This window comes from Marmota flaviventris, chromosome 15 (assembly GCF_047511675.1).
Source record: "Marmota flaviventris isolate mMarFla1 chromosome 15, mMarFla1.hap1, whole genome shotgun sequence".
NCBI classification, from domain to species: domain Eukaryota; kingdom Metazoa; phylum Chordata; class Mammalia; order Rodentia; family Sciuridae; genus Marmota; species Marmota flaviventris.
The window spans coordinates 22,560,159-22,704,337 of NC_092512.1; the positions used below are offsets into that span (position 1 = coordinate 22,560,159).

The 144,179-nt window shown below is 36.1% G+C and overlaps 2 protein-coding genes across 2 annotated transcripts; one reads left to right on the forward strand and one right to left on the reverse strand.

The window, feature by feature from the left end:
• Positions 1–7,406: 7,406 nt before the first annotated feature.
• Utp23 (UTP23 small subunit processome component) lies at positions 7,407–12,918 on the reverse strand. The gene is made up of 3 exons (XM_027948814.2): positions 12,650–12,918; positions 8,513–8,687; positions 7,407–7,894 (listed from the first exon to the last, which is right to left on the reverse strand). The coding sequence occupies exons 1-3, from the start codon at positions 12,835–12,837 to the stop codon at positions 7,511–7,513; spliced, it is 747 nt and encodes a 248-aa protein (XP_027804615.1). The 5' UTR covers positions 12,838–12,918; the 3' UTR covers positions 7,407–7,510.
• A 13,723-nt stretch (positions 12,919–26,641) lies between these two features.
• Positions 26,642–118,178, forward strand: Eif3h (eukaryotic translation initiation factor 3 subunit H). The gene is made up of 8 exons (XM_027949761.2): positions 26,642–26,807; positions 46,597–46,753; positions 102,785–102,952; positions 104,467–104,566; positions 105,803–105,952; positions 113,616–113,736; positions 116,240–116,372; positions 117,940–118,178. Exons 1-8 carry the CDS (start codon positions 26,676–26,678, stop codon positions 118,035–118,037), a joined length of 1,059 nt encoding a protein of 352 aa, XP_027805562.1. The 5' UTR covers positions 26,642–26,675; the 3' UTR covers positions 118,038–118,178.
• Positions 118,179–144,179: the final 26,001 nt, after the last annotated feature.

Below are 144,179 nucleotides of genomic sequence, written 5' to 3' on the forward strand. Positions count from 1 at the left end.
AGCGTTATTTTAAGTTTATCTTTGGGGGATATATACCCCCTTCCAATTCCCTCTTTTTGCTTTAATAAGTATATGTCTGTATCTAATAGTTGTCTTAGCTTTTTGCATTTTCTATCTGAAATACCTTACTTGACATTTTCAACCATTTTTTATCTTATTTCTATCTTCTAGTTTTTTTCTAAGGTTTGTATATTTACCCTTAGTTGCTTATTTTCCTCCTAGTTTTTTTTTGTTGTTGTTGTTTTCTATTTTGTGGGTTTAAAATTATTGTCTCCCTACATCTTTTTTATCTTTCTACATCTTCTTTATCTTTTCTCTTTTTAACTTTCTATACTTCAGTCTTTAAAGTTTTTCACTTTAAATTTTTAATCTTCTTTATCTAAATATCTTTTATCCTATTATCTTCCCATTTTTTTTAAGTAATGCCTTTAAGATTAACTAGGCTTCGAATGATGCAATAAAGCAATCTTTTTTCCGCCATGAAGGTATCTCGACCACCTTCAATTTAACCTTTTAAAGCCTTTTAATTATCATCTATACTGTACTTTTAAATGTACTTTTTCACCACCTACAGCTTCACTCTTTTAAACGAGGCTTAGATTTTTTTTAAATCGCTTTAATGTTAGTTTACATGGCTGCCCTTCAACCAAAGGCTTTTTTTTTTTTTAACTCCATTGAGAAGCTTTGTCTCAATCTGCCATGTACAAATACCTTTTTCTTCTTTCTTCCTTTCTCAAGCTTTTAAAGTAAGTCTAGTTTCCTCAAAATCTTTTTAAACGGCATTTTACAACTTTTTACTTTACCACACAGATTATCTCATCTAGAAACATTTCTTTTTCCTTTAACCTTTTATATTAAAATATATTTCCACATCTTGAATCTTTTTCTCTCTTTTTTAACCGTTAACCCTTTTTATAAATTCACATTTTGAAACAACTCTTATAAAATTTCTGATTTAGACAAATTACTCCACTTTAATAAGATGAAAGACTTTCATGTTTTTTATGATACTATAATTGAAACCCAACTGAAAATTTTTCTACTCTTTGTATATAAATTACACATGATAGAATCTTAACACTTAGTAAACTTGTTTTAGCAAAGACACAGACACAAAGCAATATTAAACATTTTTCCATTTACCAATTTATGAAAACACACATAATGTTTAAATATACTACCTTATGGAACTTAATAAGTAAAGAGTACTTGATTTCATATTTAGTGGTTGATATTTTAACACTTTAGCTTTGTAAGTTAATCAGATATCTGTAAAAACCAAGATCTTAGATAAATGTAGTAAACAGAACTAGCCATCTTTTTCTTAAAGAAAAATCCTTCTACAGGATACCATGATGGTCCCATTGATATACTTAATAACTCTTCTTTAAAAAGCCATGGGCTACATTTTTGTATTGTATCAACATATGCCCTAATTGTTCTTGGTCTTACTGGGGTGCCTCCTTCTTCTAACAATTTCTCTTGCTCGGAGGCGAACAACTTCAAACCTTGAGTCAACCATTTTCCCCAGTTTGCCTGAGAAAGTTCTAGGAACAGGCAACTTGAAATAAAAACAAAATAAATCAAAACAATAACACATTGTTTTTTGAATTGGTCACCCATTCTTTCTCTCTTCCTCAAGGGTGAGAAATTTCACTTACCTCTAAGCTTCAGAAGTTCCCCGTACGGGCCACCAAATGCCACAGTCTGGCTGGGCACAAATGCCACAGTCTGGCTGGGCACACAATCACGAGCCACCACACAGCTTGTAGATTCAAACAGCAACTCTTTATTCCCGAACTCACACCAGCCGTCTACAATCACGTTCTCTGCCCAAATCCACGTTCTCTGCCCAACTCCACGTTCTCTGCCCAAATCCACGTTCTCTGCCCAAATTCACCTCCACTGGGCTTCTATCTCCCAAAATATACTGTCTGAATCCCGTGAGAACTCAAGGGGAACTCAGGCAGCAGGATACGCCCTATTCCCAGCAGGAATAATCTTAAACCTTAAACCTGGAACCTAAACTGGGAACGCCCTAAACACGATTATCTTAAAACCGGGAACACCCTAATCTGCCTTGGTCCTTGAGCAAGGTCACCTACATTCAATGTCGCTGCAACATGTCAGCAACATGGGGTACGCTGGCAAGGAAATTGTCATACCTACTTGGCTAATGGCTCCCAGCAGAGGCCTGTGGAGCTGAAACCTCTGAGAAAACAGGCTCTCATCCATGCTCATGTCCCCCGTCTCAGAGGAGGGTCCCACAGGCCAGATACCAGAGAAATCTCACAAGAATGGCTCCAACCAGCTGTGGTTGGTCTGGTTCTCTGATGGGGAGGTGGATTGAGACAATAAATCTAGTTCTTCAAGTGTTATGAACTGGATTGAGCTGGATTTGGGGGACAGTTTGGTAAGAAAGGGCTGCTGATCGAATGAAGAAGTGACACTCACTAGAGCCACAAGTAGCAGAATCAACAGGAAGGAGCAAGCCTTTCTTCCTCCACCCTCCTTCCAGGTCCTGACTCTAGAACCCCTTATTGACAGAAGCTCATGAGGAGTAGCTGCCACCAGAGATTTGTGATTTACAAAGCTGCAGCTCCAGCAGCACAAGGCAGAGTGTAGAAAGGTAAGTTTGTCATCGTGGAAAACAGTATGAAGCTTCCTCAAAAAACTAGAAATAGAACTACTATATGATGCAGCTGTCCCCACTAGTGAGTATGTAACCGAAGGAAATGAAATCAGTTTGTTGAAGAGACATCTGTACTCCCATGTTGACTATAGCAATATTTACAATACCTAAGAAATAGAAGCAACCTAAGAGTCCAATAACTGATGAATGGATAAAGAGTCCAATAACTGATGAATGGATAAAGAAAATGTGGTACACATGCACATGGAATATTCTTCTGTCATTAAAAAAGGTGTAATTATGCCATTTGCAGCAACATGGATGAATCTAAAGGAAATTGTGTTGGCTTCTACATATAAGTCAGACACAGAAAGACAAATACTGCATGTTCTCACTTATATGTAGAAGCCAAAAGGTTGATCTCAAAGAAGTAGATAATAGAACAGTGGTTACCAGAGTCTAGGAAGGGTGTGAGGAGAAAGGGACAGGGAAAGGATGGTCAATGGTACAAGGGTGCAGTTATATAGAAGGAATTATTTCTGATGTTTGTAGTTGGTTACAAAATGTAATAGTGAGAGGAGCTATTCCTACTTCTACCCCTTAATTCCTGAACCTATATATTTTATAGGAGAGATACACTATCTGTGTGTGTTGGTCAGCTTTCTGTTGTTGTGATAAAAACCTGAGAAAAACAACTGAATTGAGGAAAGGTTTATTTTGGCTCATAGTTTCAAAGGCTTCTGTCTTTGGTCATTTGACTCCACTGTTTCTGAACCTGTGGTGAGGGAGAAGAGCATGGTGAGTAGGGTGCAGCAGAGCAACATGGCAGCCAGGAGACAGAAGGGAGGGCAGGGAAATAAACCCCATAAAGGCGCATTCCCAGTGATCTATCTCTTCCAACTTGACTCCACCCCTTAAAGTTTCCACCTCTCCCACCACTGCCCCCACTAGAGGGGAACCAAGTCAGCAATACATGAAGCTTAAGGGGATGTTCCAAATCCAATCCATAACAATTGGTCTCTGATTCAAAGCTTATATTCATGTTGCAGAACAAACCTCCATACTTTCAGAGCACCATCTCCAAATTGGCACTGTAAATGACATATACATAGCAGAGGTGGGTGCCCTCTGACTTTTCATAGGGTTTATCTCCCATCTGCAGTTTGTTTATAAAGCTTGATTAAACATTTCTCATTTGCTACTTCCAGTGCAACTACTTGCTCATCCAATTCAATTTGTGCAGTGTCATCAATGTAGTGGGCCAGTGTGATATTCTGCAAAATGTCAAGATGTTCAAAATTTCTGAAGACTGTATTATGGCTGAGCTAGTAAGCTGCCGTACACATAGAGCAAGACCAAAGGCATACTATTGATCCTGTCAAGGAAAAGGAAAGTTCTTTTGGTGGTCCTTGCAAATTGGTAGAGGGAGAGGTAGCATTTTCCATACCAGGTTGATTTGTTCTAGCAAAGGTATTACACTTGGAAAAACTACCAATAAACCACCTCTAATTAATGTTAAAATAATCCAGTCCTATTTTAAAGTCCATCTGCTTTCTGCCCAGGCCCAAAAGGTGAAGACATAATAGGAATCAACACTTCCGCCTCATTCAAGTATGTGATAACCATAGTAATCCTGGCAATTACTCCATTATGTCTATCTTTTGTCACTATCTGGCAGGAAGGAGAAATCAACAGTTCCCACTTAACTTTCTCTACCCTAATGACCCTTGGTCCATAAATGAGAGAGAGCCAATATGGGAACACAACCAGCTGTTAACTAGTATATACTCTGGAACTGGGGGAAAACACGGGATGAGCTCACAAAACTACTGAGCCTATTAGATTGAAACTTGACCTATAATGCAGTTGATTTGTCACTTGATCATCACAACTCCCCCCCCCCCCACACACACACACTTGAATAGACTAGTTAATTGAGTCAAAGTAACAAACTTAAATGTGGACTAGTGGTATTTTGGGAATCTAGTTAGCAATGGCAGGGGTAGGGGGATAGTAAGTAAGCATTATTTAAATTTTGGGAGGTGGGTAATCATTTCATGACGTTCTAAGGGAAAACTTCCATGATCCTCTAATTAGGGAATATTTGGATGGAAATGTTTAAGAAATAAAGATCTAAGTAACATCACATACTAAGAACTTGGGAACGAATTGAGATGCATTGTGGTTGGTCAGGACTTTCATAGTATTTAATTGGTGTAAGCAATCCTTTTTTTTTTTTTCATTTACATCTAAACTAAGAATTCTTAATGGAAATTATACTACAATAAAATGTTTCAAACTATTCTTTCTACTTGCACATGAAAAACTATTAAGCTTGTCAAATCACAACCACCTTGCTTTACCTAGATGCAAACATAAAACACAAGCTCCTAACTCTGCACAAATAAAGAGAAAGAGGAGGGGCTGGGGATGTGGCTCAAGCGGTAGCGTGCTCGCCTGGCATGCGTGCCGCCCGGGTTTGATCCTCAGCACCACATACAAAACGGAGATGTTGTGTCCGCCGATAACTAAAAAATAAGTATTAAAAAAAAAAAATTCTCTTTCTCTCTCTCTCTCTTAAAAAAAAAGAGAAAGAGGAGAATAATTCTGCCTTCCAAACTTCAGTTTTTCTGTGGGAATGAAAAGAGGCCAAAAGGCTGTAAAAATGTTGGGAGTCTGACCAAATCCTGTTTAAACATAACTGCAAATTATTTTGGATTATTCATAAGAGATAATGGCCTTCAGAAACATTATTTATTAGGTTGGTAAAGTTTCAATGTTCCAAAGTGCTATGCCCAATAAAGTTAGTAACTACTCTTTAAAGCAAAGGTTCTCAACATTTTTACCCCAAACTACAAGATGGGTTATAATCTCATATGCATAGTACCAGGGCTCCCTTCACCAAATTTTAGAGAGAAAGTCGTGATTCAGATTTTAATGGAGGTAACAAAAGGGTAGCATTCACTAAAAAACTATAGTACAAGGACATGAGATACTTTAAAATATATCTTTAAAGGTAATTTTACCAGAAAAATATGTAATTAATCAGTTTCAAAATACTAATGATTTTAATATTTTAATAACTACTGCATAAACATGTTTTCCCAGCTCTTCAGTTCTAGTTCAGACTATTAATAGATGATCAATGCTGAATGAGTGTAGATAATTTTGTTAGAATGAATGTGTTTTAGCATATTTGAAATGGACACTTCCAAAGTGTCCTTGACCTCAACTGAAAATAACATTTCTGTAGGAATTACAATTCTCACATATAAGAAATGTCAGTTTAGCTATTAATAAGTTATTCATGATGTACTTTGTACCTCATCATGATGCTCTGAAGGTAGATTAAGAACCACTGCTCTAAGGTGACATCAAGGCCAAGTCAGGAGCTGTTGATCAGATTTCACTTTTCCAATAACTTTATACATTCAATCTTACAATGCAAAAACATTTGAATCTTTGTACACTTTGAACAATACAATCTTAGAATGCTATTTTGGGATTCTTGCTGTCGAAGTTAACATTCACATCTAAAAGAAAATTATCAACCCACAGGACAAATGGAACTCAAAGAAGGTAAAGGGGCTTTTTTTCCCCTAGCAACTTATAAATATTTATAATTGAGAGGTTCTTAAGGAAATGTGAATGAAATTATCTTCAACCAGGAATCCTATACTTTGCTAGATTATCAGTGCAACAAAGATGACAGAGACACACTGCCAATCAAACACTGGGCTGGGGATATAGCTCAGCAGGTAGAACACTCACCTAGTATGTGCACAGCTCTGGGTTCAATCCCCAACACCGCAAATTAAAAAAAAAAGTCAAAATATATATTTCCTACATACTCTGTGCTCCTTTAGGGTAAAAATATGGATGAATAAAACAAAGAATGTAGGCAAAGAATGTGACAAAATCCTCTGGATAAAGGCAAAGAATACTTAGGTGACAAGGAAATGCTCAAGAGAATACTTTGCACATTGGTACCTGAGTAATCCAGGGGAAAAGAATGACCTGGTAATAACCATATGGAAAACTATACTGTGAAGTCCTTTACGTTGTTAATGGCAAATACTGCAAAATTAAGTCAGATGCCAAAAAAAAAAATGAGGACATTAACGTCAGAAATAATGGTATAATAAACAAATGTAATCATAGCATACCACTTAGTTCAGAAGAGAACATTTTTGAAAAGTCTGATAACTCTAGTTGTTAATAATACAAACATGGAATTTGTGATGTACAAAAACTAAAATATATGTGGCAGAAAAATGGGAGAGGAGTCAAAGTAACACAATCTCCATTGACCTACTACTCCATTGTAGTAGTAGGTCAAATAACGAATGGATAGAAGGTAGCAATATCCATATAATTTGGTAATGTGAACTCTGAAGTTGAAAGAGGAAATTTCCTCTGTATATCTGAGGCACTGCCTCTTTTTTTGTCACAAGCCTTTTAGAACTGTTTGAATTTTTTTTAAACATTTATTTTTTAGAAGTAGTTGGACATAATAACTTTATTTTTATGTGGTGCTGAGGATCAAACCCAGGGCCTCAGACGTGCTAGACAAGCACTCTACCACTGAACCACAATCCCAGCCCCAAACTGTTTGATTTTAAAACCTATTTGCATACAACATTTGGGAGAGATGGGAAACAATAATTTTACAATGAAAAATCTCTATCAAAACCACTGAAAAAAGTGCACTCTATTACACCTAAACCTAACTACTCTATTTTATAAGTTATTTTAGGAAAAAGCATATGGGTCATTATTCATTTATAAAAATAAGTTTAATCTTTAATCATAAATATAGTCTTTAAAGTAAATTAATTTTTCACACGTGAATGTCTTTAGAAGTATCCAAAGAATTCATTATCCTTCTGCATTCTGCTTCTCAGAAAGTACTTTGGAGGTAGATCTGTTCCGGATTCTTATTCTTTTTCTTTTCTTTTTAGAAGCAGGTGATTTTGTGTCCTCTGTTTTTTTCTTTTTCTTCAAACAGCTAAGAGGATTGGGGCCACTTATTTTCTTGCGCTTTTTTCTTCTTCTCTGTTCAGGATTTTTCACTAACCCCTGTTCCTGTTTGAGTTGCTTGATACTTTCTTTCTCATGCACTGAGACAAGCTGACCTGACTCTACCGCTTTAACAAAGGCGATTGTTTTGGGAGAAGGTTTGTCCAAGACTATAGTGTTCTGAATGATAAACATCAGAGGAATCCCAGGCTTTTTCTTTACTTTCACAGATAAATTCTGATCCTATTAAAAAGAAAAATAGAATTATTTAGTTCAAATATGTCAATTAAGGTAACTTATATAGGCTCCTAAGAACTTAATGAGGGGTATACACAAATTATATTTTTTAAATCAGTGTGTCTCACTAAGGGTATATTTTATAATAAAGGAAGGAAAACACAAACTGAGATCAAGCAATGTAAGTAGCAGAAGTATGACCTGGATTTGTCAATAGTCAAGGGTGAAGGAAGGAAGGAAAAAAAGTGCTAAGAGAAACAGAAATTAAGACTTGGATTCTAGATTCAGCTTTGCCTCTATGTAAGTTTATAATTCTGGAAGAAAATATTTAAGCAAATCAGTGTGCATATGAACTTCTTGACCATCTTCTCTTGAAGAACCCTAAAACAAATCACACATTTCTATATCAATAATTCTTCATTCTCAAAAAAGAAACTTCAGTGACAAGAGCAAATTCAATACACTGCAGGTTCTCGCATAGTCTCAAATGACAATTCCTTTTATTGACTGAAAATGAAGATCTATATTTTTAAAATCACTTTCAGCAAATTTTTTCTGATTACAAAAAGCTCCATATACTTAAAATACAGAAATAGTTAAAATTGATTTGTGGTTCAAAATTACCTGTGTTGCCACAAAATAATGATGAGGATTTCCCTCTTCAACCATGGAAAGCAGACATTCTGATCCACTCACTGCATTCTTGAAATGGGGACAATTTCGAACTTGGCATTTCTGTGCAATCAGTTTTGCCCCATATAAATCCTTTCCCAATGTTTCTAATTCCTTTAACACACATCTGAAAAAAGACAAGAAAAAAATGCTATTAGTAGCCCACAATTATAACAAAGATATTTCTTTAAAAAAAAAAAAAAAGGAAGTATAAAACACAATACTGAAGTTTTTAAAATGTAAAACTATACCATTACAATTTGAAATTGTCATAAGGTAGCTATTTTAATCTTAAAAGACTTCGAAAATGCATGGACCAAGCAGAAAGAATATAATTGCTAAAATTTACTTAGTACTTATTATGTGCCTGACAGCATGCACATTGCTTTTTAAAATTTGTTTATTTTTTTCTATTTTGCAGTGCTGGAAATCAAACTTAGGGCCTTGTCCATGCTAGGCAAGCACTGTACCTCTGAACTATATCTTCAGCCCATTCAAATTGTTCTTCACATAAATTCTTCCTTTATCTCAAAATAACTTATGAAGTTACTTTAAAATTATTCTTATTTTAGAGCACCCCATTCTGAGAGATTTCAATTAACACATTCCAATTCAAGCAACTGTGGAAAAGCCAAGACATAAATCCAACAGTTTGACAACAGATCCCTTGCCCGCCGCCAATGGATAGGCTTTTACTTCAAGTGCAAATGTGTATACTCTCAAAATTTGTATATTTTCAACTCAGAAAAGTAAAAATTCTCAAGTCATGAGGATGTTTAAAATCATAACCTCTTTTCAATCTGCATTTTCATATTAATATAAGTCAATGTTTCTCAGTCTCATGTATAAACTACCAAAATTGGAATGACACAGTGATATTAATTTTTTAAAAATTTCTAGCTCCTCTCTCTTCCCCTAGTCTGCATCTCTTATAGAAGAACCAAGTACAGTCATCCTTCATATCTTTGTGGGATTGGTTCTAGGATCCCCACTGATACCAAAATCTGGGAATACTCATCTCTTCTATAAAACGGCACAGTCTTTGCATATAATCTAAACACATCTTCCTGTATACCTTAAACCATTTCTAGAGACTTCTAACACCTAACATAAGGTAAATGCTATATAGGGTTGTTATAGTACGTTGTTTAGGGAATAATATATATAAAAAAAAAAAGTCTCTACACATTTGTTACAGATGCATTTTTTTCCGTCAAAATGTTTTCTAAGGTTCCTTGAATCTACAAATGGCGTACTCATAGTTATGGAGACCCACTTGTATTAGCATTTTAATAAGAAAGGGTACTCAGGCACTTCTTCCCACTAACGAGAGAGAGAGAGAGAGAGAGAGAGAGAGAGAGAGAGAGAGAGAGAAAAAAAAACACCAATGAGCCAGAGATTTCATCAACCCTACCCAGTCCTTGCCAGACTTTTCCTTGCTTCATCTCCTCTATCATCTCATTAGTTTCATTTTGTTTTTTAAGAAAGATGATTTAATTTTTTTTCAGTAATCAGTTTTGACCTGTTTCAGGAATTGCAGACTTATTGAATACTTCCTGGTTGTCCTTCTATAAGTTCTTTAAATCCACCATGTCTAAAATCAAACTACTTTCCTAACTGCAAATTTCTCCTCTAAGATTTGGTATCCTTTTGGAATCATTATTTTTTCAGACATCTTAGGTAGAAATCTGAAATCATAACTGACCCTTCTTCCTCATTCCTACCCATATCCCATCAGTGGCTAGTTAGTCCTACCTATTTCAGCAGTCTCCTTACAAAAATTTTGGGTGAAGCCTTTCATCTCCCAGGTTTAAGCTTGCACTATTTCTTTTTTCCTTTTCCTACCCCCCCCCCTTTTTTTTTTGGAGACAGGGTGTTGCTAAGTTGCTGAGGCTGACCTCAAACTTGCTATCCTCCTTCCTCAGCCTCCAATGCTGCTGGGATTGCAGGTGTGCAGGTGGACTGCTTGTCTAACAAGTGCATGCCCCAGTATCTCAAAAACACGTCAAAAAAAAAAAAAAGTGGGAAGGATAAATTGTTATAATTTTGAAAATCTTAAAGAGTTGTAGAATGAAAGCAATTTATATATCTTGTTTGGATCCTGTGGGAGACCAACCTTACCCGTGACTGGGTCACACTCCCCGGCTGGGTGCTGAGGCACTCAGTCACAGAAAGAGGCAGAGCTTTCCCCAACCTTCTTTGGTTCGAGGGTCGGTGTATGGGTGTGTCTTGCTACAGCCCCATGGGTGAAGCTATGCTCACCTGTTCCTTTGTAATATAATTCCTTGCCCTGTTTAGGATAGAATCTTCCATGGAAGTAAGTGCCTTGTGTGTGTCCCCTTCTCTTACTGTGTCCTTGGGTGTGGCCTACCCAGGTGTCAGTCAACCTGCTCAGAGTGGACATCAAGAAGACAGACTCAGCCTCCTGAAACCTGACCCCTTGCCTCATCTGAATAGCTTCTCCTCAATAAAAGGTGTCAGTGTGTGCTCTCAGCTCTCTTTCTGTGGACCCTTAAGGTCAGAGGAGCTGTCACAGCGACCCCAAAGAAAAAGGTATTTGTGTCTCTTGTGTGGTTATTTTGTGCAGCCCAGTTAGCCCAGTTTTAACTGGAATGATCCCTGAGCCTTTTAGTTGGGAGAACAGAAACCCAGCAGGATCCTAGGTTTTTTGAAATGGGGATTGAACCCACAGGCATTTAACCAGTAAGTCACATCCCCAGCACCCCCGCCTTTTTAAAAATACTTTATTTATAGACAGAGTCTCCCTGAGTTACTTAAGGCCTTGCTAAATTGCCGAGGTTGGCTTTGAACTTGCAATCCTCCTGCCTCAGCCTCCTGAGCTGCTGGGATTTTTTTTTTTTCAGGCATGCACTACCATGCCCAGCTGGATCCTGATTTTAAAAAGACTTCTTTATCTCTTCATGATACAAGCCCAATAATAATAGTTAATAAATAAAATAACCCATCAATAAAGGGGGAGTGGAGAGTCAACAAGATTGGCCATGTTGATGACTGCAAAAGCTAGGTGATAGTTTCATTACATTATTCTACTTTTGTGTTGTTGAAAATCTCCAGAAGTTAAATTCTTGAAAGAAGAAATGCTGTAGACTACATATGTTCCTGCAGAACTTCTCAACCTTTTTAATTTCATGGTACTATGCTATTAAAATGGTAATATTTCTAGCTGGGCATGGTGGTGCATGTCTATAATGTAGCAACTCAGGAGGCTAAGGGAGAAGGCTCTCAAATCCAAAGCCAGGCTGAGCAACTCAGTGAGATACTGTCTCAAAATAAAAAAGGCTGAGGATATGGCTCAGTGGTTAAGTGCTTCTGGGTTCAATCCCCGGTACCCAAAACAATTTTTTAAATGGTAATATTTCTGTGGTACACAAGACTAACTGAACAAAATGCTCATAGCCTGAAACAATTAATTCAAAGGCCCAGGCTACTGAAGACATTGTCTGGCAGCACTGAAAACTAAGGGCGTGAAAAATTTGAGGGTATCTGCAACCCAGTTCTGGCGCTGCTTGAGAAATTCCACCTATGGAAACCTGTCCATCAAATAGTGTGATGTGAATAAAGAAGACAAAAAAAAAACACAGTGTACACAGTAAAAGCTGTGTTTGTGTGTGCACATGTGTAAAGAACTAGATGGACGATACACGTTAACCAGCTATGCAAATACCAGCAACCATTTAAAGGAGTTTTTTGTGTGTGTGTGCTGAAAAATGCTCTACATGACATTAAGACAATCTTATAAGTATTTATAATCTCTATTTTTGCATCTGAGCAATGTGAGATTGAGAGGTTAAGTAACGCTGCCGAAATCACAGAGCTGGTAAGAGTGGGACCAAGATTCGATGCCAGGTCTCCCTGACTGCCAAACACTAGTTCTTATTCACCAGGCTAGCTACACCTGATATTCGCAGTGTACTGCACAACTGCCTACTATGAAGATTTTAGACCAACTGCCAGGGGGGCCTCCACTTATCATCAACTCCTCGTGGGCAGGGCGTTTTACACCTCGAGGGTTCGCAACGCAGGCCTCTAGCACATTCCCCAACCCCTGCGCCTCCTCGCCGGGCCCACCTGGTGGTGCACAGCTGCGTCTCCCCCATAAGGTAGCGAGGCAGCTGCTCCCGCAGCTGGACGCGGCCCCGCAGCGCTGCCTGACAGAAGGTGCCGTCCAGCAGGATCTGGTACGGCTCGCGGACTCCGAAATTGTTGCGGAAGAAGCCAAGATGCTTCTTGGCGTGTTTCTGCCTGGTAATCTTCATGGCTGGCTTACTCCGACCGAGGCCACCAGGCCGAACACAGTAGCACAAACCTTACGCACGCCTGCGTCCCGCAGTGCCGGCTCCTCCCGGAAATAAAGCACCTATGGCCCCGGAAGCAATCGCCTGGGTTTTCCCCTACCGGCCTCCTGGCTTACGTCACTCACAGACTATCGGACGCTTGGAGCGTCGTGCCCGCGCTTTAAGGGGCAGGCTCTGGGGGCGGGGCCCGGGCCGGCGCGGGAAAACCGCTGAAGCGCGCGATTCCCGGCCTGGGCGCACCTTGACTTCGGCCTGATGGTGGTCTCGCTTGGTTTAATTCATTATTTTGCACGTAGCAAGCCTCCAAAGACTGGCAGTATAAAAATAGTAAGTGATAGTGTTGAGCCCAAATATGTTCCAGAAACTTGTGAACTACACCGGGCTAATAACGGGAACTGGTTGAAGGTTTAGAAATTATTTGGTCAATTTGATTAATAAAGAAAGTGAATCAGAGTTCCCCAGTGGATATCTGCTGAGTATCCGCTTCAAAGAAAAATAATCAAAGGAAAGGGAGTATGGAATGTGTCCTTATTACTGCCCTTCATGTTTATAATTCCCAAGTGAGAAAAGGAAAGAAGCCAATATTGGCAGGGCAGATGGGTGCACGCCTGTAATCCCAGTGACTTTGAAGGCTGGAGCAGGAGAATCACAAGCTCAAGGCCAGCCTCCGCCATTTAGCGAGGTCCTAAGCAACTTAGTGAGACTTTCCTTTCATGATTAAAAAAAAAAAAAAAAAGTCTGGGGATGTGGCTCAGTGGTAGAGTGCCCTGGGTTCCATCCCCAGTACCACAAGAACAACAAAAAAGTCAGTATTGGACAGCCATGGCTTGGGAGGTTTGTAGTGACTGCTTTCCTGTAAAAAAGTTAAGCACAATGCCAGAAGCCATGTTGTACACCTGTAATCCCAGTGGCTTGGGAGGCTGAGGCAGATGGATCACGAGTTCAAAGCTAGCTTCAGCAAAAGCGAGGCTCTAAGAACTCAGTGTGACCCTGGGATGTGGCTCAGTGTTGGAATGCCCCTGGGTTCAATCCTCAGTACAAAAAAAAAAGAGTTAAGCTCAGATACTAAGGGCATGTGGTTCCTGGGTGTGGGGAACGTAGGTCACCAGCTTGAAGTTCACACATTCTTACTATACCCTATAGAAGTTAATCCCACTCAGGAGCCATATGTTAGAGTAAAGGGTCCCACTGTTTTGCATCTCCTCCTCCCCTTAAGACCATTTTTAATCACTCATAGGAAGTGTCCTGGAAGAACTTTCTTTGTGGGGAGAGGGTTACAGGGGATTGAATCCAGTGTTGCTCTATCACTGAACTATATCCCATCCCTTTTGTACTTTATATTTTAAGACAGGTTCTTGCTAAGTTGCACAGGCTGGCTTTGAACCTAGAATCCTCCTGCTTCAGTCTCTGGGGTCACAAGGTGCAGTATTGCCAGGCCTTAGTTCCATTTTAAGGACAACTTTCATGTCCATAGTTTCTGACAGGGGAAATCTATACACTGGGCTAATAACAGGAAGGTACAGAACTGGTTGAAGGTTTAGAAATTATTTGGTCAATTTGATTAGTAAAAAAAAGTGAATCAGAAAACTTCGAGTTCCCCAGTGGATATCTGCTAATCAAAGGAAAGGGAATATGGAAATTTTCATTTTTGTCCTGGCCTGGAATTTGTCCCAGTTCCAGTTTTGGCTGAAGATTGAAAGAACTGTTACAGAAAAATGATTTACAATGTGATTGAAATGTATTGTTTGCATTTGGGTTTTTATTTCAATATATAGGTTTATGAAATTGGAACTAAGGTTTTCTATAAAGTTAGTCCTGACCTCAGTCCCAACCCATCACTTAGATGGCTGCTTTCATTGAACTGAAAATAAATTTAGGAACTGGAAGCCATGAAAAATCAGTGTAGGATTGGATTCGTGGTCCTTAAGTATAATTGCCCACTATGTTCTGATTTGAATCCTTTCTTTATCACTGTATGCCAACTCCCCCTCCAACTATCCTCCCCCTACAAAGAGAGAAATGATACCATTCCAGCCTGAAAAAAACAATTAAAACCTTTTTTAAAGTAGCCTCACAGATCTGTCTACCAGTTCCTTAGCTACTTTTCAGTATGAAGGAAAATGTGGTATAACACTAGGGATTTGAGCCACATTCTATTTTGTTGTTCTTGCTTAAATTTACTAAACTACAGCATAATTTTTTCAAGTTTTGCATTTATGACAGTGCCAATTTGCACAACTACCCTTCTGATGAAAATCTGAAGACAGCCTAGAGTGTTGATTATCAAATTGAAAATAAAGTTTTATATTACTGCAGTGTTTCTTAAAACATGATCCCAGGACTTGTAGGAAAAACTTTTATTGTGCATTTTTAAAATGCCCATTTCTGATTCAGAACAAGTGGTGAGGGAAAAGGGTACTACAATATTCTACCTTCGTCTGCAGGGGAAACATTGCAAGACCCACAGTGGAGGCCTAAAACTGTGGATAGACCTAAAAACTACATACACTATGTTTTTTTTCCCTATACCTGCATATCTATGATAAAGTTTAATTTATAAACTCATCATAAGACATTAACAATAACTAATAATAAAATAGGACAATTGTAACAATATGCTCATATATGTTATGTGAATGTGATCTTTCTTCCAATACATCTTATTGTACCATAGAGCTTAGCAACCTCAGCATTAATTTTTTTTTTTTGTATTAATGCCAGAGTTTTCTTCTACTAATGGGCAGGTGGTGCATACAGTATTGGAAAGGAAGTGACATTTATTAAAAATATCTTCCTAGGTCATTATTATGCTCATTAGTGTTCCTCATGACCTTTTGAAGTAAAATATCACTGTTTATCCAGTATGATATTTTTATTAAGTGATCCACTTAATACACTTTTGTCCAGATGCCAAATGTACTAGTAATGGAAAATCAATATTTGGCCACCACCAAGGCAGAAGTCAAATGTTGCCATTATTGAATAAACTATTTGGATATAAATTTAAATCAAAAATTTTGAAAATTATTATAATACCATTATTAGATTTTGTTTACGTTATTTGCATTTATTTTATACTGAATTTATTCCCATGCCATAAGTTTTTGTTTTAGTTTCTTTGGGGATATCTTTTTCTTGTGTGCAGCCTCCTCTGTGGGTTTAGTAACAATTTGTTCCTTTCAGTGAGGATCATCTCAGTGTGGCGGTGAGAACTCATGGATGGGTTAATGAGCTCTGTAAGTATGGCAGCACATCTTGGGTGCTTTGTTCACCTGGATATGTTCAATGACCAGAGAATCTACATCCAAACTCTGGGCACACCTCCCAACTCTACCACTGTAATGTCAGAATGGCACACATTGCTTCTTTAAATATATATATTTAAAGAAGACACAATATTTTATTTATTTTTATGTAGTGCTGAAAATTAAACCCAGGGCCCTGCATGCACTAGGCGAGTGCTCCACCACTGAGCCACAACCCCAGCTCACAAATTGCTTCTTTAAAGTGATATCTTTAACGTGCTTGGTGGCTTTTCAGATATGCATACCCTTGATGGCCTGTGCAGTTTCATGTGTGTTCTTAGAGTAAACACCAAGATTTGAACCTTTTGATTTGCATGATTTTTGTGGGGTTTTCCAGATCAAGAGAGTAGCATACCATTTTCACAGATCACCTCAGCCGCTTACAGGAAGAGCTATTAAAACCTTTAATGGTCATTATTTTGTTTAATCTTACAGTGCAGGAACAGTAATGTCTTAGTATTGCTAGCTGTTAGCTTTTTTCTCAGTGACCAGGTCACTATACTGGACATTTTCTATGCCAAATACACATTTACATTCAGCTGAGGTTGGTAGAGAATTCTTTTATTTATTTATTTATTTTCATAATTTTCATGTTCTTTATTCTGTGTGGATCAAATATAATTTATAATGAGATATTGTACATGATTTCAAGGATTTTTTTCTTCATGAAATTTTGATGAAGACAAACTGACATTGAGAATGATTTATTGTTGAAAGGTGTGACTAATTCCCACATAGGACTTTTTCATGAAAGATTTATAGCCTAAGTGGAATTAAATGGGTAAACATTAAATACAATTTATAATGGTTATTCTATTTCATTTCATAAATGTAAGTATGGTTTTGTTCAGTTCCATAAGCATTAGAAAATTCATCTAAAATATCTATTGTAATGTTATTCTGCCTTATACTCATATTTAAATATTTATAAATATTTGTTTACCTTCATCAGAAAGATTACTACACTTTTTCTAAATTATCTAATTAACATTCTCTCTAAATAAACAACTTAGCTAAATAAATATACATATTAAAACAAGTTAGGGAAACTGCTTTGTACTGAAGTATGAAGCTCTTCACTGAGATCTCCTAGGATAGACTCCGTTGTGGACTGCTTTACTGTGAAATTTCATATCTGTCAGAAAAGTCAGTAAAGTTAGATCTAAAGGCTATCACATTTTAATAATTTTAATTTTCTTAATTACAAAACAGGAAAAGTTCATCCTGTTATAAGTGGAAGAGTAAAAATGTGTTCATTCCCTCTCCTCTTACCTATATGATACAAGTTAACAAACTACTGTGCATCCTTCTGCAGTGTTTCCATGGTCACACACTTATATCACATGCATACACATGCATGTCCATACATGAAGATACTCTTATGCAAATATGGAATCATATTCCATCACTTCTATACATTTTGCTTTTCTCACTTCACAATCCTTGTAGAAATGCTCATACACACCTCCCCAAGGTCCATTGGCAGAGATCTCATTCTCTATTTTTAATGGTTACATGACAATATAATAAATATGATACAGAATGTGAATTTTTACTATCTCCTCTTATCTTTTCTTCCTCATCCTTTTTTTCCTTCTCTTCCTCTTCTGCTTTCTCTTTTCCTCTTACTCTTCCTTCTTCTCATTTTTTAAAAATTTAGTACTGGGAATTGAATCCATTATAACATCAGATTACCTCTGCAATCCTTTTTCTTTCATTTTGAGACAGAGCCTTACTCGGTTGCCTCACCTGAGGTGGAATTTGCAATCCTCCTGCCTCAGTCTCCTGAGTAACTGGAATAATAAGCATGCACTGCTTTGCCCAGCTCCTCTCTTCCTTGCAGCAATAGGATCCTGATTTTTATTTCGGACAGTGATGCCTAGATAAAAGGATTCATTCTCCACCTCTCTCTGCAGTTAAGTATGATAATGTGCTAGCCAAAGATATGTAAGCATTGCAAGGACTTTTAGGAAGGCTACTAAGGGAAGTTGACTTAGCTTGGCAATGGGCACTTTTGTTCTTTCCCCTTCTTCCCTCCTAATCCCTGGAATTGGGATGTGATGAATGAACTCCGGCAGCCTATGGGTCCATGAGCAAATACTGGCAAAGCAGTTAAGACAGGGAGGCTAGATGGCTGCAACATCTTTCCAAACCTAGACTTCCTTCCCTTGGATATGTTTTACATGAATAAATAAATAAACTTCTACTTTGGTTTTAAGTATGTTATTTCTTTTAGATGCAGCCAAATCCAATTCTAATGATACATTTCAAGTTTGCTCTATAAAGATGTAGAAGAGGAGAGTTATACTGACAGATGTGTTTGATGAAAACTCAATGTTAACTCGTATTCACCAATACAATTGCCCTTTCCTTTAAACAGGTTCAAAATTCTAGTTTCTAAGATGGCTCTAAAAGGTAGACCATTTTTCAAAGCAAAATAAACCAAATCCTTTACACATCCTATAGAAGCCATCTTGACATTAATTTCTTTCGAAAGTATAAGCAATTTGATTTGAATTAATGTCAGGAGGATACATCTCTAGTAGGGAAAATTTAGCTAAATAAGAACCCCAGATGTGTGGGCAAGGGACAACAAGGAAATATTAATGTTACCCTGTAATGGTTAATTTGAAATGTCAACTTGATTGGATTAAGAGACACCAATGATTAATAGGCTTCTGGGTGTGTCAATGAGGGTGTGTCTGGGAATGATTGGCATGTGGGATAGCAAACTGAAGTGGAGACCCTCCCTAAGCTTGGACAGCACCATCTATCAGGATGGTGGCTTGGATGGAATAAAAGTTGAAGAACAAGGAAGCAAGAGCAGATGCAAGCTTGATTCTTATTGGAAGGGTTCTTTTCTTAATTGCTACTGTGATCTCCTGAGGATATCAGACTCTTGCTTTTTGACTTTTTCAAAGCAGACTCTGCCAGTGATTCTCCAGGGAGTTTCCAGAAGCCTTTGGTCTATGACTAGGGTAGCACTGTTGATCCCTCTTGTTCTGGGACCTCAGCCTCTTGGACTGCAGGGCTACTGGTTCCTCCAGTTCTCCAGCCTGCAGACGGCCATTATGGACCATGCAGCTTCTGACTGTGTAAGCCAATCTAATAAATCTCCTTTCTATAATCATACTTCTTGTAGATTCTGTTCCTCTAGGAACTCTGACTAATAGACACCCTTTGTCAACTGAAGAAACCAAGCAGGATTTCTGTGTATCAGCCCTGCCACTAAGAGCCTTGCTCTTCCTTCAAGTCAAGTAACAAAGGGGAAAACATGACTCTTAGGAAGTTTTCAAGGAAATTTCTGTTTGTCAAGGCTCTCCCTATTCTCCCACCCCATAATGGGGATTGAATCCATGGGTGCTTTACCACTGAGTTACATCCCCAGTTTTTAAAAATTTATTTATTTATTTTTTATTTTGAGGAACTAAGTTGCTTAGGACCTCACTGAGCAACCTCTGAGGCTGGTCTCCAACTTGGGAGACATTGGGATTACAGGTGGGCACCACTGCACCTGGCTGTCAAGGACATTTCTAAACCAGACAGTAACCAGGAACTGCCCATCACTACATATCATCAAATAACTCTTGTCTGATGACAATATAAAATTAGACTAGCAAGTTTGCTATAATAGTTTATTTAGATGAAACCATACTTACATAGAATACTGCCAAGTTGGGTAAATCTAAAGGAATTCAGTGTTTCACTACAAGGGATTTGAATAGTTGGCATTTTACTATACAATGTTTTATAGTGTTCAAGTGGTGAAAACAAACATTAGCAGAGCAGATCAAAAAGTTAAGAAGTATTAGCAGTGAGAAAAATGTCTTTGATGCAACAAACATGGCCATTTGAAATTTATTTAAATTGTAACTGAAACTGGTAGAGAAGTTCAAGCTATAAGGGACCATTCATTTTAACCTATCAAAGAAGATTAATGAATACTTATAAAATTACTCTAGGTAAGCAAATATTATTACTGTTACTTAAAGGAGTTTAAATATTGAAAATTATGTCAGATTTTACCTTTAAAGAGATTTTCTGAAAACACCATTTGTTTATATTTAACAAAATGTTGAAGACGTCTCTTTCACTCATGGTTTCGTATATATTTTTAAGCAGCAGGAAGACTACAGGGCAGAAACTGAACTCCTGATGGCAAGAAATTAAACATGCTTTCAATAATCCAGTAGACTATTATTTCAAAGTCTAGTATTTGTAATTGAATTACACCGATACAAGGTATTAATTACATAATTATACAAAATAAAAGTCACTCAAAATCTTCTCAAACTTTTTCAATGCAAGATTACTTTGTTGTAATACAAGTTGGTAAGTCATAAATCAAAATACTGGCATAAAAGGTCAAATGTCTTTTTAAAAAATTATTATTGTAGCAAACATGTAGATAATGCCCACATGCTGAGTTTTATGTTTAAAGAACTTTTTTTTTTTATTGGCTCTGACTTTACCCTTTCTGTTTTTCCTTTCATCAAGCTGAACAAATTGCTTAGCTCCTTCAAGTATAACCTCCCACAGTCTCATTCCACATGTGGACACAAAAGGAGGCACAGGACCCAAACTGATCTCAGAGTAAAGATGAAGATTTTTCTATGATTGGGGGAGAGTTTTTATCTCAATAAACAAACAAAAAATGTATTGTGTCAACCGCTACTGGCAGCTATTTTGAGATTACAGTGGTAGCCAGTCTATGGACAGAACCAAGACATTGCAAAGGACAGAGTGGAGAGAATCATAAAGGTATGGAAATGGTGTCTTTGTGTTGCTTCATTTCCAGTCTGCCCTGTTCCCTAAGAGCCCTGATAGGCTATAAAGTACAGTGCCTTTTTGTTTAATTCAAAATGTTTTATTCTTTGGTTTTGGTTACTTAAGTCCAAAGCATTCTTGATGGAATCTTTGTCAAATCAAGGCAAAATCCTTCTAAGGCTTTGATGTTGATTATATAGTTATCTTCATGAACACCTTGATTTTAAGATATTTAACATATACATCATTTTTTTTTTTAATCGCTGACAACACAGTGAAGAGATTGAGATACCGAAGGAATGGTTGTTATTAGCTTTTTCAGTTATTTCCCAGAGGCATTTTTTCTTCTTTTTTTAGTTGTTGACAGACCTTTGTTTATTTATTTATTTGCATGTGGTGCTGAGAATCAAACCCCGCACCTCACACTGAGCCACAATTCCAGCCACAGAGGCATTTTTTCAACTTGACTAAAACATTGAGTGTTTAGGGTTTTAAGTCAAATGATTTTTTTTTTTTGCCAAAATGAAAAGTGTATTGATTTAATCTTGAACTTTAGGTTCACCCTATTTATATGTTTGCTATGGTTTCAATAAGTGTCTCCCAAAGACTCATATGTTAAAGAATTGGTCAGCAACCTGTGGCACTATTGGAAGGTGGTGGAACTTTGAGGTATTGGGTCCTAGTGAATGAAGTTAGGTCAGCAGGAGGGGTGCTCTTGAAGGGGTGACTGGGACCCCAGCCTTTCTTCCCCCTCCTCTCCTCTCCCTTCATTCTTTGTCATCATGAGTTGAGCAGGCTCCTGTGCCTCATGTTCCTATCATGGCTCAAAGCAACAGGGTGTAATAAGCATGGACTAAAACCTCTAACACTGTGGGCCAAAAAAGACCCTTTTGTGTGTGTGTGTGTGTGTGAGAGAGAGAGAGAGAGAGAGAGAGAGAGAGAGAGACAGAAAGAGAGAGGGATAGATAGATAGATATTGGGGATGGAACCAAGGGCCTCATGAGTGCTCTACCGAGACAGGATCTCATTGAGTTGTGCAGAATTTGTGATCCAACTGTGTCAGCCTCCTGAGTAGTTGGGATTATAGGTGTTGCCACCACACTTGGCCTAACCCTTCCTCTTTTTAAGTTTATTTTCTTAATTTATCTCAGGTTATTATGTAAGAGTGAATGAAAGCTACCATGTTTAATTTTCTTTCTTTTTTGCTCCTCCTTCTCTTTCTTCTTTTTGGCACTGGGATTGAACCCAGTGATGCTAACCTCTGAGCCACATCCCCAGTCCTTTTTATTTTTTATTTTGAGACAGGGTCTCGCTAAAGTTGCTTAGGGCCATGCTAAATTGCCTCAAACTTGCAATACTCCTGACTCAGTCTCCCGAGTTGCTGGGATTACAAGCATGTGCCACTGCACTCAGCTCATATGATTAATTTTCATATCTAGACTGAGTCCATCAATTATAATGGCAAAAGATGGGAAGTTATTTTTTTCACCCATTTTAATAGACTGAGAGTTTTTGATCCTTTCACATGAGTACTGTTGGAAGGTAGACTTCCTAATTCTTCCTATACCTGGTTACTCTTGATTCCCTAAAAAAGAAGTGGCTAATTTTATGTTTTGGGAGATGCCATAACAATCACATAAAATATATATCCTTTTAAAGAGAACAGATGAAGATAATAAACTGTTAGTCTGATTTTTTACTCAAAGAAACATAGAAGAATAAGGGGGAGGAGGAGAAGAGGGGAAGGCAGAGGAGGAAAAGGAAGAGGGGAAGGAGAAGAAGAAAAAGAATGAGAAGGAGAAAGAAGAAGGAAGAAAATATCTTTGTGCTTCTTTACCAGAAGATAATCTGCACAGAAGAGATTAAAATATAGAGCCATTATACAATCTCTCTCTCTGCCCATTATACAATGTTTTGTTACAATGTATTCATTTGATAACGGTGTTTTGTTGTGTAATGCCAGATTCCTGGGACCCCAATAGATCTCCAGGAGCTGAATCCAATGCAATCACACAAGTCTTTATTGCAAGCTTGAGCCTGGACTCATAACCGTTCCGATGCAGCGGTCCTTTGTCCAGTGAGATTTTATAGGTTTGGGGGGAATACTCTATGCATCACAACATCACACAGCAGATCATTCCATACCACGGGAAAATCAAACCACAACTCTTAACATTGATTAGCACATTCACTGGTGGGAACAAGTTGGGTAGGGGTGATTGGTTAATACAAGAGGGGGATTCCTTTTAACTGATTGGTTTAGGCCACGAGGGTGTACTTGCTAAACTACGTGGTTTCCCACCAGTTATCAACCACCATAAGCTAGTGGGGGGTCATCTGGCATCCCAGGTATTTTCTTTGTCTCAAGCTGACTGGTGGTTGCTAGGGAGTTGCTATAGGTCCTTACCTAGCCTGAGTCAGGGAAACCTGGCACTGCAGACCTCTCCTGTTATTTACAGACAAACAACTCAGCAGGGTGGGTATGTGCCTAGGAGTGCTCTGTGGGTTTTTCCAAGGACAAGGGTCACACCCCCTTCCTTGGACAGGCGTTGCTCTGAGGTAGAGGCTGGTTTCTCAAAAATGGAGTCACATCAGTTTCTCAGTTGCTTCCTTTTGTTTCTGATATGTACTGGAGAGTATCCTCCACCTCATTCTATGCCATGAATGCAATTTCCTCCAGGAAGTATAGAAAATAGACAGGTCATATTACTTTCTATCAAGTTCCTTCACACCAAGGCAGGAACAGATGCTAAGTTGGTCTAATGCTAGGTTGGCTGGGAGCCCTGAGCAGAAATGCTCCATGTCTTTTTGCTCCATTGCTGAACACATTGCTCAGTTCAGGCCCAAGACTGCCAGATGGTCAAAGAAACCACGCCTTCCACAGAGGTCTGAAAGCAGGTAACACCTGAGTAGAAGTGTATTGAAATAAAAACAAAAATCCTCTGACTCATCTGAATACTGAATAGGAATAAAGTGACATTTAAAAAATTGTTTGGCTTAAATTTGGTGTCTTGATTGATTTCATTTCATTGGCTTGAATGGGGTTTAAGACATTGCTTAATGAGGGCAGCAGCTGTAACATTGGCTGGTTCTAAGGAGGAGACAGGTCACAGCCTGGCATTCACTGGGCCATGTTTTCTTAGTGGGCAGAGTGATACCACAAAACAAAACTGGGTAGACAGTTTATTTGTTCACTTTTTTCCCACACAGGTATGGCAGGCCATCCTCTCCTTCCTTTTTCCATGTGGTGATCACATATGGGCAGGGTGTGTGGCTCTTTTTGGAAGGATCTCAGCATCTTTTCATTTTTTTGCTTTTAACTAAATTTGAAACATTTCCAACAATATAGAACGACACTAAAATCTTTAAATCCTGTGACATATTATGAAGAACATATTGTGAATTTATTTTATCCAGGAAATGAATATCCACAATGAAATTAATGCCTACAGTATTAAACTCTTTCTGAGGGAAGCAGAAATGTAATTTAATGGTTGTGAACAACCATGTTAGGTGATCAAATATATTCAGAATATTCAGTATCCTGATTTAATTTCTTATTTCCTTTCTTCTGCAAATCTTAGATTTATTCTGCTCTTTCTCCCCTTGGATTCTAAGGGAACTTAGATTATTGACTTGAAACATTTCTTGATTTTCTTTTGTCTTAATTTTGCTATATCTAATATGAATATGGCCACTTCTGTTTTCTTCTGATTAATGGTTGCTTGCTGCATACACATTTAGCTATTTGCCGCTCAATACTATTGTGATTATGTCCCACAAATTTTGATATTTTATATTTCCATATTCATCTAGTTTAGTGTGTGTGTGTGTGTGTGTGTGTGTGTGTGTGTGTGTGGCGGGGAGGGAGAGACGGAGAGAGGGAAAGAGATGTGTGTTTGTATTTTAATTTCCCTTGGGGCCTCCTCTTTGATCTGTGAATTATTGGTAATGTATTGTTTAGTTTTAAAGTATTTGGAAATTTTCCTGTTATCTTAATACTTTGATTTCTTGTTTGAATCTACTTGGTTGTGGCTAAAGAACATACTCTGAATGATTTCAATTCAGATATCACTTTATTGAGGTTTAAACTTGTTAAAGTTTGTTATAGTTCTGGATGTGATCTATATGTTCCATGGAAACTTGAAGAGAATGTACATTGTGTACTTTGAGTATTCTGCAACTAGATCTTGATAGATGGTATTGGTTGAGCTTCTAATAGTCTGATTTTCTCCCTAGTTGTTCTGTTAATTGTTGGGAGAAGAGAGTTAACATCTCTAACTGCTATTGCAGATTTGTCTATTTATCCTTTCAGTGCTGCTTTTTTTTTTTCCCCTTCACATAAATTCTCAGTTGTTGTTGGGGTGTACACATTCAGAACTGCTGTGTGTTCTTGGAGATTCACCATTTTATCACTATTGTCTCCTTCTGCCTCTGGTGATTTTCTTATGTTTGAATTTTGTTGTATCCACTTTCTTTTGGTTGCTTGCTATATTTTCTCATCATCTTATTTTCAATGTGCTTAAAGCATCAGATTTGAAGTGAGCTTCATGTAGACAGTTATGATTAAGTCATGTTCTACCAATTGTCTTTTAATTGGTACATTAGGAACATTTATATTAATGTAATTTGATATGTTTGGGCTTAGGTCTGCCATTTTATTCATTTTTCTATTCCTTTTGTTTTTGTATTTTTTTCTTGCATTCCTGGGAATTAAGATGTTTTAATAGTTTATATTAATCTATCCATGGTATTTTTAGTGTATCTCTTTGTAAAGCTTTTCAGTGACTTCTCTTGGTAGTATAACTGTTACAGTTTGGTGTCATGTCATTTTACTAGTTTGATTCAACTGTGAAAATTTTACTTACATATATGTTCCTTAGCTGTCCTTGTATGACTACCTTAAATATTTCTTTCATATGCACTTAAAACTATACTAGGCAGTTTTATATTTTTTTTGCTTTGACCTTCAAAAATAATTTAGAAAACTTAAAAAAGAGGAAAAAAGATTATTATAATTACCCAGAAAAAAAGACTATCATAATTTTCCCCCAGAAGGTCAAGAATGGGAATTTATTCTTATTTACATATTTTTCTGGGTTGAACCCAGGGCCTGGAGCATGCTAAGCAATTGCTTTACCACTGAGCCACATTCCCAGCATAAAGAACAGACTGTAATCATTTTTACATAAAAGATGCTACAGAAATGCAAACAATAATTTTATTATGCCTTCTGCCTAATTAAGACCTATTCAACATTTAAAAAGGTGTAGCAGGGCAAGGTGGCACAGGCCTGTAATTCCAAGAACTCCCGAGGCTGAGGCTGAAGGATCACAAGTTCAAGGCCAACCTTGACAATTTGGGGAGACCCAGTCTCAAAATAAAAAAAATAAAAATAAAAAGAGCTGGGGATGTAGTTGAGCGGTAGCCTGCAAGTGCGAGCCTCTGGATTCAATCCGCAAAACCAAAACAAACCAAACAAAACCAAACACAAAACGCCCTACTTTACTCTTTGAGCAAAAGACGAAAGGAAGATCGACAGTGCGCATGAGCACAAGAGTCCTCCGGGAACGGAGGTCCGGACGCCAAAGAGAGGGAAGGCGTGGCTCCATCCTGGCCTCTCACTGGTTGCGCCCCTCAAAGGCAAATTGCACAGAACGTCACGAAAGGTCTGTACTTCCGTTTCCGGCAACTCACGTTTCTCTTTCTTCCTGTCTGGCTGGAAAGATGGCGTCCCGTAAGGAAGGCGCCGGCTCTACCGCCACCTCTTCCAGCTCCACCACCGGCGTGGTAGGGAAGGGCAAAGGCAAAGGCGGCCCTGGAGATTCGGCCGTGAAGCAAGTACAGATAGATGGCTTGGTGAGTGGACTTCTGTCACCACAGGCCCACGTGCGGAGCGCAGTTCCCAGCCTGACCCCGCTCGCCCTGTCCTCGCTGCCTTCCCTTTGGGTTTCGTGAGGCCGGTCCCAGATTTTCCCCTAGTTCCCTGCTCTTTCCTTTCTACTTTTTGTTCGGGAGATAGTACAGCCATCTCTGGCTTCTGATGGGGCAGTTGGGGACAGATAAGAAGCGTGAGGGTGTATGTGTGTGACACATACTTGGTCTTGTTTTGAGATGTCTGGGAGAGAAAATTTGGAAAAAGGGCTTCTGGGTGCCAGCAGTTGACGGAAGGTGTGGAGAAGGATTTAAGACCCTAGTTTAGGGCTTTGAAAAGGGGAGAGTGAGGGAAACAACATTGTTTCCTTGCCTGGGCTTCTGACACCTGTAGCTTCTCAAGAGATTTACCTTGTAGTCACTCTAGTGTAGTTCAGCGCTTTACTTGAAACCGAATAATCATAATGAAGTCTTTTGTGGTGTTAATTCTGAACTATATAAAATGCCTCAGAATAGCCTAAAATGTATTTAGTCGTTAGGATTTATGAACTAGGACATTTATGGAAATCTTGGTTAAGGGATTGGACAGATCTAGAATCACGAAATTTTATTTCTATTGTTACAACAAAAGTGCATTTGTAGGACTTTTTAGCTTTAAAAACATTCTTCCTGATTTTCTTAAAAAGAAACTTCCTCTCTTGGATCCCTCCGTATTAGGTAACTTTCATGTTTTTAAAGGTTTGTTATTTTCTATTAGTGAAGACCTTAGACATTTATAGTAAGGAAAGGTTTTTAAATTCATGTGCAAGTTGTAATTTCAGGGGCTATGTTTGAGGAAATTACTGATAATTTTGATCCAGCATACAGCTGAAATTTTGAACTGACATAAGTAAACTGGTTTAAAAAAGGTGGCCTGGTTTGAGAGTTCATTCAGTCTTCTCATCTCTGTCATCCACTAGCTCTGGGACCTTGGCAAGGTTAACTTTTCTAAGCCTCACTTTCTTCATTTGTCAAGTGGGGATGAGAACTATCTATGACAGGGTTCTTGTTTGGATTAAGTGAAAAACAGTGATCTTCACTAATCACTTAAACTAGTTAGTTGTGGTTATCATTGAGTTCAGTGTCTTTGGAGGGCAGAGTTTGAAAGATGCAGGCAGAAGGGTTACTTTGGAATGTTCCTTCATTTCCATAATATTTTGAACAATAATATATCTTCTACTTACTGGTATTTTGGGCTTTCACTGCTTATTGGAGGAGAGATGCATGTTCTGGAATAAATGACATTTAAAAAAATTTTTTTTAGATGTTGATGAACCTTTATTTTATTCATTTATTTGTATGCGGTGCTGAGAATCGAACCCAGCGCCTTCACATGCTAGGCAAGTGCTCTGCCACTGAGCTACAACCCCAGCCCCTAAATGACATATCTTTAGAGACTGCAAATTTTTGAGTGGACTTGAATTATACCTGCAAAAGTAAATACCACTTATTCACTAGGGAAATGTTTAAGTCATTTCTTAGGAACTTATTTCTTAATAAATTTGCTTATGCTTCAAAATAATCCTTTGAATTATTTAGTTTCCTGAGTTGAAAAAGGCAACAAGTATGAGGCATGAATCTATTTATTGGAGGTAATTTATTCAACAAATATTTTAGAACATTCTTCTAAGTGCTAAGCACTTCTATTGAAGTCAAAGAGCCGTCTGTATTTGTAATGTTTTATTCTTTTCATTTCACTGTTAGTAGAATCTGCTATCACTAGTTCCCTGAATTAATTAATTAAAAAAAGATCAATGATAACATTAGCAAAAGAGCTGTCAATGACATAAAAATATCAGTTAGGCAAGATAATGTTTATATTATATAATTTAAATACTTACAAATAAACATTGCTAACTAATTTTCAACTTGGAAAATATAACATCGAGAGTATCTTTGAATCCCCTTTCTTCCCCTTTTCATCTCTTCCTCTCCTTTCTCTTCACTTTATGTAAATCACCATTGTGAGCTTTCTTTGATTTCTTTACAACTTCACCAGATTATTTCTAAACAAATTAAGTTTTGACTATTAATATAAATAAATGAATAAAGTATAAATTGAGTTGTATAGTTTCTCATGTTTTGAGTCTTGAGATATATCTATTTCATATCATGATTGTTAAGTTTTAGGATGTTTCTTGTTAGCTTTACTTTACTTGGTAGTGTCATATTATTTTCCTAAGCAGTTGTATCACTTCACATTTGTCCCCAGTAGTATATGAGGAGACCCAGTGTTCTACACCTCTTTTACCTTTGGTGGCTAGACTTCTGTCCTTTCTACTATAATAAATTAGAATAGTATCACAGTTTTTCATTCCAGTAGACTTGTTGTGTCTCTTATTGTCTCCTGAAAGGGTCTCGTGTTTGGTATAGTGTTGTGGAATAGAAGAGTGGATTTTTATTCTAGTTAAGTGCTCTCTTTGTAGACAAGATCAAGCTCCTTCCTGTTGAACTTTCCATGTAAAACCCACTTACTTTCTCAGAACAATTTGAATCTTACCCTTTTTCAGTTCATTAGTTCCTCTCTACTCCTAAGTGTGGTCCATGCACCAGTAAGATAAGAACAGCATTGGCCTGACCTGAGAGGTTGTTAGAAATGCAGACAAAAAATATCATAAATTCTCAACCTCCTCTCTCGACCTGAATCAGGTTATATGTGTAATATTGTTTGAGAAACACTTGGTCTGGTCCATATTGACTTCCTTTCATTGAACTTTTTATAATTGATAGCAGCATGTATTCATTTTTGTATGTGATCAGACATGTCAGTTACTTTTTCAGTTGAATGATAATAACTCTTTGGTGTAAGACATTTGTATCCTCCATCTTTTCAGTGCTAAAAACCCATTGCCATTAAAAATTGTTACCTTTTAAAATGATAGGTTTGATGATGGAATATTTCTGGAAAACAGATTGAATAGTCCTGCTGTCAAGCACAAAGAGATTGTTGGAGTTCTTTTGTTGCGATTGTTCATTCTCTCATTTATCATGTGGTACCCAGTAACAGATTTTATTGTTTGTTAACACTTTTTATTTTGCAAGTAAAAAAGTCTGTCATGAATAAAAAAATTATCACCTTTTAAGCTTTATTTTCCTATATTTGTAAGAAGTTATCTTACCATTTTAGTATATTGTTAACTTATTGTTAGTTTCTCGTCCTGTGGTTTTGTAAATAAGGTCAAGTATATTATTAATTAATGGGAAAGCCTGAGTTACATTTATCTCTGTTGTCATTTAGTTGTCAACTCATGTCCTCTCATTTGAGCCCTTGTTATTTTCTGAACCTCTCATTTACTTGTTGCTTGTTTGTTTCCTCATAGTAGAATATCATCTTCTTGAGAGCAGAATCTGTTTCAGGTGTATTCACTGCAGTATTTCCAAGTGTCTAGAACAGTGCCTGACATATAGGAGGCATCCAAACACTGAATGAATTCATATAATTCTGTTGTGGTAGTTTTATTGAAAATGAATCATGAGAGCAAACTGAGTAAGTCTTTTGTAGGATAATAAGGTTAATAGAATATTGGTGAGAAAGGAGCACACAGTTGAGAATATTCAGAAACTAGTTAGTTTTATGAGCTTTGTTCATATTTCATCTTTTTATTCGTTGGACTTTCATCTTCAAGAAAATCACTCACGTTAATTGAGCACCCAGTATTTATAAGACCCTGCACAAGAATGTTTAACAGTATTTTTAATCTGGCTTTAGTGGAGAATAAATAGGTTATTTCACATATGAATTTTTCAGTCAGATAACTTGAAAGTCTTTCAAACACCAAAGCTTTTACATTTTAACCATTTTAATTATAAATCCTTCTGATGTATATTATCTAATTTTCTACCATTATAGGTGGAGAATATTGAACATAATCTCACTTTTTTGTGACTTAGTATAACCATTAAGAATGTAAATTATTGACCCATATTGGACAGTATTTCTCAAAAATAGGGTGGACCAAAGGGGAGGCAGGAGGGGCCGGGGGGAAGGAGAAAAACTGGGTAATGAAGTTGACCAAATTATACTAGGAGCAGGTATGATGTATTACAGTGAATTCAGTTTTATAGATAATTGTAATGCATTGATTAAAAAATAATGAAATAGAAGGAAGACCAGTAGAGTAGAAGTGGTGATCAGGGGGAGGGAGGAAGAATGGAAGAAGGTCATCTTGGTAATTAACATGGAGAAAACTATATCATATGCATTTATGAATATGTCAAAATGAACCTCAATATTATGTGTAACTATAATGCAATAAAAATTAAAAAAGAAGAAAAAATTCCAAAGGGTAGTCCTAGTCTTTGTATTTATATAATGAATGTCCTATGTCATTGAGTTTAGGTTGGGTGCTTTTTGTTTGTTAAATTTATTTCTTATGCCCTTGACTTCTAGCTTTTTATTTACTATAGATGAAAAACCAGTTAAGCATTCTTGTTAGGATTATTTCTAACCTTAGAGTAAGTACACTCTTGAATGAGGATTAAATTAAGTACACAGCCTGACGTCTTGACTGCTTAGTTTTATTATTTTCTCAGACAAGGAAGATGTTATTACTTGTAAATAATAACTATTTTATAAAAGAAAAAGGCATTTGACATATATTATTGTATCTTGGTATACCTCCATTAACTGATAGGACTAGTATTATTTGGATTATACATATGATTCATCCTCTTACAGAAGCTGAGTGCTTTTCAAAGACATAATGCAGCCTATCCTAGAGCTTGAATTCAGATCACGTCTTGTTATCCTTGATTCATTTTTCTTCTATTATTTCACCTGTTTCCTACATTTTAAGGACTTGATGTTTATTTTTATGTAACAGGTACTTTATAAAGTGCTTCTTGACTTACAGGGGTATTATCTCTTGGTAAACCCATTGTAAGTTGAAAATATGTTAAGCCCAAATTGCATTTAATAACACCCATTCTACTGAACATTTGGATTAGCAACATAGCATACTGTAGCCTATTTGTTTATGCTCTCATGGCTGGCTGGCTGGCTGGCTGGCAGTAGGGCTCACTGCTGCTACCCAGCATCGTGAGGAAGTGTCTCACCACATATCTCTAACTTGTGAAAAGATAAAAATTAGAAGTTTGAAACCAAACTGCTATCACTTTTTTTACACCATTGTACAATCGAAGATTTATAAGTAGAACCATCATAAATCAAGACTGTAGATTACATAGCATTGATGTCATAAGAGCTCTGATGTAAAGAACCATTATTCCCATTCTATAAATGAGGAAACTCTGATAAACAGATTTATGCGACTTGATTAATGTCAAAATGAGAGAAATAGAAGCTAAGTTGAACACAAATAATCCAGTGTTCCTTGTTTGGTCAGAACATATATTTTCTAAATTTAGGTTTCTTAAATCTGGTCATATTTCTCACTTTTTATTGTGTCTGCCAAGCTTTCTTGGATGAAAGCTTCTGATTTTAGCATTTACATGAAAATTTGGGTGCATTTGCTTTCAATTCAAAATTAACTCATAATTTTGTTTTGGTAAAATATTTAATCTATCATACTTGCGTATTATTTTATTTGGAAAGGTATGAGATACAATTTCAAGGGAAGATAGCTTTAGTTTTTTTTCCCTGTAAATTACTTTTAGAAGATCATTCTATAAAGTGTTATACCCAGTGCAGATTGAGTACCAGAGTACAGTGTAACATACACACCCATCTATTTGATGGTAAACCATACTGTTTAATCAAAACTGAAAAGGCTGAAATGGATACCTGAATATATTGGAGTAGTGTGCTGTATTTTTGTTAATATTGGTATCAAGCCCAAGCATACAAGAAAAAAAATGTGATTCAGAAAAGTAGTGGTAACTTAGTATTAACTTAGTGAAAATAATGAATTTTTTTTTTTACTCTTGACACTGAACATCACCTGTATTTTTTTCATCACCTTTATTTTTGATAAACTTTTAAAAATCTTGTTTTATCTCCAAATAATAAATAAACTAGTCCCTAAATGGCACAGGTATGCAGGTATCCTGATGATTATATAAAAATTTTCTGCCCTATACTTTGTATAATTCTATCCCTGTCCACAACTAGTTTCATTTGATGTAAATGTAAATTGACACAATACATATATGCTAAATAAATTTTTAGAAAGAAAAATGTACATCTATATTGTAAGAAAACTCAGGGAAACCACAAAAATCCATAAGGAAGAAAGTTTTAAAGCTTTTAACATGAATTGGGTAGTACCATTATGATTTGGGGGTTTATCTTTCTGGTGTTTTTCCTGTGCTTAACAAATACATAGACTAGAAAGTCTTCATTTTAAAATTAAGTGTGCATGTTTATATGCTTGTTGTAGTGATTTAATTCAGTAAATATTTCCTTTTTCTTAGTGTTACCCCTATCTGGAAAAGTCTCAAGCTTCTGGCTTCATCTTTGATTGTTCCTTGAGGTTTTACTTAGATTCTCCTAAGGATCACTTTTTTTTTGTTCTTAAATTTATCATTGTATTGTCTGTGCTATTCATTTCTAGCTCTCCTTAACTATTGCAAAAGCCTTATGTAACTGGCCTCATAGGCTTGATTTTGTACTTAACCATCACACACAATACTACTGAATAAATTATCCAATAGGAATAGCTGTAGCCCTAAATCTCAAAAACTCTTTGGAAAATCAGCATTCTACACTAAATAAAACCAAGTGTTATTGCCTGATATTCTAGGTGTTTTCAGCCATCAATTGAGGAATTATAGGCACTATTTTTTTTAAAAAATATTGTTTTAGTTGTTGATAGACCTTTATTTATTTACATACGGTGCTGAGAATTGAATCTAGTGCCTCACACATGCCAGGCAAGTGTGCTACTGCTGAGCCCCAGCCTCAGCCCCTGTAGCCATTATTTTTAAGTCTGGTTTACTGGTAGCCTTTCAAACAGTTAAACTCATGATATTTTCCTTTTGGAGGACCCCCGCCATTTTATATTTTATACAGAAATGTATAATCTTAAGTATACATTCTGAAGGATTTTTTGACCAGAAAGATGAATAGACCTTATGGACTTACTATATAGTGTCCTTTGTTTTTGTTTTTGAACCCAGAGGTACTTAACCACTGAGACACATCCCCAGCCCTTTTTAAATATTTTATTTAGAGCCAGGATGTTGTTGAGTTCCTTAGGGCTTCACTAAGTTGCTGAGGCTGGCAGGGATTACAGGCATGCACCACCATGCCTGGCTATAAACAGTTTTAATACTGGAAAGTAGAAGCCCTTTTAATCTATTAAGTCTGTCTTTAATTATAAAGACAATACACTGGGCAGTATGGGCACATACTACACAAATCAAAATACAAAAGACGAGATAGTAAAAAGAAACTCTTACTGGCTGTCATCCCTGTTTTCCAGCTACCTCTTCTCAGTCACAGTTTGTTTATGTATATTAAGTATGAATTTATTTATTTATTTATTGTGGAACTGGGGATTGAATTTGGGACCCTTTACCACTGAGCTATACTCTCACCCTTTTAAATTTTTTTTGTATTTAGACAGGATCTTGCTAAATTGCCAAGGCTGGCCTCAAACTTGGGATTCTCCTACTTCAGCCTCCTGAGCAGCTTGGAAATTACAGGTGTACACTACAACGGCCCATAGTTATTCTTTTTTAGCCCCCCCCCCATCTATTTTAGCAAATTCTTCCTGCTTAAAAGGCCTCCAAATCACCTAAAGGTTTTCTGTTTAAGCAGTTGTCAGTGCTCCTGGATATAATAAAATCAAATGTGTTAGGAAATACATAATTTATAGCAGTTACGATTTTTTTTGAGAGGAAAATTTGTAGGTTGGGTTTCTTTTGTGTGTGTGTGTGTGTGTGTGTGTGTGTGTGTAGATAATAAACACGGAAACTTAAACATCTTTAGCAGTTAACTTTAAATTGTGATTGTGTATTTGTACATTTAATTGCATCATTATACTTTTCCTAAGTTGAATTTTTATGAGACAAGTAGTGTTCTTTTGAATTTCTTTTTTTTTTTAAGAGAGAGTGAGAGACAGAGAGAGAGAGAGAGAGAGAGAGAGAGAATTTTTTTTTTAATATTTATTTTTTAGTTTTTGGCGGGCACAACATCTTTGTTTGTATGTGGTGCTGAGGATCGAACCCGGGCCTCACGCATGCCAGGCGAGCGCGCTACCACTTGAACCATATCCCCAGCCCACTTTTGAATTTCTTGAAACTGTGTTTCCCTTCTCCCTCTTTTCCCAACAATTATTAGTTGATTAAACTTTAAAAATGTGGAGCATCAGTGATCATTAGGTTCAAGAAAATAATAATGAAATGTGTTCTTTACAAAATGAAATAATATAGAAGTGATATTGATTAAGCATACTGGAGCATTGTACCTAGTCCCATGTGTGTCATGGGCTAAATATTTTTTTTTTCTCCTATTAAAGTTAATTAAATTTCTTTCACATCAAAACTTAGCAGCAGTGATTTAAATCCAATTTATTATTTGACTCAGCCAGTTATAAAATGGAACCCCTATCCCACTTGAGCCATAAAATGTGTTAATTTAAGACTAATGCAGTTTTCTGCTTTTTGAATTTACATTTTGGCAAAAACTACCTTCTTTGTTCAGTATTAGAAAAAATGATCTAGGCTTAACCAAATAAGAAAACTGCCAAGTTCACAGATCAGTCAAAAAAAAGAAGCCAGAATTAAATGAAAGTCTAGATATTGACTTTACAGAATATGCTAAGGGGAGATTTTGTGGTATTACATTTTCTTTGAGAATAAAATTTTTCTATAGTAATAGCTATTCTCTGACAATGATTGATGTGAGAAATTCATGCTATGGGTCTTACCTCCCAGAAGCTATAAAACTGGAGTAAAACCAACTATGAATTGTGTATCCTGTCTGACCCCTTCTTCAACTAGCCAGCAACTGGTGCAGTTTGGGCTTTGATTTTTATTTCAAAAAGAAATAAAAAGAGGATCTTGGAATGGACCTTGCCCTTTCTTTTGAGATAATGATCTTTTAAAGGGAAATTATGTACACATCCATATAGAATATTTTGAGTAAATCAGTTTAATTGTATTCTTTATCATTTTTTAAATTTAATTATTTTGTTTATTTTTATGTGGTGCTAAGGATCAAACCACTGCCTCATCACACATGCTAGGCAAGTGCTCTGCCACTGAGCTATATATAGCCCATCCAGTTTAATTCTCTTCTTGACTTTTTTTTTAATGCAGATTTAAAAAGTCTTGTTCTGACACTTTCTGGTATTAGTCTTTATAAGATTGTTATGAGAGATAACTCTAGGATAATTTTGTGTTAGGTGATTGACTTTTTTTTTTTCCCCCTTTTTTCGGAGGCAGGGGGAGAGGGCGTTGTACCAGGGTTTGAACTCAGGCACTACACCACTGAGCCACATCTCCAGCCCTATTTTGTATTTAGAGACAGGGTCTCACTGAGTTGCTTAGTGCCTGGCTTTTGCTGAGGCTGGCTTTAAACTCACAATCTTCCTGCTTCAGCCTCCCAAGTTGCTGGGATTACAGGGGTGCACCACCATTCCAGGATAGGTGATTGCTTTAAAAAAAAAATTTTTTAAAAAATATTTTTAAATTTTGATTTGGTGCCGAGGATTGAACCACGTGCCAGGTGAGCACTCTACCACAGAGCTACAACCCCAGCCCAAGGTGTTTGATTTTTAATGTTATAATTTACATTTTAATAGGCTGAAAATCTCTGAGGAATGGATAGTAAACATTCCAGTTAGTACCCCACATGTCAGTATCCTGAATGTACTTGGCATATTTTAGTCACTTTTAAAATATTTATTGGATGGGCAAATGAATGGATAGTGAATGAGAATAGGTGCACTGTTTGTTGTAATAATAGCAGTTATTATGGTGGTAGTTAATATTTACTGAAGACTTAGGCATTGTATGCAAGGTACTTTGGGTTTATTAGGTTTTAATCTGCAACAGTGCTAAGAGATAGATATTGTCTGCTTTATTCTATAGGAAGGAGGTGAGGCTAGGATAGATAAGGTATTCTTAAGCCACAGAGCTGTCACTCAGGCTTTATTTTGTATTCTGGTATCCAGTTTCTTAACTTTGCTACTAGTTTTTACTGTATTTATGGACCAGAGGGCACAGTTGTATAGATAGTAAGAAGATTTCATTTTTAAGCTTTTAGCTAAAGATTTTTCTTGTACTCAAACATTATTTTCACAAATAAATAAGAATTTCTAGAATTACTGTGTACTAGACAACAAAGGGAGGATAGTGCTTAGAGGCTTGAATGCTAGGCTTTCAGCTGGGCTACTTCCTGGATGAATATTTTACTCTTTGTCTTAGCTGATAATTCAAAGGGATGCTCTGCTGCAGAAATAAAATTGTTTTTACTCCTTATAAATTAAAAATTTAAAATAGTATTAGAGCTGGGCTAGGGTTGTGGTTTAGTGGTAGAGCACTTGCCTAGTATGTGTGAGGCACTGGGCTCGATTCTCAGTACCACATAAAAATAAATTAATAAATAAAGTGAAGGTCCATCACCAATTTAAAAATTATTAAAAAAATAGTATTAGAGCTAAGGAAGTAATGGTCTTACCCTGTGGAGAGGAGTATGCCTGTCATCTCATAGAAATGCAGAAATATTAATCTTAGTTCTTCAGGAGGCTGTGGCAGGAGGATCTCAAGTTCTGGGCCAGCCTGGGTGCAACTTAATGAGACTGTCTAAAAAAAATACGAAAGGGCTGTGGGTATAGCTCAGTGTAGAGCATCCCTGGGTTCAGTAATCAGTTACCCTCCCGCACCCTCCCCCCAAATAAAGGTCAGAGAGAAAAACATGAGCTTGGTAGTAAAAACAATTTGATGTTCCTGTCTATTGATAATGGTGTATTTGAGAAACTTCATATTTGTGACATAAATTAAGATAAGAAAGAATTATTTACTTACTAATGTTGCAGGTTTTGTGGTATTCAGTGTGTGGGTTATGGTTTGTGAATGCTGGTCTGCAAGATAAGCATAGGATTGAAATTGAGTCATTAGAAGCTTTCATAGCAGTTTCATACTGCTGTAATAGCCTAGTGTGACCGTTGCACACTGTTTCTTTAAAAATTTTTACTTTTCTAATAAATGATTTAAAACAAAATTAACTGAAGTATTGGTCTGTGATGGACTGGGGGAAAATAGCTTATTTACTGATAGCTTGGAAGCATTATTATAAATGATTTTTATACACTGTTTTAGTAATAGCTTCTTCCTGTAACTAGTGTAATAATATTTATAGAACCATATAAAAAATAAGTAGTTTCATGAGCCAGGGGTGGTACTTGTCTGCAATCTCAACAGTTTGGGATGTTAAGGCAGGAGGATCCTAAATTCAAGGTGAGTCTTGGTAAACTTGGCCAGATCCTGTTACTAAATAAAAAAAGAAAAGGGCAACGTTAGAATGCTCCTGTGTTCAGTCCCCTGTACTACTGCCAAAAATAAAGCAAAACAAAACACACAAAACTGACTAAAGTAGTAGTGTGGTCACTAAATACCACTAGATTTACTTAATTTTAGTTTTAGCATCTCAATTTGAGCCTTTTTAAAAAATCTGTGAACTATCTAAAAAGATGAACAAGTAGTTCAGTGCTTTGTTTGCTATAGCTATGCCACACAGGTTGTACCCAGCAACATTCACAATGAGTTCAGTTTTATAAAAGCAGATTAAAAATAACAGTATAGCTTTGACAGTTTTAACTCAAGTCTAATTATTTTAGTTGGTTTTTCAACAGATCTTTTTTATGTCTATTACAGAGACAATAGCAAACCTGCTGCTTTTCCTAATGGAGGTTTAATATAAATAATTTCATACAAAGTTGAATTGCTGTGTTGTTTTGAATTGGCACATTATATGCTTCTTCTGAACAGTTCTCTTGGCTTGTTGAAAACTGACTGCTACTACTAAGAGTTATCTCTTTTACATTGGTGGTATGTACAGTTACAGATTATGTGATAATTTGGAGATATATGTTCATTAACATCTGCAGTGGAATTGAAGAGCAACCACAGCAATAAGAGATTTGAATTCAGAGTTAACAGGTGTTGAAGAAGATATTTGTTCACATGAACAAACAACAGATTTTTATTGCTGGTTTTTAAATTTTGTAACTTTTTAGTGTTAAGGATCTCTGGACATTTGAGGAATGCCAGGGAACTTTGTTTCTGTCTTCAGAAAAATGCCTTTAAATACATAGACACAAAATAATGCTGATGATTTTAAGAAATTCATAGATATCTTTAAGCTCACCCATGACCTTTAAGTGTGAATTTCTTTTTAGGGCTTTGACTCTTTGAGAAATAAACTTTTTGATGTAGAGTTAATGGGTATTTTGAACTTATTTTAAAGCATTTTTTTTTGGTGGGAGAAAGTGAATACTTGAATATCCAATTTCTTTGATAAACAAGTTTTACATCAGCAGCAGGTTTTTCTAGAAGCTGATTATTAGTTTCATTAAGCATTAAAATACTGTTTTTAGGTATCCTAATATAATTTAATATATTCTTGATTACCTAGTCTTATAAACTTGAGTGTGTATACATATGTATATGTGTGTATGTATGTATTATACATAATGTAGGGATATAGTAGTGATTCTTAACTTAAATTCTTGGACCTTATAGCATTTTAGGGATCTTTGAACTCAGAGTAAAATTGGGAGTGGGTGCATATTTGAATTATTTCAGACTTTTTAAAGGCTTCATTTTTAAGTTAAAGTAATACATACAAATGTACAGTTTGATGAACGTAGGTGATTGTAAATAGCTGTGTAACTGCCACCACAGTACCCTTCTGCATTCAGTATCTTTCTTCTCATCTTAGCCCTAGGCAACCACTTATATCCACTTTCTGTCACTATTGTTTTGCCTTTTCTTTTTTTTTTTTTAATATTTTTTAGTTATACATGGACACAATATCTTTATTTTGTTTATTTATTTTTACGTGGTGCTGAGGATTTGAACCCAGTGCCTCACATGTGAGAGGCAAGCTCTCTGCCACCGAGCCACAACCCCAGCCCTGTTTTGCCTTTTCTAGAATTCCTTATAATGAGATCATATAGTACATAACATTTTGTTTGACCCCTTTTTTTGCTAAGTAGTATTCTCTAGAATGGATAAGCCAAAATTTGTTTATAGTTCTGCATTTGGTGAACTTTTGGGTTGCTTCTGGTTTTAGGCTACTGTGAGTAATGCTGTTAGGAACATTTGTAAACATGGCTTTATGTGGGTATATATTTTTATTTCTCTTGGGCAGATTCTTAGGAGGAGGTGTTTGTCTCATGTGATAAGTTTATATTTAACTATAAGATACTGTACAATTGCTGTTTTCTACCTTCTCACCAACAGTTTTTATAGAGTTCAAGCTTTTGAGAAAGGTGTTAGTTCTTGAACCTTTTTGAAAAGATTTCAGTTTCCCCTTACTCAAGACGAATTCAAGACTCATTGGGCCCAGGCGCAGAGATTGGGGTACAACTCATTCCTTGGCTCTTGTGGATTGTATGTGGACTTGCCTTTGGACATTGCTGCATTTAACTTGCAGGGTTTACATCTTCTGATTGTATTTCCTTTTCTAGCTTGGCTATGTATTTAAACTTTTAAAACACAGTTTATCCAACATTTCTACATGTATGGTAGGGGTAGAGTAGGTTTGAGGTACTTCACACTGGCATATTACTAGGCCTGAAATTCTCAGATTCATTTTAAAATAGTTTCCTTTTTACTTCTGAACCTTACCAGAGTTATTATCTTTTAGAAGAATGTTAGATGTTATCTTCATAGGTGTGTTTAGCAGGGAAAGATTAACCTTGACACCAGTCTTAGAAATATTGCTAATTAAAAGCCATACTAAATTTTTCTTGAAAAGATTTCATGAATATATTGTTTCATAACTCACTAATAAAATTATATGAAATTGATAATTATGAATTTATAATGTTATTTTAAGATATGACTGCTTCTGCCAACAGATTAGTTTTATTATTATCTACTGGTGCTTTTAGAAAAACATGAAAGAGTGCCATCCTTGTCCCAGTCCTTATCCATCTCTAGGTCTTTTTGTTTCCAGAAAATAACAAGTTGTGTACTTTATGAAAAGTAAATATTAAATTTTATTTAAACAATTTAAAATTCATAGTTGTTAAGTAATCTCTGCATCCAGCTCTTCATAGTGCTGACTGCTTGTTCTCTTTTGGGGTTTCATGACTAAGAGGTCTTTTTCTGGATCCCCTAGTTAAGGCTACTTCTCTGTCCCTCCTCATTACATTCTCTCCTTTCTTTTCTTCCTAGTACTTTTCACAACTGTAATCACATCAGTTTTCTTTATTGTCATTTTAGAAGTTCTTTTTTTTTTTTAATTTGAATAATGTAGTTTATTTAATCCTATATAACCAAAATAGTATCATGTCAACATGTAACCAAATAAAAGTGTTAAGGTGATACTTTGCAATTTTTTAAAAATTTAATATTTTTTTATTCTAATTAGTTATACATGACAGTAAATGCATTTTGACACGTCATTTGTAAAGGGAGTATAACTTCTCATTCGTCTAGTTGTATATGATGTGGAGTTACACAGGTTATATAATCATATATGCACATAGTATAATAATGTCCGATTCATTCTACTATCATTCCTATCCCAGTGCCGCCTCCTCTTCCTTCCCTCTCCTCTGTCTAGTCCAAGAATAGAAGTTCTTAAAGTGTGGGCATTTTGGACATTATCTTAAAGAATTTCCAATGTTCAGACTATTTTAATAATAATATATAAGCATTTTTTGCCAATTTTACTTTCATTCTTTTTCCAGTGTTTAATGGAGGTTTCCAGATGATCTGTGATTTGTGACATCAAAAAGATGAAATGCAAAAACAAATGATACCTGTTTTCTATTAAGCCATACATTAAAAAAACATACAAAACTATAAAACATTGGGATTCTTCTGATTAATTTTTTAAATTTAATTTTTATGAAACTTTGAACTCAGTTTTGAATCCTGATTATTTTTGTTTTGAAAAATAGTTATTTTCATTAAAATGTAGTGTATTAGTATGTAATATGTTTGTTTTTATTTTTAAGAACTATTTTGAACATTTTTCAGTTTGAGTTTCTTTTTTTTGCGGGGGGGGGTGCGGTATTGCATTGAACCTAGGGGTACTTAACTACTGAGCCATCTCCCTTCCCCTTTTTATTTTATAATTTGAGACAGGGTCTCACTAAGTAAGTAGCGTAGGTCCTCAATAAGTTGCTTAGGCTGGCTTTGAACTTGTGATGCTCCTGCCTCAGCCTCCCGAGTTGCTAGGGCTACAATTCCGTTTGAATTTAATTATTGATATAAAAGTTCCTTGGGATCCATAATGATTTTTAATTTTTAGGGACTGTGGTATAATATTTGTTGGTACCTGTCACAGAGCTAAAGTCTTTAGAATTTCTTGAGTGATAAGGAGTGTCTTTTGCGCCCCTTCAGTCTATTTTACTGGGGTGACTTAGAATGCACCTGGCACCAGAAAGACCAAGTGATTAGAGGATTAGAAGTTTTGAGTCTCACTGACCTCTGGGAGGGTAGGTGGGCTAGAGATTAAATCCGTTAAGGTCTGTAAAAATTCTTGAATAATGTTTGATGAGCCTTTGGTTTCCGAATACTTGGAGGAGCCAGGTCCAGAGACTGGATTCATATACCTTGTCCTTTGCATTTCTTCATCTTACTGTTCATGTTCATCTATATCCTTTATAAAGCCCTTTATAATAAACCAAGAAATGTTAAGCAGCTTGTTTACCTGAGTTTGGTGAGCTGTTGGAGCAGATTGTTAAATCCAGCCAGATGGTTGTGGGAACCCCTGATTTATAGTGGTTGGAAGGAAGTTGAACAGAAGCCTTGTGATTCTGTGCCAAAAGTTTCGAACTCTTTCTGTAGTTACTGTTTATTAGTGACATCATATTTGCGAGAAGTTATTATAGTTATCAAGCAGCAAAATCTGTATTTTGGTGACAGTTCAATTGTTTATTATGATAGTGAAAGGTTTTGATTTCTATAGGGAGGTCTTAGAGATTTTGCGAAATCTTCCATTTAGGAAGGATAAAAGATTTTACTTACCCTTCTTAGTTCTTCAAATTTTAGTTTTATTTGAGTTCTTGTGTAATTAATTTATTTGGATATTTTAGATTGACATTTATATTTTATCCTGGATTATTGAGAATATTTCTTAGAATTTAAATCTTTGGCCTGGGGATATACCTCAGTTGGTAGAGTACTTGCCTCACCATGCATGAGGCCCTGGGTTCTATCCCCAGCACCACACACACACACACACACACACACACACACAAAAGGAAATCCTTTGTTGCTTTTAGACTTTGAAACAGTTTTCTTTCTTTCATATTTTAAACAGTAGTATTGTGTTCATTAGAGATTACGTAATGGTCTGCTTTTTCAAATAGTCTATACTGAATAATAAACAATAGTAGAAAAAAGTTCCCTTTAGGGCAGTTTCAGCCAACAAGACATCTGTTTACTATCTTGCAGGTTGGGATTCTTGGCCCAATTTGAGCATGCAAACCTCACAAATCTTTTAGATAGTTCTAGAGACAACTGACTATTCAGAAATCCATACTTACTATGCAGGGCAAATCAAATAGTTTTAAGCATTCGGATCCAGAATGTGACAAAGTTTCAGAAAATGTAGGATTTAGTACTTAAGGTTTCTACTGGCCAGTTTACTTCTGTCTCTTGAAGCATAATTTATTGAAGAATCCTCATTTACCCATTGATTTATAGGGTAAAGAAACCTCATCAGTGCTAGTTCATGAGTCTTAACTGTTGGATCAGGCCATAAAACCTAAGACTTTCTGTGGTACAAGAAGACTTGGTATGCTTCTAATATGGATTGCTGGTTATTACCTTCCTTCTCATTTCTGTACTGTAGAGAATGTTCCAGTTAGGGCTGAATTTCCTTATTATGGTTGATATTTATTGCTTTTAAAAATGTTCACTCTTGTTCTGTATTTCTCAATGTTCTCACTTTTATCAATGAAGACTCTTAAAACAGAGGAACGAAAACTTGTAGTTTAATCAGTAGTGTGCCTTGAGATCCCCTGAGGTGTTACAATAAAACATAATAAAAACAAAGGAAGGCTGCGCCATACTAGTTCATTAAAGTTAGAATGATGTAGGAAGTTAGAATTGGAGAATCTAAAAACAAAACAGAAATAAATAAAATCCCCAAAACACAATATAAGAACCCAACTCAAATAATTAACCCTGAGTTCCAGGAGTGGGTTAATTATAAAGGTCCCCAGATGTCTCTAATATGTATACAGAATGAGGCTCTCTTTTTTATTTATCTAAAAAAGCTTTTCAGGTTATTTTGTTAAGTGGAGAATCAAGTGATGGCGAGCTCCTGAGTGTGTAGGATCATTTGTGACACTAAACAAAATATATCATGGGAGTATGTTTTTGTTTTGGAGAACTATTACTCTTTCACTGTATCCACTTTTAAAAGTAAGAGCAGGGAGCATGACATCAATAAATAAGATGAATTTTAAAAATGCATCAACACTGTTTATGGACAGAGGCATATGGTTCGTTGGAGGGAGAGGAAATGAGACGGGTGAGCCTGAGAACAGGATTTTTGTAGGAGAACATTGCTGTCTTGTGACTTGTGAGGATAGCATTTGTTGCTAAAGATTAAAGACTGCATTTTATTTTGGAAATACTGGCAGTCTGTTTTTGATGCTATTTTACTTTCAGTGACCAGGGCACAGCAGTATGACCATGAGCACAATTCCCTCTTGGCCACTAGTCCTACACTGAGCTTTTCCTATTCCATGCATGAATCCCTTCTGCAGCCCTGGTTACAAGGACTTTACAGAGCTGTTGACACTGCATCTTATGTGTTTCAACTTTGTTATAAACATGTTTGAAGCAGTTGAAGTTAATAGCAATTGTGAAGGTAACTAAAAATTCCTGGGAGTCAGAAGTTAAATCTCACTTCTTGGATTTAATAATTGTGTGTCAAATTATCTCTTTTCCTTATACAAAATGGGAAAATAACTGACTTCATAGGATGGTTGTGAGGATTAAATGAGTCATTCATTGCATGTAAGACACTTAGTGGAGTGCTTGACATATCATAAATGATCAATAAATTTTTATCATTTATTCCTTGAGTAAAATATATTTTGAATATCTTTCCTGTGTCAGTACCTGTTTTAGGTTTGAAGATATGATGTTAAGTAAAACATCCTTCATTTTTATGAAAACATTTTTAAAAGTGGAGACAATGAGCAGAACATGGATTCTGTTTCACTTATAGATACCACTAATGTATGTTATTTAAAAATATACACATTTGCCAGACATGGTGGTGCTTATCTGTAATCCCAGTGACTTAGAAGGCTGAGACAGGAGCATCACAAGTTTGAGGCCAGGCTTAGCAAAGCAACTTAGTGAGATCCTATCTCAAAATAAAAGGTAAAAAGGCTCGAAGATGTGATTTTGAGGTTAAATCCCAGCACTAAAAACAAACAGTCAAAAACAAATTCCTGGCTATCTGTAGACTAAAAAAAATATACATATATATGTTAATTAATTACTTCTAAGTAGGAATTTCTTTTGTACTTCACATCTAAATGACACTAGTCCCAACATTTTTACTACCTTATTTTTTGAATTAAAGATTCCAGAGCTTAATATGTATATAGGAAAATAGGAAGACTATAAAATGTCAACATGAATGAGCAACCTTAGTTTTGATAAACATGTTTTTTTTTCCCTGATTGTTTTATTTCATCAGATTATAAAATGGCAAGATCATGAATATTAGAGTTGCATCAGTTCTTTTTGGTAATTGCCTCTTTCCTGAAGACTTTATTTTGGACAATCTTGAATGCTGAGAAAATTTATTCTTAAATTTGAAATATTTTTTCTTGAAACTAACACAGTGGTCTTTAGGTTTGTTTTTCAAAGGGAGAATAAACCTAGTACCTTGATAACCCACCGCTGTTTGGAAGATGGTTTGTGAGTGTCTTTTGCTTAGAGAGATTTGAACTTCGTCCTCATCACAGGGCTTTAAGCTTTCTCTTTTACCATTATCCCTTTCTGGGTTCTCTTACTCACATTGTTATATTTAGATAATCAAACCTGTGCTTTTTTCCCTTCTCAGCTGGGTACTGTTATTGGTAATTTTTTTCTTTGGTCATTGTAAAGAACTGATAACAGTTTACTGATGTTGGAAAGAGTGAAAGAATGATGTCTTTTTATGAATTGCAATAACTTGTTTTAATATATATTAATTTTCAACTTTATATTCTTTATAAAAGAAAATAAGGTTATTTTGATCTGGCTTCTTTGTGAAACCATGCTGGATTCTAGTCATTACTAGTACCTTCTGTATATGTAGAAACCAGCTCTTTAGGAATCAGTTCTAGAATTTGTCTGAAGATCTACATTAAGCCCTTGTGTTCTATCATCTCTGTTTACTTTGATTTTAACAAGCTTAGTGACCTCATTAATATAATTAAGTATCTAGGAACTTTATATGAGCTTTATTACTTATGTAAGGTTAAAGAAATGCTAAGACATTTGTTTAGTCCTGTTATGTATGTAGTTTTGTGGCTTTGCAAACACAGTAGAATAATTTTAGATTTTTTTTAAGAGGGAAAAAAAAGAAATGTAAACTAGGGATGGTTTTTAAATTCCCTTCTGTATTTTCTTTTAGGTAGTATTAAAGATAATAAAACATTATCAAGAAGAAGGACAAGGAACTGAGGTTGTTCAAGGAGTGCTTTTGGGCCTAGTTGTAGAAGATCGGCTTGAAATTACCAACTGCTTTCCTTTCCCCCAGCACACAGAGGATGATGCTGAGTTTGATGAAGGTAAAGATGTTCATTTCAAGTTTGTGTCTTTGCAGTTTGTACAAATGCTTGTTAATACAATTCTCAGTGTAAACTTTGATTAACCATTGTTGAGAAAGTCAAGTGAACCTAAATCACTTGATTTGAATTTCTTGGAAAAATTATACAAATTCTGGGAAATGAAATTTAAATAAAAATATTGATTACTTTTGCCTTTCTTAATTGGAGTTTGTGATTCTCATTTGTAATATAGTAATCTCCATCTCATTTTTAAAGGATGTATATTCCAAGACTCCCAGTGGATGTCTGAAATTGCAGATAGTATACATACATACATGCAAATGACAAAGTTTAATTTATAAATTAGGCACGTAAGAGATTAACAATAATAACTAAAAATAAAATAGAAGAGGTATAGCAGTTTTTTTTCTTTTGTCCTGCTAGGGACCCATCTCAGGGCCTCATGCATATGTGGCAAGCACTCTACCTCTGAGCTACACTTCTCAGCACTATAGTAACATATTATATTATAAAATATCATGAATTGAATAAAACTCATGTACTACTTATTTCTGAAAATTTCCACTTACTATGTATTTTCAGTCCACGTTTGAACTAGGGTGAGATAGAAAGCAAAATCATGGATAAGGGGACACTACAGTAACTAGGATAGGAGCTGTGCTTATGTTGACTTTCTCATTATGAAATCAGCTTGGCAAATAACTAACATTGTGAAGGACGTGGATCATCATTGTGTGTCCAGCATCTATTCTATTCTGTTTGGACAGTGTTTAAGGAAAGATGAGTCCAGCCCTCTGCTTCAGAGGAAGATTTTGTAACATTTCAGAAGCATTTTATTTTTGGACTCCAGATGTAATTTCTTTGTTATCAAAGGCCTATAGTAGTTAAAAGTTTGCCAGAGGTCAAGGTGAACATCCTAAAAGATTAAAAAAAAAAATCTAGTTGAAAATAATTTCTCACTTGTTTGAACTCTTTCAAGGCTCATTTTCTGTACAGTTTTCTGGTTTTTTAAGAAATTGTGGCATAAAAATTCATAAAATTTACCATCTTAACAATTTTAAAGTATGTACCACATGAGTGTTAACCCAGTGCATGCTGTTAGTCAGATCTGTAGAACTGTTTCACATCATGCAACCGAAACTCTTTAAAACTCCCCTTTTCTACTTTCCTCAGCCCTTAACAAACAGTGTTCTTTGAGTTTGACCACTTTAAATATCTCATATAAGTGGAATCATTTAGTATTTATCTTTTTATGACTTGCTTATTTTATGTAGTATAATATCTGCAAAGTTCATGGTATAGCATATGACAGGATTTCCTCCTCCTCCTCCTCCTCCTCCTCCTCCTCCTCCTCCTCCTCTTCTTCCCCCCTAGGCTGTTTTATTCTGTTGTATTTATATCCACATTTACTTTATCCATTCATCTGTTGATGGACATTTAGATTGCTTTCACTTCTTGGCTATTGTGACTAATGCTGCAGTGAACATGGGTGTTCAGCATATATCTCTGAGATTCTGTTTTCTTTTTTTTTCCTGTTTTCACTTCTGTTGGACATATACCCAGAAGGTTATTGCTGAATCATATGGTAATTTTATTTTTATTTATTTGTTTTTTTCTGGTGCTGAGGATTAAACCTGGGACCATGCATATGCTAGGCAAGTACTCTGCCATTGAGCTGTCTGCAGTCCTTTCTTTTTAATTTTTTGAGTAACTTTTATACTGTTTTGTTTGCACTGCTTTCCATTCCTACCCATTATTCATGTGGATTCCAAAACATTTGTTATCTCCTCTTTTTGATAGTAGTCATTTTAATGAGTGAGAGGCAATTTTGTGATTTTGATTTATATTTTGCTGGTGAATACTGATATTGAACATCTTTTCATATACGGTTCCTGGTTATTCATGGGTGATTGGTTCCAGGACCTTTCTTGAATATCACAATTCATGGATGTTAAGTTCTTTATGTAAAATAAGTAGAATTTATATATAACTAGTACACATCATCCTATATATTTTAAATCATCTCTAGATGACTCTAATATAATGTAAGTGGTAATAGTGTATTATTTTGATAGTAAAGAAAAAGTCTGTATATGTTCAGTACAGAAACAAATTTTCTTTCCAAGTATTTTTAATCTGAGGTTGGTTGAATCCACAGATGGGGATCCCGTGAGTATGGAGGGCCTGCTTGTACTTGTTGTTGACTCATGTATAATTTTTGGAGAAATGTCTGTTCAAGACCTTTGCCCATTTTAAAATTGAATTTGTGCTTGATTTGGAGTTCTTTTAATATTTTGGGTTTCAATCTCTTATGAGGTAATGGTTTGCAATATCTATTTTTTCCTGTTTTGCAGGTTGCCTTTCATTCTGTTGATTGTTTCCTTGATGTGCAGTTTTAAAGTTTGGCTTAGTTGCATTTGTCTGTTTTTGTCTTTGTTGCTGTGCTTTTGGTGTCATATTAAAGAAACCATTGACAAATCTAGTATTAGGAAGTTTTCCCCATATTTTCTTCTATGAATTTAATTTTCAAATCTTTAAGTTTAGGTCTTTCCATTTTGAATAATTTTTTCCATTTTTTAATTGGTGTATTATAGTTGAACATAATGATGGGTTTTGCTATTGAAAAATTTGTGTGTAGTGCAAGGGAGTGTCCAACTTCATTTTTTTGCATATGTATTCCAGTTTTTATGGCACCATTTGTTGAAGAGACTGTCCTTTTCAGTTTAGAGGCCTTGGTACCCTGGGTGAAGATCAACCCTATGCCAGGGGTTATTTTTGGAATGTCTGTTGGCGTTGCATTGGTTAATAGTCTGTCTTTATTCCAGCATGACACTTTGGATTTCTGCAACTTAGTAAGGAAACTTTATTTTTAGTTTTAGTTGGACACAATACCTTTATTTATTTGTTTTTATCTGGTGCTGAGGAACCCAGCACCTCGCATGTGCTAGGCGAGTGCACTACCGCGGAGCCACAATCCCAGCCCCTGACACTTTTTTTTTAAATATGTTTTTTTAGTTGTAGATGAACACACTAATTTTATTTATTTATTTTATGTGGTGCCAAGGATCAAACCGTAGTACCTCACATGTGTGAGGCAAGCACTCTACCATGGAGCCACAACTTCAGCCCTCTAATGAAACTTTTGAAATCAGAAAGTATGAGGGCTTTAGTTTTGTTCTTATTGGAAATTGTTTGGGCTGTTCAAGGTTCTTTGAGATGCCATATGAATTTTAGGATGTCTTTTTTTATTCCTATGAAAAATATCATTGGGATTTTGATAGGGATTGCATTGGATATGTAGGTTGCTTTGACTAGTATTGGCAAGTCTTTGCTGTTTTGGTTAAGTGTATTTGTAAATATTGTGTTTATGATGCTACTATAAATTGGCTTGTTTTCTTAATTTCCTCTTCATTTTTTTTGTAACTTAATTGATAAAATATTATTTATTTCATTTGACTTAACATCTTCATAATGCCTCAAGTATATTTTTGCTAAGGTTATAGTACCCTTGATATTGTAATTTGTGTGCAAATCAGTTTTCACTTGAATAATACTTCTAAAAACTAAGATTATTTTTGTTTTTGAGTACTTGATTTTTAATATGGTTGTGTAGAATACATCTTTTATGTTTTTTTTCCCCCAAATGGCCATACTTAGATCTGAATTACTGTATGTTTATACCTCCTGTGCAATTAAGGTTGAGATTCCTGTGCAGTCCATTCTGGTGGTATTAGGATATCTCTTATTTTCCTACCCAACAACATATATCTGGGGATGCTTATTTATAATTCAATAATCATTAACTTAGGACTGGAAGACTAGCAATTATTGATACAATTTCTTGGTTTACAGGAAAGAAGCATAAGAGCTTTACTTGAAGTGACTTGTTTTGTTACTTGATGGGAGTGGATGCCATACCAAAATAGCTTACACAGTTTTCTGTTTAAAAAAAAAAACTGTTACACAGTTTTTTCAGGTATTTATTATTATTGGTATAAAATTCTTGGTTTAGAATATGAAGGAGAAATAATGTTTAGTGCAGTTATGGCAAATAAACAACAATATGTTGACTATTTTAGATATTGATCATTGGAAGTTAATCTTTCATAAGTTTGAGATAATTGATTAACATATACTTTAAGAAGCTCATTAAAGCCACATATGTATGGTGGCATACACCTGTAATTCCAGTGACTCATCTGAGGCAGGAGAATCACAAGTTAAAAGCTAGCTTGAACAATTTAACAAGGCCCTAAGTAACTTAGCGAGACCTTATCTCAAAATAAAAAAATAAAAAGGGTTGGAGATGTGGCCAGTGGTTAAGTGCTCCTGGGTTCAGTACCCTAGTAACAAAAAACAAAACAACTCACCTCATTAAATTTTTTTTCAATAGCCCTGAGATAAGGAGAGAGCATTAGGTAATAACTATGCAGTGTGTATTGTGTACAATCGGTATATTTCCTATAATAAGATGTTACTCTGCACAGTTTTTTTCAATCCCATTTTCTGTATTAGGAAACCAATATTTAGTGATATAAATAACTTGTCCAAAATCATTGTAAGAATCAGTAGAGTATGGATTGAAACCCTGTGACTGCCTGGTCTAAATCCTATGATTTTTCCACTATAGTATGTTGCTCTTAGACTTTTAGAGAAATATTGCATGTAGGGCAGCATGAGTCTGTATCTGAAATCCACTTTTTGTGCAAAACAAGTAAATTTGCTTTTCATGATTTTACCTTTAGGAACTGGGATTTTCCATCTGTCCTGTACATGTGGAAAATGTTGTATAGTTCCCTGTATTTCTTCATAGCCTTTGGCAAAAGGCTTAGATTTTAGGTTCTCTCACCTAAGCCGTTTATTCTCTTAATGTGCATTAGAATGCAATGACTGGATTTTTAAAAAATCAAATATAGATGAAACAAACATTTTATTATAAAAATGTATTTTAGAATAGGCCTACAGTTTGATTATTTTATATCCTGAAAAAGGCCTACCATTTTGCCCTTTGCTTTTCCATTATTTTATACCCTTTAAATCAGTATTTATTTAGGGGAATGTTTTAGAATTTTAGTAATTATATAGTTGCTTAGTCTCCCCCCCACACCACTGGGGTATGAGGTTTTATTTTTTTCCCCCTTTTGTTTTGGTGCTTTATTGTAAAGAGGAGATTTTAAATCTGTGATGCAAATGAAATGTTAGCAAATATTTTAAATTGGGTCGACAAACTGATCTGTGGGCCTGCTTTTGTAAATAAAGTTTTATTGGAACAGTGCACATTATTTTATTTTCTGTGCCTGTATTTCTCCTGCAGTGGCATGTGGAACAGTTGAGTAGTTCTGACAGTGATCCTTTGGATCCCAAGCCAAATCACAAGCTTTGTGATTCTTGAAGTTTGACCACCTATGATTAATACATATCTTTATATTCTCCCTCTCTTGTCTGTTAAAGGATAAGGCAGTTCTTTCTTTCCATTATAAATAGATGCTTTTTTGTGTATTTTTATTTCTTCTATATATTGCTTTTTGAATATATATATACTGAATCTAGACTATATTGTGAACACTGAAAGGAAAATACTGTGTTATTGGGTGTTTGCTTCACTGGCAAACATGGGAAGTATCAGAATAGTTGGTTTTTGCTTTAATTTTAGTATATTTTTCTTATAAAGCTACATTATTGAATTTTAATATTTAGGGGAACCATCTATAGATAATAGGGAAGAAGGCATTAAATTCATAGTTGGAAAATTGTGACTAGGTGTTATGGAAAGGTACTGGTATGAGCACAATATTTGAGTGAGGATCTCATCACTTCCTTCAGTCAGGAATCGTGGTACTGAATAACTTCTGAACTGCTGTGGTCTAACTCTGTAATTCATTTAGCACATTGCTCACTTACAGAGTACCAAAAACAGTGAGAAAGATAATTTCCTTATAGGGTTACCTGTATAGTGCTGACTGGATTATGTTGTATAAATTGATTCAAAACCTAGAAAAATGTTGGGGTATGAAGTTTCTTGTTTTTCTCTTTATTAATTCACAACTTGTGGTTTGTAAAATGTAGTAATTCTGAAATTTGAGTGGTTTAAATCCTGGTAAACTTTTATGCTACATAATTTCCTTTCTAGTTGAAATTGAGATAATTTACTCATGTTAGAGAATATATGCTTTTAAAAAATGAGCAGAAAAACTCATATTAAAATTCCCATTAGGGGGCACTATTATCAAGCTTAGGAGAACTGGATACTAATTTGTTTTCTCAGACATGCAACCCGAAGCTTGCTAAAAGGGAAAAATATTTTCATCTGATAAGATTCAGATACTGTTTTATACAACTGAATTCTTTAAATATGTTATAAAGTGCACTGAATTAAACACAGATTCAATAACTCACTGTCTTGTTTGTTAGCAGATTGAATCAATTTAATATGGCAGGTGATATAAGAAGCTTTTTTTTTTTTTTCTCCATAAGAGCCAAATCTTATGCAATATATTTGGAGTGAACACTTTTCTCTTTTTAATTTTGGATGCTTTAAGTTAGTCCTAAAGGATGATCCTTGGCCCTCAAAGTAGACCTTCAAGAAGAAGCATGAATGCTATTATGCTACTGAAATGCAGCTGGGGGAATGAAATGATGCCTAACTTAGTATTGATGTTTGCAGCATGTTTAATTGATAACACATTGAAGTGATACATACACACACAATTTTTATTTTTTGGGGTAAATTTTCAGTAGGAGAAATTGTTTTATTTTTTATTAAGTTTGGTGTTAGAGTAAGAAATACTAGTGTAAACTGTTCTGCACATTATATTGTTATCATTAAGCTTTCAAAAGGAAAGCAGCACTGTAGAATCTTAAAACGGGTCTAAAATATGCTTTGGCAAATATGAATTGAAATAAGATGTATTCAGAGTTGTTTTCCATACATAAATATTATTTTTTAGTTGTAGTTGGACACAATGCCTTTATTTTATTTATTTATTTTTATGTGGTGCTGAGGATCGGACCCAGGGCCTCGCATATGTTAGGTGAGCATCTACTGTTGAGCCACAACCCCAGCCCCAACAACATAAATATTATTTTTGTATAACTGAGTTTGGAGAGTAAGTTTGTGTAGTTTTATTATTTGCTGTATTCTACATAAGTAAGCCATATTTATGTTGGGGAGAAAAATCTATGCTTAATTACCTGCTACTTCAGGTATCTCTTTCCTTTCTTTTTGTTCTTAATTTGCACAAAGTCCACATCCAGGGTAAAATTGCTTGAAACTTAGCTGATGAGTAGTATTTTGACTTTATATTGCTTTTGAATTCAGGGAAGAGTTGAGTCAGGACAGAGAAAGCTTTCCATACTTTTTGGACAGATGGGGACATTTTGTGGAAAGATGTAATGTTAACTTTCTTATTCCCATTTGTATGATTAGCCAGTGATCATTGCGATCTGTTAAAAACAAACAAACAAAGACCCTGTCTGTTTTGTTGCACTTTTTAAAAAGAGCTGTTCTTGGTAGAAATATTAGAAATTATATACAGACAGTTTCAGGGTATTTCTTTGAACTTACTGAAGAATAGGAACATTTTTACTTAGTGACCTCAGGCATTCAGTGAAGGGAGGATAAAATGTTTCAAATATCTCAGAAAAAAATTTAAGCCTACCATAATTCAGTTTTGTGTTTATCCAGCAAATTATATTGAGTGGATAGTGGAAAAGTTACAAAGATTCCAAATTCTGGTTACTGCCTTGAAAGATTTTAAGTGAGAGAGACAAGTGTGTAAATAAAAATTTGTGAGGCAGAATTAAGATAGGAAAAAAATGATGGAAACACACATCAGCTATGAACTCCTTTTTTGTTATACCTTCACAGGAGAAGTAAAATTTGGTTTTTGTAAATGAATGTCAGTTGCAATTTTAAGTTATGTCTTGCAAGTTTATTTTAATTATTCACTTTTCTGGACTTTTATAAGTAGCACAAGCATCCCTAGAAATAAAGAACAAATTAATATGTACATTTGATTTATCATCTTTATTGTTCAGACATAATTATATTCTTTGATAATATTTTTTAAATATTGCTGCTACTCTAGCATCTAGGTAGAGAGAGTTGTATAGTGCTCTTTTGATAAATGAAAGGACTCCTGAATAATGTTAGTGTCTTTATTGAAACTTGGGATCCATAGTGTAGTAAGCTTTATTTAAAACATTTAATAAAATGACTAATAAATTTTAGATATTTAGTAAATACTTCACTTTAGAAACCACATAGGCAGATATTAGAGAGAATCTACTGAGTTGTACTCCCCTGGTACTGATCTTTTTGTTGTTACTTATGGTGGTATTTTGAAAATATTAAACCATTCACATTTAATGATTTACTGGTTCATTCAGGGCAGTAAACTTAGATTACTATTTGGTTAAATTATTTTGATCATGCCGAAATCCTTCAGTTTGTGAGTTGAAATTTCAACTTAAATATCTAGTTTTGTGTTCATAAAAGTGATTGGAATATGAGAAGCAAAATCCACATATGAAGCTTTAGTTCTAATATATTTATGTCTTTTTTTATTCATTTAGTTTAGATATTTCAAGATTTTAAATAAAAAGAATAGGAGTAAAGTCTAAATTCGTTTAAAAAGTCTCAAAAATGTTTTTGCATTTATTTCATGTTTTAAAATTTAGTTGTTCCTTTTATTGTTTTGTTTTAATGAGTTGAGAAATTCCTGTGAATGGAAGGATACACTATTGAAAATGTGGTCAAGGTAAAAGGTTTTTCTGCTTAAAGAAATTAAAGTGCTTTACACTATTCTCTCCCTTGGTCCCCAAAGTGTAAGTGCTATGGTTTGGAAAGAAGCCAAGTAAAACCTGTTCAAATTTTGTGCAGACTTAAAGTAATACTGTAAGATTTGAAAATTACAGGTGGATACAGTACTTAAATAGTATTTAAAATTCCTAAGTTTCCCAAGTCTAAAAATGTAATCCTTAAATTACTGTTCCCAGTGGTTTAAATTTTAATTGAATAAAAACTATCTTACTTTTGACCTACAATAACTTTAGGTAAAGATATTTGAGTTTACTATTAAACTTCAAGGTAATGTAATGACTATTAAAAATGAATTATTTAACACTAATTAAAATATTAGAAAACCACAGTTATAGTATGTAACCAAAAATCATTTCTGTTTTTCCCCCAAATTTTCCTAATGAACAAGTTCAGGCTCGCTTCCTATTTTCCCAGAAGTGCCGCCCAATTTCACTCCTTCAACTAAATATACTACCTAATCTGCAAGTTTTAAAAACTTATGGATTCATAATTAGATTAGATGTTTTTAATGCGAATGCTACATTTCCAAAGTGATATCTTAGTCATGCCAGTGAAGTGTTCTGTTTGATTTATATTTGTTTTTCTCTAATTGAAGTTTTCATAGCTTTAGAAACAATATAACAGTGTAAATTTATAATGCAACTTCATATCTCCTCCTTCTTATGCACATTTTTCTCCCCCTCTAATATCTAGCCTGCAGACCTCATGTTTTAGTATATGGACAAACCTTCTTCCCTACTTGATTGATGAGAGGATCATAAAAGTATTTCAGTCATCTTTGCAGAAATAATTTTATCTTGCTTCTGTTTTATAGAATTAGATAGGTGATGACCTTGCAGAGACATATTTGTGTGCCAGTATCCATGGCAGTTGGATTCTGGCAGCACAACTCTAAGTGGAACTCTTTGGACTTTTGGCCTGATAGTCTCAGCAATGTAGTAACAGTAGCAGCAGTAATCTTATGTCAATTTTCCTCAGCCTTTGTAGTTTCCAGGCTCCTCTGCTCTGACTTTAACTTCTCTTTTGTGCCCCCCGCCCCTGTCTTTCAGTTTTGGAGATTGAACCCAGGGAGCTCTACCAACTGAGCTCCATCTTTCAGACTTTCTTTAAGATGGGAGTCTTGTCATGTTTCCCAGGCTGGCCTTAAAACTTGCAGTCTTCTGCTTCAGTGTTTTGAGTAGTTGGGAATATAGGCATGCCTCACTACTGTGCTAGGCTTTTTCTTTATTGTTTATTCATTAAACCCATATTTGAAATGAAATTAAGTACCAAGCTCTTTCACTGGCTTTTGCTTACCTGTATCTCTTTTTATGGCTATTCTTAAAAATGCTTGTTATTTAAATAACTTTAGGTGTTTTAAGTAGTGTACTTGATTTGAAACATGGGCGAATTGATGGTGCACTATATTAGTGAATCAAATAACAAATGAAAATTAAGTTGTTATGCAAATGAAGGTGTCTAAAATATATTTATGTAGTTAGAGAATGAGTTAAGGTTGTAAATGCATACCTACAGATCTATATGTCTTCAAGATTGAAATTCGAATTATTCTTGGTATATTTGTTTTGTAGTTTTGGTTTTGAAAATTTATAAATTTGTCTGTTTTTTGTTTTCATATGAAAACTATATTTTTTATTCATTTTCACTTGGTAGCAGCTTCCATTGCTTTAAGTATATTCAGACAGTGTAAAAATCTATGACTAAGACCCCTGGTTAGATAAATTATTTCTCCTTACAATTTTAAATTTTAACTTCTCCTTCACCACCACCCCCCTACCTCCATGCTGAAAACACAGGTGACATAAAACATTAAAAAGATTCAGTTTTAGGGGCTGGGGATGTAGCTCAGTGGTAGAGCACATGCCTTGCATGTGTGAAACTCTGGGTTCAGTTTCTAGCACTCCCCCCCCCCAAAAAAAAAGTCAGTATTAGAAGAAGTTGAGGGGTTGTATGAATAATAGTGGCATTATTCCTTAATGGTTAGTTGTCCTTTTTTCCGGTGATAAAAATGAGGAATAGGACAGTACAGACACTGCATGAACTGTTAAGATCACTGTTAGGAATATTTGGGTTTCTTCTCTGGTCCTTTAGGAAATATTTGATGTGACTAATAGTGAGACTGTTCTGCTGATGTTTTACCAGAATCCATATTTTTAAATAAAAATTTTCTTTTTCTTTTTGGAAGATTGTCTCCTCTTATAGGAAGCCTAAATTAAAAAAAAAAAAAAACTAGTAACCAATTATGGAAACAATGTATATATGTGTATAACATTGTAGCTCTTGGTTGAGAAAATTTTAAAAATCTGGCAAATTTTCCTAAAAGGCATAAAAAGAAATGTAGGCCGAGTTCTGACTAAAGTTCTGATTTACCACCAGTTGTAATCTTAGTTCTCTTCAGCCTCAGTTTTCACATTTGCAACATGGATCACAATAAGAATTTCTGTAATTCTTGTAGCAAATAGAAAACTGAGGCCAAGAGAAGCCTAAAGTTAAATTAGTGGCTCATTCAGAACCAGAGGCCCTATAGCATGGCTATCTAAAATGTAATACACAGTTTTAGGAAGGTTGCATAATTATATTTTTGTCAGAACATTGTGGTATAGATGCCTATAGTTGTGACTTTGTAGGCATAATGTATTTATTTAAAATATTATTTCTTGGTGTTATCATTTGCTATCAGCACAGCTAGAATCAAATGATTATTGAATTTAACACTGGATTTCAGAAAATTTCCTGTGTGTGTGTGTGTGTGTGTGTGTATGTGTACGTACACACACACACACACACAAGATATTCAGTAAACATAAGGGCAGTTCTAAATTTTAGGTCATCAGAAAATTATTGATAGTTGAATATATACAGCCGGATCAGGCATTCTAAACCCACTTAAATTGCTGAGAATCAGTATAGCCTCTATTATTTGGTACATGATATGGAGAGATTAATTGAAAGTATAGACTAGGCTGAGTAAGGGAGGGAAGGGAAAATATGTTCTTATTAAATGCCATTGAATGCAATTACAAATAATAGTTTGAATGGATGGTTTACTTTGCTTGAGGAAATCAGTGCCTGACTGATGATACAGGAAGACTTTCTAGAATACGTTGTTTTGCAGATGATTTAAACAGACAATACTGATAAAGCCTGTCATGTGAATTTCCTTCTTTACTGAGTACACAGTATGGTTAAGTGGTGTGTTGTGCAATGCTCCCAATCTGCTGTTTCTGCCATCTGGGCAAACAGAATGACTCTGAGAGAAGAGCAAGGAAAGGAAATGGATCCGTTAGCTGTAAGGAATCTATGTGAACACTGGGTGCCACTCATGGAACATTGAGCAGTTAGTTACTTTCCTTTGTAACCAGTACAACTAGCTATCTGTAAAATGGAAGTGTACACTATGAACAGCTCTCACAATTTACTTTTTGTATGTCATGGTACCGTGGTTGAGAAAGGTAAATCTAGCAGGAAAAACTAATCAAGCTTCCCTTTGTTATTTTTTTTCTTGATTTTTTTCAGTATAATCTTTTTGCTGTTCCAATTTTTGACAAATGTAGTAGATTTAATAATTACAGCATTTTTACTTTGCTTAACTAGAATCTTTTGGGAACGTATTATGCTGTAAAACATTTGCTGAGAACATTCGACTACTTTAAAAAAAAGATGGGATCTATCGATGGGAAAATTACTTCAAAATTTGAAAAGTTATAACCAACAGGGGACATGTCAGTGATGAAGTTTTATATGAGTAAGAGGCATTAACTGGCAGAATCTAACCTGTGTACTTTTGTTGGCAGATGTGTCTCTTAATTGAATTGTAAAAATTTGTAAAACAGTTCTTATTGTGTGTACATGGTTGCTTTTTTGATAAAACATGTAAACCCTTACAAAAATGTGTTAACCATGAATCATCTGGTACCTCCTTAGAAATTAATGTAACTCTATGTATAGATGGTTAATAGTACAAAGCCACTGTGGGGTTTGTGGTTTTAGCAAGGATAGCTTTAGTTCTAAAACATTTAAAATGAGTCCCACTCCTTCTTTTTAATTTTTTTTTTAAACAAAGAGTTGTCTTATTAGCAAACATGGTAACTTAAGCAGATCTATAACTGGGGGAATTAATAACAGAAAGTTTTTTTGACACCAGGAAGTAGATTAAATAGTGCAATTGTGGTAATGAGTACCATATATGATAAGCCTGAGCCACCTGGATTTTATTAGGCTGCTTGATACTTTGATCACAATATTATTTCAAGGCTTGTCTATTTAAATTGCTAAGGTTTCTTGTCATCTTTGCGATTCAGACCATAATTTTTTTCTTTGCGAAGAGATCTTTTAAAAGAAAGACTCTGGTCAAGCCAAAATTGGAGGAAGTGCAAGTTCAACAGCTAGGAGAACCTTAGAGCAAGAAAACCTGTTAAACATAAAATTAAAAGCTTGAAAGCATAGCAGTGGAGTATCAGGTTCATCTGACATTGCTCCTTTTTAGTTTTTGCTTGGATCATAATTACACTTCATATGGTAGAGGAGTACTGTAAGGATGATTGGTATAATTCAATTAATTTTGTTTGATATAAATATGTGCATTTAAAATATATATTTCATGTTTTGAGAATGTACTGCTGCTATCAGTTTCTCTTCAGCTGGTATTAAGTGGTTTTGATGAACATCTTCGAAAATTCATGAAAAGATTTTTTAACTACTTCACCCATAATGAATGAATTATACTAATCACAGAATTTAATTTGCTTGATAAATTGCCTCACTTTGCCTTTGAACTTGAAATCTTTAAACTTAAGTTAGCCTAATGTAGATGAATGAAATTTTTTGTCAACAAAATCAATAGAATTTCCTTTCAGTAATTTTCTTACTATAGAAATTGTCTTTCACAGGTATTTAATAGTATCTCTGTTATGTATTTAGTGAATGTTTTGGCTTAGAAAAATAAATATTTATTTCAACTAGTAAAGGGAAGACAGGGAAGATTTAATATTTTAAGGTACAGTTGTCATTAGCATAATAGGAATAATCATTTAGTGTAATTCTGAAAATTTATATGTAAAATGTGTTGTACTTTTATTTATGTTCCCATTAATTTTCACCATTTTGATATTTGAGTACCCTATTATAAATTGTTAGGATTTTAGCTTAAAGCTTCCATATCCTGTTGTACCTGGTTAAAGGCACTTAAAAATGTAATAGTAATAGTCTTTTTTTTTGTTGTCATTGTTGTTGTTTTGGTATTGGAGATTGAACCCAGCTACACTTCACCCCTGAGCTACATACCCCAGCCCTTTTTATTTTTTATTTTGAGACAGGATCTGGCTAGTATGGGTCCTTCTGCCTCAGCCTCCCAAGTTGCTGGGATTGTAGGCATGCACCACAGTGCCTGACAATGATTTTCTTTTGATTTGCTGTTGGTAGTAAAAGGAATATATAGGAGTGATAATCAATTGCCTCTTTATTTTCCCCAATGAGACAAAGGAGAAAAGTTATCAGAAATAGGGAAAGATTTGAGTATCACAAAGTTTGCTTACTGAGAGCTTGGAACTTATTTTTGGAAAGTAGGGGTTGTATTTTAAGTTGTAGCGTTGTAGTTGATTCAGGAAATAAATTCATATAAAGAATAGATTTAGGAACAAAATTAATAAATGCACAGAATTTGTCAATTGGTACAGAGACTTGGTTTGGAGAATGGGCTGAAATAATAGGGTCAGGTTCTAGAAGACTGAACTTTTTTTTTCTTTTTTGTAGTGGGAATGGAACCCAAGGGTACTTTAACCACTGAGCTATATCCTCAGCCTTTTCTGTTTTTTATTTTGAAACAGGTTCTCATTAAGTTGCTCAGGGCCTTGTTAAGTTGCTGGGGCAGCCCTCCAACTTGTGATTCTCCTACTTCAGATTCCTCATTTGCTGGGATTACAGGTGTGTGCCACTGTACCTGGCAGAATTTTGATCACTTGAAACTGAAATTTAGACTCAAGGTAGTTGAGTCATTCTTGATCCTCCAGCAGAGATGTTATCATATAAAATCAAAAACAACAGAAGGATAATTAGGAATAAGAATGAGAAGATAAAACTAGAGATGGGTTGGGGCGAAATGACAAAAAAAAAAAAAAAAAGACTTAGTGTTCCCTCATGTTTTAAGAGTTTATCAAATAGCTTTAATATCTGACATTCTAGAAGAATTAAATTTGTCATCCCCTCTCTTTTGAATACTTTGTAAAAAGCATCTGTTCAGTAATAATGGTATGTATATATTATAGAGCAGATGGATACAATAAATGTAAGCTATTGATAACCAGCAGGGGTTTTCCTACACTAAACAACAGTACCAGCTTTACTAAAATGTGAAATACTTAAGGTTTTTAAATTTAGAAGTTTGGGTGATTTTAGGAGTATATAAATTGTGGAATGATCAATATAAAACAGATATAAACTGATATTTTTATGGCTGTTCATTAGAGAATGGATTAATCTTTTTTTTTTTAAGCCCCAAAGAACAAAGCTAAATATACCAATAGAAGTAGAAGTGAAAAAGATTTATTCCACTCTTCAAACACAATGGTCTGTTCCTGAGATGGGACTCCTTAGACAGTTGTACCCTGTCTCAAGGATAGTTTTTGCAAGTTATTGAATTCATTCATTCATTTAACTGATATTTAACAAGTGCCAACTGAGGTACTCTGCCAGTATATTGAGGGGCAACCTTATGAACAGGTGAGGAGAGAGACATTAAACTGATCAAAGTAATTAGAAGCTGTTCTAAGTACTGTAGAAGAGATAAACAAGAGCAGTGTGGTGCTCTTACCTTAAACAGGGTGTTGAAAGAGTCCCTGAATAGGAAGGAGGTACAGTCAGCTGACACCTGAAGAAAAAGAAAGAGTAAGCTGTGTTAAGAAGAGGAAGACCAAGTACAAAGCTAGGACATAGAAGTGAGCTTGACATGGTTTGGGAACTTTCAGAGGCTGCCAGTCTATCTGAATAAATAATGAGAAACAAGGGACTATACCATTCAGAGCCTCAGAGGAATTTGGGTTTAATTCGTTAAGTTGCATTTGGCTAGTAAAGGATTTCAAGCTATTTGCAATCTAGCTAAATCCATGACTGTCATGTTCTTTATGATTCTGTGACTTCATCTAGGACTTTTCTGCCTGATGTTGCATTTGATATTTGAAGTATTTATGGAAACCCAGCTTGGTTATTGTCTTATTGGTTATAGTGTTAATGCCAAGAAAATTTATCCATGACTGCTAGATAACCTTCACAAGTGTGTCTGGAGCCATCAGTTTAGTAAAGGGTTTGTTTTTTTTAATAAACTGTTTTGGAATTATGTTGGACATAGTGAATTATCTTCTTATATAACTGTAGTATATTAAACTCCAGATTTATATTCAGATTTCACCAGTTTTTCTATTAATGTCCTTTGCCTTTCCAGGATCCAGCCTAGGATATTACATTGCATCTAGTTGTCATGTCTCTTTAGCCCCCTTCTGGCCTGCCACAATTTTTCATTATCTGGGCAATTTTGAGAACTATTTGTTGGATATTTTTTCATGATTAGACTGTAGTTACAGATTTTTGGAGGAAAAAAATCACATTATGGAGTGTCTCATTACATTCTATCAGGCAGGGAACATGATACCTATATAACATCACTGGTGATGCTGACCTTGGTCACTTGGTTAAAGTCTCTACTGTCTGACTTCTCGCATTATCTTGGGAATCTTTATGACCTAAGGAATCATTGAGGCATGAATGCCTTAGTTGAAAAATGAGAAAGTCATCTCTTTTGGATGAAACAATTTGAATAATTTTTATAGTATTTATTACTATATTTTAATATCTGAATAACATGGATAGTGTACTAATGTATATTCTTTGTTTTAATAGATAACTTTTCCACACAGATGAAATTGTTTTATTTATATACTATAGCATCTTGGAAATAATATTGAATATTTAAATTTATAAGGATGGGTTAGGATATACTAACAGTTCTGTGAGAATAGTCATTGTAGCTAATCACTTCAACATCAAGAATATTTGAAACAGCAGTCAATGTTTCCCATGGACAGTGCATAAAGGGTTATCTGTGTAATTGATTTCTACTGCAAAGTAGAAATAAAACTCCTTTTATTACAAAGGAGTTGTCTGGACTTATATTTGGAATAAATGCCATTTTGGCCACTGACTTAGAATAAACTAGTGTGAGAGCTGTACATGGCATAAAATCTATGAGATTACTTAAATTAAGAAAAAAATGCCTGATATAATTTTCTCTAATGGAGGCTTAAATAGTTTGCTTTTCTCTTGCATAATTGAAATGTTTCAGCCTAGTATTTTAAAATTAAAAATTAGGAAAGGAAGTATTGAAATGTTAGGGTCATTCCTTTGATGTTTTTTTTTTTTTCTGCATTAGTTGTTCTGTTTATTTGATTATTGACCCTGAAGACCTTTTCTTCATATTTGTTTACTAACCTTACTATTTTTTTAAGGAACAAAATAGCTGCCATTTCATTGATAGTAGCATCAAAATTTACTATCTATTAAGGTATTTCTTACTAGCTACTAAGAAGGGCATAGCAGTAGGAAATTTTCTATCTTAAGTTGAGAAACATCTTTGAAAAGTAAATAAAAAAAGACCTAGAAGTTAGCAACGGAGGAGGCACTAATCTTTTTTTTTCATCTTTCACAAGTATGTACTGTTAATGATAGCATTCCAACCATACTTGTAATTGCTGACATTTTTTGATCACTTGTCATGTGCCGAACATTGTGTTGAACACTTAACTTGGCATGCATTTATTTAATCCCAGTCACTCGTTTATGAGAACCATTATTACTCCCATTTCACTGAGGCTTATATGAGAGCCACTTGTACTATGTGTGGAATCAAGATTCTAGATCCTGTACATTTTTTTTTTTTTTGGTACTGGAGATTGAACCCAAGGTGCTTAACCACTGGACCACATCACTAGCTCAGTTGCTGAGGCTGACCTCAAACTTGTGATCCTCCTGCCTTAGCCTCCAGAGTTGGTGGATTACAGGTATGTGCCCTTGTGGCCAGGCAGATCCTGTACTCTTAAACATCTTGTAGAATACCTTTTTGTTGATTGTTAATTGTCAGGAGGTGGAAGAGATCAGAGCATCAGAATGTTAGAAGGAAATGCTGTTAGGCAGAACAATTTGTGTCTTTTTGGTTCTTAATCCCCCTAAAGTGACTTCCAAAGTTTTTAAATAAAAAAAATTTTGTTATTGATTCTTGAATTTGAAAATGTTTGTACCATTGTTCCCTACCCTTTCCATGATTCACCTTACTTAAATCAGATTTCTTAATACCATATTCTGATGACTAGTTTATATTACACATCTATTATCCATTGAATCCCCACTATGTCAGACATTGTCCAAGGCATGATGTAAGGTAGAAACTGGTAAGATAAGTTTCAGGGTTATGTGAAACTCGGTTCCTCCTTTTTTCCCCCCTCCTTTCACCAGGGATTGAACCCAGGGGCACTTAGCTACTGAGCCATATCCCCAGCACATTTGTATATTTTATTTAGCGATGGGGGTCTCACTGAGTTTCTTAGGGCTTTGCTAAGTTGCTGAGGCTGGCATTGAACTTGTGATACTCCTGCCTTGCCTCCCATGCAGCTGGGATTACAGGTGTGTGTCACTACACCTGGCTGGTTCCTCCTATTTGAATCTATTTTTGGAGGTAAAATTTAAGTAGAGAAAATTAAATAATGTGACAAACTTACCATAAGTCAGTACAGGTTAAATATTCCTTATCTGAAATGCTTGGGACCAGAAATGTTTTAGACTTTGGATATTTTTGTATTTTTTGAATATGTGCATCAACTTAGGTTAATTATCCCTACTCTGAAATTCCAAAATCTGAAATGCTCCAAAATTGAAATGTTTTTGAGCACTGACAAGACACTCGGGGAAAAAAAAGTTCCAAATTTCAGGGCTAAGGATGTAATTTAAAAAAATTTTTTTTTTTAGTTTTGTTGATGGACCTTTATTTTATTTGCTTTATATGTGGTGCTAGGAATTGAACCCAGTGCCTCACAATATGAGGCAAGTACTCAGGGGCTGAGCTACAACTCCAGCCCCTGAGGATGTAATTTATTAGAGTTCTTGTCTAATGTGCATGAGGTCCCAAGTTGATCCCCAACATCCCCTCCCCCCATTTTCGTCTATCAGAGCTTTTCTAGTGTAGTACTTTTGGATTAGGGGTACTCAGTGGTAAACAATTATGGCCAAATGACTAGTGTAGGAAATGATTTTAGGGGAGGACATCACTTTAGTGCAAGGTTGATCTAATCTACATGGGATTTGAGCTGGGTCCTAAAGATGTGTGGTTATATTTTCTTTCTGACCTTCTCTTGCTTGACAATATTCTCTTTTCCTCTACCTGTTCAGCCAGCTGTACTGAACCATTGGTTTACCACACAAGTCAAAATCTATCTACTCTGTAGTGATTATCTGTTCTATCTTCTGCACCCCAGCTAATTAATTACTCCTTGTCATAGTTGAGGACTTTAAATGTTGTCTGCAGACTCCACACACATGTCCCTGATGCATGCCCTGGCTGCATGCTTTTATAGATTATCCCACGCTGGTACATATCAGAAAGAAATGTATACACACATACACTTAAAGCTTTTATTTAGAAGTAATTTAGATTTGCAGAAGTTGCAAAGACAGTATAGAGTTCTGGCATACCCTTCCTTCAGTCAGCTTCTCTTAATACATCTTAATGTAACCATGGTATATTTGTCAAAACTAAGAAACTGGAACTGATATAACATCATTAACTAAACTACAGATTCTTTCCTGATCTAGATTTCTCCAGTTTTGTCATTCGTGATCTTTTTCTGTTCCAGTATCCAATCTAGAATACCATATTGCATTGACTTGTCATATCTTTTAGTCTCTTCTATTCAGTGTCTTTTCCTAAACTTGACATTTTTTGTCAGCTATTTTATACATTGTCAGTTTTGGTTTGTCAAATATTTTTTTACGATTACATTGAAGTTATGGATTTTGGGGAAGAATACAAGCTAAGTGCCTACTCTCATTATATCATATTTGGGGTTTATCATTTTGCAGTGTCTTAGTGATGATGTTAACCTTGGTCACTTGGGTTAGGCAGTTATTAATAGGTTTCTCCACTGAAAAGTTACTCTTTTTCTCTTTCCATCCCCTGTTCTTTAGAAGTGAGTCACTAAATTCAGCCTGCACTAAGAAGGGGATTTAAATTCCATCTCTTGTTGAGAGGAACATCAGAGAATTTCTAGAGATATATGAAAAATACCCAAGTAATTAATATTATGAATGATGAGGATGATGAGACTGTGTCTTTTCACTCATTATTCACTTCTTAGGGTGCTTATCGAGCTCAGGGACTGAGACTTATTTATTGTTTCCTCTGTATGTCAAACAGTGGAATATGCTAAATGTGCAGTAAAATATTTATCAAATAGATTGAATTGAAAAGGGGAGATTGTGAATTACTTACAAACATAAAATAGTTAAATTTAATCATGTAGGTAGGTAGTGGGGCAGTATTAACAGTGTTTGAATTAAGTGATGCAAAAATGTAATTTGTTTTAATTGTTTTTGAAATTCAGGAATATATTCTTTCCTAACTTTAGCAAAAAAAAGTATTTTTTCTTCCTAGTTTTGAAGAAGAACTGATCAGAAAAAACATTTTAACAATGTAAATTTAGAGCAGAAGTCTGTTTTGTGATTAAAGATAGCTGGTTGAATGTCTTGGGCATACACTATATTTAGAAGGGTGGACTTACTTGGGAAAGCATGTAATTTGTAAGTAAATTAGCAGTGATAGAAAAATTCCCTCCCAGTTCTCAAAAAAGGTGCTTTAAAGTACCAATGTTATGTTTAACCTAGCTTTCACATTATAAATGGACTCTCTGAACCCCAACCACACTAAATTTACCTTCTTAGTAGATGCCAGTTTTTCTTATGGATGCCTCCTGGCTCCGTCTCTTAACTGTGAATCTTGCTTTTCTTTAAGAGAATGCTGGTTGACCCACTAACAGCAGGAACAATAAGCCATATTTATATTTGACATTTTTTTTTTTTTTTTACTAAGTAGTAGCTAAAAATTAAAGAGGATTTTTCTTTAAGAGGAAAGTGAAGACTATGGATAAGTTGTTTTGATATTTTTCTTTCAGCTGCATTGTCACCATTCTGTGATGGATGAAGGTTTTTTTTTTTTTAACCTGCTTTTCTGCACTGGCAGTTAATTTAAGCATCTTTTATTACAGGGCCAGACTTATCAGTGGCCACTGAAGACTGCTAAAATATTCTATCTTCTATTTTATTATTTTCATTAAAAAAAATCTACATGGTCATTTACTACTGATCTTAAAGACCCTACCCTTAGAAGAGAATAATCATACCACCTGTGTGTTCGTTTAAATTAGTTGGTTTAAAGAGATTTAAGATAAAAAGTTTGTTGAGCATAGAGGAGTCAAATTCCTGGTGTTTTATTCATCACAGAAGTTGCTGGAAAATTGAAACATAGTTCACCTAAGTGAAAATGTGTGTGTGTGTGTGTGTGTTTGTTTGTAAGAATTTATGTGTACCCATTTTAATAGCCCTACCTCTCTCTCTCCCTTGCCCTGATATGCCCACTGTGTCTTTTGCACCTCTTACTAGAATAGAATCTTAAACAGTAAAAACTTGGGGTTTGGCAGCATGAAGGAAGAAGTACTTGACCTAGTAGTTTAGGATTTCTTTGAGTGGAGAAGCAGGTTGTGGTGGACAAAGGTTTGGAAATAGGAGCTATTGCATAAGCAAAGGTAGGCACAGATGCAGGGCATATTCAAAGTCTTTTAGCTTTTACTTACAACATGGTGTATATAAGTTGTGATCATTTTAGTTAAGGAGTTTGGCTTTTATACCATTGATAGTGGGCAACTATGAAGTCCTTTTGTGAGTATCATGATAATGCTCATATCTATTTTAAAAATTATTATTTGAATTTAGAATGAATGTCTAGTGAGTAAAGGGATAATTTGCATTTGTGACAGGCAGTTAATGTGATTTGTGGGGCAGGTTTATGAGGATTGGAAAATTTCAACTTATACCCATTTTGAATGTGTGTGTGTGTGTGTGTGTGTGTGTGTGTGTGTGTATCATTCAATATATATAAAAATCTTAGTTATTGAATAATTAATCATCAGATTTAAAAAAATTGATCTATTTGTTAAAGTCATGGTAAAATAAATACTGTTATAATTATTTTTAAGTAATAGCTACCTAACAGTGATGATAGTGGTCTTGTGGTGTAGTGATGGAGCCATAGGCTCTGGATTTAAACACACAAGGTACATTTTAATCTGATCTGATTTGGAGCATGATAGTACTCTCTATCCTTTAGGATTGTTCTGAGGATTAATAAAGAATGCACATAAAACATTAAGGCAGTGGTTCCTTTTAGTAAGCACTTGATGAATGGTAAGATGTTAAGAACTGGGTACAGCTATTAGTTCCTTGTATGCCTGGAGGTTTTTAAAATATATAGGGTCTGTCTTCTCCTAGAGCATAATTTAAATTAATCAATGAAGATTATGCTTACCAAATTTTAAGATCAAGATTTATTGAATATACTAATTTGCATTGTATAATTAAAAGTAATCAGGGCAAGTTGAAATTTGGAATCTTTAGTTTAAACAGGATAATATTTAACAGGAGGAAATAAAAAGTTTAGGCCCTGAAAAAGAAACAAACCAACCATGTGTAATCCCAGCTTTTGGAGAGAGTGAGGCAGGAGAATCACAACTTCAGTGTCATTCTGGACAACTTAGACTGTCTCAAAATAAAAAAGGGCTGGGGATGTAGCCTAGTTTTAGAATGCCTCTGGGTTCAATCCCCAATACCCTGCCCCGCAAAAGAGAAAGAGAGACAGGCTGTGCCAGAAGTTTCCAGGTAAAGGGAGTAAAAGTAAGTATGAGACATCATGGAGTGGGTCTCACATCTTAAAGTGGCTTTGAGGAATAGGAGCAGCAGCAGCAACAGCTTGGATGTAGGCTAGGGTGTGGTCATCCCAACAATTCCAATTTAATTCAGAAGGTAACTGGTGAAAGAAATGAATTCCCTTTTCTTTTCCTTAGGAACGTTTAAGTAGTAGAACAGAGAAGGAGAGCCAGCAAATTTGCCAGCCCTGACTGGTGTTGATAAGCATTTGGGTTGGTTAACTATTTTTTCACTTAGCTTTTATGATTTTTGCTTTTATTTCAAAATTATCTGTGATCAAATAATTAATTTTTGCAATGGCCCGTTCAGATGGTAATACCTTCATGGTGTTTCCTTGGTAAATTAATGCTTAGTGTTTGTCTTTAGTGTAAATGACTTCATGTTTGTTGATTGAACTTCAGTATTTTGAGTCTTTTTCTTGGGATCAGGGCTTCAAAAGATAAAAATTTATGTGAAGCATATGTGTAAATTTCCATTTAAACTGTGCTACAATGGACTCTTGACAGTAAGACTTATTTTTGCTTCCAACTCAAGGTTGAAATCTTAGTGAATTAGTCTGTCAGGTTGTCCAGCTCCACATTCAGCATCCACTTATCAGTTCAGCCTTGTGATTCTCTATTTATTATTATGTGGATGGTGCCATTTGAAAAGTGATTAAAACTTTTTTTTTCTAGAAAAAATAGCCTTGAAAAATAGCACTCCTTACTTTGAGAAAGACTGTTCTAGTAGGCCATCGCTTATAGTCAAGAACAAGAAGTAAATGAAATTTTCTAATGTCAGAATGAGGCTTAGTTTTAAGATTAAAAATGTAGTTTCCCATAAGTTGAACATTGACTCTTATTTTTGGTTCTACTTCGGCCCTATTTGGTTACATAACACAACAAAATTTAGCATTTTGACTTCTTTATATGTTGCTGCATTATTGTCACAGAAGGCCAGAAGCTTAGTTAATGTTCTCAAGACAAAATAGTTTTGCTTAATTGTATGCTTTTGTGGATGAGAACTATTGAGTATTCAAAGATTGGACCTTAAGAAATCTTCTGTAGGAAGTTACTTTGGCATATAAACTAATTTTATTCTGGAGTAGAAAGAGTATGGCATTGATATAAAGATACAGTTAATTTAAGCTTCATGTCAGAAGAGTTTGGGGTTTATTAAAAAGATAATTTCTCAATGAGTCATAAATGAGTTGAAAGCCTAATGTTTCCTCAGTGTCTCACATATGATATTAAGAAAGTTAAAATCAACTCACTGAAGAACAAATAAAATTACATTTATTTGGGGCTAATTAGGATTGCTATTTGGGAGAACTATTCAAACAGCCTTTTTGATGTGCTTAAAATTTTACAAAATGGTGGTCATATTCAAAATTTAAAAATTGCATGGTATATGAAGATTTTTTCCTTAGGAATTGTGATTGAATCTTAAAAAGAATTTCTTGTAAGAAAGAGATTGGATATTGTCTAAATCTCTAGGTAATTCTAGGGGATCAGTGGTTTTAATAAGTGGTTAACCAAAGCTAGTGAATTGCAGTTAAGCCCTATTCCAAAGGTCAGCATGTATCCAGATATCTTTGTGCAGGCAGGCTTTTGAAAATTTGGCTGGGGATGTGTCTGAAACTTGATTTTATAGTGGCCTCCTGACTCCATGGTAAGTACCCAAAACAGTGCTACTCTGGTTTGATTTTCTTCCTTCAGACTACTATTTTAATATTTTAGCTTAGAGACTTGATTCATTAAGCATGATCATATGAACACGTTATTTTTAAATAAATGTCTTAGTGCCACAATATAAGATAAAAATATAATGCAAATGACAGGAATGGGGTTTCTTTTTTTGGAGGACAGATTATACTTTTTCTGAGTACGCCTTAATTGTGATGTGGAATCCTGTTTTAATTAGGTCTTAGTCATTTATTGTGCCAAAACATTCTGTAAATGTTTTGCCTAAGTTCCAGTTAGGTTCAGTTTTAAAACAATAATTACTTTTAGTTGAACTTAATAGACTACATGATCTTTTCTGAATATCAGAATATGTAATTGATCTTTACCATATTGCTGCTTTTATAAAAAATCAAAATCCTGAAAAAATATGTAACATAGTCTTTTTTTTTTTTTTTTGCCATTGAGAGGAATATTGGCTAAGTCTTTATAAACTGAATAGTTCTTTTCTCCCTTCTGTTAGTTTATTTTACATTATTGAAATTGTGGTAAACTTGCTGGATTTTAGTGAGCCTTTAAAGAGTGCTTGCAAAATTTTGTACATAGTAGTCTCTTATCATCTTTGGGTGATACATTCCAAGACCCTCAGTAGGGATGCCTGAAATCACAGATGGTACAAGATGGTACTGAATCCTGTATGTAAATACCTTTGATGCAGTTTCATTTATAAATTGGCACAGTGAGAGACTAACCACAATAACTAATAATAAAATAAAGCAATTATAACAATGTATCAGCTATCACAACAGTCAGTCCTGTAACTTACTAATGAACCAGTAGCATATGCAATGTGAATATACCAGGCAAAAGGCGCCATAATGTACCAGGTGGGACGAGTGGGGTGGTACAAGATTCATCATGCTATTCAGAATAGCATGCAATTTTAAAACTTACAGATTATTTCTGGAATTTTCCATTTAGTGTTTTACAGATAAAGGGGAACTTCTGTATATCTTCCTTCTCCTCCTCTTTCCTCCTCCTAATTAAAAAATAAAAACTTTAGATATTTTCCCTTTTTTTTTTTTCGATTAGAAGGGAATTTCTCAGGTTCCTTTCTTACAGATCTTGGTGGTGGTGTATTGAAGCAGAATTTAAATAACTGAAAAATATGGCATATTAGGCAAGATAATTTAGTACGTGTTAAACAACTAAAAGAATGGACACTCAGAACAACTAGGTGTGCAGGGCTTAGGGAGTAATTCAAAACTAATAGGTACATTTGGTCTTAAACTGGAGTCATCCATAAACACTGTTAGCTTCTTGAGTTGTGGTGTGTGTGTACATCATGATTGCTGTCTACAAATGGATTGTTATTTATACACAGAAAATGAAAGTTGTTCTAACACAACTTTAAATAAAATTTGTTCTAAATGAAAGTTGTTCTAAACAAAATAGTTTAACCAGCATTTGTTCTCATTAGGAAATGGCTTCAAACTTAGTAATGTAATAAACTGTATCTCCTCTGGGGCTACTAAATGATGCTTTGATCTAAAAAAACAACAAAGCTTATCTAAATAATAAGCATTAGGGTTGAGTGCATTCTCTCAGAGACATACATACGATCACTGATTTGGGTGAAAATTAGTGTGGACTTAGATGAGATACTTGCTCTCATGTTGTGTTTGTTTACAAAGAGAGTAGTATGTTTTTTTATTTATTTAACAATATACTTAAAGCATTTTCTACCTGTTTTTACTTATTTTTATTTAAAACGAGTACAGAGAGCAGAACTAATATTTGAATACTTGATGTGTATAATGATATTAGACATTTTGCTTACACATAGAGAATTATAAGAAAAACATTTATAATGAGATCCCGGTGTAAGTCATGTTATAGCAGTCTGAAAGGATTAATAAATCCAGTACTCCCTTTCATAAGCTTTTTGTATGCTAGTATAGTCTTTTTAGTGACTGCTTCAGCTGTTAGAACTTTTAAACTTTATGGGTTTTTTTGTAGTTTATTTCCAACAAGTGTTATTATTGGTAGGAAGGATAAAGGAAATGAGGAGCTGTTTCCTTTGCATAGTATTGGCCTTTCATTCAGATTGCTTTATGCTGTCATATTTTCAGTAATAGAACAATTACTTCTGCAATTATTGCTAGTGGACAGCAGAGGTTTTTCTGCTCTTTGCTTTCACTTAAAGCAAATAGAATAGTAAGAAAGAGAGAAAAATAAATAAATAAATTGAGGGTCAGTATGAAGAAGGATTTGGGTCTTGGTCTCCTTTAAAGATTGGTATGACCGATTTTTAGTAATAGTGACGAAAGTAGAAATAATTTTAAACAGATATTAAGTGATAAGATTATTATTGATAAGAATGTATCAGCATATGTGGGAGGGGTAGATATGGTATTATGAAGCCACTAGATGTCATATTCCTTGATTGTTCTTGGATATGTTCATGTTATTTTATTTTAATTAATTTATTTTAATTAGGTATGTATGACAGCAGAATGTATTTTGATTTATTGTACACAGTTGCAGCACAACTTTTCATTTCAGTGGTTGTACACAACATAGTGTCACACCATATGTGCAGTCACATGTACCTAGGGTAACAATGTCCATCTCATTCAACCATCTTTCCTGCCCTCATGCCCTCCCACCCTTCTCCCTTTTGCCCAATCACAGTTCCTCCATTTTTCCCATGCCTCCCTGCTCCTTGTTATGGATTAGCATCCACTTAATAGAGAGAACATTGGCCTTTGGTTTTTTTGGGATTGGCTTTACTTCGCTTAGCATGATATTCTCTAAGTCCGTCCATTTACCTGCAAATGCCATAATTTCATTCTCTTTTAATGCTGAGTAATATTCCATTGAGTATATATACCACAGTTTCTTTATCCATTTATCTATTGAGGGGCATCTAGATTGCTTCCACAGTTTAGCTATTGTGAATTGAGCTGATATGAACATCGATGTCACTGTGTTATTATAGTATGCTGATTTTTAGTCCTTTGAATATAGAGGAGTGGGACAGCTAGGTCAAATGGTAGTTCCTGTGTACAATAGTACATATCAATGTCCATTTATTTTATGTACATTTTTGTTCTGATAAATTATTTACAGTTAATAAAAGTGATTAGGAGACATTATTATATCCACAATGTTGTACAGTCATCACCACTATCTAAAACTTTCTCACTATCCAAAACAGAAACTGGTTATTAAGCAACATCTCATTCTCTTGTCCCTTCCAGCCCTTAGTAACCTCAGATCTATTTTCTGTGTCTATGAATTGGTCTTTTCCAAGTATCTCACGTAAGTGGAATCATACAATAGTTTTCCTTTTGTGTCAGGCTTATTTCCCTAAACATAATGTTTCATTGATCTTGTACCATAGCTTTATTCCTTGTTATGGCCAAGTAGTATTCCATTATAGGTATGTGTTACAGTTTGCTCATCAGGTGATGGATATTTGACTATTGTAAATAAGGCGGCAATAAACATTTGTATGAAAGATTGTGTGGACATCATGTTTTAATTTCTCTTGAGTATATTTCTAGAATGAAATCACTGGGTCATATTGTTAGTCTACATGTAATTGAGTAACTGCCAGACTGTCATCGAAAGCAACTGTACCATTTACACATTTTTAAAGAAATGTTGGGATACTTTATTAAGTTTGAGATCTTCGCATCATTTAAAAATATAACTTTCCATATTCAATTTACAAATATTTTAATTGCAAAAGATATTGATAGGAGAAGTACATAAAACAAATGTACAGCTTAATGAATAGTTATAAACATCTACAGAACCATTTCTGTGGTCAAAAAAAAGAACATGAATAGTATCACAGAATCTTCCTGAGTGGTTCCTGCCTGATCACAACCCCCTCCCCCTTTAGAACTAACTACTATTTTTACTTTTATGAAGCTTAATCCTTTTTTAGTTCTACTAGCTGGGTTTACATACATTGTGAATTTGAATTTTTTTTGAACTTTATAAATGCAATGACACTGTATCTTTTGTATGTTCTTTTCTTAAACTCTTATGTTTGTGAGGCTCATCCTTTCTATTCATTTTTTTTTATTGCTTTATTCTTTTATATGAATATATCACATTTTTCCTTTTACCCTCAATGGTCATTTGGATGGTTCCCACTTTTGATGTGCAATTTCTAGATTTTTAAAAGCTCAGTATATGAACAAATACTAGTAACCTGAAATTGCCTTACGCTGTTGGCCATTTTACAACCCATGCATAAGTTATAAATACCATGTAGATTAGACATCATTCTGTATTTAAAGCTATTATGTGAGTATTTTTTGCATTTTTGTACTGTCCAGCTTGTGGTAAGTTTTCAGTAGTTACTTGTTGATTTGCTTTTTTTTTTTTTTGAAAATTTCCCTTGAAATTCAAATATTTCTTTAGTTTTTCCCACTAATGTGAATATTATAAGTGAGAGAAATTGTGAATAAATTGGGCTCGTGAGTATGGTATTCATTTTTATATTTTATTTCTTTGCATTGACAGTAACACTGTTGTTTTGTATTTCACTGTGGTCAGAATATGTCTATTGACTTTCTAAAATTTTGATTTTATCCTTACCTTGTATTACAGGTATTTACAGGTCATAGAACTGATTTATCCTAGATTGGTGTCTTGGACCTTTTAGGTTGTTTATATGAATGAATGATTGCTTTTGTGACTGAGTTTCCCTAAGAAGTATCTTAAAAAGGAATCATGGTGTACATAAATAACTTATCAAACCTTATTGTTAGTATTTTTGCTTAATTAGGTGACTTTTTAGTAGATGTGAAAATTGTTCCAGAAATGAAAGCAGCCATAGAAGAAACATTTTGGAAATGATAGAATTTTAAAACCCTATTTAAAAAAAATACCTCAAGTTAATGTCTCCTGGGTCTTATAGTTTAAGAAATGAATGAGTGAATGAATAAACAAGTAGCATTTCATAAAACATGTAATAGAACTATGTTTTGTACATTTATTTGTCTTTAGGTGTTGCAGTAACAACAATGCAATTATAAATTGTATTAATTGTATTTGAAAACTTTCAGGTTGAACTGTTGATTTGTGAATTTTATGATACCAAATTATGATTGTTTTCTTGTTTGCTGGAACTTCACAGTTGGGGGCAGTTATGATGTAGACTTACAGCCATTTTCTTAAATCTGTAAATTTTATTGATTCTTAGTGATTGAAATTATTTTGTATGTATTCCTTAATACTGCTTGCAGCCTAAAATGCCTTCTGAAATTTTCATGCTTTTCTGATGGCCTACTTATTTTTGAATGAGCCCCTTTAAAAGTTACATGTAAAATTGTTGAGCATTGAGCATAGTCTAATTTTCTTGATAACTCTTCATTCAGCCTGACCACCTTACCTATTTTAGGCTTTTATTATTGCCTGAATTATTGCAATGGCCTCTTAATACATTTTCTTGTCCACGCCTCCTCCAGCTTTCACTCCAAAGTGATGTTTTAAAACAGAAGTTTAAGCATCATTCTCCAATTTTAAAACTCCTCTCTTGCACAGTGAAGTCCAAGTCTCTGAGGCCTAGGTCTCTTTGAGACCTAGGCATTCCTGCCCAGTCGTATTTCTTGTTCTTTCTCTTGTACACATTTCACATTATGAGATTGTTTAAAGATTACCCTGATTCCCCTCCCCTGCAACACACATACATTTTCATGCCTTTGCTCAATAATGAAAAACACTGGAGTTCTGTTGTAATACCACTCTGGTATTCTGCCTGACACACTCTTAGCCATGTTTCAAAACCTAGCACAGGCATCATTTCCTCTGAGAAGGCTTTCCTATGCTACTGCCTCCACAGTCCCCTTTGCATTAATTCTGTACTCTGTGTCTGTTGAATTTTTCACCTGGTATTGTTTATTTATGTGATTTTCTTACCTGTTGTGAACTGCTTAAAAGCAAGGATTGTGTCTTATTTCAAGACTGGCTGTTAGTTTTTTTTTTTTACCATATTATGTAGAAACAGATAGGTACTCAGAAAATACTGGCTGAAGTCATCTAGAACTGGAGTTGGGATTGACTTTTAAGTAGCTTTTGAATATCTTTTCACATACTCCTCCTCCTGTTGTTTTTGAAGGGATGACTTAAACTTAGTTGGTCCCCTGTCTTTTACATCCAAAATTTTTAGACTTTGTTACCTTTTCTGCTTAGCAAGTGTAGAGAGAGACCCACTCACAAAACTACCTCAGTACACAAAATTTACTTCATGGTGCTAATCGTTGACATTGACATAAATTCATAATATAAGATGCTAAATGCTTTTGTACTTTTTAAAGTAGTGATGTTTTCATAAATTTTTTATAAACTCTTCTCTAAAGCTTTTGTGATTACTGGCTTGGTCCAGTATTGAAGAGGCTGAAATATTCATTTTCTTTTTCATTGATGCTTAATAGTGGGATTAGTAACTGTGTTCTCTCTTCTACTGTCAGTGAAATTTAGTGTATTAAAATTTCTTATGGGTACTAATTTTAGTAGCTGATAGTGTGAAGTGATGGAAATATTTTATTTCTAAACACTTCAGTTTGTAGTTGATTTCTGTTACTTCAGGAGACTGATTCTTCACAGCTGTAAGAAAATCTTAAGTGGGTTCTTCTCCTGCTGTGCAGATCTTTCCTTGTTTGGGAACCATTCATGGCACAGTAGGGGCTTTTAAAAGTGTCACAACTGTAAGGCAATTTATACTGAAGTAAGCATAGAATTTTGGTGTTGCTGTTTATGGCAGAAAATTGAAAGTTAAACGTAAATGGAGGAGAAAAGCTGCTGAGCTTGGTATGCCTTCTTAAAAATGCCATCTCTTCTGCTCATCTGGACTTTCTCAGTTTTCCTTTCCTATATCTTCAAATCCAATTTTTTTTTTTTTTTAATCGGTGAGTTGGAAAAAAAAAGCAGAATAGATTGATGAATCACAGACAAGAAATAGCACACATCCTGTCTTGATTAATGCCTTGGTTGTTATACTGGGGGGAGGGATGCAATCAGCAATCACATGGTAGGAGCAGAGTATTGAACAGCTACGTGTTTTGAACTGAAGTGTATACTTACAAGAAATATTTCTCCAAGTACTTTGTGAGGCTCAGTTGTTAGCACATTGCTGAGAAAAAGAAAGTACTCTGTGGCTGAAGAACATGCTTCTTAGTACTTTTTAATTCCATTTTGCTTTTATTGCTTCGCATGGAGATATAATCCTGAGCACATTGCTTATTTCACCAGATGTTCCATTTCCCTTCAAGGCAACCTCCTGGTTAGTTTCTTATATCAGACACTATAAGAAATCAGAACTCAAAGTTTATTTTAAGCAGATAAGGGAGTGAAGAGACCACAGTCTTTTATTGCTGAAAGATTGAGTGATTTATGTGACATCAAATAAGCTGTGCTGCAGCTACATTTTATAAATAGTTTTCTAATTGATATTGCATCTATGTTTTGTATACAAAAATTCAGAAAAAAAAATATTTCAGGAGGTGCCTTTAATGAAGCAGCGAAGTAGCATTCTTTGTTGACTGTTGAGCTAATATTTATGATTTACACACTCCTTCCAAAAAAAGCATTGGAAACAGATAATGAGTTTCTTGTTAATTTGATAATTTAAAACGTTTCATAATTGAACAAATTGTGGATATCTTAATCATAACATCTGCAGGATGTTGTTATAAACACTGTAAAATGCTGTGTTGTTTTCATGCTATGCATATTTCCTATAGTGTATGCTTATAGTTCAAAAGAATTATTTTCTTATCTATTTCCTTCAATTTTTCAATTTTAGCACTGGTCATAATTCTGAGCCTGGAAAAGATTTCGTGATGTCCCAAATTCTTTTTTTCCTTCCATCAGTAATGGCCTAGCAGTTTTAATAAGAAGTGCTGTTTTGTAAAAACAACAGTAGTAGCTAAACAGAAATGTAACACCTTGGTTCTTTGGAATAATAGGAATAGATTAGCTGCAAGGATATTTTAAAGCTCACATTAGAAAAGACATAATTGCGGTGTCTGTTCTTTTAGAAATATTGCTTTAAAATTTTGTACATTCTAAATCTCTACTTTAGAAGGGACTCCAACTAAAAGAATTTGATAGTGGACATAATCAGCTATATCCCCAGCTTTCTTTTTTTTCTTCTTTCTTTTTAAAAAATATTGGGGATTCACCCTAGGGAACTTTTTATCACATCCCTAATCCTTTTTATTTTTTTTGAGACAGGGTCTTGCTAAATTGTTGAGACTGGTCTGGAACTTTGATCTTCAGCCTCAGCCTCCAGAGTATCTAGGATTGCAGGCATGCACCACCATGCTTCTTTCTAAACTCTGTATTTTAAAACTGTACTTTTATAACGGGCAGTTCTTAGACTTTCCTCATCTAGAAAATGGGGATAGCAACTGTAAGGCCAATTTAAACTGTTGGGAGTATTAACATAAATGTAAGTAAGGTTTCTGTTACTTTTAGTCAAAGTAAATCAAGAATAAACATAGGCTATTATTAATCATTTTTATGATGTAACCTGCTCAGGTTATATAAATCACTAAGTGCATATGTGACCTTTTAGCATTTACAAAACAGCATCTATATGATGACCAGCAGTTATGTTTTTACTTTGCCCAGCTTGGTATTGTTTTTTTATATAGTCTTTTTCTAGGAACATCTTTTTTTATTCAGGATTTTTTATTATTTAAATAAAACATTTACTTTTCTGTCATTCATCACCATGCACACATATAGTCACTAACAGAGAAATTTAAATACAAGTTGTTATGGACTGAATGTTTATATTCCTCCAAAATTCATATGTCAAAAGTCCTGACCTCCAATGTGATGGTATCTGGAAGTGTGCCTTTGGGAGGTCATTATGGTCATGAGGATTGTGCCATCATCTGATAGGATTAATGTTCTTATTTTTTTTTTTTAATAGTTTTATTTTATTTATTTATTTTTATGTGGTGCTGAGGATCGAACCCAGGGCCTCCCACATGCTAGGCGAGTGCTGTGCTGCTGAGCCACAGCTCCAGCCCCGGATTAATGTTCTTATAAGAAGAAGATTCAGAGAGCTAGGTATTTCTTGTCCTCTGAAGACAGCCACCTGCGAGCCAGGAAGAGTCCCTCACGAGAACCTAATTGGCTAGCACTTAGATGTTAGACTTCCCAGGTTCCAGACTGTAAGAAAATAAATTTCTGTTGTTTGTTTGTTTGTTTTTAAAAAATAAATAGCAAAAATTTCTGTTGTTTATGGCATCCAGTCTATGGTATTTTTTTATGGTAGCCCAAGTAGATTAATGCACAAGTAAAGTGCAAAATTGGAATAAATAGAAATGAAATAGATTAGTTTCTAACTGTACTAAGGAAATCAACTCAATATATATGACATAACAACAATGAAGAGTCATTCTGCTTAATGTGTGAGATGTGGCTTTATTAACCATTATTGCTGATAGAAGAGCAGATGTCTACTGAAATTTGTACTTTATGTTGCCATCTATTAAATATTATTGTTTACTAGGTGGTAGGAACTCTGAAAGTTTTGACCTTTAACATTCATGGAAGTTTAACTGATTTTCTCTGCACAGGCACTTAATATACTAGTCATAATTTAGTATCAGATGATTATCATTTAAGCAGAGTACTCTATGCAAAAAGTTCATGGGTCACAACCATGGCAAACCACACATTAAACGTTTCATTTTATATGTTCTCTTGATTAGTTTGTTGAATTGAAATAAAAGGCAATTAATTGGAAGGTAAGACTTTTGCCCCCAAGAAACTGAACATTTCCTGCTCCAAGTGTCTTCATGCTGTTCCATATATCCTTAATAAACTCCCATTTTAATTCCATAGGAAAGGTAAATTTAATAACTCACAGACCAAACTTGGAACAATTTTTTTTTCTAACTTTTTTATCTACCATAAGTAATTTAACCAGGGTACGTATCTCTTACCTTCTGAAAATGTGATACAGACCTGGAAAGTGTTTTGTGAGGAAACTGGAACTAGTCAGCCTCTGGAGGTAGGAATATCTTTTTTTTTTTTTTTAATTAATTTATTTATTTTTATTGATTGTTCAAAACATTACAAAGCTCTTGACATATCATATTTCATACATTAGATTCAAGTGGGTTATGAACTCCCTCTCGTTTTTCTTAACCAGTCAAGTTTCATCATAACTAACAACACCCTTCTTCTTAAAACACTCTTCAGCCCTCTGTAACTCAGCATTGTTCCAGTTTTCCCTCTTCCTCTTCAGCCTGTCTAGATTCTTTCTCTATCCAATGGTTAAATATTTAAATCCCTTTGATTCCTGAACTAGGCTGTCTTTTTTTTTTTTTTTTAAACTCTTTACTCTCCCTACCATCCATCTCATACACTACTATTTTTTCACTTTCAACCTAATCATAAACTAATATTTTCAACATTGGGCCTTGCTTGCTGCTGTATCCCATGTATTTTTTTGCCTACTTTGACATCTTATTTCACTTGTCTCACAGGAGACAGTGTTTTGGGTTTTTTGTTGTTGTTGTTTGTTTTTTGTGGGTTTTTCTTGTTGTTGTTGTTTTGGTTTTGGTTTTAAATTTTTTATTGTTGGCTGTTCAAAACATTACATAGTTCTTGATATATCATATTTCACAATTTGATTCAAGTGGGTTATGAGCTCCCATTTTTACCCCATATACAGATTGCAGAATCACATCAGTTACACATCCATCGATTTACATATTGCCATACTAGTGTCTGTTGTATTCTGCTGCCTTTCCTATCCTCTACTATCCCCCCTCCCCTCCCCTCCCCTCCCCTCTTCTCTCTCTGCCCCCTCTACTGACATTCGTTTGTCCCCCTTGTATTATTTTTCCCCTTCCCCTCACTTCCTCTTGTATGTACTTTTGTATAACTCTGAGGGTCTCCTTCCATTTCCATGCATTTTCCCTTCTCTCTCCCTTTCCCTCCCACCTCTCATCCCTGTTTAATGTTAATCTTCTTCTCATGCTCTTCGACCCTACTCTGTTCTTAGTTACTCTCCTTATATCAAAGAAGACATTTGGCATTTGTTTTTTAGGGATTGGCTAGCTTCACTTAGCATAATCTGCTCTAATGCCATCCATTTCCCTGTAAATTCTATGATTTTGTCATTTTTTAATGCAGAGTAATACTCCATTGTGTATAAATGCCACATTTTTTTTATCCATTCATCCATTGAAGGGCATCTAGGTTGGTTCCACAGTCTAGCTATTGTGAATTGTGCTGCTATGAACATCGATGTAGCAGTGTCCCTGTAGCATGCTCTTTTTAGGTCTTTAGGGAATAGACCGAGAAGGGGAATAGCTGGGTCAAATGGTGGCTCCATTCCCAGCTTTCCAAGAAATCTCCATACTGCTTTCCAAATTGGCTGCACCAATTTGCAGTCCCACCAGCAATGTACAAGTGTACCCTTTTCCCCACATCCTCGCCAGCACTTGTTGTTGTTTGACTTCATAATGGCTGCCAATCTTACTGGAGTGAGATGGTATCTTAGGGTGGTTTTGATTTGCATTTCTCTGACTGCTAGAGATGGTGAGCATTTTTTCATGTACTTGTTGATTGATTTTATGTCCTCCTCTGAGAAGTGTCTGTTCAGGTCCTTGGCCCATTTGTTGATTGGGTTGTTTGTTCTCTTATTGTCTAATTTTTTGAGTTCTTTGTATACTCTGGATATTAGGGCTCTATCTGAAGTGTGAGGAGTAAAGATTTGTTCCCAGGATGTAGGCTCTCTATTTACCTCTCTTATTGTATCTTTTGCTGAGAAAAAACTTTTTAGTTTGAGTAAGTCCCATTTGTTGATTCTAGTTATTAACTTTTGTGCTATGGGTGTCCTATTGAGGAATTTGGAGCCCGACCCCACAGTATGTAGATCATAGCCAACTTTTTCTTCTATCAGACGGCGTGTCTCTGATTTGATATCAAGCTCCTTGATCCATTTTGAATTCACTTTTGTGCATGGCGAGAGAAAGGGATTCAGTTTCATTTTGTTGCATATGGATTTCCAGTTTTCCCAGCACCATTTGTTGAAGATGCTATCCTTCCTCCATTGCATGCTTTTAGCCCCTTTATCAAATATAAGATAGTTGTAGTTTTGTGGATTGGTTTCTGTGTCCTCTATTCTGTACCATTGGTCCACCCGCCTGTTTTGGTACCAGTACCATGCTGTTTTTGTTACTATTGCTCTGTAGTATAGTTTGAAGTCTGGTATCGCTATACCGCCTGATTCACACTTCCTGCTTAGCATTGTTTTTGCTATTCTGGGTCTTTTATTTTTCCATATGAATTTCATGATTGCTTTCTCTATTTCTACAAGAAATGCCGTTGGGATTTTGATTGGCATTGCATTAAACCTATAGAGAATTTTTGGTAATATCGCCATTTTGATGATGTTAGTTCTGCCTATCCATGAACAGGGTATATTTTTCCATCTTCTAAGATCTTCTTCTATTTCTCTCTTTAGGGTTCTGTAGTTTTCATTGTATAAGTCTTTCACCTCTTTTGTTAGGTTGGGAATATCTTAAAATATCTTAAAGAGTTCATCTGGTTTTGAGAATTCAGAGGGAGTGTCTATAACATTGCCTGATCTGTATAAAAGTAAAGTAGAAGAGAGATGCTTGGAAAGAAGACTTGATAGCGTCAGCAAACAAACAAACAAACAAATAAATAAATAAAATGGATATGTGCTCGTCACTGTTAGTAACTTTTTAGTATCTCAGATGAGATAATGTTCATTTAAATTATGCTCTGATCTCTATGCCAACTTCTTCTGACCTAATCGCCAGACTTTCCTTCCGTTTCCTAGTAAAGTGGTTGAGGAAGCAGTCTTCTCGTCTTGATAGTACTTTCTTACGCTCAGCATCCTTCAACTGATTGAGTTTTCATTAAAGTGTAGTGTAGCTTGATCCTTTCAGTGTAATGGACAGCTCTGTATTAGATGGACCCTACTTTTATGCTCTTCAATCTAAATATAGCCTTTGACATTATGAATTTCTGTCTCCTGGACCCTCTTCTGCAATTCATAGAACATCTGGTTTACCTCTTGAAATACTTCTGTTACTGAACTCAAATTCTTGAGTTTTGCTTTTTCTCTCCCTATCTTATCTGTATCTTTAAACTTAACTATCTCTTTTGTGAGCATGTGAATTTTGTTATAAATTAGAGAACAGAATGTACTGTTTAAACTTTTAGCCTTTGCTAATTTATCATTTTTAAATATGCTTTTGAATGATAAAATTATTGGAAAAATATTTCAGAGAATTTAGAAACAAGGAAAATAATTCATTTTGTATCATCTTTAACATGATTTTTATTAGGTTGGTGTATTTCCCTCTTAACTTTAAAAATATACTTTAAGTTTTAGAGTGTTTTACCTTTTGTTTATGTTTCACATTAAATTATACATTGTTGTTATTGAATGATCTTCACCATCACTTTTAAAGCTGTACTGTGAATTCTTGAAGACATGAAGGTATCACGGTTTACTGAATATCTTCCTATCATTAGAAATTAGGTAATTTTCTAATATTTTTATTATTATAAGCAATTTTTGTTTATGTGTGTGCTGAGGCTTTAACTCAGGGCCTTGTGTGTACTAAGCATGCCCTCTAACACCAAGCTCCCTCACCCCTATACATAATTTTTAATGACCGTTTGAAAAAAAAATTTCTATCAAAGCAATCAGAGTTACAGGATGTGAACACTTTTCTGGTATATTGAAAAGCACCTAGGCTTGGTAACTGGGAAAGTCTAATCTTTAGTTGTGTTTGTTGTTTTTTTATTATATTCATGTGACAATTGGAGAAACTAATTCCCATTTTACATATGAAATAGGGGAACTATCTGATTATTGATTGAAATATAATACATGGTAAATGGAAGCTATTATTAATGCCAACTTTTTCTTTATGGCTTGTTGTTCTCAGTATATGAGAGTGTCACTTAACTATGATCATATAATTTATCACAGAAAAAGATTACTTTAATCCCAGACAGATGCTAAATAATGGACATTAGGATGACAAGAATAAACTGGGACCCAGAATCACTGGAACATATATGTCACTCTGCAGTTAAACATATCTTAACCATCTTGGAGCTTTCTCCTTCAGTAAGCTGTACATTTTTGTAGTAAAAATTACATTTTTGTTTTAGTTCGTATTTATTTAATTGCAGACAGTATTGAATTGTGAACTGCATATTTGAATAAGCTCACTGTACCACAATTCTGGATTTAGACATAATATAAAACATTTTTTTAATATAGTAATTTTTTTTTCTGAAAAAGACAAGTAAAAATTAGCTGTAAAATGTTGATTCAGCTTTCTAGAGACAGTTCTATATGTAATACTCATTGATACTCCCAGAAACTTGGGTCTTTGCAGTACTTTAGATTGTCTTAATGATTTTTTTTCTTCTGTGTTCTTATCTGTGTACATTTGTGTTATTACCTTTGTATACCATAAGGAAAGCAGGATTTTACTCAACCACACACTGTTACTAGGCAACGTCTACTTGGTACTGAGGGCATTGTGGGTTATTTGGGAAAATGTAAGCCAAGCAAGGCAATTATAAAATAGTGGGGAGATCTTATAAAAATAGAAATATGGTACACAAAGTAGAGGTATTTAACCTGGACTTAGCAAATTGGGAAAGTTTCCAGAAAAAAAAAAAAGAGCGAGAGAGAGACTTTTAAGCCAACACCTGCAAGATGAGCAACACATTCCTAGCCTCCCTCTAGCATGCTGTTTATATTAGTACTGCTGTATTTTTTCAGACTTGTGAAGGGACCTCCTTTCCCTTCTCTAATAGTAAGTTATAGTAAGTTTGGTGTTACAGTTAGCCACCAATTCACGATCTTAACTGTACTATGTATTTGTAGTTAGTTTATCTAACCATTTAAAAAATCCTGCATCTTCTTGGCCTGTATGTATCACATTCTGATTAACAGTGTTGCTTACTGTTTAAAATGGCAGTTAAACAATTTTTTAAAAAAATTAACTTTTACCTTCTCCCTCAAATTTTGATGTTTTCAGAGGAAAAGGATAAAGATGTTGAAACAATCATATTCTATATACTTATATACTGAAGTACAGGATTATGATTTTCCTAGGAGTTTTTTTTTTTTTTGCATTCTTAATAATTATTAAATTCTTAAAGGTTGTCTGTATACTGTACAGGATAGTGAATTGATCAGTTTGTGTTGGGTATTATTCAAGTTAATGGATAATTTCAGTTAACATTTCTACACCTGTTGCATACATTAATACGCAACAGTTGAATTTTAGTAACTAAGTCAGGGTTTTCATAGAAATTGGCATTTGCTCTCTAGGGAATTTTGAGTGCTATTTGGAGACGTTTTTGACTGTTACAACCTGAGGGGAAGTGTGTGTTCTATTTGCATCTAGAGGGTAAAGATGTGAAACATCCTACAGTACACAGAACAGCTCTCCTACAATGTATTATCCCACTCAAAATGTTACTAGTGCCTGTGTTGAGAACCCTACCCCTCTAATGTTGATCTATTATCTGCTGGCAATGAGAATCTAGAGATGTGATGATTTACACAAATAAGTGTGAATAGGAATTACAATGACATGTCTGAACACAGGTTTTATTGGCTTCTTGGGTCACTTGCCTGTGGTCTCCAGGCTTTTGGCAATTTAGGAAACTTTGTCAAGTAGTAGCATACTACCATTGAAATATTTATATGATTTAAAAGTAAACTGCAACAATAGTTGTGTAATCAAGAAAGTTTTTCTAAGTCATATGTAAAGTAAAACATTTTGTGTTTTCCAGAGGATTATTTCTCCAAGGATGGGCAAAAATCCCACTACCTGTGGCATCATTCAAAGTCGCTTTTCTTTTTGCATGAACAAGTACAGATCACACTGTTGCAGAGACTCTTGTTAAACCAGCTACAAAGTTAATGACAGATATTTTGTTTGGAGAGAAAGCAGAGTATCTATGTTGTTTCTTTTACAGAATGACTGTTGAATAATAGTGCCTAATAAATCTTATGCAGTATGTAAAAGCACCACCAAATGCACACATTACTAAATATTCAGACTCATACTTGGTCTTTCTAAGTATATATGTTATTCTTATTTGAAGGAGAAGTGCTACTTATTTTTTGTTGTTATTTTGTTTTTTACTCATTATGGAAAATCCATGATTCAAGAGAAGAGGTTTTATTTAACAGTTAATATTGTGAACTGTGATATATAGATGGAAAACGTGTGTTGAAATCAGTACTGACAGACTACAGTTGTATTTTTATGGGGAACAGCTTCATTTGCTTTAAAACCACCACTTGACCCCTTTTTTGCACCTGAACATCTATGAAATTGGGATGCATTTTTAATCCATGGTGTTTTATAATTAAAATTGCTAGACCTCTTTCCTTTTTATACTCAGTGGAGTTTTAGAATTGCTGAAATAATTTAATATGCTTTTTAATTTTAATTCAGTATGGAAGGGAATAGTGAAAACAATAAATTTAAAATTTTCATCTCTGGATATTCATTTTTCAATATGCTAAATGGAAAAATGTGTGGCAGGAGATTAAGAGACTTCTGTACACTGCCTATTTGGAGAAAGATGTCCACATGAATCTTTGACATGAGTAAAGATATTATATTTTGACCTCATCTATATCTCCCAGTTAATTCCAATAAAGCTATTTCCATTCTTTCATAAATTTGTGAAAGGGGAATGGTTTAACTGAATATATAATTCCCTGGAAAAGTTGACAGTATGATTTCTGAGTGAAAATAGAAGTTCTTTAACATTTAGATTATGATACTGGGATTGGTATAAAGTGTTTCCACTTTACTAAGCTTTGATAATTTTAATTTATTGGAGGGCAAAGTTGATGAAATGGCTGGACATATTTTTTAAAAGCATCTAAATACTGCAGTGGGATATGAATAGCTCCTAGTGCTTAATTAAATCAAGGATCAGAATCTGATCCCTATAATTTCCCTAATTGAAATATTAATTTTCAGTTTTAGTGTGTTCCTTAGATATTTAGTGTACAATTTCCATAATTTTGAAATCTCTTTTTTCATTCATTCATCTGGGATTATCTGACAGTGATCAAATGCTTGCTGTTTTAGCTGGTGACCTGTGTCTGAGAAGAGCTTCTAATTTAGAAGAATGGAGTGAGAAAAACAAGCTTCATAGATACAAAATTTATAATCCAAGTTGTCTGCCTCCAGGCTGTGTATTAAAACCCTGGGATAGATACACATCATTCCTGTCACTAATACACAACAGTTTAAAAAAATAATAATTTTAATAAAATTTTATTTATGTGACCAAAATTGGGATAACATCACTCTTGAAATTGGTGGTTTTCATGAAGACCATATGTCCATTAAAGGGTCTGCAAATGATAAAATTTGAGAGGACTTGGTTGTTTGAAATAAAATTAAGCCTCAGGAAAAAATCTAGTACTCCATATTTTAAAAAATATTTTTTTAGTCATTGTTAAACCTTTATTTTATTTATATGCAGTACTGAGACTCAAACCTAGTGCCTCACACATGCCAAGCAAGTGCACTACTCCTGAGCCCCAGCCCTAACATTTTGAGAGGCCTCCTCTTTTTTATTTTTTTTTTAAATTTTTTTTATATTTATTTTTTAATTATCGGCGGACACAACATCTTTGTTTGTATGTGGTGCTGAGGATCGAACCCGGGCTGCACGCATGCCAGGCGAGCCCGCTACCGCTTGAGCCACATCCCCAGCCCATTGAGAGGCCTCCTCTTCAGGCTGTTTTGTCACTTGTTTTCTGTTTGAGGAACCTTACATATACTCTTTGTATATGTCTCTGCTTTAGCCTAGAACTCTTGGTTTTGTGTGTGTGTGTGTGTGTGTGTGTGTGTTTTGTTGAGGATGGAATCCAGGGCATTATATATGTTAAGTGCAAAGTTTGCCACTGAGCTCTATAATCCCTCAGCTCTCTTATCACTTCTTAAACTTTAATTCGCATTGCTGCTTCCCTTCTGCTGACCACTGGCCACTATTGTGAGGGTTATTTTGATTTTCTGGCCAGATCATATTTTTAGTGAAACCAGCCCTTTCCGTTTATTTCAGTGGAATATTAGCACCCGAAGGCATTTTAGCAATAATTGATTTTAATTTCGATATTTAGCAAAGAAACAGATGGAATATCACTCATGGCCTCTTTTTATCTGGTCCTGGCTTTACATCTTAAAATGTGAACTTTTTCCACTTAACAAGTGCAATATTACCATTGTACTGCTATTAACTGCTATCACTGATGCTGTGTAAATAGCATTAAATAATTTTTATTTAGCATAAATTAAAAATTAGATGATTTAAAAACTATATTTTAAGGACAGTTTGATTATTTGGAGTTTTTTTTTTCTTCTTCAATTTTGTTTTATTGTATTTAATGGCAGAGCAGAGATTGCAATTCAGCTCTCCTATTTCCTTAGCCTGTAACCGTTCTCTTGCACTGTATTATTTTGCTAAGTATGAAGCCAGGCCTTTGACTCTTCTGCTTGATTTCCTGGTTGTTTTTGACAGAGGTAGTTTGTTCACTTTATAGGCGTGGAGAACTCTATGGGATTACCCATATATTTTCTTAGGGAAACATTAAGCATTCAGGTAAATTCAAGAACACTGGCTGTCATCTTATGTGTCCTATTTGCTCCTCTTCACTAGAATAGCAGCTGCAGGAATGTTTTCTGTCTTCATAGTCCTGTGCTTGATAGCACCTAGAAGGTCTGTCTGGTCCATTAGAGATCAGAATAAATGCTCCTCATATGAATGTAAGGAATAGATGTATGAATTTACTGCTTCAGATTTTTCTCCCCCAAATATCAGGAGGAAACATGTAAACCATTTCATGCCTTTAACTGAGTATTGTAATCTTTTCTGCAAAGAAAAGATATATATTCTTTGAAGAAAAAGGATGATTTTGTTAGGTGATATTACCTGGTTTGGGAATGCTTTGAAACATTGCAGAGAACACTTATTAAATTTAGCTTCTTATATAATGGGTATTGTTTGACCCATGTTTAACACATTTACACATGCCTTGGAATATACTGCTGGCTCAGTATCTGTGGGTACTGCAGTGAGGAACAGGTTTTTGGGGGGCAAGAAAACAAATAATCTGAAATAATAGTCATTTATACTTCTTTATGTATTTATAGTTGTTCATTTTATTTCTATCTTAGTGGCCCATAGAAGTTAATTGTATTTCAAACATCTGACAGGAGCCCACCTGTCAATTGCAGAAGAGATTGTCTGTTTTGTAAATTCTAAACTCTTTATACAATAATTTTCTTTCTTTTCAATAATTTTTGCTTCCTTCATACACTGTTTTTCTTTTTTCTCGAATCAAACAATTGCTCCATAAAAAAGTATCTTCAAGAGCTTCAGATTACATAATTACAACTGATTAGACAATTCTCACTAATGACTTAAGGTATCTGTTTAAAAACTCCACAACTAGATAGAAGTAGTGAGTTCTTTTAGGATGATTTTTAGTGTATGGCTGTAGAGTGGTCTGCCTAGTCTAAGGCACATTCATAATGGCAGAGTAAGATATGTCCTAAGAGTATTTTAATAATGAGACATTTTTGCAAGAGAATACCCCCCCCCCAATTATACACATATATTCTTTTCACATATGTAAGGGTTATCTTTTTATTGGAATCATTGTCCTGTGTCTTTTGAGTAGCCTTTGTTTACTACCCCTGGTCCTGGTCATAGAACTTGGTAGATAATTGAAGCGAGTGTCTACCCTGGGAAACACACTTGTGGATCACAAAAGTATTTAGGTGAAGCATTCATCCAACTTTCCCCTTTATGCATTTCCTGCTTTTGGTAGGACAGGGGTGAGACTGATATTCTGTTGGATCTCTATCTGACAGCTGAAATTTTCTCTGAATCTTTCATCTGTCATCCATACCCTTTTTGAAGGTATATATTTGGTGATCTCATTGCTGATCTTTGCTGTTTCTTGGCTGCTTGAAAACAGAATTGATAACCACCTACACCTAGTCTGTTCCATTTTCCCCCCCACATCCATACTGAGGAATGGAAGTTCCACGAGAGCCTGAATCATTTTAGGCCTGTTCTCCACTGTACTTTATCATCTTTCAGATCTTGAAATTCTTTGAGAATTTGATAAAAACTTTGGTTGCTTTTTCCACAGAAGTACCGATGCATATTGGTTTTTGGGGAAATTTACCTTGAAATCCCAGGGTGAGGATTCCTGGGTTGGAATTTGATTTCTAAAATAAGATCACAACAGCAAATGTAGCATAGCCTCATTAAAAATAAGTCATATGTTTCTAACCTCAGATTTATCATGAGCTGCCATAAAGATTTCTGCTGGATCATTTTTCCCAGCATGGAATTTTGTGCTCCTTATTCTATAAAAATATGTTTGGAAGAAGTGAAGCATGGGAAAGAGGTGGGGACAAGAAAGGGTGGGTGGAGTATGTGGTTATAAATATTTCCATTTTTCTGAGTTAACTAAATTATGTGACATTATTTGACCTTCTTCACTTTATTTATTATAAAATTCCTGTCACTTCCATTTTTGCCAGCTTTCTCATCTTTAGATTACAATTTAGGTTGCTCCTCAAATATTGTGTCCCTCACACTCTTATAAAGCATCTTTAATATTGATTTTTAAATCCAATTTTTCTTGGTATTTGAAGGTAGAGCCATTTTTGGGTAGTTGAGGTTGCAGGAGTGGATCAACCCTATATGCAGTATCCATCACATTATAAATCTGTTTGTTATTCTTGATGAATTTACTTTATTACTTCATTTGGGTAGGCAGTGTTTCCAATAACATTTATTACTCAGTCCTCTGGGTCAGCTGGCACTGCCACTCACTCCTTCCCAGCTCCACCTCCATCATCAATGGGTTTATTTTCATTTGGTTTTGTTGTCTCTCTCCATCCCCTGCACCCTCACTTTTCTTTTTTAAAAGTCACCTATGGGGATGGGGCAGGGAGTTTATTTCCTCTCTTTGGAAGTCATAAATGGAATCAGGAGATGGAAGCTTATATAGTACAATGCAATTATAATGTTATATACACAATAATAATAGAACACCCAAGATTACCTTTTCTTGAAATCTAATTTTCTGTAGCTTGTCTCTATCTTTATTGAATCTGTTCTTTATTGTACTGAATATAATTAGCTTATAGTTTTAGTATCTAAAAAGCATTTTTTTTCCTTTTGTAATTCTTTATCATGGTAGATTGTGTTTTGGTTATGCTCATATTTGTACATACGAATTCTGTTTCATGAAATGAATATAACAAATTTATAGAAATTATTTTTTATAGCCACACATACACTCTCCTTTCTTTTTCCCCATTTTCCTAACATACCCGTATCTCCAATATGGAGATGATAAAAGGGGAGCTTTAACTTTTGGTGGTCAAATTAATCAAATTCAGTTTTCCAAAAATAGTTCCTTTGATTCCAGTAAGTAGTACCATCTCCTCAAGAGTCTAAATATCTCTCTTTTCTTTTTTTGCAGTACTGGGGATTGAATCCAGGGACACTCTAACATTGATCTACAACCCTAACCCTTTTTATTTTTTTCTTTGAGTTGCCTGAGACTGTCCTAGAATTTGTGATCCTCCAGCTTCAGCTTCTTGACTCACTGGGATTATAGGCATGTGCCCATGCCTTGCTTAATCTAAATAATATTCCTGAATAATAGGTGATGTTGATAACCTGCTTAGGTATTTCTGAGGTTGTTTAGTGTACCAAGCTCTTGTTGTAAATTATTTCATTTAATCTTATTAATTACCTTAGGAAGTAGATTCTGTCCCCTCCCCATTTTGCAACAGAGGAGTCCTAGACTGAGTTAATTTATTATAAGTTACATAGTTAATATAATTTAGAAGGTAAAGACTAGGTTAGTAGCTTCATATTCTGAGTAGCCCAGTATCTTATCCCATTTCCTGCTCGCAACAGTTTTGGAACACTAGTAACCAGGTTATTAGGTGACCTAGAAAATGTGGCGAGGTAATAAGAGACAGAAAAATCCTGTCAACATGTATGTATGTACTTTGATATCTTGTGTATTGGAAAATTCGTGGAAAAATAATGATAAGAAAAGTAAAAACTTCTTGGTTGTTTTGAATAGAGCTAAGACCTTTTAGGAAACTGAGGCAGTGTGAAGACCCCTTTCAAACCCAGTTCTTGTGATCAAGTCATAAAGATTTCAGACATGTTGCTCGGAGTAATAAGAATTTTTTGAAGGGATAGATAAAGGGATAGGGATAGGGAACGCTTTCAGGGAGGAGAGGGACAATGTGCCTCTCCTGTACTCCAGTTTTATTGGGGGTCTCAGGGAAGTTTCCAGAGAGTCCTGCCCAGGTCCACCTCTTGACTTTTGAGTGACATCAGACTTTCATGTTCCCATTGCCATGACCTTGGTCCATGCTGATTAGTTCTAATTGGATTCTCAATCATTTTTACAGGTTTTATGGTTAGGATGAATTATCCTTATCTTCCAGAATCTGGTCTGTAAAAAGGATCACAAAAGTCTCTCCCTTCAAAGTAACTTGGGTTCCTCTTATCAGTGTTATTTCCTGCCTGCATTTCCTTGCAGATAACAGGTAGTTTGCTGAGAAATGTAACATATCCTGTCACTTAGGCCAGGCAAGGCTGCAAGCAAATTGCTTTTTGGCAAAGAAAGCATTAAGGGGGTCGAGAAAGTATGTGAAGGATCAGCACAGTGAGCCCATTTTGTAGAACTATTCTCTTAACCATCCTCATCTGTCTATCCCCAAACAGTTTTCCCTGGAGAACTATTAGTATTTTAGCATTTTTCTTTCTAGTCCTTCTTTTTAGCAGGAGGGAGTTTCTATATTGGCATTTATAATCATATATATATATATATATATATATATGTTTTTTTTTTCTCTCTTAGCATCTTGAGAGCATTCTCCACTATTAAAAAATTTTAGAGGTGCTCTAAATGATTTTGCCTTGGAGCAAACAAATTTTTCATAGAAGAAAGATGACTGTATGACCTGAGTAATGGAGAAGTAGTCAAGATTGATGACTCAGTGTCTTCTCATTTAGGGATAAAATGTAGAAGTACCGGAGTTGCAGGATAAGAGTTGGTAAAGTCTCTTTGTAATTTATCCTGTGTAGTTTAGGGTTTCCCCCCCAAAAGTGCACATTCAGCAAAGAGTCATCTGGGCTGGATTAGTAGGTAAGTTTTGAAATTGCTATTATTGTATTGTTAGAAATTGAAATTTAATTTCTAGGTGAGAAATTAAGACCCAGAGAGACATATGTATTAACCACTAGTCCATTGGGCAACCACATTAATTAGGATACCTTTTAGAAGATGATGTTACTGTAGCCTTATCAGACTTCTAGCACAAGTGGTACTCAGTAAATGGCTTCAGAATAAGTAAAATGAAGTGACCCTGTGCAACATCTATCACCACGCTTTACTGTATAAATAGCAAATAGTACCTCCTATGAGTGTTTTTTTTTTTTTTTTTTAACTTTGTAGTGCTTAGGACTATGATGCATTCCCCCCCCCCCCCTTAAGAACTGGAGATTGATAATTGACAGCTCTTTGTAGAATGAAACTTAATAATTCATTTTGGTAGCCCTTCTTTCTTTTGTCTCTCTCTGTTTTAGAACTTGTACAAACTGTTATCTGTGTTTTAAAAAGTACTTAAGAGGTCTTTTTTTTTTAACATTAAAAACCCAGCCTTTTTATAAGAAAGGCAAATCAAGCATGATTTTTTTTTTTTTTTCCAGAAATGCTTTCTGCTTTTCACAATATTACAGAACAGTTTTCATTGAAGCCTAACATGAAAATTTTACTTTAGGTCTAAGTACTGGGGAAGGTTTTACCTACTTTGAGATGTAGTATTTTTCCCCCTTTGGATAAGGTAAATGACCATATTTCCTCCTTTTGCTTTGATTGATGGAATGTTGGGAGCCAAATTTGTAAATTGTAATCAGAGTATCTGTGGCCTGGTTGGTTTTATTCAAGTCTATGCTTCACCTTCTTTTTCTGCTTTCTTTATTTTCATCTAGACTTGTTCTGGTATTACTAATTATTTCATATAGTTTAATATAAGCTACTTTTTAGTCCTTTGTAAATAGAGAATACACACACACACACACATATAAACAGAATTTCCTAATAATTGTAACCTTTTCTAGTTAGTAACAGTCATGTGTTTGAATACTTTCCACACCTAATTTTAAGCCAGCATTAATCTAGTACCTCCTGTATTGCTGCAAATATGACAGAGATGTTCTTTGTTCTCATGAAAGAGCCTATTTAATATCCTCCCCCACCCCCAAACTCAGAGATTCTCCTTTGGTTGCTAACATACTGTACTCTTAATTGTAGCAAGAAGCAGCAGTGGTCAATGAGTTATTTTTTTATGTTACCATTCTTCATGGTAAGAGGTCTGTGTTCCTGAGTCTGTCCAGGTGAAATCTCTTGGTTTGTGTAAGTAAATATCAAATGACATACAGTTAACATATCAGTTTTCTACCAACCACCTATGTGCATGTATTTTCATGATCAAGGGCATAAATGTATATGTATTTTAAATTCTTATAACCCCAAAGAAATAGGATTTCTTTACTGTGTTTCATGATTCGGTTAAGAATATGTGCTGCAGGATAGGATGTTCATGTTATTTTCTGGGAAGAATCAGTTTATTTTGTAGATGACTTCTTGAAACAACATTAAAACCTGTTGGAAAACCCAACTTTCAATAATTTCCAAGATACTTATTAGTTTTAAAAGAGTGACCACCCTCCATCCCCACTCACAATTTTTATCCCCAGCTTGGCATTCAAAAGATTTTTTTTTTTTTTGCCAGAATTCATAAATACTTTAAAGAATAACCACCCAGGATAAATACACTATTTAAAAAAAAAATCTCCAAGATTATTAAGAAAGGTAGTATTTTTGACATTTCTTTTAAAATAGAATAGTTTCTAGGTAGAGTAGAATTTATATTGGACAGTTTATTGTGAAAAATTGAACTGTTACCAAAAATCTTAAGCAGCCACAAGAATGGCATTAATAACACATGTATTAATTGAAACAAGGGATGAATACATGATATAGACAGGGTGAAGAAAATATGGAGGTTTTAAGAAATCTGTGTATTCCATAATTCTCTTTTACCCAAAGTAGACTTTATTTAATTCTTTCAAATGCACATTCTGTTTGCTTAAATCTACATCTGCCACTAGCTTGAACACTGCCTGAAACGTATGTGTGGCTTGGCAGAAAGTCTGATATGTAAAGGAAAGTACAGAATAAAGTTTGTCTTTTAAATAATGGCACAGAGCCTTCACAGTCACCGCGTAAAGAGTGCTTACTGGTGTCCCATGGTGCTGCTGGGTAGAGGCTTGTAATTATTTTCTTCAAAGTCCTGCTTGAGCACTCGTGCCAGCACAGATAGGAGATTTTATGCATTCTGCTTCCCTGTCATATTTGTTGAAATCATTCGTTCGTTTCAGGGAAGTAGTGGGATTTTGTTTGCATCTTTGCTTTTTAAGCCATTTGCATTTCCTGATTGAGTTTTGTTTCTTTGCTGCAAAGAGTGTGTACTAGATCTGATTCCCTTACTTGATATGCTGATGCAGGTCATCTTTGATCTGAGCCAGTATTTATTTTCATTGTAGTCTTAGCACAGGTTTCAAATAGTTTCATAAAATGCGATGTTTTAGGAATTTGATTACATATTTGTGATAGTTATCTACTCTGGTATTTAAAAATCTTTGACAGTAGTTTTACCCCTTAAAATCTTTCCAGTAGTGTTAAATATAGTGATCGAACTGCAAAAGATGTGGTTTCTGAAAACCTAAAAATTTTTTGTATATTTCTGTTGTATCTATGTGCTGTACTTTTATTGATTCAGAAATAATTTATTCTACACTTTGGAACCAGATTCTGAAGTCATATTGAAGTCAAAGCTATGGTAAACAGCTTCTAAAAGGTTTTCAATGACATGATCACCTTAGAGTTATTTTGAGGACTAGTTAGATTATATGTGTAGATGACTGCTTCGTAGGAAGTCTGACTGTAGTATGTATGCATATTTATTAAATTGTTACATTGTAATATATCTTTAAATAATTTTGGATTTATTTGGCTCATGAAATAAGACACTGGGTTCTTATATTGTTTTCAGTTTTTAAAATTTAGAAAACTTGGTCCTTATAAGAGTTCCTTAATATCACATCGTAAATCTTTTTTTTTTTTTTCCCCTTTAACCTGCTGGGCAGATCTCAAGTTTTTGATTTTGAATATTCCACGACTTTACTGTCTTTTAGCTCTTCCCAGTCTAACTATTAAATTGTGGCAATTCTTTGTTCCTGTTTTTGAAATGAAAAATTGCATTTCATGGGGGCTCACTTTAAATTATAAATTTGAAAAAGCTGACTTTTTAATAAGGAAGTTGAGAAATTGATGGTGAAAAGAAAACTCGTTATTCTGAACTGAAAAATTTCAAATTCATTTGTCATTCCCAGTGATATTCAGGAGCATTGCAGACTCATACTCTAGTTTGGTTGATTGCCACTGTAGCTCCAGAAACAGCATTTAAGTGTAAGAAAACATATTATTTTTCAGTGTTTGCATATTTGAAGATAAAACAAGAGAAAGCCCAACAAATGTGGTGGGTTTTTGAAAAGAATAGTTATTGGGCAGTCTGCCTCAGTTAAGACAGTTTTAGCTCTAGGCACTTTAAATTTGACCATTTTGCAAAGAAGATACTGGAAAAAGTGAATATGAATATATTGGTGCCAGACTTCAGACAGTTATTTACTGTTTTAAACCAGTCTCTCCTTTGCTAGGGAGAGGCTTAGCCTATTAAAACAATTGTAGAGGTTGAAAAGATTTATAAAACTTTAGCTCATTTTTATAATCCTTCCAAATTTTGTAGTGTCACCTTAATTGCATCTAAGTGTAGCTTTTGTATCAGTAATTTGAGCTGGCTTGGTAGTAACTGCCAATTTGTCTTTATAATTCATTTGCTACTTGCTGCTTCTTCTAAGTTGGTAGGGCGTTTGCTTTTTAAACTAAAAATGTTTAAAAGGTTCTTTCCTAACTTTTCATTACAAGATGGTAAGCCTTTCTGTTGAACATTATTATAAATTTAAAAATAGTCCCCTCTCCAAAAGGATTTCCCCCTTGCCATTTGTCTTTGGGAAATTCCCCAGGATATTTAATGATTAACTCAAGAAATGAATGTCATTGGCTGAATTGTCACTTTGGCTTCTGTTAAATATGAGAACTTTAGAACAAAAGTGGAAGCCCATCTAATCCTGGACCAACTTTTGCAAAGTTGCCAATAAATGGTTGTTTCTTCATTAACCTGTGTGTATCCAGCAGTAAGGAATTCTGGCTCTTTATATTAAGGAGTCCCCCTTTTTTTCTTTTTTTCCTTTTTGTTTCTTTGGTGTGATTCTCTTCTTTGAGGTGTGAACCATTCCCTGGATAAGATAAACCTTATCTCTGTCTTTTATAACCTCCTTTAAACTCCAGCCAGAAAAGTAAATACTGACTAGATATGAGAAAGCAGATAACATTCCCTCACATTTACCAGAGTCTGTGGGCTGTGACATGGTATCATCATCACAGACACTTGCAGGAATCATAGGCTCCTTCATTTGCCCAAGTGTCTAAATTGTGTCTCCTGATTGCCTTACCTGCTCTACACTACCATGTAACTTCCAAGAGACCACAAAAGCAAAGAGGTTTTGGAGATTGAAATCTGGAATGACCATTTCCATTTACTGTGTAAAACTGATTGGCATGTCACCAATTCATGATTTTTTCTTTATTTCTTCTATAGGCCAGAGGGGTAAATAGGTGTCAGTGTGGCAGGTCAGCTTAGTTGATTAGTGGTGGCTACTGGGAGCACAGTTTTGGTATAGTTTAGTGGACACTCAGCTGCTTATTTCTTACTACTACTTAGTTTTACCAAGAGCTGGTTTTGTACTTTCTGAAAATTTGGGTGGGAGGAGGAAGAAAAACTGAGTGAAGGGAGATGAGAGCCCCACATCTGCATTAACATTAGAACATAGCCACAGACCTCAAAGTCTGTAGAGATACAGCAGTTCACCTGGCTGTTTGTGAGTTTTTTTTTTTTGTTGTTGTTGTTTTTTTGCCTCTTGTTCCTTAGCTTATGTAGAGTGTAAACAATACCACTTAAAAAAAAAATCAAAGTACCTTCTTTCAAATAGTGCATGTTTCTCACTGGGCATTAGTGCATTCCAGCCTCATGTTGGTGCTTCAGTACCCCAGTCCTCACCTTTTGGGGCAGGGTTGGTAATTAAAACCAGGAGCCCTCTACCACTAAGCCATACTCCCCAGCCTTTTAATTTTTTTTTGATCCAGTCTCACTGCATTGTGGAGGCTGGCCTTGAACTTGTAGTCCACTTGCTTCAGCTTCCTGAGTTGGGTTCATGTTTGTGCCACCACACCTAGCCCTTCCCTACCTTTTTAAGATTGACTTTTAGGTCCTCCACACAGAGCTTTTAGTAGAGCCACTATTTTTCCTGATTTTGCCTTATCTGTTGATTTTTATTATCAAAATAGTAAAGTTCAAATCATTATAGAGAATGTCCTAAAACTTCTCCTAGAATAGGCCCAATATAGGTTTTGTTGTAAAATAATGATATTCCAGTACATTGGAGAGTAAAAGCAGTTTTATTAACTTAACCTGTCATTGCTCTTAACTCTTTAATTTTGTTGTTCATTTAAGATATGAAAACCCTTATGACTTACAAATAATTATGTTTAAAAACTTCTAAAATCTGGCATGTCATATTCTAAGCTATAGGAGAAGAAAATGTACATGCTTCCCTCTTTCTTCCCAGGAACTGAAGCTAATTTCTGAACTCCCAGAAATAAATACATTGGAGCTGTATTTATTTATTTCTTGAGCAGCCGTGGGGATACAGGCCTCATATTCCTGACTCCTTGGTTTAGAGAATACTCATTTTCATTCTTGTTCTTATTGGAGGGTGTGTAAAATTAGGTAAGACACTGGATAAGAAAGAATTTGAAGAAATAACTAGAAAGATCTTGGAAGGTCTCTCTCCCCCCCCCCCCCCCCCCCCCCCGGTTTGTTTTTCCCTCATGTATTCTGGAAATGTGCTTATAAAATGTGTTATATTTAGGTTATTTGAAGGAAGTCTTAACAAGATTGCAGAATATTTTTTTCAGAGAAATGTATCTTGATTGAAATCATAAGGCATGTTAGAGGCCCTGTTTTACCTAGTAGACAAATTCTTGTTTATAGTTAGCATATCCAAATGCTGAAATAATGTGGAATCCCAGCATTTTGCTGGGATGGGTTGTCAAGTTCTCCTTGGCTATGGTAAAACTAAACATCAGAGAATCATCAATTGGACAGCAGGATACCTACAGAGGGGATGTCAAAACTGGCACAAGAACCTTCCTTCACTTTTAGATTCCAGATCTTTTTTTCCTACTATTACAAGTTGATAGACTACCCTCTGCATATGTTAGCCAAGTTGCACACCAACACATGTTGCAAGTAGTGATTTTTTTAAATTAAATTGTCCTATAAAATTGTATTTGTACTGTTAGTTGTTTGGTAATCTCTCCTCATTTCCTGACCTCTTTCCCTTTGAGATAAATAGCATTTAGTTTCTGCTTCTGTTTTACTTATAATATTGGGACTTTACATTTGTAAGTTAAATTTGACAAAATTTGTTAGCCAAATGTGTAATTTTTACTTTAAGAGAATCTAGACATTTTAAAACAGAAGGAGACCGTAGCAATGATTCTAACTCAGTCCCAATTTGTGTGGTTAATACAAATCTGTTAAACTAGCTGAAGGAAGAAGCAGTTCTGTTATATGCTAGAGAAATAAAATAATAAGATAAAAGAATGAATGTAAATCATCATCAGTTTTATACTGCTTCAGGCTGTCATACTGTCTATAAACTAGATTTGTAGGGCTGTAGTTTTTAATCATGGTTTAAAATATAGCATAAGCTTTAAGGCTTTGTTTTCCAATGTGTTAATTATAAATATGCAGAAAACTGGTATGTAAACATGTCTTGTGTATAAGTATCACCTCTCACCTAAATGAACGACTTGAGAAATAATGGGGGCAAACTACCTTTATCTTAATACCTTTTCCCTTTTTATGAATGAATGGACTTGCTTTCAAAACAGAGTTGCTTGTTTCAAAACAGTTGCCTAGTGTACATCTTTACAGTAGTACACCTTCCAGCTCTGTTGCAATTTTGCCATAGGCTTAAAATTTTGTCCTATTTTTCAAAAAGAAAAATGAAAAACACATAATTTTGAAATAGTTGATTACTTGACTGCCATTTTTTATAAATAAGAGAGATATAATCATGGAATAAACAGATTTATAATTTCTCGGCCCACTAGTGAGTGTTGCAAAATAAGATCATGCATCTCAGGAAGGTACTTTTATTGTTTGCTTTGTAAAGTCATAGTGCTCTGACTAAAGGAACCAGGCATAAAACTTTAGTTTTACCAAAACCCGATTAAGAGTTTTAAAAGTGAGCTGCTTAGGTTTAGAATTAAGCAAATATGGTTACTTCACATGGCCATGCAGTCATTATGATTGAAGTAGCTTAAATATTGACTGTAAAACTTTTTTCTTCATTATGTATTTGTTATGCATTTTTGGGCTGTAATGCTTTTTTAATGTCATTTGTTACACGTTCAGCTTGTACTTTAACAATATACATTATAGTCATTGATTTGATGAAAGTAAAAATCGTTAAATATTTTTGTTTTGTATGTGATAATTAAAATATAACTCTATCCTAATGAAAACGTAGTGTCACTAACACAAAAGAAGACAGGCAAAAAAAAAAAATCTTTTTTAAATTTAGTGTATGCAGCAGGGGGCACCAGATGAAGGCAAAAATGAATTCTTAGTTTTAAATCGGCTATAGTCTATATGCTGTTTATATATAAGTGGTGGTTGATTATTTCTCCTTAGTTTTCTTGTTGGTTTAAGTTCACAGTTCCAAAAGGTGTGTTGAAGAAGAGACAACTATTGATAACTATTCTCATCTATTGGTCCAGATGAGACTTCTTACAAGTAGCCAGTCTAGTAATTATATATTGTTTTCCTTAAACATTTTACTGTTTTCAGTTTTTCAAAAAGATCATGTAAAACACATTTAGTAATTCTTTGTTTAGAACAAGACATTAATATTGTATTTTTAATACTATTTTTTCTTCAAATTGGTTTGCATTAGTGAAAAAGGAAAGTCCCAATGATTTGAAAGCTTAATTTTGTTCTCTTTATGTGTGAACCGAATAACTTTTCCCCTGGAAACCTGTTCCTTATGACTAATAAATGTAGAAATTTGTTTCCATTAGGCTTATTTTTAATATTGGTGGTATCATAAAGTTTTTCTTTTATTCCCCTCCTTTTCATCATCTAGTCCAGTATCAGATGGAAATGATGCGGAGCCTTCGCCATGTAAACATTGATCATCTCCATGTGGGCTGGTACCAGTCTACGTACTATGGCTCGTTTGTCACCCGGGCGCTTTTGGATTCTCAGTTCAGTTACCAACATGCCATTGAAGAATCTGTTGTTCTTATTTATGGTTAGTCGGAGTTTCCTTTATTATTCTTTTCTTCCCTTAATATTATTACTCCTATTTTTACTTTCTGTCTTTATGCTTCTAAGAGCAGCCTGGCAGGCTTTCTCAAGTAAATACCAACTCTGTTTCTGCAGCAGCCTCAGCAGCAGCTAAGTCTAGACAGGGTTTCCTTCTTTCTGTTTATTTTTCTTGCTATCAGAGCCCTGATGTGTACATTTTGGAATGCTGGAGTAGCTGCTTCATTTTTATTCCTCCATCTCCCCTCCCTCATTGAAGGGGCTGGTGGAACTAGACCAGATGTCTAACAAACCCCGATTGCTGGAGTGTCTGGCTCTGTACGTGACTGACCAATCATAACACAGTGTGCCAAGTTTTTTTTTTATACCTCTGACAGCAGCGTACAAAACCTGGACTGTTTCTTAGCACAAAGATTTTTTTCTTTTCGGCCTATTTAATGGTGTTTCCTCAAGCTCTCCAGACCAGATGTTCTGTGCTGTATCAGAACTGTAGGCAATTTAACAGCTTTATAGCCTTCCCCCTCCCCAAACACTCACAGTTTGCCATATCTGGCAGACTTGCATATAGTTTCCAGCTGAGAAGTAAATGTAACGTCCTGAGTATCTGTCAGAAAAAATACTAATGAATACGATCAATCTTATGAGCTGCCCCAAAATTGTTTCAGTATGTTAACAATTGGATTACAGTAAAGAACAAGTTGTTAAAGTGTACTTATATTGGCTGGAAACATTGCATCATCAGACCTTGATGAATTTTCCACTTGTTTCAATCTATTTTGGTTTTCATTTTATCACCTATTGCTAAAAGTTTCACTGTGTTAAGTTTCAGACAACATGAATGTTAACACAGGTTTTAGTTGAATATTGGCATGCCAGAGCCATTATCATGCAGCAAGTGCTAAGCTCCCTTACTCATGGAGTGTTTAAGCAGTTAGTTTTGACAAAACTTCGTTTTCTAAAACTAGAAAAGGACACTTTTGTGATAGCACTTTGATGTAGTGGTTTTGTTTTTAACTATCTTTTAATTTAAAAATGTGAACACTGATTATTAGGTTGTATAAATTTTGTTTGCAGGGCTATTCATTTTCGTGGACTAAGGAAGTATAGTAGTGCATACAGTGATTTTTTTTGTTGTTGTTGTTGTTTAATACTTATTAGTATTTTCCCCAGTTAATACAAGATGTATAGAATAAGATATGTTTCATTTTCAGCAAGATTACTGGTTCTAGATGAGGGATTTCAAAATATCTTATTATTTGGAATCTTCTGTGTTTATTTAAGGGAGGAAGTTACTCTACTGATTTTAAGTAGGATAGAACAACCACTGCATCTTCGCTTACTGTTTGCTAGAAATGGTTCGAATGTGCTTCAGGTTGTGTTGCCATTATTTATTTTGATCTTCATTTTTCCAAAGACAGTGTGATAAGTAATAGAATGTGCCTAGAACCGATGTCATTAGAATCCTTAGTAATTATTTTCTCTCTCTCTCTTTTTTTTGAGATCCTATAAAAACTGCCCAAGGCTCTCTCTCTTTAAAGGCATACAGATTGACTCCTAAACTAATGGAAGTTTGTAAAGAGAAGGATTTTTCCCCTGAAGCGTAAGTGTTTGGGGGCCCAAGAGGCATATGGTAAAGGGCTGAGTATTTTTCTTTTAAACCGTCAATTTGCCACATCTATTGAAGGCTTGGTTGTGCTGCAGTAATACTTTGCCATGCGTATTGTAGATTTCTGCGTGCTGAGAGACACCCTTACCACGTTTAGATTAATCTTTATGGAGTGTCTCATCTGTTGTTCTCACCATAGGTGAATTCAGTTAGAATGGGAATTAATTAGCTATCGTATTTGAAGAAGTAAAAGATAGAAGGGAGATGAAAGAGTGGTCAGCGGCTGTCAGACTGTAAGCTCTGCATTAGACTACGTGCAACCTGCATGTTTCCTATGTTCACCTTTCACAGGGGGGAAGGATATGAACATTTTTAAGGATTCAGTAAAAAATGTGGCTGATTGGAAGTTTTGTGAGTGACAGGTATGCAGTGAGTCAACTAATGGAGCTATTCTGTGATCCTACTTAATGCCATTGGATATTAAAATCTATTATTTCTGTTAATTGTAGAATTTGTTTTTTAAATGAAATCAAAGTTAATGATTATGGCTTCATGTAGGACAATTTATCTGTAGTTTCTTATTTGGCTCCTAAAAAATTAAGGTATACAGTTTTAAGAAGAAAAGGTAATTCATGAACAATTTCTGGACATGGAGTTACAACTAACTCTGAGAAGCCGTTTCCTACACTGTTGTTTGTGGAGTCTCCTGTGACTTTTCAACTAGTTGTTAATCTTTTTAGTTCTTCACACTTAAAAAATAAACTTTACAAAAACAGGATATTTTTCTTTTCTAGATATTTATTTTAAATATTTTAGATGCATAACTTACTGTGACATTTACATATTTTGTTAGTTCATTATAATTATATACATTATATTTTACTATCAACGAAGTGTTTAAGGATACTTGATTTTGAAGAATAGTTTCCTTGCCAGTTTATTTTCTGGGCTTACAGTTAAAAAATTAGATTGTTTTCAATGTCAATACTCAGCTCACTCGATTTATGCTTGACTGTTAACCAGGCAGTGTGTATGCCTGCATGTGTGTACACACACACACACACACACACACAAAATATATATATATATATATTTTTTTTTTTTTGCTCCTGCTGCCTTTCTTATTAATGAATCCTTGAAGAGGGCTTGTATTTAGGTAAATGTATGAAATAGTTAATTTAACATTTATTTCTGACCACCAGTCTAAAATATTTTTAACATGCTTCACAGATTGAAAAAGGCAAATATCACCTTTGAGCACATGTTTGAAGAAGTGCCGATTGTAATTAAAAATTCACATCTGATCAATGTCCTAATGTGGGAGCTTGAGAAGAAGTCAGCTGTAGCAGATAAACATGAATTGCTCAGCCTTGCTAGTAGGTAAGTGGCTTTGCCTAATGAAAATACCTTTTTTATCACATTTTGCAGAAAATTCTTTTACATAGACTTTCTCTGTGAAGCAAGAAAAAAAATTACTTAAGAACATTTTGAGATTACTAAGATCTATGTAACAGCATGTAGTATTTGTCTGGCCCTATTAAGATCCCAGGAAAACTGCCAAACTGATAAAGTGAAACAAACACATTGTTTGAATACTAATTGCTCCTGTTGTAAGAACCTACTGCTGCCTTCCTTGCTGTTTCATTTGCACTTTGATATGGTAAATACCCATGGGGGAGGACTTTTTTATTTGGCTCAGCTTTATTTATTGTACACTGTCCTGAGAGGCTTATGCTGTTATGTCTAGATATTTAATAATGCTCAGGAGAAGAATGGAAATGCTGCTTTCTTTTATTGATTGCACTTGCCCAGATTCAGATGCATTCTCTCTCTGTAGTAAACTTGTAGTTATTTGAGTATTCAACTAAAATTTTAGAGTTTCTGAACTTTCTGGCTTTTGCTATCAGACAGGTGAGTGACATGATTTCCTTCAGTGTGACTGCTTTTGCTGATGAGTTGGTAAGGTAATATTTATTAAATTGCTAAGATGCTAGACAGATTGTTTTCTTTATGGAATTAATGTGTTGTCCCACCCCACCCTGAACTTTTATAATTTTTAATGTTTTGCAGTAGTGGGGATTGAACCCAGGAACTCACACATGTTAGGAAAGCCTACTGCCACTGAGCAACCCCACCACACCCCAGCCTCCAGTCTCTTACTCTTAGCAGAAATGTGAACAGTCACATTATATAGCTTCTCTGAAATGATGTTTAAGCTTGATGTTAGTGATTTGTTGTTCTTGTTGGAGGAGGAGGAGGAGGCAGCTAGCAGTAGTATAATGTGAAATGGGCAGAGTGAGAAATCAATCAGTATATATTTGTTGTCTGAAAGGAGAGTTGTGTTTTCTTCAGCAATGGTTTGGAACAGAAGTTTATCAGATTTCCAGTACTCTAGACAGATGCTTATTTAAAAACAAAACACAAAAACCAGTTCCTTCTTCCCACATGTAATGCAAGGAAGAAAATGAACCCAGAAGGACCAGACACCATAGTGTCTTCTCTGTTCTCTGGTATGAATAGGGCTACGCTTGAAGTGCCACCTTCCATTGCGTCTGTTAATCACAAAGGCCATTAAAAAGTTTTGACAGGGCAGAGATGGAAACTGAATGGTAAATGGAGTGCTAAATGATATAGCCCGGTTGTAAGACTAATTTGGAACCAAAGAGTGTTCTGTTTGACTGCAAACATATATTCATAATAGTCTTTAAGTTTGTCTGTTTTAGGAGGTCATATTTCTTTATTGCTTTTACAAACACACTTGGTACACCTGTATTTAAAGCATTGAGCTAAGAACCGTTTTCAGCATTCAGGGTTACAATTTGATGTAGTAAGTATAAAAATACATAATAATTTAAAATTTACTACATGAAAACTATTACTTATATAATTCATGTCTTCACCTTTTCCCAGGCCTCCTTTATTGAACATACAAAACAAGTATAGCCCTTATGAAACTTCCATATTACAAGTGAGCTGGTCTAGAATATCCATTTGTCCAAAGCAGCAATTGCAATAGCCAAGAAACTGTTCTCAGTTTGCCGTAGCAACTAAGACCTAGAAAACTATTTTATTATAGGTTTATCTTACATATTTTTATGTGAAAAGCCTTAAATACACCTATGTACATCTTAGTTTTTAGTTTCTAATGTTAGTAGCATGATGATGGTAATCATGCCAGTTCTAACAAATTTAAAAAACCTTCAGAAATTATTTTTATGCAACTCCTTAAACACTTTGAGGATATTTTCCATGACCATATATGGGTACCAGTTTTTTGATTTACCTGACAGATTTGTTCTATGCTATGAATGATTTGCTTTCATTTTTAAAAATCCTAACTTTATATTTAAATTTTATTACATGGAAGTTCTAGTAGTAGCCTTCATTAGTTTTTTAAAAAATGTATAACATAAGCTTTTAACTTCTTACACATAAAAAGCGATTGTTTTTATTTTTCCTTAAGCAAAATTAAACTAAGGGTGAGCATCCTACATTAAGGATAATAAGCATAGATTGATACTGTAGCCAGAGCTGACTTAGCAGTCTATGTCTTGGTTCACATCTGTTTAAGTTATCTGTTTTCAGTTCTTTGTTTCCTTGGCAATAAAAGGAAAGACTATGTTATTGAAACACCAACAGTAACTCCCTTTTTGAGTATTCTAGTTGAACTGATAATGAAAACGAAAGCTTTTCACAAAATTGCTCTTGGTAATGATTCTGATTTTCTGTGACTGATGAAATAGTTATCTATTGTTAATTTCTGGTGCCCTTTAAGGCCTCTATGGTGAGTAATGTTGAATGTTTCTGAAGTCAGTAAGATATAAACATGACTTAAATATTTAAATATCTGAAGCATTAGTGTAATATCACTCTTATGAAATCTTTAAAGCCCACATATTTGTGCTTGTGGCAGTGTTCTTTCACTGTAATTATATACACTTGTAGCATATAATATTAATACCTTAAAGACATTTTTAGTGGAAAAAGAGGTCCCTATTTTATTAATACTTTTCTCGATGCTAAAATTGGTCTCCCAAGGTTTTAAGGACTCTACAAATAAAAGATTTTCCTTTGCTGATAGCTGTACCTCTCCTCTATGTGTTTCTCCAGTGTCACTGCTTTCCTGTCTGCTCCCAGGCACAAGATTGGTGGTGAGCTTTCCCTTTACCTGATTTCCTTTTTCACTCAATGGCATAAATGACTTAACAACAAGTCATGTAGCTAATGGCATCTCTATACTTAATATAGCTTGTTAGGCTTCAGTTCTTTGATTGGTGAAAATGAAAGGATCAGCCTCCTGAGGTCAGTCCCACTCTGTCCTGACTTCTCTGGACCTCATTCGATCTGTCTTCTCCTTATAGATTTTTTAGTTCTCCTTTATACTAGTACTTTTCTGTTATCCTTATTGACTTGTTTTTTTCCCATTAAATTGTTTTAAATGTTCAACACTTCAAATTGAAAGGATAACACAGTGAACATCCATCCATGAACCTTTCACATAGATAGTATTGAACCCAGTGCCTCACACATACTAAGCAAGTGCTCTGCTACTGAGCTACAGCCCCCATCAGTAGAATTTTCTGTCACTGTCTTTCCTCATTTCCCACTTACTCTGACATTTTTCAGTGTTCTTCCATTCCTTATTGTTAGAACTCTGTCACAAAAAACTTCTTGTCACCATACTACTGCATGAGATTCATCAGCATTTAATAGAATTGAGAACCCCTTCATCCTGGAATTAATTCTTTGGAGCCTATGAAACTACAACTCTTATGGGTTACTTCTTATTTCAAACAGTGATTTCTTCTTTTTGTTCATCCCTAAATATCAGTGTTTGTCAGAGTTAATCTTCCCCCATGTGCATTCCTGGAGTGATTTCATCTTATTTCTATGATTTTTTTGTTACCCCAGACCAAGGCATCACTATTTCTCTTTGTGATTACTTTCACAGTTCCCTAACTTCCTGCTTTTAACCTTTTCCTCTTTTAATGCTTGTGCTAAATGCAAATTGGATGTTCATATTACTTCTTTGCTTAAAATCTTTGGCTGATTCTCATAATGCTTAGAATAGAATCCAAACTTATAATTCAAGTTTCCTAGGGCCTGTGCTATGGTTGTCTCTGCCCCCCCCCCCCCAAAGTTTAATAAATCTCTTTTTTCTAGTCAAGCAGTTCCCTGGTATACTGAGTTATTTGCAGTTCATTAAATGCATCACACCTTTCATGCTGGAGTCTCTTGAGTGGTCTGCTTATACCCAGTATCTCTAGCTACCCTTAGCTCCTTTTCAACAATTCAGACTTTAATTGTCACATAATTGGAGTGGGGGTAGTTTCACTTGATCCTACCAAACTGTCCTTTTTGCATCCGTTGAATGTCTGCTAGAGCACTTAACCACCATTATTTAATTTATCTATTTACTTTTACTTTCCTCTCTCATTAGAACGTTTTGAGTGCAACAAAATCTCATATAGTTTAATTCTTAGTATCTGGCAGAGTGACTGGGAGAGTAACTGTGTACTCAGTACATGCCAAAAGAGTGAATGTGAGATACAGTATTGTTTAATCCTGAAGTTATTTGGGAAAGCAGTATGACTGTCTAATCAGTGGATCTGGATATTTGGTTAGCTACTGGAAAAAAAATCGTTTTAATTCCTCATCTTGCACCATATACCCAATAACTTGAATCTGGGTGGATTAAAATCAGACTGTTAAGAAATTCGAAAACAGAAACAAGTACTTAATTGGTTTCCAGAGAAGGAGAAACATTTTAAAATAAAAAATGATTGGAAAAAAATCACAGTGGAATAAGAAATATGAAATAAAATTTAATACTAAAGAAGTATTTGATTCCTAGACAGGTGAAGTCTTTAGGCCAAATTACTGGGCCAAGGTTGTTTGGGTACTGCCGGACTGGGATTAAAAAGGTAATTTACACACACACTTACACACCAGTTCTGTACTCTTTTCTGCTCTTTAAGAAAGAACCCAAACTTTTTTTTTTTTTTTTTTTTTTTTTTTAGGGTACAGGTAGAATCCATATTTTAAGTGGATTTACTTTCTTTCTGTTTCAATATTCCCAATCTGTTTTCTCCTCTGTCTTTCCCTATTCTATGAATGTAATAACCAGCCAGCCAGTGGACTGCTGAAGCCAGGACTCTGGCCACCATCCTTGATTCTTCTCTTGTACCTCATTATCAAATAAAAATCACCAGTTGTGTTTCCAGAGTATTTCTCAGTTCTACTCACTTTCATCTGTTCTCACTGCTACTGTCCCAATGCAAGCCACCATTACTCTGGAATATCACAACAGATTTGGGGTGGTTGTGGTGGTGGTGGTGCAGTTTTTTGAAATAGAGATAAACTTAACTATGCATAGTGTGCATCTTAGTGTTTTTTAGTATATTTGCAATGTTGTGCAACCATTACTAATTGTAGAATACTTTTTATGACTATAGGCAGTAGAGCCCTACAGTGGCCTTTTGTGTTAGGCTTGTTTCCCTTAGCATAATCTTTAGCAGGTTCATTCAAATTGTGGTATGCTTCAGTACTTCACTATTTTTATGGCTCAATAGTATTTTATTGTATGGATATTCCACCTTTGTTTATTCACTTATCATTTATTTGATGGACATTGGGTTGTTTCTACTTTGTGCTTTTTAAGGGTAATAATATAGCTGTTAGCATTCATGTACAAATTTTTGTGTGAGCGTATATTTTCAGTTCTCTCTTGGGTGTATACTCAGGAGAATTGCTTGGGTCATAAAGTTGGAGAATGTTGGAATGATTTCAAATGAAACACAGTAGTAGGCATGGGTTTATTAGAAGGGATAGGGAAAAGGGGGACATCTCAAGGGAGAGAGTGGATCCTCTCAGAGAGGAAAGGGATGGTGTGCCCCTCCTGCCCTCCAGTTTTGTTAAGGAATCCTAGAGAAGTTTCCACCCCTTGACCTTTGACTAACAGCGGTTTTACATCAGACTTTCAAGTTCCCATTGCCCATTGCCTTTCCCTGGGGAAGGAAAATTTTGCTATTGACATGCTAAAGATCCACGGCAACTCTGGGTCACTTTGGCCTCTGCTAAAGGGGTCTCATTGGAACTTGTTCTTACACATTTTATGGTTAGGGCCTTGGCTTTTAATTATCCTGTTTGGGTCCTGGAATTTGGTGTATATAATGGTCACAGAAACCTCCTTCAGGGTAACTTGTGCCCTTATCAGGGATTTTTTGGGTCTGCGTTTCTCCTACAGGTAACAGGTTGTTTGCCAAGGAAGGTAGTGTATTCTGTTGACTAAAGGAAGGCCACAGGTTAATTGCTTTTTGAATGAGGGCACATGGAGTCAGCACAGTAGGCCCAGTTTATAGATTTATTTCCTTGACCTCCTGTTCTCACCATTCACATTTGTCTGTTACTATTAATAATAGTAACTAGCTTTTTGAGGAACCATGAAGCTGTTTTCCATGGCAGTAATATCATTTTAGATCCCCATCATAGCATATGAATGTTTCAGTTTCTCCATATCTTGTCTGCAATAGACTCTTAGCTCTTGTATTTTCAGTCTACATGCATAGCAACAGAGTGATTATTTTAAGATTTAAGCCCAGACATGCACAGCTCGAGAGTACCATTCAGTATGTTTCAGTGGTCTCATTCATACAAGCCACTTTGTTGTGAAGTTGTGTGGTGCTAATGGGCTTTCCATATATGCTTGTCTGGCCTCCCTAACCAAATCACTGTGCTCCAGTCATGCCTGGCCTCCCTGCTCCTCCTCTCTTCTCCCTCTCCCCCCTCCTCCCATCCCCTCCCCCACTTTTTAAATTAAATCAGATCTGCTTTTTTGTTGTCCACCTCAGAACTTTGGCCTTTGTACTTTTTCCCTAGAATACTTGAAACCTGGCTAACTCCTAATCTTTTGCTTTTAGCCCTTCATCTTCTCAAAGAGATATTCTGACCATGCTATCTGAAGTCTCTCTTCTTCTCCCCACCTGCCCTGCTCTATCTCTAATCAGTTGTAATTTCAAAGAAGATTAAGACCATGTATGCATCATTCATTATTGTCTCCCTGGTTTTTAATACTGAGACTGGCACATAATAATTTAGTAAATACCTGTTTGAAAGTAGTGAATTGGTCACTATAGTTTGTCAGCTGGCTGTTTTTAGACATTCATAGTAGATGTCCATGCTTTAGCATGATAGGAGATATTTTTTTAATATTTTTTATTTATTTATTTATTTTTTGTTTGAGAGAGAGAGAGAGAGAGAATTTTAATATTTATTTTCTAGTTTTCGGCAGACATAACATCTTTGTTTGTATGTGGTGCTGAGGATTGAACCTGGGCCGCACGCATGCCAGGCGAGTGCGCTACCGCTTGAGCCACATCCCCAGCCCATGATAGGAGATATTGGCAGGTAGAAGGTGGTGAATAAGGTGGCCATTGTATCAATTATTAGCATTACTTTATGAAAAGATTGTAGTAACTGAGCTGGAATCAATATTTCTAGAGATAAAAAGTATGAAAGACTATATACTACTACAGATTCTAGGAAAGAACAGAGATGAGGAGGCAGATGATGTGGCTCATTTAGAATAAGGTAGATAAAGAAATGGTGTGCCAGAAATCTTAATAAGTTTGCATGGCTCTTTGCTTGACTACTGATTTAAAACTCTGGGGCACATGGGGGTGGGGGTGGGGATGTTAAGGAAAAGGGTTCAGTAGTACTGAACTCAAGTTAAACTTGGTTTTCTGAAAGTATATATTATAGATGCCACCCTAGATATGCTTAACAGTTCCTATTTAACTTACTTTTGCTGTCAACAATAAGAAACTGAGCTATTTCCAACAGCCCTGAGATTATAGTTGTGGGTGAAAACATAAGTTTAATAATAAGCTGACTCAGATTCTTACCTCTACCCTTGCTTTAATGCATATGTGTGCTTCTAATTCTTTTAGCAAAAGGCAGATCATGTTTTAACATGACTATTTAGAACAGTGGCAAAGTCATAGCTTAAAGTATGACATATCAGTGTGTTTACTTTTCATTTCAGCAATCATTTGGGGAAGAATCTACAGTTGCTGATGGACAGAGTGGATGAAATGAGCCAAGACATAGTAAAATATAACACATACATGAGGAATACTAGTAAGCAACAGCAGCAGAAACATCAGGTTGGTATTATAGAAAAAAATCAATATACATTGACTTCTAGGTGTGATGTTTTAATAGTCATTTTAAAGGCTGGATGTGGTGATGCACACCTGTAATCCCAGAGATTCAGAAGACTGTGGCAGGAGGATTACAAGTTTAAGGCCAACCCTAGCAATTTACTGAGACTCTCTCAAAAAAAAAAAAAAAGGATTGGGGATGTAGCTCAGTGGTATAGTAACCTTGGGTGCAACCTCAGTATCAGAAAGAAAGTCATCTTAAAAATGATCTAAATTATCTCTAGTAAAACATTGACTGTTGGGGCTGGGGTTGTGGCTCAGTGGTAAAGCACTCGCCTGGCACACGTAAGGCACTGAGTTCAATCCTCAGTACCACATAAAAATAAAATAAAGGAATTGTGTCCACCTACAATTAAAAAATATTTAAAAAAAATTGACTGTTAGTTAACAACTCTGTAACATATATTTTAAAAGATTGTTCTTTAGTAAATAATATTTTACAAATTATAATTAAAAACACCAGATTTAAAGAGAGCTTATATATTAAGCTCAAGGTTATGCAAATAAGATATATATTTATGGAGAAAACTGGAGGCAAAGAGATTTCAGAGTGTCACAGTTCATTTCTTTACTCTAACTATAATTGGTTTGGTGGTGGTTCATTGCAGAATAGTTAGCAATCTTCAGTTCATTTAAAAAACCGAGCAGTTGTGATTAAGAGCAAGCAATTTTGATAGGAAATAATAGACCACCTGCTGTGAAATAGATAGTATAATACCAACAAAAATCATAGAATTACTTGAATATTCTCATATGCACATACATATAGTTTTGGCCATTTAACCTTTTCTTTATTAGCATTGCCTTAGGACCACATGATTTTCATAGTTCCGGGAATATTATTTTGGGACTGTATTGCTCTAAAATGTTCTTAGCATTTGATTGATGGATAAGTTGATTTCAGAATCTTTATCCCTGGAAGTAGTATTTATATTTGCTGTGTTCATTAAAATGCACTTTAAACAAAGTGTTGTCAATTGTAAAATTCGAAGCACAGCTAAGTGCTTCGGAGACTTATGTAATCAAAGAAAAACAAATTTTTCTTCCAGGTTCATATATGTCGGGAAATAAAAATGAATGGATAAGTGAATGAATGAATTTTGCTACACTTGAATTGAGAAAATATATGTAAATCTGTAAAGTATCTTTAAGTGAACATAGCTGCAGATTTCTAAACTATGAGAAAGGAATGTCCCAGTTTGATTGTATTCTCTTGCTGTTTTGTTGTTGGGGGTGGGAATCACTTGGGCTATCAAATTGATAATCTGTCACCCATGAGGTAATTCATACTAGAAGCCAATCTTTGGGACTCTTTTCAGAGTTATAATGTATTAAGATTTTTGCATTTAACATTTATTCATACTTAACTAGTATCCTTCATAACCCTTTTTAGATGTATCTCACCTTCACTTTCATACCCCATAATAAGAAAGAAATCTTCAAAGCAAGTTACTCCTCTTCTTCGGGAGAAACTGTCATTGCCTTTGGTTTTCATAGGAATTCAAGACTTTTAAGTTTTTCTTAACCCACCTTGGTTTCTTATTACCTGACCTTTTAAAAGACAGTGTGTGGAAGATTATTTCACTGGCATTGTGAGCCATTCACAGCAACTAGCTCTTAATTATTTGACATATAAGTTTATAGTTATAGAATCTATATATGTATCCTCACCTTCTTTTCAGAGAATTGTAGAATGCAGAGTTTGAAAGTATTTGAAGTTAATATTCATTCTTAGCTACAGAGCTGAAACACGCAAGACCATCTGTTAAGAATAGTAAAAACAGTGAACTTGCCAGGCTTGGTGGTGGACGCCTGTAATTCCAGCGGCTCAGGAGGCTGAGGCAGGAGGATTGTGAGTTCAAAGTCAGCCTCAGCAACAGTGAAGCACTTAGAAACTCAGTGAGATCTTGTCTCTAAATAAAATACAAAAATTTTTAAAAAGGCTGGGGATGTAGCTCACTGGTCGAGTGCCCTGAGTTCAATCCCTGGTACCAAGAAAAAAAAAAAAAGACAGTGAACTTGATGGTAATAACATCATTGGTGTTATTATTATTTTATGTCAATAGGGATAAAATTGCACATAGTATATTATTTAGTTGTTAAAGTTAGGATGAACCATTTCTCCCCTTTGTCCAGAATGCTGTATTCTTTTAATCACTGATCATGAGCCTCTTTTTAGTTTTGTTACTTCCAGAACCAATTTTGTTTTCTAAATCATATAGACTGTTAGAGCTCACAGTGACACTGGAGTTTATTTTAAAACAAAAATATATAAATATATATATATTTTCTTCTACCATTACCATATTTAGCTTCTTAAATATTGCCATTTATTAAACTTAGAATAGAATTCAGAGCAATGGGGTATTGTTGGTCCTGTGAGAGAGTTCTTTTTTTTTACCCCCCTCAGAGAAAAATAATCAAATTATTTTTCTTTAAATTTTAGTATCAGCAGCGTCGTCAGCAGGAGAATATGCAACGTCAGAGTCGAGGAGAACCCCCACTCCCTGAGGAAGACCTGTCCAAACTCTTTAAGCCACTTCAGGCTCCTGCCAGGATGGATTCACTACTCATTGCAGGTATAGTTATGTAAAGCGTGATATGTAGTTTTCTCTGTTCTTGAGGAAGCAAAAGACTATGAGAAATTTTACAGACAGAAACATAGCACATGAAAGCTAATGTATTTTAAATAGTTAGATGAATTTGAGTCTAGTAGGTATAGTTTCTGAAATTTAAGAATTGGTAAGTATTTTATTTCTCAGGTCCTTTCAGTTCTTCGCTTGGTGTATATCTAAACATTTTCAAGCTTTCTAAATTGGGAAGCTTTTCCATCTTTCATGAAAATGAAGAAAAAAATTTTTATGGTCTCAATAATGCAGAGGTTCACGTAGCTTCAAGTGCCTTTTTATTTTCTACTTTAGATTGGGGTACTTGAATGGAAGTTTTTAATTTGAAGAAAATATTGCCCTTTGAAATCATGGCAACATGAATATAATTCTGGGTGAACTTCTGAGGAGACTTAGCATATGTCTATCACTTTGGTTAAGGTCTATGTCCTATGCTAGAGGCTGGGATTTATTTTTTGTTTTGTTTTGTCAATGGGGCGGGTACCATGGATTGAACACAGAGGTGCTTAACAATTGAGCTGCATCCCCACCTCAACTGTTGTTATTTTTTATTTTGAGACAGGATCTTGTTAAGTTGCTTAGAACCCTGCTAAGTTGCTGAGGCTGGCTTAAACTTTTTCTTCTCCTGCCTCAGCCTCACTAGCTGCTGGTATTATAGGCATGTACCACCATGCCCAACCATAGGCTGGTTTTAATGTGTAATATTCACACTCTTATATGGCTGTATAATCTTATTTTTATAAAATATTGTTAGATACTGTTTAAGTCAATTGTCTTTTTGTCTGTGAGAAACTTTAATAGAGTGAAAAATCTACTCAAAGTAAAGCTGTTCTTAGTTTTTCAGTTCTATCAATAATGATATTTGAGTGGTTGAAAAATCCAAATTCCTTAACTTTCTAGTACACACACACATTTGGGAAACTGAGATATAGTTCTTTGAGGCCTAATTGAGACAAACCTGTAGTGCTTATACTTTCAAGAAATGAATAGCTTTTGCATCCGATTAGATGCAGAAACAGTAATAGAGCCATTCTTCAGGGAGGAGTTTCTGCTTTTGGCTCAGGGGAAGGACCTTAAAACATGTCTAAAGTGCAGGTTGTACACTGCTGTACCTGTTCAATGTCTGAACCAGGTGGATGTGGCTACTCTGCCATGCTATGATCATATATCTCCTATCTGCCTGCTAAGGCAGTAATATTTTCTCTGATTTCTTAGAGTACTGTCTGTTGATCAGATCTGGTACTGATTCAGCAGATTGATAGCTAATATATCCTTACAGCTGATAATCTTTTAAAAAAAGTTAGTTTTCCTTCATTTTAATCACGAGTTGAAGATAACAACTTTTCAAAAGAAATTATGTTCTTTATTAAACTTTATGGAAAAATAGAATTGATTCTTGTAAATTCTTGGTTAAAAACAGTTCTGGTGAATTCTGTATTGTGCTGATTTTCTTGTTTGACTAGCATTCTAGATCATTTTACAACTTGGAGAACATTAAGACTCTTTCTCAAATTTTTAGGCCAGATTAATACTTACTGCCAGAACATCAAGGAGTTCACCGCCCAAAACTTAGGGAAACTCTTCATGGCCCAGGCTCTTCAAGAATACAACAACTAAAAAAATGAAGTTTTCAGAAAAGGAGTATCGTGGACACTTGAGATTACTCTAGGGCAACTATTGGAAGAATTTGTATTTGCATATTGAAAAGCACAGAGGATTCCTTGCTGTCTTTGGCTATAATGTATTTCTAACTAATAATAAATTTAAAAAAAAAAAAAAAAAGAATCAACTGCTTGTTCATTTGGTTTCACACATATTTTATCTATCCTGTTTTTACTTTGTTTATAGTTGTCTATTTCCATAGATAAAACAAGTCCTCCAGCAGGTTCAGACCTGCAAGCTCTACTACTTTGCTCCTCTCAAGTGCTACATTTTGGCCACATGGTCCGGGGCTGCCTATTCCATCTCCCATCTGGAGACCCTGTCACCTGCAGTGAATTTTTATACTTCCTGGTTTCCAGATGCTTCCCTGAATCCCAGGTTTCATACACTTGCCCTGACACTCTTTGTCTCCGGGATGGGATCACTTGTCTCATTTCTCCCATTAGTCTATCTTTTTATTCTTCAAGAAACCATTTCCATACTCATAGAATATGCACAGGAATATTTTTTGAAAATTGTTTCACCAGAGGACCATGTTTTATAAGAAAATGAGATTCATTTTGTATACATTATTATATTTAGGATTTCATATCTTTTCATAACACAAAATACAGTTCTGCTAACAGCAAGTGTTGTGAATGGGGAAGGAGAAATTGGTAGGACAGTAGTACATTGAAAAAGATATAATATTATATTTGAAAGATTATTAAAGATCCCATGTTTTTGTAACAAAATTAGGTAGATATACTAGCTGGTGGGGGTGCCGTTTATAAGACTGTCAGATGGCAGTTCTTGAGGCAGATTATCAAAAAAGGAATGGATAAAGAGTAAGGAAAGTTAAGAAATCCTGATTTTCAACATTGTTTTAAAGATAACACTAAGGCTATAGGATCATGAAGCTAGATTGAATTGTTTAACTTCTCTGTTGCTTATCCACATGAGATGAAAATATTACTTTATGGGATGGTTCTGAGCATTAAGTTCACTGAAGGTTGGGATACAGCAAGTAGGACAGTAGTTGGTGCATAGCAGGTATTCATTATATATTCATGACAAGAGGCACACGCTAGGCAATCCAGGTTATGGGGTTATTTGTTGGGTCTTGCTTTTTTTTTTTTTTTAAAGCTTGGGTCATGAATGTTCTAGATTCTAAGTACTTGCTCACTTACATAATTATTTTCCTAGTATAAATTTATAGAAGCAGATTTACTGGTCCAAGAATATAAAATTTTAAATTGCCTTCAAGAAAAAGTCTGTTGGGGCTGAGGGTAGCTCAGTGGTGAAGCCTTTGCCTAGCGTGAGGGAGGTTCTGGCCTCACCCCCTAGCAGTGCAGTAAACAAAACAAAATCAAACCAAACCCCCCACCCCAAAAAAAAAAAAAAAGGAAAAAAGAAAGGCTCTCCTGATTTGCACTCCTACCTATAATTATTTCTTATCTGAGTCAACACATATTTGACTGTTAGGCAGAGGGAATGTATTGATAAACAAAACCAGAAATAGTTCTTGCCCTTGTGGACTATGTGCTCCGATTGGTTCATTTCCCTCCATTCTAATTTCCTGGATTCAGAATTTTATTTTAGATTTAAAGCACTCAGAGATAAAAATAGAATGAAAATCGGTTCAAATGTAACCTTAATTACTATTTTTCTCATGGTGTGAGAGTAATTTTTACAACTGATTCAATTAATGTTTTCTTAAAGTTGTGATTCTTTTTATGATACCTTAAGATTGTCTAGATTCCTATAACTCAGTAATGTCTGAGTACACGCTTAATGGATGATTTCAGTAATTTTTGATTAGAAATTACGAATGTGGGAAAAACTGCCAAGAAAAACATCAGTGAAAATTAAATTGCCACATATTGTATGTATTCTTACAAAATAGCTTTTGTTCAGCATTTGATTTGAGTGTTATATTCTGACATCTTTCAGGGAAAAATACATGTGGTTCATCTTCTATACATATTTGCAGTTGTTTTTTTTCAAGGTGAAATGAGAAAATCTCATGAACCAAGTACTAGGTCTAATAAGTCTTTCACTTATCTAAGAGAAAAAGGCAAGAACAACTAAATGGGAGATTGAGTGTTAAGAACTAAGAATATAAAACACATTCAATATTAACCCTATAATCATTATACTACTTTACAAAATGTTAGAAAATAGCATTTTTTTTAAAGTTTTCAGTGGATACAACATCTTTATTTTTTCATGTGGTGCTGAGGATCGAACCCAGCCCCCCACGTATGCCAGGCGAGCGCACTATCACTTGAGCCACATCCCCAGCCCCTAGCATTGTCTTAATCTTAAATGAAACTATCTAAGAGAATACACCTGCTTTAGCCTACTTGAAATGCCCTGTTTTTAAAATTCATTTTCAAATTTATATATGCTCAGATTATAAATGTTCATATTTATAGGGCACAAGGGTGAAATACAATGCAAAATGACCAAATCAAGCCAATAAATGTGTCACCTTAAACATTTAACAGGAGAACATTTGAGATCCACCCTTCCGGTGATTGAATTATATAATATTCAGCTATTAGCTGGATTCACCACACTGAGTAATACCTATTAAAACAACAACAACAACAAAATCCCTGACTGAGACTTTTGTGCCTATGGCTTTGGTTTTCCTATTCTCTATTCCTCAGCTTCTGGTAACCACCAGTCTGCTCTTATGAGTTCAGTTGTTTTGGATTACAAAGACAAGTAAGAACATGTAGTATTTGTCTTTCTATGTTGCTTTATCTTATAAAGCATATGTGCACTGATTCCATTCATGTTTGCAAATGATAGGATCTCTTCCTTTTTTAAGGAATTTTTTTGTTAAGTATTCCATTGTGTATATTTACCACATTTTTCTATGTCCATTCATTCATTCATGGACTTTTAGATTGATTCCATAATGTGGCTATAGCATATAATGCTATAGTGAACATGTGTGGGCAGATCCCTCCTCAACATACTGATTTCAAATATTTTGGGTAAGTACCCAGAAGTAGGATTGTTGTATCCCCTTATTCTTTTAATATGAATGTAAACTTAAAAAAACTTTCTATTTTTGGAAGCTTGGAAGTTGAGATATGGTTATCTAATATTAATTAATGGAGCTTGATGTTTCTCATAGCATCTACATATTTAAATGTTTGTATCTTCTAAAATGCTACTACATTGTACTGCTATGGTTTTGTAACAGCCTTTAGAAAGCTTTTGTCAACTTCTCTTTCAAACCATGTTGGCATTGATTCTGGTATATGGATACCAGAATGTTATGTTTAGGGGAAAAATAAAATGCTTATTTTAATTGTAAAGTAAACATTTCTCAAATTATGTAATATACCATTTGTCCTTTTATGTTTTTTTCCTTCTCACTGGGCATCTTTTAAAAAAATTTTTTTTTAATTTTTTGAAAGTAGTTGGAAACAATACCTATATTTTATTTATTTTTATGTGGTGCTGAGGACCAACCCAGGGCCTCACATGTGCTAGATGAGCACTCTACCACTGAATCACAATCCCAGCCTGTGGGCATCTTTTTTTGGTGACAGTTATGTACTTCTTTTTCTATTTTTCATTTAACAAGCATTTACCAAATAGCTATGATGTGTCAAGCATTTCCAATATTACAAAGATAAACAGGATGCAGAGTCTGTCTCTGAGCTTATTAATATTAGTCGTGATACCTTGGAGAGTACTTCAGGCCATCTCAACAGAATCCCTTCCTCACTTAGGTTATAGAGTGGTGACTTTGGGTAGTAAAAATGGGGTGAAGGGAAGAATGGAGATATGGTCCTATTGCTGTTGACGAAGGTGGAGAAGGATGCATGGTTGTTGAATCCTTATAGCCTAGGAGTGCTGTAGTGTGGAAGTTAGAACATGTGCAGTGGACAGCAATTCCCATATTAGACTCCAAACCTCTTTTAGATGGATTGGAACAGGGGTTGATCTCCAAATTACTCAAGGCCAGGGTAGTCTGGGGGAATGGGAGCCAGAGTTGCTGGGAAATTAAGTTCACTGGAGCATACTGCTGTGGCCTAATTCCCATTGCCTTGAGACTTTTTACATAAATGGATTCCATTTGGCTCATTGCTACTAGCAGAACCCAGCATGACTGCAGAAACCTCAATGGTCATTTTAGGAATATAGTCCATGGATGCAGGAATGGTTTTCAAGAGCCATAGTCTCAACTTGGAAGAGTTTGGGAATTGTTTGATCTATCCCAGACCTTTTTTTTTCTTTTTTTAACCTGAGTACTTATATCCTCCGTGTTCTCAGAGGCTGTTAAACCGTCACTTCAGTTGTCATGGGGTTAGTTTGCTAGAATCCCAGTTTGATTCCCTGAGGTTAGATGTTGAGATCAATTATGAGTTAGTCATCTTGTTTTTCAATCCTTTCACTGAATTTCCTGGACAACCCACTGTCCAAGATTGAATACAGTCTCAGAGTCTTACAAGTTTTCCTTAAAACCATCATGAATTAAGGGTAGAGAATGTGATGAATTTGTGCTTACTCTAGGGCTTACTGGAAGTCCTTCTAAATAGGTTTCATATATATATGTTTGGTTTCTTCTATGTGCTTTCCCCACTCTTCATTAAAAAAAGAAAAAATTCTAATTCTCTAATGTCCTATTAAAGAAAAGATGATATTCTTTAATCCAATAAATGTTTTTACATTTAACAAACGCGAAGGGACTCTACAACATCCTCATCTGACCTCTAATAATACAAAATGGTCACTCTACGAATGTCCTTATTTAAAGTTGATACAGTAGGAAAATATTGCTCTTGGTATTTGTCAACTTAAAAACATAAACTCAGGAGTCACTTTTATTCAGTAATATTTTTTCATTGACTGTCTCCAAAACAGCCATCTGGCATCTTCCATATTTCTTTGTAGACATAGACACAAGGATTTGTTTAACTTTCGGCAGTGTTTACCTCTCTGATGGTAAATGATCCTTGCCTTCTCTTCTTGGACTGTGGTCTCTTGCCAATGTCTTACTTTGTGTGTATTGGAAATGGTTTTTATTTTGTCAAATCCTCTGGGTCATCTTTTCCCACCTTTGTTTATCTTGTCATTTGGCATTCACTTACTTAACGCCTAATTTCAGTCTGCTGATGAATTCTTTGGTTTTGATTCTTGCCCTTTATTTTGAGGTTTTAAAATTGCATTTCATTTTTTAAAATAATCACAAAGGTTTTAATTTCTTCTCTGATCCAATCATTCATGTCTGAATGTCATAATTCTCCAGTCAGGCAGGCAAGTGTCCCAATAACCTCATCTCAGATCACAATGGTGAGGGTCTATTTTTCTCTTTGAGGCGTGCAGCTCCCATTATTGCTAATGAAAGGTCTTCATGTGCATTAAGGGGAAACTAGACCTCTAATGAGATACAGAGAGGAATTGTAGCTGATGGTTTCCACTTCTAGCCCACTGTACTATAACAGAAATGCACTCTCAGGAGGCAATGGGCCGAAGAAATACAAAATGCATGTGCTGCCTACATAAAATATCTCATAAGTACTTAATGGATGGGAGGTTTTGTTTTGGCTTACCATCTCTGATATTTCATACATGCTGAAAAGGAGCTCCATTATGGTGAAAGACAATCCAGGTACCTGGAGAAGAAAATGAATAGGCAAGTTACGTTGTATTTGAGACAGGTTCTAAGAGCAGTCTCCTTCATTAATATATTATTTTACAGTTCACAAAGTACTTGCTCATATATTTTCTCATTTGGAATGAGGAAGGAGTACAAATGCATTAGAAAGCCAGTGTACTTGGTACTGACAGTACTGAAGGAGTGAGACAGCTCCTGCTCAGGATGTTGGAACCACCTTTCAGACAGGTAGGTGGTGATGAATGGCTGGCCCTTAACACACTAGGCAGCAGCACTGTGCTGGAGGTCAGGTCTTGTGCTCCTATATCATCATCTTATTCTTACCAGAACATGGCACAGCATCTTCCTCATTGTGAAAAATAGTTCCTGTTTCAGGATATCTTTGCATTCACATGGTGTCTTTGCTTCTGTGAGCTCCCACTGGGATGTTTATAATGGAACCAATCAGTGACCCTTTTCTGATAAGAATTGAATTAAGGGTGTTCGAGTGTCCAGCTAGGCTCATTTCCTTCATAGAGGTTGTCTTCATGTTGATGATTATATAACTTGGGCCTGAGTAACATAGCACAGGAAGAAGCAGCCAGAATGAGAGGTGAATCTGCTTCCTGAGTTTCTAACACTCGGTTTTCTGTTTCTAGTCCCTTTTTGAGTCCTGGTTAGATTCTTGCCCTTGGATCTCATTAAAATGCTGAGTCTTAATAACACTGCCCCCTTTTTTTTTTCTTCAGCAATTTTGAGTTGGTTTCTGTTTTTTTCAACTGACAGCAAACGAAACTTTTGTATATGCCAAGTTTATTTGCTATTAGGCTTCAACAGATTTGAGGAGGTAAAGCATTAAGAGGCAGTAGGGTTGTAAAAGTATTTTTGCAAATATGTTAATAGAATCTTACAACAGAGTTAGGTGGCCCTATCTCTGCCACCATTCACATCTCCACTCATAAATATGGAAATAGGTAGCAAGAGTTCTAGGTATGGTTTACAAAATAGATCACTCACCCTTCTCTTGTATTATTTTGTGTCTCAGCATCTTTCAAAGAAGAACTTGAATGTTGCTGCTTATATGACTGACCTTTTCTATTTGCAAGATGCACTCTGATGCACGTTGGGATTGTGATGTGGGTTTTTTTGCAGCATTTTAAGCACAAAGATTGCACACTCAAGAATGAACAGGAGTTAGGAGCTAATTAAAAACCTCTTGTATCTCCCCACTGCCTTGTCTGATCCAGCTGGGAAGTGGATGGAAGAGGTGAGCTTTTGCTGCGTTGCTGGAGATTGGTGGTATAAACAGGTGGCAGGGTATTCTAAATTTGGTCTGAGATGAAAACATTTCAAGCAAACAAAATTAAGCTACATTCTTCTGACAGTGAAGTATTTCTTTAGAGATGCAGATGTCAGTTTTATTAAAGCACAAATCAGCATTTGAAAAAAATACTTGAGGTTTGTGTATATATGTTTAAGAGCTACTTTTGACCCAAAAGAAAACAAAACTTTGGAAAGCCTTTAAGTTACCTTTGCCTCTGGCTTCTAAACTTAACATTGAGTTAGCCATGGTAACCCATTCCCTCCCACTCCCTAACTTAGAAAAGAAGGGCAACTGAAGTAATTTGTTAGGAACAAAGATATTTGCATTTGTGATGTTCCTGTCATTCTGTTCATGCTTCTGTGAATTCACAAATGTACAGAAATTCAGAAATCATCTGGGGTAGGAAGGGAGAAAGGGAAGGTGTTGATTTTGCATTTTGATGAAGCCCTGATGTGGCAAATCTCAGATGACAATCTCGCATCTTGTATCCATGGACTGTAGCAATTTGGGGGGCTCTGCTGAGAAGTGATTAGAAGCTGGCAATGCAAATCCTCCATGAATTTTGAGCATATTCAGTGTTAACAGTAAATCATTGTTTCCAGTTTAAAGCACACTTAGACAAAAGATTATCTTCTTCCGTGCTCTTATGTTCTAGACATGTACCTCTCATTACTTCCAGGAGAAAAACCAGCTGGCCAACCAGCCAGCCAAACAATAGGAGAGGCAGTCTTCCTTAAATAAATAAATAAATACATAAATAAATAAAATTGATATTGCTCTCACCCATCAGTTCAGCACTTCTGAATCTTTCACCACTAATCTGGCAAGTGAGATTTAGTGTTGCACATGGAGCATCGCTGTGAGACTTAAGTAGAATTACAAACTTACACTTAGAAAAAGGTGATCATTGTGGGCTTTGCTCTTAATTCATATCACTTCTTAGAGCACTTTCTGATGATGTTTGTTCAGTAACATGTGCTAGTCACTGCTCAGCACTGGAGTTGAAAGGTCAGGGGGTCCTGATGTTCAAGAGGCTTAACCAAGATGTGGTTCATAAAGTGTGGCCTGAGTGAGCATCGCCCTCGAACTTGGAAATGCAAATTCTTAGGACTTACTGCAGATGTGGTAAATTAAGATGGAGGCTGATCACTCCCTGTGTTTTCACCAGCTGGGCCATTCTGCCACTTGCCCAAGCTTGTTCTAGAACAGTGGTTCTGGCACCTGTCTATATTGCTTGGAGCAATTTTTAAAAATCAAACCTGAAGGTCTGGAAATATTTTTTAAAGTTGCCAGATGATACTGGGAAGATTTAATGCCATAAATCTTTATAAGCCTCTACCTAGAGGTTAAGAGGAATACTTAAGTCAAGCCATGGAAATAGATGAGGATGAGGTGGAAGAAGAGGAGGAGGTAGAGGAAGGTCAAAATCTGGAAAGATCCACAGGTCCAGAGAGCTCATATGCCAGGAACCTGAGACAGGGCTTCATGGACCTGGCTTTGCTGACTACAGTGGTCACTGTGCATTGGCCATGTAGGTACTAAGTCAAAAAGGATAGCAAGTGAGTGACACTCTGCCATCAACCATACACTGAGCAAAGCCTCAGTGACCTTAGTTCTGTTTTGAAATCTGTTGAATCCTATCAGTGGGAGGGAAAGAGATTATGACAATCTGCTTCCTACACTTGGTCTCAGCTCTCCCAAATTAGGATTAAGGAGTCAGATAAAAAATGAAAACAAGAATAGAATATGTGAGCTTTTTCCTAGCAAAAGTGTAATTTCTAAACACAAGCCCCATACTTTCTGATGAAAAATATGTTGATGTTGGCAAATAATAATCACAGTGTTCTATGCCTTGATATTCTGTTGGAATCATGTGCAATTGTATTTGACCTGATATCCCTCAAAATACCATCCATTGATTCTTTTAAGAGATTTCTTGTATATTTGAGCACTGTTGATGGAGTGTTAGACATGAGAGCATGCATGATGTTTGACTTTGATGAAGGATTTTCTTCCTGAGCACCTTTATAAAATTGCAGGGAAAAGTGCATTTTTAGCAAACTGCAAAGTCTTGGTACTAAAAGCTTATTCAGAACGAGAATACCTGGACCACTTAGGGGAAGCAAATCTGCATCTCTTAAGGAGATAGAAAGAAGCTATTAGAGCATCAGGAATAATGTTTTCATCTTCTGCCAATATCCCTTTCTTTTCTTCCTTTACATCTCAATTTGTGTGTGTGTGTGTGTGTATGTGTGTGTGTATGTGTGTGTGTGTGTGCAGTGCTTTCTGAAATAGTCATTTTTTTCAGAGCATATAGAAATTTAGATTTAATTTGTCACAGCATGCATTTAAAACTCTGGAAAAATGAGAAGTAATTGGAAGATAACAGTAGCAGCTGCCTAGCCAGTTGTTTCAAAATATGGCAATAAAATATTAAACTCAAGACTTGCTATTTTTGTGCATGGATGTCTGTCATTGGTTATGATAGATTTCTAACCTCCCTATCAAGTTAATATTTTTGGAGTGGGAAAGGGAGGAATAGATTCTTGTGACAAGTTATGGTCTTATATTATTGCTTAAGAAAGTGTGTAGTAAATGGAACCCAGAATTTCAACTTTACATAGAAAGTCATGGTCCTCTCTTTAAAAAAGGAAAAAAAAAAAAAAAATCAGATGAGCATATTCCATGCCACTTAATTGACCTGGACTAGAAGAGAGTCTCAAATTTGGGATGCTACTATTGGAAAAAAGCCTGCAACTGATTCAGCACATAAATCCAAAGAACTTGTACTTAAAGGAAGAGTGAGCAGTTTTGATGGAAGATGCAGTTTATTTGCATCATAAATGGGAGATATGGGTGTATGAAATAAACATCCCAGGCCACACAAGGATGGAGCCTTATTATTTCTATAAATGGAATTAGCCTGCAGCAATGGCATGGGCCATTCGGCTTATTTTAGTGAAAATGGAGTTTCATTTGCTTGTGGAGAAAGCTACAGTGTCTCAAATTGGGCATGCCCAGAGCAATTGTGTGGGCATTCTGGGGAGGCAGGAGATGGCTGTACCACTGGGAATGGTGTTGCAGTACCTATGAAATGTGGTAGGTTATTTACGGGGGTGGAGGAGTGGAGGTATTTCCCAATGTCTGTTCCAAGGAACACTAGTTTTGTGTAATATTCATAGATATTACTTGTGGAGGGGAAAACACTTTTCTGGTCAAATAAATTCTGAAAAAGACTTGGTTAAACACAATTTGACTGTTTTTTTTTTTTCCTACTTCAAAATTAACAAAACTTTTAACATATAAAATGAAATGTAAAGTTTTAATAAGAAATATATCAAGTAGTTGCCCTGGACACAGAGCTGGCTAGTATCTAAACTTAACTTCACTTATTAACTATGCCAAGGGGCCAGTTACTCTACTTTCTCATTTGTTCCATCGTTAAAAAATGGAGATGATGGGGCTGGGATTGTGGCTCAGTGGTAAAGTGCTCGCCCAGCACATGTGAGGCACTGAGTTCAAACCTCAGCACCACATTTTTAAAAAATGAAATAAAGATATTATGCCCACCTACAACTAGAAAATAAATATTTTAAAAAATGGAGATGATAATCTTAGTTTGCTTTATATGAAACTGCCAATATGAAACCTACAAAAACACCCCCCCCCCAAAAAAAAAACCTCCCGCCATTTCGTGTTTCAGGCCAATTTTATTATTACATTATATGTGCATGTAATAAATAATGCAGACCTCATAGCGTTGCCAGGAGAATTAAATAAGATGATGTGGTATTTGTGTGGGCTGCATGACCAAACAGCAATACCCAGGGAGCCCTTATTTCTTTCTTTTTTTTTTTTTTTTAAGAGAGAGTGAGAATTTTTTTTTTAATATTTACTTTTTAGTTTTCAGTGGACACAACATCTTTCTTTGTATGTGGTGCTGAGGATCAAACCCGGGCCGCACGCATGCCAGGTGAGCTCGCTACCGCTTGAGCCACATCCCCACCCCCAAGGGAGCCCTTATTTCTAACAGAAGCCCCTAGAACTCATATGGGATTCCACCCATGGAAAGGAGGCTATAGAGCAGGTTTCAGACAGCTGTTTTTGTAAGGGACCAGGTAGTAGGTATTTCAGGTTTTGGGGGCCATGTGATCTCTATAGCAACTACTAACTCTGCTGTAGTAACAGGATTGTAGTCATAGACAATATGTAAGTAAGTAGGTGTGTCTGTGTTCCGTAAAATTTTATTTAGAAAAATCAGGAATTCCCCACTGGATTTGGCCAAGTACTATAGGTTTCTGCCCCTAACTATAGACAGAAGCACTGAGTTGTAAAGGTGAGAAGCCTTGATTGGATGTTGGAGACTTAAGTCTTGATTCTGAGTTTACCAACTTGAATATGTCAGGTTCACTTCTTTGAGGTTTAATGAACTGGTTTACCACACAACTTAGTATTTTCTGTCCTAAGAAACACATACACTAAGGAGAATATGGAGACAGATGTTATAAAGTTTATTTAAATTCCTGTCCAAACATATAGTATTATTTTTCCAGAATTATTAATTGTTCATTCATGCAACAAGTTCTTTTAACATGAATTAGCACTGTGTTGAGCTTTGGGGATATGGTAGCGAATAAGACAAGTTTTGTCCTTGACTATATGGCATGTACCTTATTCTGGAAAATTTTTTTTTTAAGAATTGTTATATGATTTAGATGGAAAGTGCTGTAGTGCTGCAAGGAACACTGATTCTCCACTTTTTACAGACAACCCTTTGTCCTGAGTAGCATTGAGCATGGTACAGGAGATGGTGAGTCACTTTAAATTTAACCTTGACTAAAGAAGAAGTTGACTTGCCTGAGATACGACTTCAGACAGCTAGGATGAAGTCAGGCTTGGTATTTGAGCTTTCGCTGTAGCCTTGTGTATGAGAATGCTCTCTTCTGTTTATACAGCAGATTCCGCTTCCAGCCACAGATGTTTCCGGCACCTGGTTAATTTATCCAGGAAAGGCTCAGGCTTGTTAAGACTCCAAGTCTCAGAGCAGAGTTTTATGGGTGGGGAAACTGAGGAACTGACATGGTTATGGGATTGGATCAGATCACAGCCACTGGATGCTAGATGCAGGACTCAGGCCAACACAACTGGTGGGCCCTAGGCAGGGGACCAAGGTCTCTCTCCCTGGGACTGCCTTCCTCTCAGGGTGACTGAGGCTTCTCAGACCCATGACTCCAATTAAGCTTCAGAAGTAATTCAGGGACTGGAGGTCCTGCTGGGAGAGGACCTGCTTTGACAAAGGAGAGGCCCCAATCAGGAAACCAGATGCTGTTTCCGGTGGGAAAGAACTTTGGCAGCATCGGAGCTGTGAGCTGGAAGGCTGCAGGCAGTCAGAGGTGAGCTGTCAGTATCGAAGCTGTGTCTCTCCTGCTTTCCATGAGCTGGTTATTTCTGTCCCTTGAGGGGCCCATGGTAAGGCTGTCTCAGTGGAGGGGTGTTCTGGAACCCAAATGAATTCCTGTCTACATGATTGGAATCATTTGTCACAGACCTGTCCAGAGTTGGAGCAAAACATCCCTCATCCCCCATGGAGGGCAGTGGTTGCCAACTAATGGGGCACATCAGAATCTCCTAAGGTGGCAGGTGGGGGCAAAGGAGTAGGAATCTTAGGTGCAGTTGAAAAAGGCTTATTTAATACTCTAGTTTTATATTATGATTTTTTTTTAAGAGAACCTGTTCTGATTTGCCCCATCTGGGCATTTACTGAAAGTGAACTACCCAAAATGAAGCTCAGTTGAACTTTCCTGGCCATTTGGGATAACCTGCTGTTCTTAAAAAAAAAAAAAAATCTGAGAAACTAAATAATTTTAATGTTTATCAAAAGTAGATATAGATTAAAACAAAATAAGAGGTTGAATGACATAAAAATAGACTGTTTTCTGCTTCCCTTGCTCAAACAACAAGCCCAGAACAGAGAATTCTGGACATAGTCACAGCGATAAGATGAAGACAGAAAATAATAAAATGCCACATCTTTGCTGAACTCCAGCTGTCCTCAGAGACAAGAATGGATCAGCAAGTGGGCTTTGCATTGTGCTTGAAAAGCCAGCTGACTTGGGTCTGCCAGAGCTGATGAAAGAAGAGTCTCAGTACACAGCAAATCTACAGACACGACCGCAGGTCCCTGCATCTCAATTCCACCAAACCTGCCATTGTGTTCCTGGGAGATGTGAGGTTGAGGCCAACTCAGGCCTCACCTACTCCAGAGTCAGAGGTCAAACTTCACACCTTCTGTCCTCAGAAGCCTTTTTAGCTTCCTTCTTTGAAAGATGAAAAGGAGGAACCAGGGTGTCTAAACAGAGCTCCTATTTGTGTACCATAGTTTTAAGTCACCAAGATCTGGGGGAGGGTTAGCACCACAGGAAAGCTATATGCTAATTTATTAAGCCTCAGTTTTCTCATCTGTTTGTATAATAAAAGATTAACCTCATACTGCTAATTGTAAGGATTAAATAGTTTGCACATTTTGTAACTCAAGGCATAACACATACTCATAAGAGGACTTTGTTTATAAGATGCTACAGTGGCGAGAACAGCTTTTTGTCAGTCCTCCATCAGTATGGCCACTCTTATAACAGAAAGGCTCTGAAGAATGGGGCATTGGGTGGATTCTGTAGGGTGTGGCATTGGCTCTAAGTAGCCTTCACCATGGCTGCACGCCCTCGCTCATCTTAGTGAACAAATAGCAGTGAGCACCTGTTATATACCAGATCTCATGCAGGCCCTGGGGAGACTCAGAATGAAGCTAGTTCTCAGAACCTTTGGGCTCTGTGAAGAGGGAGCCCTTTAGGCAATGTGGCCTCTCAGTATTCAGAGCGCCTCACCCCTGATGTCCTGGGTGGCTGGAACTGGGAGAGCAGCCAGCACAGTGCAGGGATGGGGCCAGTGGATCATTTGCTCTCTCTCTCACAGGAGACCTGAATGGCACATGTTTAGGGCTGCCACACTGCCTTCCTGGAGCTGACAGTCTAGAGGAGGAGACAGGCGCAAAACAATTAAGTATGTTAGTACTTGGTGATTCATAGTGGCGATTGGCCTCGAGGAGGAGCAGGACAGGAGCCGTTTTGTGGTATCACAGAGGGTCTATTACTATCAGAGGTCCAGGGCTTCCCTGAGGAAGGGATTCCCTGAGGAGGGAGTTTGGAAGATGAACAGGGGTTGACCAGATGAAGAGGATCAGGAAGAGTATATACCAGAGAATGTGAGGCTGAGGCTAAGGGATGTGCTAGAGGGGAGAGAGACAGAGGCAAAGGGAGAGCACTGAAGCAAAGTTAATGGTTGACAAATTATTGCAGAATTTCTGGGGGCTTAAAAAAGGGTATTGTTGGGGGCTGGGTTGTGGTTCAGTGGGAGAGCGCTTGCCTAGCATGCGTGAGACATTGGGTTTGATCCCTGGCACCACATAAAACTGATGGGACTGCAAATTGGTGCAACCAATATGGAAAGCAGCATGGAGATTCCTTGGAAAATTGGGAATGGAACCACCATTTGACTCGGCTACCCAAAGGACTTAAAAACAGCACACTACAGGGTTTCAGCCACATCAATGTTTACAGCAGCACAATTCACAATAATAGCTAAATTGTGGAACCAATCTAGATGTCCTTCAGTGGATGAATGGATAAAGAAAATGTGGTATATATTCACAATGGAATATTACTCAGCAATAAAAGAGAATAAAATCATGGCATTTGCAGGTAAATAGATTAAATAGATGGCATTGGAGAAGAGAATGCTAAATGAAGTTAGCTAATCCCAAAAAAACAAATGCCAAATGTTTTTTCTGATATAAGGAGGCTGATTCATAGTGGGATTAGGGAGGGGAGCATGAGAGGATTAGATGAATTCTAGATAGGGCAAAGGGGTGGGAGGGAAAGGAGCGGGTATGGGGGGTAGAAAAGAAAGTGGAATGAGATGGACATCATTACCCTAAGTACACGTATAAAGACACGAATGGTGTGACTATACTTTGTATACAACCAGAGATATGAAAAATTGTGTTCTATATGTATAGTATGAATTATAATGCATTCTGTCATATATAACAAATTATAATAATAAATAACTTAATTAATTTAAAAAACAGATACAAATAAAATAAAGCTATTGTGTCCATCTACAACTAAAAAAAATTAAAAAAAAAAAAAAGGGTAATGTCTCTTCTTACTCCCCTGCCTTCCTGCTTTGGGATTCAATGGTTACATAGTTTTTCAGGAAAAAAAAAAAAAAAAAGACTTCCTCCTTCCCCCCAGTGCATACACTCTAAAGAGATCCAACTGAGATCTTGTATATAAAATATCAGCGAAGTCGGGATTTATCTGCTCTTTGGAGGACTTTGGGAAATGCTGACCTTCTTGATAGCACTTTCTTCATCAAGTCATTGATACTGAGGGCCTCTGGGAGTTGCAGAGAGATCCCAGTTCTCTTCACTGTACTAAAAAAATGATGAAATGTCGAAGCAGGTTATAAAACTGGTCCTGAGAGGGCTCAAGTTTGCCTCAGCCTCAAGGACTCAGTATGTCACATTAATGTTTGGAGATTAACCACAGGAGGCTCTCAAGGCCAGGCTGCCTCCCTGTGGAATGCTCCATGTGTGGGTGGCTCTGTGCTCGTCACTGTGAAGATGGCAAAGGATCTTGTGTGCACCAATAAGCAGAATAGTCAGAGAAATGAACCTTTTGAATTTTCTCATGAACATTTTCCTGAGATCCATAACTTTTCTTAAACACTAAGAATCCTTACCCACTTAGCGTCTTTAAAACCTGTTTCCTTTCACCAACTACCCCAGCCAACCCCTCTGACCCGGATAATCAAGGACACCCGTCATGAGAGTGTCTCAGATGATTCCTGGCCTCCTGGGCCTGGGGACCCCATCTCTAGCTCCCACATTGTCTGTTTGCATTTAGTTCCAGGGCCACTGTAGGAGACTGTTGTGTTTTCTTCTTCAACCATAAATTAGCAATAAATATAAATCTCAGCAGCTTTCTCTTGGAGGAGAATTGCATTTCTAATATTACTTGAAAGAGATCAGTGCTGTGGGCTGAAGCATTCGATTTGGTTTTCTGCCCGTCCATGCACCTGAAGGATGACTCTTACTAGATTAGACGTCTTCCTAGGCTCCATTAGCATTGAGTGTTTTATTTGCTCCTTCTCGCGAGCGGAGTGCTCCCCCACAAGCCACCCTCCCGGCTCATTGCCAAGTCCCTGTGTCTCACTGTGCATCTGCTGCTGCTCTGCTCAGCCCTGAATGGCCGCTGACAGTGATTGGCAGCAAAGGGTTTCCAAGAATATTTGAAAAGAAGAATGAAAAAGAAAGAGAAGAGTGAAAAGGGAGGAAAGTAAATCAACTAAAAGAGACAGAGAAGTTTTGCCGAAAGATGACAAGGAATGAATAGGCTTCTGCACGCTCCACATGACTGATGGTGCAGACCCAGAGGCTGGCCCTTTGAGTTATAGCTACCAGCTGGCATTCGCTGTAGCACCCATATGACACCCTTATACGGAACCGATAAATCCTATAATGTGAGTGCTGACTGGGGTGTTTCTGGTTTGCATTTTGTCAGCCCCTACTGTTCTTAGATTTTAAGGGCCAGAATCCAGGTTTGCAAGGGGAGGAATGGGTGGAGGTGGGAGCACTACATTTTCCACTGAAGCACCAAGACCCTTATAAATTCTGATTTAGACATGGCTTAGGAACCAAAGTACTCAGATCCAGAGAGGGTGTGGGAGGGCCAGTTCCCACCTGTTCACCTTGTCTCTCCTCCCTTCCCACTGCCATTCCTTTTGGGAAAAGAGTCTGAAGCTGTGTCTACACAGCATTTGAGAAACCACGTGGGAAATGGATGCTCCAGTTCTCCAGGTGCTGCAGGTAGATGCTTTTTGTGACTTCTTTCTAAAACGGAGCCCTGAAAGTGCACCTCCTCCTGCTAACAGTGCTGCAGGGATGTCCCCTCTTCCCAGCCCTCTGGATGTGATTCACACTGTGGTTTGATGGTTAATGGGTGGGGGGAGTTGGTGGCCTGCAGCTGCATCCCATGTAGCCTCCTTGCTGCTGCTTCCCTCACACTTAGGTGTGAGGTGTCAGGCAGCATCCAGCCAGAAATCCCAAACCACTGCCAGTTCTTAAAGAGAGGGATCAAAGGTAGGAAATTGACCACACAGGTAATGTGAAGCCAATAAGGGATGCTTCAGCTACCCAGGGGTCAGCAAGCAGAGAGGCATAGGCGTCAGGACAACATCCTAGGGTGGGGCCCTGGTCATGTGGCACAAGCAGGGCCTTCATGGTTCCACCCGCAGGATCAGGAACCATGGGCCAGACATGGCTGCCAGGGTCAAGGATGAAGGTGAGAAGTATCCTGGCTTTTTCTTTCTGTCACCTGCCTGAATTTGTCAGCTTGGGCTATCATAACATCACACCACAGGCTGGTGAGGGTCAAGGCAGAAATTTATTTTCTCACAGTTTTGGAGGCTGGAGTCCCAATCCCAATCCCACAGGATTGATTCCAGGTGAGGATTCTCCTTGCGGCTCCTAGACAGGTGCCCTCTGGCTGAATCCTCACAAGACCTCTCCTCTGTGCATTTTCAGAGAGAGGGAGGAGAAAGGGGAAGGAGAGAGCACTCTAGTTGTTTTTTAATAAGGACACCAGTCCTATCAGATCAGGGCCTCACTCTTATGACCTCATTTAAACTTAGGTACCTCTTCAAAGACCCTATCTCTAAATACAGTCATAGGGGGTTAGGGGTTCAACATGAGAATTTGGGGGACACAGTTCAGTTCATAAGACTTCCTAGCATCTCCCACCAGAATTCCTATGGGCCAAACGAATGGTTGACATGGGAGCCTAGGAAATTTGGCCCACAGGGTCAGTGCCTACGTGATAGAGTGTGGGGTCAAATCATGGGGTGTGTGCATATGGGGATGGTGGACATATGCTCAGAATTGGCTTCTATTAGCAGAGAAATGAGGGAATGGATGCTGGTCAGACAACCAACAGCGCCTTCTCAGACTCTTCCCAGGCTTGTTCTGTTTCTAGCACTAACGGGCCTTCTTGTCTTGTTCATGTCTTTTCTTCTCTTGGAGCTCTCCTTACCCCTTTTTCTTTCTTGCCACCCCCCCCCCCCCGCCTTTTTTTTTTTCAGAATTAGCCCAGATAAAAATCTGGCTGAATTCTCACCTTTGATGCCATCCCATCTATATATTGAATTATTTTGTTTATTTAAAATAACAAATATTTATTAAGCTCTTACTAAGTGCCAGATCCTGTTCTGGGCTTTGGTAATGGGTCAACACATGGAGAGGGGAAACTATACATAAATAAATGAGCAAATGCATAGTATTTGTATTTCTGATGGGGATTTTTAAAAAATGGTGAAAAATAAAACAAGGTAAAGAAGGTAGAGGGTATCAAAGGAATGGTTGGTATGCCTAATTTATTCTAGCTTGGCTGAGAAAGGCTCAGAGAGACAAAATGTCCAAGCAGAGAATTTAAGAACAGTAGCCAGGAGGGTTGTCCTCGTTATGAATAATGACCCCTCAAATATATCCATATCCTAACCCCCCCCAACCTGGGACATTATGTGGTAAAAGGAACTCTGTAGAAGTGATTACTGATTTGGGATGGAGAGATTATCCTGGTGGGCCTGTCATCACAAAGGTCCTCACAGGGAGGCAAGAAGGTAGCGGGACAGGTGACACACAAAGCAAGAAGCTGCAGTGGTGTGAGGAACCTGGGTGCTGGTGGTCTCTAGGAGCGGAGGAGGGCAGGCAAGCGGGTTCTTGCCAACACCTCGGGTTTAGGTTTTGGATTCCAGAACTGTAACCTCTGTGTTATTTGAAGCCTCTAAAGCTGTGGTAATTTGTTTCAGCAGCAGCAGGAAATCTATATAAGACTGTCTGGGGAAGAATGTTCCAGACGGAGAAAGGGTGAGGGCAAATGTCCTGGGCTAGCGAAGTGTCTGGTGTGTTCATGTCATTTATTGATCATTTTCAGAACCAGCAAATTCATTTAAATATTTACTGAGCACCTGTCATCCCTCCCCAACTTCCAGAACCCTACGTGTACCTCACTGGTAACATTGCTTGTTTGCATTTCTGCCCTTTGACTATAAACTCTTTGAATGAGGGGGGGCCTAGATTTTTTATTGCCTTGTTCCTGGTGCTGGTACAGAGTAAGCACTTCAAAGAAATATTGCATTTGACTGAAGACTTTTCATAAGATTTCTCTCAGCATAGATAAGCCCAGGCACCACAAGATGGCCACAGAGTGGTCTCCTTAGGTATTTGTTTGAGAATTTGTCTGGATTTGTGGGCTGGGCAGAGAAAGTGCTGGTTGTTGGCACGGATTAACTGTTCTCATGATTTTCAGAGCTCTGAGCTGGAGCTGAGGTTACTCCATGTCGGGTCAGGTGCCCTCTCCACCCATAGCACGGTCAGGTCTGTTCTTTACTGAGAGGTGTTAGTGGGTCCCTCACTCCCTGCCATGGGGGCCAAGGGACACTGTCGGGGTAACAGGAGACCAAGGCTCTCGAGCTCATCACTTCATTAAAGACTTTGCTGTTTGTTTCCTTTGTTATCTTTTGTGAGCCCAGCTGTCATGGTAACAGGGGAGTTATCAAACCCTCTGCAGGTCTGAGGACACAGTCTCCCTGCTGTACATCTCTCTGGGGTGGCCTCTGGCTCTTGTCTGCTTCCCAGCTCGGCTGGAGCACAGTCCTCACCAGCTGGGGAGAGAGGAGTACTTTCCTCAGAGCCTTGGAAGCTGTTTTGGGGGCTGTTTGCTGATTTCCAGTTGCTCTGCTCACCAGCATCTTCATTATTTCACACTCCAAATACTTAAAAGTGCCATTGGGTCACCCTCAGCTCCCCGCAATTAACCACTGGCTTTCAAAATCCAGCTGTGCTCAGCATTTTCACTGATGGTTACAGATGCAGGGAAAGAGGTTGAGGCTCTCTTGTGTCAGACTGGAGTAAGGCTGGGGCAGGGGCAGGGGAGGTGGGTTTGGGAAGATGGGGGTCTGGATGTTGGAGATAGAGAGGAACAACAGAGGGAGGCAGGGTGGCCTGAGCACAGGTCCCCAGGGAAGGACAGGTCTCCCAGGGAGTGGGGAAGGGTGGTGTGAATTGGAAGAAGAGAGAGAAAGGTTGGGGTGTTTGTGGAGTCCCAGCAGCAGAGTGAGGGCCTCTGCTTCGCTCATTAGACATAACCTCAAATGTGTCTGCACCAGGCACTACCAACACAGGCACGTAGCAAGGGCAGGATTCAACTCTACTTGTGCTCACCACAGACACTGCCTGCTCTAGTATTTATCATGCACTTAAAAAGATAGAATAAAAACGTTGGGCAGTGGATCTGCCCCTGGAATTCAGAGCCCTGAATTGGCAAGATCATGCTGCAGTGAACAATGGCCCAGTGCAGTGACCAATGATATAAAAGTCTTACCTTGCACTCCAGTTTCATGTCGCCTGTGGGGGCTTCACTCAGGGCTCCAGACTGATGGGTCAGTCCCAACCTGGAATGGTGCATCACTTGGAGTGAACGGAAAAGAGCATATGGCGGGTTCTGAGCTGGCTCTTAAAGCTTGGTAAAAGCACACAGGGTTCTGTTCACGTTTCTCTGGCAAAATCTAGTTGTATAGCCAAAGGGGCTGCCCACAGGACAGGGGAGTAAATCTTCCCCCAAGGAGGGTCAGGCTTGCTTTTGGATATCAATATGGTCAACTGTGGACAGCAGAACATACCACTGGGGCTTCACCCTTCCCTAGACAATATGGCCTTCGTTGTGGTGGGTGTGTGGCTGGTGCAACAGACTCCCAGCCATCTGCCATGGAGAAGCACTGCTATCCTGGGCTTGGTCTTTGGTCTTGCTTCCTCCTTGGTAAAATAGGGGCGATGATATCTCCTGCTCATAGTTATGGAGGATCAAAGGAGATGGTAGCTGGAGATTGCACATATTTAGCAGTTAATAAGTATTACTTTGCTTCCCCAGCTCCTGAATACATTATATTTTCTTAGAACATGTACTAAGTTTGCATATAACAATTTTTAAAATGATATAAAAATGAAAATGAACTGCATTAAACATTTTTATATTGTTTTAAAAAATAGCCACAGGTGAAAACAAGTGTTTGTTTCTTTTTTTTATTTTTACTTTTATTGAAGTGCATTGACAAATGAAAATCATGTTTAAGGTGTACAGTACAACTTGATATCTTGATATACACACAAGTTGTGAAATAATCACAGACTAACATTCTTTACCTCATACACCATTTTCTCCTCCTTTCTTTCTTCCCTCCTTTGCTTCCTTCCTTTCCCACATGAGTGACATCATATACTATTTGTTTTCCTGTGCTTGGCTCTTTTCCCTTGAATTAATGTCCTCCAGTCTCATCTATGCTATGGCATTGCTAATGGCAGAATTTCTTTATTTTTTAAGTCTTAATAATATCCCAGTCCTTATGTTTCTTATGCTTCATCTTTCCTTCCTTTTCTACTCATTTGAAATACTGTCAGCTAGACCAAGTTTTTTGTTTTTGCTTTTTGGTACTTGGGAGTGAGCCCAGGGGGTCCTTACCACTGAGCTACATCCTCAGCCCTTTTATTTTTTATTTTGAGACAGGGTCCCACCAAGTTGCTGAGGCTGGCCTCCAAATTGTGATCTTCCTGAGTCACTGAGTGCATTGAAGGTGGGCATCACTGTGCCCAGGATCCAAGGTTTTCTAAAGTAGAAAAAAAATTGATGACTATATGTTCTTTTTGTGCACAGGTTAAACTTCTATGTGGAACAGATATGGTGGGAGAATACTTAAGCTGTTACTAGAGTGTGGTTGAAAATTACTAGTCTTAAGTAGTTTAGTTATATATCAAAAATTCACTAAAAAATGAGGAGGTCTGGGGGTTAGCTCAGTGGTAGAGCCCTTGTCTCACATGTACAAGGGCCTGGGTTGGATCCCCAGCTTCAAAAACAAGAAGCACACTAAAGTTTCCCAAAATGTGTTTCATAGAACACTGAGGCTTTTTCACAGGTGTTGCATGGGACACTGAAGTGCAAGCATGGCCATCATCCCTCACCCCTTCCTGTGTCTGGTCCTTTGCAATGTGACTGCAGGTTCTCCGACCAAGGGGCGGAGTCTGTTTCTCCTTCCTGGACTGGGCTTCAGGTTTGCTTTGATAACTAGAATGCAGCAGGATGAGTACCTGTGCCAGCCCAAGTTGGTGTCTCAAGAGCTTTTGCACCCTTCCACGTGCTCTCCCAACTTCTCCAGAATCATCAGCGTTGAACCAGAGGTGAACCATTCCCGCACAAGCTGTCCTGAATCACCAGACCCCTGCCCACCTGGCAGGTATCCACTGACCTGTGAGCTAGTTCAGCTGAGATGAGAACCATCCACTTGAGCCCAGCCCCAACTGATGATGTTTAGGATCATGAGCTAAATAAATGTTCTTATTTTAAAATGTCACTCTATTTTATTATTCATCAAAAACTGATATTCCAGAAAGAAAAAAGTTCTATGGACGAATAAGTATGGAAAATGTTGAATTAGATAAAAGGAACCTTGTTTTTCTTTTCTATACCACTTTTTACAATCTTATGGTCGCTAGCACTGAGGTGTGGTTACAGTAGGTTTTCTATGGGACCTTCACCTTCTCATCTTTTTCATGAATTAAAATTTTAGCAAATATTTTTGCAATTTCAGGTTTCTTTAAAATCTATTTACAGAGGATTTTAAAACGTTTTTATTTAGTCACCAGTATTTAAAAATCAGAAGTTAGAGAAACCTAACATTAAAAGTTGCAAGTTCTTTAAGGCAGGAACCATCTCTGTTGTATGCACTTAGGTCATACCTGCAATGGTTAAAATCTGGCACATTGTGGTTATTTAATATGTAAATACTTGTCAAACCAATGAGTGGGAGAAAAATGAGGCTGTGAACAAGGTTGAATGAAATGAATGGGACTTGCTGAGGGAGGGGACTGTGTGCCATAGGACAGGATGAGGGCCCAAAGCATGGAACCAAGCTGCCTTCCAAACTAGCCTCTTACTAGTGAACCTAACAAAGGGTCCCCTGCCGGGCATTAGGTGCTATGTGTCCAGCGGCATGAGTTGGTACCCACTTCTACTAAACCACAGGATACTAACTCATGCTAGTTAGTGTCGATGTGTTCATTTGATCTGCAAAATGTTTTTAGACTTAAAAATTTTTTTTAATTATTTGTTTTTTTTAGATATACATGACAATAGAGTGTATTTTGACATATAGTTTTTAAACTTTTTGACATTGTCACAAATATTTAGACATGCCATAAGCATTTATCATCTCTTGAAAAAATCAAGAGCTAGGACAATATCAGACCAAGAATTCCTGTGGCAATGATGACCTGGCGCTGAGAAGGAGCTGCTCGCTCCCTCCTGGCCCCCATCAGCCTTTGTTGAGAAATTGGGAACACATCCACCCAAGAGTAGCTGAAGTAGCAGGGTGGTGGTTTTTCTAGAAAAAAGGAGTCTACACCTGGGTGGAACAGCTGTCATGATCAGTAAGGTCTCTCATATCCCACAGGAGCCAGACATGTTCCCTGTGTCCCTCAAAGCCTGGTGAACTAGACCAGGTCCAGAATGGGGAACAAAAAAAGGTTGAATTGGGCGCAAGACACCCAGCAAAGATGAGCCATTTCCTGAGAACCTGCTACATGCTGGGCTAGGCACTGGGGATATAAAAGTGAATAAGACACAGGGGAGCCAGGTGTGATGGCATGCCTGTAGTTCTGCACTCAAGAGGCTGAGGCCCAAGGATCCCTTGAAACCAGAATTCAAGACCAGCCTGCGCAACAACATGAGGCTTCATTGCAAACAAAACATAATGAAACAAAACAAACAAACAAAAAACAAAACAAAACAAATAAACAAAAAAATCTGAGAGGGATTTTATGATCTGGGGCTGTCACTCAGTGGTAGAGTGCTTGCTTAGAATGCATGAGGCCCTGAGATCTAGTCCAGCACCACAAAAGAAAAAAAACATATGCAATCTCTATCTGAGGGACTTCTTTCACATCCAACTGGCAAGACAGAACTAATTAGCACACCTTGTCAGGAGCTAAAGTTATCCGTAAATAATGGCACTGATTTCAATGTTTTATAGCACTGGAAATTCAATATAGGGGTGCTCTACCACTGAGCTACATTTCCAGCCCTTATTTATTTATTTATTTATTTTTAGACAGGGTCTCACTAAATTGTTGAGGGTCTCACTGAGTTTAGAAGATTGCCCTTGAACTTGCAATCCTCCTGCCTCAGCCTCCAGAGTAGCTGGGATTACAGGTGTGTGCCACCATGCCAGGCTCAATGGCTTTCCCTAGGTGTCCCGCAGTGTTCTTAGCAATTTATATATGGTAACCCATTTAGTTTTTACAACCTTATAAGGAAGGGGCTGGATATTACCTTATTTGACCTGGAGGATTTTCACAGTCTTTCACTTACTCACTAATATGTAAAATGAGAAGTTAGATGAGAACATTGAAGTAAAGAGAAGTTAAGAAACTTGCTGATGGTCACACAGCTGGTCATCCTAGAGCTGGGGTTCAAGACAGCCAGATCAGTGGAGTCCTTGCCCTCAACCAACATTCACCCTGGCTTACCCTGGCCCTCAAGGGAGCAGTCTGAGTAGCACTTGAGAGAAGAAGTTTGCAGATGCCTGGGTGAGTGAAAGCCCTTTCAGGAAAAGGAAGTGAGATCAAAGGAGAGAGGCTTATATGGGCAGGCTGGTGGGATCACGACATTATGGACTGGCGGCCTGAGAGCGTGCCCATCATTTCAGCAGGTGGTGACAGGTGAGGCTGCAGAGTGGATTGAGTGTGACTTCCTCCAAAAGGGCTTGTTAGAATTGAATCGCAGCCCAGTTGCCTGCCCTTCCAGAGCTAACCCTCCATGCCAGCCTTTTGAAAGGACACTAGGTGCCGGGGTAAAAAATCCGTTCAAAGCAGAGCCCTCTTAAGCTGTCACTTCTGGGAGGACAACCTTGAAACAGAGGCAAAGCCCAAGAAGCATTGGGAACTTGTATGCTAGCCCTTCATCAATGCACCTGATTTTCCCTTCAGAGGATGATTCCAGCTCCACAGAAATTCTTTAAAAAAATTTTTTTTCATTTGTTCTTTTTAGTTACACATGACAGTAGAATGTATTTTGACATTTACATACATGGAGTATAACGTCCCATTCTTGTGGTTGTACATGATGAGGAGTTACACTGGTCATGTATTCATATATGAATGTAGGAAAGTTATGTCCAATTCATTCTACTGTCTTTCCTGTTCCCTTCCCCCCTTCTCTTCATTCCCCTTTGTCTAATCCAATGAACATCTATTCTCCACCACCCCATCTTATTGTGTGTTAGCATCTGCATATCAGAGAGAACATTCATTCAGCCTTTGTTTTTATTTTTTATTTTTTTTGGAATTGGCTTATTTCACTTAGCACAATAGTCTCCAGTTCCATCTGTTTACTGGCAAATGCCATAATTCCATTCTTCTTTATGGCTGAGTAATATTTCATTGTGTGTATATACCACATTTTCTTTATCCATTCATCTGTTGAAGGGCACCTAGGTTGGTTCCATAGCTTAGCTATTGTGAATTGAGCTGCTATAAACAGCTCAATGCTATAAACATTGATGTGGCTGTGTCACTGTAGTATGCTGATTTTAAGTCCTTTGGGTATAAACCAAGGGATGGGATAACTGGGTCAAATGATGGTTCCAAATGGTGGCTCCTTTCTTCCCTCTCCTCCTTTCTTCCCCCTCCCTTGTTTCTTTCCTAATCATTAGAGTTTATTGTTAGAGTTTGGTTAACATGGCTCTCTACCAAACCTTTTTGTGGCGTATTCTAAACTTAGGAGTTTAGAATATGCAATCATTTACAAAGGTTCGGGAAGGGTGTGGAGAGACCTCAAGGGGTGAGCAGACAGTAATATCCTTAGGTTTGAAGGAGCAGTGAGAGTGGATTGGTGGACTTTTGCTGTGATTACTGATCAACATCTCAGTGGCTCGTGGTGACATTCATTTCCGGTGCACCTTCCAAGAGGCAGAAGTGGCTGTGGTTCTGCTGACTCTGCAGCCCCTGGGT

Bases quoted from the DNA above. Each gene is read 5' to 3' on its own strand.
- Utp23 (XM_027948814.2), bottom strand. From the start codon at position 12,837: ATGAAGATTACCAGGCAGAAACACGCCAAGAAGCATCTTGGCTTCTTC. The intron at 8,688-12,649 runs GTGGGCCCGGCG...GTCTTTTTTCAG, and splicing joins ACGCAGCTGTGCACCACCAG to ATGTGTGTTAAAGGAATTAG. The intron at 7,895-8,512 runs GTAATTTTGAAC...TCTTTTTAATAG, and splicing joins ATTATTTTGTGGCAACACAG to GATCAGAATTTATCTGTGAA.
- Eif3h (XM_027949761.2), top strand. From the start codon at position 26,676: ATGGCGTCCCGTAAGGAAGGCGCCGGCTCTACCGCCACCTCTTCCAGC. The intron at 46,754-102,784 runs GTAAAGATGTTC...TTCATCATCTAG, and splicing joins TGATGCTGAGTTTGATGAAG to TCCAGTATCAGATGGAAATG. The intron at 116,373-117,939 runs GTATAGTTATGT...TCAAATTTTTAG, and splicing joins GGATTCACTACTCATTGCAG to GCCAGATTAATACTTACTGC.